Genomic DNA, 123747 nt, shown 5'->3' on the forward strand with positions numbered 1-123747 from the left:
GTGATAGAATAAAGGAAGAGCACTGTGAATGTTTGATCTGGGACTGAACTTTTTTGTTTCTTTTTGAGTGATGATTTATTTCATGTTTACATGCTGGAGGAAGTCTCCCTTCTGTGAAGAACTTGCTGTTCAACTACAGTTCTCTCAGTTCTGAAAACATCAGCACTTCAACGTGTTATAAAGAATTCATTTGCAAGCCATTCCAGCCAATTGTTTTGACTATGGGAAGGGTGGCAGAGAACACTGTAATCACCTTTCTTAGGGCTGCTAAATCAATACACAGAAAAAGCCCTCTGGTGATCCACAACAACAGGCTGGTTCAGATAAGGCAGCAGTGCCCACATGCATCCCTCCCATTGCCTGAAGAAGGGTGTTCGTGCCTGAAAAGCTTGCAAAGAACCATTTTTCCAACGGTTTAGGTGGTCTCTTAAAAGAGATAACATCTACCCAAAGAACCTTCCCTGCCTGTGTCCTTAGATCTACACAGCTACAACCAGCAACCTTCTCATTTACTCCTAACAGATCAGGAAACTGTTCCCAGGCTCGGGGGATGCTCTCCGCCAGCCCTTTCCCTTTGGCTTTGCAAGCAAAGTACCATACCTTCACATCTGTTCAGAGGGGTTGTGTTTTTACTCCTGCACAGTCGAATGTGAGGTATGAACCAAATTCAAGTTTGCTTGGGGACATTTTGTTGACATGATTAGCAGTCTCAAAGAAGACAATTCATACATCCCCTTCCCTTTGCTCTTGTAGGGTATTCAAGTAATTTGGGTCCTTTCCGTAACCCAAGTATTTGGTCCAAGGCTCGGTCACTAGGAGCCTGATGTCATCTAAATATTGAAATATCACATTGCATCAACTACTAATTAAAGACGAGTGCCACGCATTTTAGAAATACTCCCTATAACTTGTCTCCCAGGTCAGGGAAGAACCGTGCCCTCCTATGGCCCCAGCTGTAAGCAGCCCCGAGGCCGCGCAGGTTACGGCTCCCCGCTTGCTTCCCGGACACGGGGGAGCGCTGATCGCCAGAGCCGCACCGGGGTGGCCCGCCGCACGTGTGCCCACGCGCTGCCGACGCGCTCCATCCCTGCCCGCTCTCACGGGCGGCCGGGGGCGGAGGCCAGCAGCGCCGGGACCCGAGCCGGCGCGCGGCGGGCAGCCGCTACCTACCGAAGAGGCTGTGGTCCTGCCGGGTGCCCTGCACGCTGCCGTCGGGCAGGATCTGCAGGTGGAAGCCGGTCCGGCAGTAGAGCTGCCTCCGGCGCAGCACGCCTTGCAAGTGGGCTAGATCCGCGCCGGCCGCCGCCCCGCCGACCCCGCGGGCTCCCCGCTCCGCCGGCGCCAGGCGGTCGCTGAGCAGAGCCGGCCGCTCCCCGGCGGGAGGCAGCAGGAAGTGGGAGCCCACCTGCTGCCCTAAGCCCTCCAAGCCGCCCAGAAAGCCGCCCACTGGGGCGACGGGAGCCATGAAGCGGCGGGCGCGGCGAGGCTCGGCGCGGGAGAGGCCGCGGGCTAAAGGCTCCCGGGCGCGCCCAGGCGGGGAGCGCTCTGCCCCGCGGCCGCAGCTCGCCTCGCTGCCCAGCCCCCGCGCCGCCCCGGCATGTGGGAGTCCGCGGCGGGCTGCGCACCCGCCCGGGCCGAGTCTCGGGAGACGGAGCCCCTCGGAGCGGCGCTTATATCCGCGGCGCGCGCCCGGGCGGTCCCCCCTGACATATGCTAATCGGGGCGGAGTGGGGGGGGGGGCGGTCGTTTGAAATCTTAAACCGATCTCCCTCCTCTCCTCACACCTTGCTCCCGGCTGCAGTGACCATGGGGAGCTCCCGGCGGTGCCCCGCGCGCGGGCCGTGGAAGTGATCCGCCCCCGCGTGCACACACACGCACAGCCACACACACACACACACACACACATACACACACACACACATACCTATACACACACACAGCCACACACTCCCACACACCCACACAGCCATACCTACATACCTATACAGAGACACACATCCCAGGCACACACACACACATACACAGACACCACCCACACACACCTATACCTGCATACTTATACACAGAGACACACATCCCCAACACACACACACCCACACACTCATACATACACACACACACAAATGCATACACACACACACTCATACATACACACACACACTCAGACACACCCCTCACACCCATACACATACTCCTTGCACATACCCCCAACACAGACACTTATACATATACCACCCCACACACACCCACACACAGACACCCCCATGTACACACACCCATACACCCCCCACATAGATCCCCCCCACACCCATACACAGACACCCCCCACATGCATACACACACCCATACACACCCCACACACACACACACACACACACCCACACACACACTTGGCATCCAAGGTTGAACAGCCCCCGCCCCCTTCTTGTTGTTGTTGATGCTGCTGCTTGGCCTCCTTTGATGTGAAGCTTTCCAAAAATGATAGATTGCAGCAAAAAGGAGCCCGGCTTGGCAGGGACTGCAGGAGGAGGAGGAGGAGGGTTGGACTCCACAGTTGCTCAGAGTTTGCTGTGCATTACATGGACAGGTGCAAGGGAAGGGAAGAGAGAAGAAGGAGAAAGGGCGTTACCTGAGGGTTAGACCTGCCCAGACACACTTGAAAGCAACAACAAAGATCTGACAGTTTCACTCCCTGATTTTAAAACGCTAATAAAATGTACATGCATTACCCCTTCCTTTTATCACTTAAGTTACAAGGAGGGGATTTTTTTTGAAGAAGAAATTGGCATAATCAGGGAGGGTTTTCCACCTCCCCGCCTCTGCAGAATTTTCCCCAGTATTTAATTTATCATAGACTTAAAATTAATTGATTAATCCAGCCTGGTATTGACTGGAAGAATTGGGTTTTCCATCTCCCCTCCTCTGCACAGTTTTCCCGAGTATTTAATTTATCACAGATGTAAAATGAATGGATTCCAGCCTGGTATGGACCGCAAGTATCAGTGGAAGGCCTCTAACTTGTGATGGATGCTTTTCAATCTCTCAGAGATGAAGGAAGACAACTTGTGCCAAATGCTTGTCTTGAAAGGGAGAGATGTTTACCTGTCTCCTTCACCATAGTGTGTGATTAAGAATAGGTTAATAGAGATTATAAAGTATACAGATAATAACAGATTTATAATGGAGAATCATATAAAATATGACTTAATGCTTGTAAGAATAACAAGATTTTTAACCTGTTGTAGGTCTCTGGTGACCTGTTCTATCTGGGAAGATACATCTTTTTCTTTCAAAAGAATAACAAGACAGCCATACAGTTGAAAAACACATTAAAACAATCAAGAATCAATTACAACATACTTCATTGATTTTTGTTTGTTTAATTTTCATCTAAAAGCACATAGCACATCTTATGGCATTTTCGTTAACGTGCAAGTACTGCAAACGTGTTGCCTCACCAGTACCAAAACAATGGATTGTGGTGTAAAGCTCAAAGATCTTTCATAGTTAAATCTTTCAAAAGTTTAAGAAAGTCACTGGGCGGGTTTAAGCTTTCATTTGAACAAAAAGTTGTAGAGAATCATAAAAGATTAGTTTTTCAGTCTTACTCCATGGTCTTTTCAATCACAGTCTAAATCTAGGAGATCAAATGGATTTGACTGCTTTGCTTTATTTGCTATGGAGAGTATGGGCTAATTAATTGGCAGGTGCTTTAAAGCAGGTAATGCTACACCTTTTCATCATTGCAGTCCTAAGTACTGCTCCTGTGTGCACCTGAATTATAAAAAGGGTTCTTTAAAGCAAGTGATTTACTGTGGAGGGATTTAAAACTGAAAAAAACTAACGCTAAATACAATGATCAGATAAATCACCTCATAAGAGAGCCCTGGCAGACCTGCTCTTAAGACTGTTACAGATAGATGTTATATTATTTTACCTTTCAGATAACAGGAGTCTGTCATGTGGTGGGACCCAAAAATCCACCATAATCGAGATTTCAAAGCACATCTGTGTAAACATTATCACATCAGTGTAAAACATCTACCAATGAGCTTTCTCTTTGAACCAAATCTTCTTAATTGCAGTGTTAAATCAAAGAAATAGATCAAAGTTGAATAATCTATATAGCACCGATTTCTCAAGTAGCCTGTACACTGATTACTTAGAGATACCTAAAACGTTTGAAATGCACATCAAGTATTTTTATTGACATGACTTTTAGTTCAAGATCAAACTTTAATTAATTCAGTTCAGTACTAAATTGCAGGACATACACTAGAGCAAACAGCTACAATTTAGGTGGTGTAGTCTACTGAGCCCCCAAAGATGTTAACTCAAGGGGAAAAGTTCCTGGCAGTAAGGAGCTCTTCTGGATTACTTAACATATGTGACTCTATACCAGATAATGTTTTTAAAACATCCTATACCCTCTGATATTAATTTGCTATTATGAGCAATAAATTTGTTCTTGTGTCATACTGTAGCTGCCGTATGGAGAGTGAAATACAAAACATCAACCTTTCCAAGTGGAGGCTTTAAAGTCTGGGTGCTGAACCGGTTATGCTATTTAATAAAGTACCAGAAAAGAAATGAAAAGATAAGATTTTTTTTGTTGTTTGCACTAGTCATGTGACAGGAAAAGATAACACTAAAGATTTTCTGCACATTCTGTGACAATATCATGGGAAGTTAAATAATTTTGAAGAGTGTTTTTACAAGAGTACATTATTCAATGTTAAGTATACAGTACAATCTAATCAACTTTACCTATACTTCCTAGAGACGGCACTTTTCAGTGTTGTTGAACAAATACATATGTGTTCCAATTTTTATCTCTACAGGAGGCTTCTGCAGACAATATGATTACTGTACATTGAATAAGGAAAAAATATTGCCAGGGCAGCACCTGGCTACCTATGAGTGGAGAAAGCAACTGCCTAATGACTTTGATGCATATGCATAAGGATTATATGTAACGTAGCTAGAAAAACATGAAGGTTTAAAATGTTTTTATCTTGAAAGTTTAATATGCCTTAATTGTTAAAAAAGGGCCTTGCAACAATGATGAAATGAAGTTATCATGTCTGTCTCATGCTTGTACTGGGTTTTGGCAGATGTAGTTCAGATGAGGAGGGATATCCATACAAGAAAATAGAATCATGAAAAGCTTGAGCTACAAGGCTTACAAGGCACCAGGTCAGCATTTCAGCAAAATATTTTGATGTTTGACCTACATATTTTTATGTTGATTTGGGGGGGTTATCCATTTTAAGGATGTACATTTTTTAAAACAAATTCAGATTTTCCAGGGAAAATAAACAGTTGTTGTGAAAATGTTCATTTTGTCAGAAAAGCAATATTCTGTAGAAAAAAAGACTTAATAGGAATTTTTCAGCCAGCTAGCCTGCTGACAGGAAGGTATCAAAATAAAAATGAGCCTTCTTCTGATTCTTTAAATCATAGTAACACATTTTGGACAATGGGTATAAAGCAAATGAGATTTGAATAGGTTCTAGAGCAGGGGTGGGCAAAATGCGGGCTGCAGGCCGGATGTGGTCCACCAGGCCATTCTATCCAGCCTGCAGAGCTCCTCCAAAAAACAATTATTATTCTTACCATGACTTCCCCTCTGAACGCCGGTGGGAGGTAGGCTTTCAGAGGTCATGCACCATTGGCCCAGGTGGGTTCTGTTCTTCCACCTCCGCGGGGCTCTTGGCACTCTATCTGGGAGAGCCATGTGGAGGCACCGAGTGCAATGGCACGTGACTAGATAGCTGGTGACTGGGGAGGGGATCTCCTGCCTGCAGGAGGTAGGTGGGTTTTGTGGGTGGGGTGGGACCCCTCCCACTGTGCACAGCCCCTGCCACTGGTGGCAGCAGCATCTGCAGGTGATGGGCCCTTGGAGCACTTCTGGCTCACAGCAGACAGAGTCCCCTAGAAGCACGGAGCTCCAGGATCCCAGGAGCTACACGTAACCTACCTGGCCCGACCTGCTGGCAGGCACCTTTGAGCCGGACTAGGCTGGCTCCATGCCAGCATGTGGTGTTCCCAGCACTGCAGTCAGGAGCTGTACACCATTGGGCTGGGCCACACTGGCTCTGTGCCTCCATGTGTGCCTCCAGGTGGGGCTGCCAGCACTCCAGCAGGGAGCTGCATGTAGCAGCACAAAGACTGCCTGGCCCGATGGTGCACAGCTCCCTGCAGCTCCCAATCCATGCACCATCAGGCCAGGAGGTCTCCATGCCTCCATTTCTGTGTCCCCACTAGAGTGCTAGAAGCCCCACATGGAGGCACAGAGCCAGCCCAGCCTGATGGCGTGCATGTCCCACTTGCAGTGCCCTGAGGCTCACATGTTGGCACAGAGCCAGCTCAGTCTGGTTTGAAGGTGTGCACCAGTGGGCCAAGTTGGGCAGGCTCCATGCTGCCATGTGCAGCTCCCAGGATCAGCCCGAGCTGTACACCACTGAGAGGCTCTGCCTGCTCGCAGCCAGGAGTGCCCTGAGGGACCACCACCTGCTGCTGCTCCTGTGTGGCAGGGGTTGTGTGGCAGGGGGGCCCACACCTACCCTCGAGCCAGGTTTTGAAAACATCCAAGGATGGAGAGTCCACAGCCCCTCTAGGTAACCTGTTCCAGTGTTATACTATCCTCCTAGTCAAAAAATGCTTCCTAATATTTAACTTAAACTTCCCCTGTTACAACTTTAGACTTTTGCTCCTTGTCCCATAATCTGCCACCACTGAGAACAGTGCAGCTCCATCCTCTTTGGAACCCCCTTCAGGTAGTTGAAGGCTGTTTTTAAATCCCCTCGCAGTCTTCTCTTCTCTAGACTAAATAACCCCAGTTCCCTCAGTCGTTCCTCATAAGTCATGTTCCCCAGCCCCCTCACCATTTTTGTTGCCCTCTGCTAGACTCTCTCCAATTTGTCCACATCCTTTCTGCAATGCGGAGCTGAAAACTGAACACTGTACTCTAGACGTGGCCTCACCTGTGCTTAATAGAGGGGAATAATCACTTCCCTTGACCTGCTGGCAACACTACTACCAATACAGCCCAGTATGCCATTAGCCTTCTTGGCAACAAGGGCACACTGCTGGCTCATATTCAGCTTATTGTCCACTGTAACACCCAGGTCCTTTTCTGCAGAGCTGGTGCCTAGCCAGCCAGCCCCCAGCCTGTATTGGTACATGGAATTGTTCCATCTTAAGTTCAGGACTTTGCACGTTTCCTTGCTGAAACTCATAAGATTTCTTTTGGTTCAATCTTCCAATTTGTCTAGGTCACCCTCCAGTGACCAGAATCTTAGCCCTACCCTTCAGTGTATCTACTACTCCCTCCAGCTTGGTGTCATCTGCAGACTTGCTGACAGTGCACTCTATGCCATCTTCCAGGTCATCAATGAAGACATTGAACAAAACCAGCCACAGAACTTACCCCTGGGGCACTCAACTTGATACCGGCTGCCAACTAGACATCAAGCCATTGCTTAGTACTCTCTGAGCCCAATGCTCCTGCTAGTTTTCTATCTACCTTACAATCCATTCATCTAGCCCATACTTCCTTAGCTTAGCTTTCTTGAGAGAATGCTGTGGAAGACTGCATCAAAAGCCTTGCTAAAATCAAGGTATACCACATCCACTGGTCTCCCCATATCCACAGACCCAGTTACCTTGTCATAGAAGGCAATCAGGTTGGTCAGGCATGACTTGCCCTTGGTAATCCATGCCAAACTGTTCCTAATCACCTTTTCTCCTCCAAGTGCTTAGAATGGACTCCTTGAGGATTTGTTCCATGATTATTCTACCCATACCTCCATAAACCCCACACTCTCTCCCACACCCCCCCACAAGCCCCTCAAAAAACCTACCACAACCCCCCCACCACACATGCCCACCACACCCCCTATACACAATATACAAAATTAAGACTTTATTTTGAGCTATTATGCAATCATCTCTATCCCATCAACATCAGCTAGACCTTGATACAAGGATGATGTCTGCTCGGGGAGTAGGGGTGGGGGTTAATGGTGAGTTTTAAGGTGGCTAAGGACGGCGATCTGTGCTCTGCAAGGTTTTCCACAGATATGACATGTGGTACTTTGGGGGAGGGGAGGGCACAACTGTTGGCCAAGATGTTGTCCACTTTCCTTCCTCCTCTGCCATTTCTCGGCTTTCTGAGCAAGACAGGTCTCTTTGAAGTGGGCTGTAGCTTGATGTATGGTGAGAGAAGAGGACTTTCTTTGGGACACAAGTGTCAGCTATCTGCATACAGTGGTCGGCCCAGCGGAGTTGATGTTTCATGATCTTTGCCTCAATGCTGGTTATGTTAGCTGCAGAGAGGATGCTGGCATTGGTGCAGTGGTCCTCCCATCTAATGCAAAGGCTCTTCCTGGGACAAGGCTGATGGAACAATTCCAGGTGACTAAAATGGCTTCAATATGTCAAGCGGCCCCCCTGGTGAAATAATTGCCCACCCCTGGTCTACAGTCCACAAGTGGAAATGGGGTGGGTAAAGAGGGACTCTTTAGGAAAACAGAGCTCTCCAGAAGCTCTGCCCAGGACACAAAACTTGCTAGTTACATCCCACATATAGTCCTTAAAGGTATAAACTTTATAGGATTTTTTTTCATCAAAATAGAGCATGCCTTGAGAAGCACAGTACTGGTATGTGTCAGTTAATGATATACATTATTTATGTATGTCTTAAATGAGGATTTTCTAAACTGTGTATCCTACTGCCTCATTTTTAGGTATTACTTCTTGTATAATCTGACAGATGTTGCAATGAGACAATGTAATGCCATGGTGATTCAAACTCTTGTGAACAGAGTTTTGTGTATTTAATTATCTTCCAAGGGTATTATAGGAGATATAATCCAGCCCAAGGAGGTAGACTCAGTAAGGACATTTGGGAAGCATATGGAGTGTCTACATGAGATACCACTGTGTAGTGGTTACTGCACATTTATTTAGTTTCTGCACAGTAGCACGGGTGAATGCCTTTTAAGTGACACTACTGTGTTGTAGCCTAATAATACTGTGCAGTAGCATATTATTGTTTTGTTTTCTTTTGTTTTTGTAAAAATATTTTAATATATATATTATACATACTGCTACATGCTGATGGGAACCTACCCTTTTTTAAATTATTTTTTAAATTGTGTATCTCAGGCCAAATTAGTCTAATCAGTTCCAAATTCCATCCACTGAGCAGAGCTCATCAATAATAAATGGTGATCCTCTTTGATTTTTATACATATATAATATATATATATATTTATACATATATTTTTTTTTTGTGCAAGAACAAAACAAAACAACCCCCTGCCAACCTGTTTTGTGACTGCTGTGGTTCATTTGACAGTCCAAAACATACCTTTACAGTTAGACCATTCTTATTTCCATTACAAGACCATACCATGCACCTGCATTCCCATGTGTCCATGTACCTGCTTGCCGGTCACTGTCACCTTTAATCATCACACAAAGGGCCACTTCAGTGCCCTACCCCATACCCCTTTCCCCTCTTCCTTCCCACTCTTTATACATTTATATAAATATATATATTTATATATATAAAATAATATTTTTGCAAAAAAGTCAGCATGTTTGCCCCATATGGTTCATGTGTTTTATAGTCATGCTCAATGTTGGCTCCATTTAATTAACTTCATAGTTGGTTTCCATTACTGAGCAAATGCTGCTTTTAGCAGCAGTTCAAAGATAGGCAATGTGTTTAATGCAGTTTCCTTATATGTGAATGTAGGACAAGGGACTTTTTTCCCCATGTAGACTGATAGGGATGCACTGTCTTATATGTCAATAAATATGGTAGTCAATAAAATCAAAACCAAGTGTTTTCTTTCAATTTGACTTTCAAAATGTTTTTTAATATCCAAAATTTGGAAAATAAACATTTTTACATCTCCAAACTAAAGTTTTTCAGAATTTTTGTTACTAATATCTTTGTGGTTCATTTGAGAGTCCAAACTTTTACTTTCGTTCATGATTGGGGAAGGGGGCGGGGGAGTGCAATACTGGAATTTATCACCAAATCAAAATCTAATTCTCAATGTGCTTTATTGTTCTATTTCTTTTTCACAAGTAACTAAGAAAATAACTTTTCCTTAGAGATGTGTGTGGCTTTAAGGTTCTATCTTCTCTGGATATATATGAGTAATGACTTATCAGTGGAGGGACAGTGTGGCAAAGGTGCACAGTTGACAACCCAGAGGTTGCAAGTTCAAGCCTATAACAAAAGTCCTCATAGTGCAACCTGTCAGATTCCAATTAATTTGTGAATTCTGCTAAATATCTTGTCACAAGGACACGAAAAACAAAAGTGGAGTGGGGCAGAGGAGAAAACATAGATAGGTGAAAGGCATGTGTTTACAACTAAATGAGAGTTCAGCTGTTCCATGTATTGATTCCTCCATCAAACTGTGTTAAAATGACTAACTCAATAGCCCTTAAACAAGTTCTTTAGCTATGACACTGGAAAAATCCACTTCATTTTATTCAAGTCAGATGGGCCATGACTCTGTGTGCATAATATCTGCATCCAGGTTGCAGTCTTAGTTTTACTACATGAACATACTGCCATTGTGTTTCTCATTAGCAGGGATCTGGGTTTTCCGTTTCCCATGGAAAAATTGAGAAAACCAGGGATTTCCCAGTTTATTTGCAGAAAACATGGATTTTCCCTTTTAGCAGGGAAACTCATGGATTTCCCCCTTTTGCAAAGAGCTCTTCAGGCTGACTGAGTTCCAGCCTGCAAGAGCTCTTTGCAAAAGGGGTGGGAAAGCCCCAACCCTGCCCAGAGGGGAAGGGAGAGGGGGAAAGGGCAGGACCCAATGCAATCATTTACCAGAGGCTGCCACAGGAGGAGGGTCAGTCTTCTTTGCTCCTGGAGGTAAGTGGGGAGTGAGGATGTGTTGGTGAAATACATGGAGTGCCCACCAGCTGGCAGGCACTACTAATGGGGCTTTCCCCAACACTTTCCCCTCCCTCAGCCTGGGCAGGCAGGTGGTCAGGCAAGGATGGCGGGGAAAAGCACACTCCGGGGTGTGGTGGCGGAGGGGCAAGGTGCACTGCCAGCCCCCCACCTCAGCTCACTCTGTGCCCACTCCCAGGAGCAGGGCCAGGGGTAAAAGGGCAGCACATGTGCTGCCCAGCCAGGGGGAAAGGGGGAGCTTGCATGTGGCAGCCATTGTCACCACTGCACCACCGCCACTGCACCTCACGCAGCTTGCCTGTGGCCAGCAGTGGGAAAGCCACACGGGACATGGGGTGTGGTGGTGGCCACTGCTTGCAAGCTCCCCCTGGCCGAGAAGGCATGTGAGGCCTGTAGAGGGGCACTGCTGCCCTCACCCCTACTCTGGGCAAGCAGCATGGGGCATGGCAGCAGTGGTGCTGTGCTGTTGGTGGCCATCGCTGTGTGAGTGGAGGTATGGTGTGGGGGCAGTTGCCAGCAGAGGTTCAGTGGTGGCCACCAGTAGCAGTGGCAGCATGGTGGTGGTAGCGGCCACTGCATGTTAGCACCACTTCACCGCTACTGCCGTGCCCCACGATGCTTGCCCAAAGCAGGACCGGGAGACAAGGGCAGCAGTGCCCATCTGCAAGCTGCGCATGCCTGCTCTGCTGAGGCGGGAGGGGGTGGGGGCTTGCACGCAGAAGTCGCCACTGCACCACCATGTCCCATGCAAGCCGACACAAGGTGTGGTGGCGGCAGTGCAGTGGTACCCTCGCCTCCCGCCCTGGGAACAGGCACAGAGATGCACTCCTCCCCCATTCTCAATCTGCTCCCCCAATCCCTTCCTTTCCCCCCGTCCCCCCACACACCTACCTGCTGAGGTGTGTGTGTATGTTTGTGTGTCTGTGTTTGTCTGTGTTTCCATGTCTATGCTTGCATGAGTGGGGCTGAGGGGCTGTTATGGAAGGAGTAAGGGGCAGAAGCAGGACTGGGGAGGCTGTGGGGGGGAGTGAGGGGTACTAGCAGAGATGAGTGGGACCCATGGGGGGCCTTTAATTTTTATCAAGGATTTGGGATTTTTTATCAGAGAATTTGTGATTATTTATCAGGAAAAACCAGGATACCTGCTCATCAGGGAAGTTTTGAAGAACATACACAAACGTAAGTAGTAACGGGTGTGTTTTGAGATTTTTGAACTGAACAAAAGATTAGCCTGAAGATGCTATTGAAAGATTATTACATTCTTTGCTAAAGATGCCAATTTCAAGGAAAATATGTGCAAAAGGGGAAACAGTTCTTGGTACATATATGTTTGGAAACTAGGTGATTAATGTGAGTCAGGCAGAAAATGGCTTTACTTGATGAGACTACATAGCCCAAAGGTTCATTTGAAATTCAACTTAAAAACTGAACAATAAAAAAATTATGACACTTAATATATGAAAGTCCATGTCACATGGCCTGGGGAAGGCATCTGAAAATGGACAAATATTTTCAAGGTTGGATATTTAAAATTAGACTCTTAAAATCCATTTTATGCAATTAAGTAAAAGTGGCTTGATTTTTGGAGATCATGAACACCTAAAATTACCAGGGCCTTCAGAATCTATAGACAAATATGCTTAAACCAGATACCCCACTTTAAACATTTTGGCTATTACTGACTAAATGTTTATGGGTTTTGAGAAATAATAGTTACTAGTATCTTAAAAAATTACAGTATCCTTTAAAAACATCCCAAAGATGTTTAATTTAAAAAATCAGTCTTGTCACTTAGTTTCCAGACTCATCCAAATATAGTCTGTTCATTTATCAACCTGGATGATCATTCTATTTCTGTTATGTTAACTAAACCTAATTTATTTAACTTAAATTGATTCATAGACTCTATCCTCAAGTCTCAACAATTTGATATCACAATTCATCTTACCAGGAAGCAGGGAATGAACGCAGATAATATTTACAATGATAACTTTCATGTCATAAACACATATGCAAAATATTAAAAAATAATGTTACTTCTTTCCATCCAAAATTGTATCAAAAGTGTTTTATTTTGTCACAGGTTCAAACACATGAACTGGTTCATGGTATGAAAGAAGAGTGAAGGAAATACAATTACTACATTATTCATCCTAAATATCTGACTTTACAAGCAGGCTGCTAAATGCCTTTTCATATAGACTTCCAAGCTTAATGAGTAATTTAACTGAGTAATTTTTTGTATGAACCATTACATTGTTTGTATGACAAATATGGGTACAGCAGTCCCATATTAATATTAATAGAAAGTGGGAGTAGACTGCTTTTGAAATGTGTTGGAGAATGGGAAATTCATGTGTCTAAAGTTGTTATAATAATGGAGTGCATTTACATGTTATATTATATATAATATATTCTATGTATATATGTGTACATACATAAATATATATTACACATTCTATTAAAGTGATTATAAACATGTACACTTTTACATATTTATCTGTGTATGTTTTATACTTATTGTACATTTTTAATATTGAAATGGGTTCCATAATGATACACATCCCCTGCTTTAAAAAAAAAATCCCTTGATGATTTAAGACAGGAAATGAAAAATACTGTAACTTACTGAAATTATAGAGAAGACTGAATTTACAACAGCTATAATTTGGGATTGGTGCTGTGGCTTGTACCCTAACCATTGTAAAAACTGCCTCAGGAGATGGATGATTGGATGATAAGTTGTACCCTACCATGTACAGCTTCTACAATTCTGCTCAGCAATATAACATTTTTACTATTAAAACAGCTGCATCATGAAGTGGCTGTGTGTGTCAACTTTTGTTGACAAGATCTCCAGAACACATCCATCAGACTAATGATCAAGGAGCATACTTAACCTTAACAACTTTATTTTTCAAAAAGCCAAGAATATTGATTGAAGGGTAGAGGAACTGTTTGTTTTTTGGGGGAAAGGTTTTCACCTGTTCAGTGGTTATCTATGGGGCTGATGAAGAGATCTCTTGACAAGAGGGCTGGGAAAATTATAAGGCCAGGAGCTGCCTTCTCTAGGGTCCAATTTACCAACTCAAAATGCAGGGAGCTATTGTATGCACCTGATAAGGAATACAGGAACCCTGACTTCCTAAACACAGAAAATAGCTACCCAAGGAAAAGATGACCTATAGGGAAAGGCACTGCATCAGGGTATTTTCTATCACTAGATTACATTATTTTCTTGCGCTTTATCTTTCATGTAATGGGTAACGATGTTTCAGAAAGCCTATGTCAAGCCTGTGTATGTGTTTGTGTGCATGCATGTAAGCACATAAATACTATACCTATCACATGTTCCTAAAATTTTTAATGGTAGTAGTGGTAGTGGTAGTGTAACCTCCTTGTACCGTAGGAGGAAACTTTTCGAAATGCACCCATCTTGGGCAAGTCAGTGAAACCCTGTTGACCATGCTTGGTGGTGGCTGGCAGCCATGGTAGGTGTGCCACTGAGGTTGAAGGGCATAAACACATTCCTAGCAGCCAGGTTGGCATTTATGTAGAAGATGGGGCACAGAGGGACATGTTCCATGAGAACTTTTTGTGAAGAGGAGCAGGGTCTGGCCAACTGAAGTAGACCATCCTTATTAAAAGCGGGGGAAAAAACCCACTAACTGCTCAAGACTAAGTGAACTCTGGTTTTTGGTGGCAGAGTGGTAACAAATATGTCCAATGTGCCAGGAACTGAAAGGGACCGAGGGGAAATTTTAATAGCCTTTCTCTCAACCAGAGAAATGTGTATCCTACTCTGAGTGCCTGCTGGGAAAAAGAGATATAATACATGCATGTTGGATGCATCCAGAGGAGGTGGATTCAATCTGTGCTAACTGAGAGCAGCTCTCAGTTGGTTAAATAACTCCAGTAAGAGGGTGGTTGGTCCTGCCTAAGCTGGAGTTTTGAGCACAAATGTCAAAAACTGAGCATTAAGAGGGAAGTGTCCAAAAGCAGTGGAGTTTTATGTTTGCTATCTTTCTTTCTCTCTCTCTCTCTTTCTTGCTCTCTCTCTCTCTCTTCCTTTTCTATTTCCCTTTTAAGGACTCAAAATATTAGAAGTTATCAGGGACAGTGAAGGTGGTCTGCAGTTTATTCACCAGAGAGGATCAATATAATATGTGTGTGTGTGTGTGTGTGTGTGTACATATATATATATATATATATAGTGAGGATCAATATAATGTGTGTGTGTGTGTATACATATATATATATATAGTGATTTTCAATGTTTATTTGTGAGGTTTCAATTTATTGTTTGTTACCCATTTGTTGTTGTAGTATAAAGATACATTTGGACATTAAATGCCAAGTATGACATCTGTTTATATCTGTGGGCCCAGACGAATTGCACCCAAGACTCTTAAAAGAGCTTGCGGAGATCATAGCATGCCCTAGGGCCAAGATATTTGAAAGCTCATGACACTTGGGTGATATACCGGAAGCCTGGAACAGAGTCAACATGGTCCCAATCTCAAGAAAGGGAGGAAGGAAGATCCAGGAAATTACAGACCTATCAGTCTGATATCCATCCCTGAAAACGTCTTGGAGAAAATTATCAAGGGATCCATCTGCAACAGGTCAATGAAAGGCAAACTACTAAATGCCAGCTAACGCAGTTTTATTACTGGAAGGTCTTGCCTGAGCAACCTCATCTCCTTCTATGACCAGGTGATGCATTGCCTGGACAAGGGAGATGAGGTTGATGTCATTTATCTAGATTTCAAGAAGGCCTTTAACTTGGCCTTCCATGATGTCCTTATGACCAAGCTGGGAAACTGTGGCCTTGACCATCTCACAGTTCAATAGCTGGGAAACTGGCCCCAGGGTTGGACCCAAAAAGTACTAATTGATGGGAACAAATCAATGTGGTGCAAGGTTACCAGTAGAGTCCCACAGGGCTCAGTGCTCAGGCCGGTACTTTTCAATACCTTCATTAATGATCTGGATTTGGGCATCACATGCGGACTGGCAAGGTTCATGGATGACACTAAATTATGAGAGAAGGTGGTCACACTGGAGGACAGGCTGGGGATACAGGCTGACCTGTATATGCTTGCAAAGTGGGCAGACCAGAACCTGATGGCGTTTAACGTAGAGAAATGTAGGGTACTCCACCTTGGGAGAAAGAATCACCATCATACTTATAGGCTCCGTGAAGCTACACTTTCAAACACCATGACTGAAAGAGATTTGGGGGTCTTGACTGACCACAAGATGAACATGAGCCACTAATACAATACCAGCAAAGCAAATCAAACTTTGGCATGCATCCACCGATGCATCACAAGCAAAACCAGGAATGTCATCCTTCCTGTTTACCCTGCCTGAGTGAGGCCACAGCTAGATTATTGCATCCAGTTTTGCACCCCCCTCACCCTCACTTCAGAAGGGATGTGGATAAGGTGAAGGGAGTCCATAGGAGAGCCACTCATATGATCAAAGGCCAAGAGAGTAAGCCTTACGAGGAGAGGCAAAGTGACATGGAATTCTTCAGCCTGGAGAAGAGAAGGCTCAGGAGGGACTTGGTGGCAGTCTATAAGTATATAAAGGGGGGTGCATTAGGATCTGGGAGGACAGTGGTTCACCAGGTCTCCCCAAGGGATAACCAGGTCTAACAGCCACAAACTTCTAGAAGGCCAATTCAGACTTGATATAAGGAAAAACTTCTTTATAGTCCGAGTGTTCAAGGTCTGAAACAGACTCCCCACAGAGGTGGTACAAGCACCTACTCTGCACTCATTCAAAAAGTGCTTGGATGCTTATCTTGCTGGGATCCTTTGATCCCTGCAGACTTCCTACCTCTGGCAGGGAAGGCTGGACTCAGTGATCTCATGAGGTCCCTTCCAACCCCTGATGTCTATGAAAACTATGAAATCCTTACAGATTACTACTGTGAATGAACTTTTGGAAAAGAGCATGTTTGACATACTGGATTATCTTGGGAATCAGCATTGGTTTCTGAAGGCATAAAGTAGGTGAACTGTGGGGCTCCGTTTTTGTGAAAAGGTAAGTGACAGCACCTGAGCCCGGGAATTATGTCAGATGGGCCAAGGTAGAAAAAAAGCCCTGAGATCTAGGGAAACTTAGAGCATGAGTCTATAGGTATTTAACACTTCAGTCTGGTGAGTGTTCTGATAGGAGGAATATGACCAGATCTGAGACAGGATCTTAAATAATGACAATAATCTTTACTGTAGTTTTAACGACTGCTATTTTACATTTAATCAGGAATAACTTTTTCCTCCTGTAGCAAATTGCCCTCTCTCACAATGTCAGGGCATTGGCAAGGCTCTTTCTATACTTCACTTATATCTTAGACTCCCATTCTACAGTACAGACCCCAAATTCTGAACCTGGTAGAACTTCTGTGAGTTTTCAAATACATTTGAAAAGTTAAGGATTTTGTTAAACTGTGGAATTTGACTAAATCAAGGGTGTCAAACTCATCTGACCCAGCTGGCCAGGTGAGTGGTATGGAGCCGGTCCATGGGTCAGATCAGGCACACAGACTTTTCCCTTCTCTTCCGCAAGCTTGATGCAGTCCAAGTGGTACCCACTAGGGTCAGCTCCAGTAGGAGGCACAGTCCAGGACTGGCCCCAGTGAGTGCTGCAGCTAGCACACGTTGCAGGTACTGCCTACAGGACCAATCTAGCATGTGGGTCAAAGACGCAACACAGGAGACCAGATTATGTCTGACATCTCTGAATGAAGTAGTAATAATCTGTATTGTAGGCCCTGTATAATTTATTCTGATATTAAGTTCAGTTTATTTAATATCATCCCCACATTTTCAGGCTATTTTTGTACCTAAAACATATGAATTATAGAAATTGTTGAGGAGGTAGTGGGAGGTTTTTGCACCAGTTAATATATAATTGTGGTTTTTTGGACCTAGGGAGACATAGGAGGTAGTCTGGAATAACAGATGTTATTCTTGCTGTTCCACCCCAGTTCAGGAGACAGACAAGACTTGATTGCCAACCTTAATGTTCTTTTAATGTAGTATCTTCATGTATAAGAAATATTATTACAGTTTGAGTTATACCTCATTAAATTTGGTGGGTACAACAACTGCTTATTAGTCAACATAAATATGAGAAATCAAATCAATTCCTTTATAAAATACATAGCTGAATAAACAGTGGGCATTTGTCCAAAATAATCAGGCCACTTGCACCACTGATTTTTATTAGTTGGATGTTTTTGCTTAATCTTAGAATCACAGGTTTGGCAGGGACCCTGAGAGCCCCCTACACGAAAACAGGAACAATATTCCTACATCTTCAGCAGTGAAGCACCGTGGGACCCAAACAATCCCCTTCACAACCTAGTGGGTCAGAACTCAACCTGGGGAAACCAAAAGGTTGTATTTAACAGCACAGTTTCCATGACCTGCACTCAAGGGCTAGTTGGACGACAGGGAGAGGGGTATTTAGCAGGGCCTCCATTTCAAAGAAGCTTTGCAAGAGAGTTAGGAAGGCAATGAACCTGGAGCCTACGGACTGGGCAATGACTGCTGATAATGGAAGTGCCTGGAGAGTCTATTAAGCAAGGAATTAAGACTTCCAAGGACAGAACAGCCCATCATGAAGAGGCAAGAAGAAACCTCCGGAAGAACCCTGTACCTGTGTTGATCGAATCAGAATCGTAGAGGAGTTGGGCTAGAACTGACCTCCACAGGATCATCCCAACCCAAACCATCCCAGGTGGGTCCATCATATAAAGTTAACTCTACACAAGACTGCTATGTCAAAGTGGGACAAAGCACATGTCCATCTGTAAGATCCCAGGATAAAATTCTTTGTCCCGGAGTGAATCCTTGCTTGCATTTAGCTTTTAAGTACCCGCGATGTAGCTGAGCGTTTTGGGACAACTGGGGCCAATCCAAGAGAATTAGCATTCCAGCCCCAACAACTCTCCTGGCCTGGTTTGACGCAGGTCAAAACTGGGGACAATCGACCCCGGATTAAACTAGTCGGCCATGAACGACGTGTACCCCCAGCAGCTGTGGGGGGGGAGCATGGCTGCTCTGGTGGTGGGAGCACGGTGGCGGGAGCCCAGTGGTGGTAAACTGGGAGCTCCTGGAGATGCCGCGGGCACTGTCAGCAGTGGGGAGGGGCGGGGGGGGGGAGAAGTGCCAACCAGGGGCCAAAGACCACCTACAGGCACTGCCAGCAGTGGTGGCAGTGGCCAGTGGTAATTGTGGCTCACCCGCAGACACTGCAGGTGGTGTTGGCAGCAGGGTGGTGAGTGGTGACTCTTTGCATGGGGTGCACCGCCAAGCTCAGCCCTGTGGTCAGCCACTGACAGGCTCAGGAGGAGGCTGTGAGGAGCCCAGTCTACTGCTTGATATAGGGTGGCCAGCGTAAAGGCCAGTCTGGTTGTCCTCTATCGATATGAAACCCCACGCCTTTATGTCCTCTATTTCTGTCCTCAAGATTAAACTAGAGGACGTAAAGCCGTCCGCTTTCGTATCAGTTGAGGAGAGAGGACAACCGGACTGTCCTCTCTGATGGCTTGATGCCAACGTCAGACGGTAAAGGGGAAGGGAGGGTCACTGCGGACGGGGCTGGCACAGGCAGTTGGCCCCTCCTCGCCACCCTCCCCAGGGTGCCCACCCCGGGGGCCCGAGGCAGCTTGGCTTCTCGCCCCCCGCCCTTCCCGCCCGCGTCTCGCGAGGTTTGGGGACGACAGCGCCTGTCAGAGCGGCCGCGCCGGGGCCATGGCAGTCCTGCGGAGCCTCCTGCGCTGGCGCCGCTGGGGCGCCGCGGAGCGCGCCTGGCCCTTGTATGCGGGCTCGGGGCCGGGGCCGGGCTCGGGGCGCTGGCGCGGGGAGCTGGGCGCGGCGGCGGCGGGAGGCGCTCTCGCCTGCTATCTGGGCTACTGGCTGTACGAGCGGCGGCAGGAGCCCGCGCCGCCCCGCCGCGCCCCGCAGCGCCCCGCAGGCGCGGCCCGGCCCGGGGGGCTGCTGCCCGGGCCCGTGGCGGCCGCGGCCGGGCACACGGTAGGTGCGTGCGCCGCCCCGGGCTGGGGGAGCCGCGCTCCCAGGCGCCTGCCGCTGCCCTGTCCTGCACTGGTGTATCGGCAGCCGGCCTCCGCCTGGCCCCCGGGGCAAGGCCTGTGGGGCTAAAGCCACAGCTGGTTTCACTGGCATGGTGCGGTGTGTAGTGCCCTAGGCAATGGGGAGGACGCTGCCCTGCCTGGTAATGACCGGGGGTAATACGTGCCTGGTGGGCAAACACCCAGTGGATCCCAGCCCAGTTGTGGCCATGTGAAGCCGGCTGCATGTTTTTAGCCTTGTTTTCCCCATTGCGAGAGCCTAACTCGGCCCACTGGCTGACGGGTCAATTTTGATCCAAGTGGATCCCCCAAGGCCTGAGGCAAGCGCCCACACTTTCCTTCCTAGTGGATCTAAGGCACCGTTTTGACTGAAGGACTTCTTGTGTTGGAGGAGGGCCAGATTATAATATGGTGCATAGGAAGGCATTGGGTGTATTACACTCGTGTTGAGCAGGGCCCTTGGTGATGTTCTACCCATACGTTTAATGGTTAAGTGTACGGTAATGTCAAATGCAACATACTAGACTTGTGCGCATAATACCGCGGCAGTACCATTTTGGCAGGTATGCCACAAATCAGCTGTGTGCGCTCCCCAAAGACCACTCTTTCCCCCACCTGATCTGCTGCTGTGCTGTCTGCTTCCTGCCCTGATAAATCTCTTAACTGCATCACACCGTGCATCACAGTGTTTGTTATTGCTTCATTTGCTATGGATTTCATGCTGTTAAATTTATAAACTGCATCAGCGTGTAGCATCTTTCAGGCTCACCCTCTCATTTCTAACTGCATGCTAACTGTCAACTCTTTAACTCTCAGGTCCTCCCTTTAACCACTTCAGAAACAGTTAAGGGAAAGCTGCTGTCAAAGGACTGTCAGTCTCACAGCTGCTGTCTGCCCTCATTTTTAATGTTTTTCTAATTTCAGCCCGGACAACGACTGCTAGAAACCCTGAAAATGCCAGGAGTTAGGAGCTTGACAGTTTTATGGCTGATAATACCACAGCACTGGCACTCCTATAACCCAGTGGGGGCCAACTTTCTTAACAAGTGTCAGAAATTAGCCCTCCACCTTTCCTGAGTGCCACTCCTATTTCTTTCCCAAAATCCAGTCTGTTGTTCAGCTTTCTGCTCCCTGCCTTGTTCTGTCTGCCCAGCTACTGCTCTGTTTTCTCCTGCCTGCCTCATGCTCCCTGCCTGATCTTATGCTCTACTTTCTGTTTCCTGTCCCTATCTGACACCACACTGCCTGTCCCTTCCCGTCTGCCACATGCCACACACAGAGGCTTCTCATGCCATTTGTGGCACCTGTGCCAGAGGTCAGCATCCCTTGCTGTACAGGGTGTTCCTTAAGTAGACGATAGTCAGAGCTGCAGTATTAGCAGCCCTGACACGTACCAGTACCCCCATTTTCAAGGCTTCCAGTACCTGTCCTTGACCATTAGAAGCCTTGAAAGTGAAGAGAACGCTAGTCATTTTCAGGGCTGATAATGTGCTGACATCCCTGCATACTTAATGGATTTTGATTGTTTATGTTAAATTTAGATAAAGTCATTCTCCAGGTAAGCGCACAGGTTATTTGCAGTCCTCAGGCTAAGCACTTAAATGGAGTATGCTATAGTTGAATCCTGAAGCATAATGTCCTATGATATGGAAAAAATGCTACACAGCAATATGTTTGCTGTATCTAATATAATAAAGGGCTGGCTGGCTGTAATGATCTTGGAGCACTCTGATTGGTTACTGAAACAACCAATCAGAGTGCTCCAAGAGCATTCCAGACGAGGCAGTGCGGTGGAGTGCTGCCATGATGGCAGGGATGGAGGGGACAGAGTGGGGGGGCTGGCCTCACCCCTGGTCCTGTTCTCTGGAGGTGGCAGCAGTGCAGGGTACTGGCTGAGGGATGGCAAGGCAAGCTTCCCCCCGCAGCTTCTAGGAGGTGGCAGCGACACTGGGTAGTAGGTGGCAGTGCTCCCCTCCTGCTCCTCAGCAATTGGCTAGTAATGACATAAAGACATAATGCTGTATAAAGACAAACCATTATACAGTCGTTTTAAAATATAAAACCTAATCAGTAAGCATGATTAAGCAACAAACTATATTGTTATACAGCAAGACCTCATGAAAATCAGTGTTGCAAGTGGCCTGATTAATTTGCACAAAGGCCCACTATTTATTCAGTTATGTATTTTATAAAGGAATTGATTTGCTTTTTCATATTTATTTTGACTAATAGGCAGTTGTTGTACCCACCAGATTTAATGAGGTGTAACTCAAACTGTAATAATGTTTCTTATACACAAAGATACTATATTAAAAGAACATTAAGGGCAGCAATTAAGTCTTGTTCGGCTCCTCAGCTGGGGTGGAAGAGAGATAATTTATATAGAATTTAGCTGCCAAACTCCTAAGGAATTCTTGGGTCAGCTCACAGAGGTAGTGAAGGCTAAGGATGTGGTTGTCATGGGGGACTTGAATTTCCCGGACATCTGCTGGGAAGAGCAGTCAGCCAGGTCTGACCGCTCACGTAGGTTCTTAGACAGAGTGCAGGACCTCCATCTAGCCCAGGAGGTGCACAGCCCCACCAGGGGGGACGCCTTGTTGGACCTGGTGCTGGCCACGGGTGATGACCTGGTGAGGGGGCTGCGAGTGCTCAACCACCTGGGCGACAGCGATCATTGCCTGCTGGAATTCACCATCCAGCGCAAGGTGGCAAAGGCATGCAGTAAGGCAGCGGCCCTAGATTTTAGGAGGGCAGACCTCAACGAGCTAAGGAGGATAGTTGGAGAAGCGCTGAGGTCCCGGGGGGGAGGGGAGCCAGGTGTCCAAGGAGAGTGGTTGCTCCTTAAGGAGACGATCCTCCAAGCCCAAAGAAAGGTAATCCCAATGAGGATCAAAGGGAGCAGGAGAGCACACAAGCCTCTGTGGCTCACCAAAAGAATCCGGGAATGTTTCCTTGCTAAAAAGGAGGCTTATACCCAGCGGAAAGAAGGGGTCATCACCAGGGAGGGCTATTCTGTAGTTGCTCGGGGATGTAGGGGGGCAGTTAGGAAGGCCAAGGCAGAGATGGAACTGGGACCAGCTTCCCAGATTAAGGACAATAAGAAGTCTTTTTTTAAATAGGTAGGGGGTAAAAAGAAGGTCCTGGGTAATGTTGGGCCCTTGCAGGACAACATGGGTAACTTGGTCGTCACACCAGACGGCAAAGCTAACATGTTTAACGATTTCTTTGCCTCCGTCTTCCTAAGTAGGGACCAGAACAGCCACCTCCCTGCTGGGCCCCCCTCGGGCCCCGGGGGAGGCACACCTGGGCCACGGGTTAGCGAGGATTTAGTTAGGGAGCTTCTGGAGGGGTTGGACGTATTCAAGTCAGCCAGCCTGGATGATCTCCACCCTAGAGTTCTAAAGGAACTGGCCGGGGTCATTGCAAGTCTCCTGGCACAACTTTATGAGCACTCGTGGTGCTCTGGTGAGGTACCGGAGGACTGGAAGAGGGCCAACGTGGTCCCCATCTTCAAAAAAGGCAGGAAGGAGGACCCGGGAAACTATAGGCTGGTTAGTCTCACCTCGATCCTAGGCAAGCTGTCTGAGAAAATTATGCTGGCACACATCCAGGAGGGGCCAGCAGGAGACTGCATGCTTAGGGGCAACCAACACAGGTTCATCAGTGGCAGGTCCTGTCAGACCAACCTGGTGGCCTTTTACGATCAGATCACCAGATCATTAGACTCAGGGGTAGCAGTGGATATAGTCTTCCTGGACTTCCGGAAGGCTTTTGACACTGTCTCTCACCCTGTTCTCATCAAGAAACTGGGGGTCTGTGGTATAGACACCCACACAGTCAAATGGGTCGCCAACTGGCTGGAGGGCCGCACCCAGAGGATGGTAGTGGATGCGTCCTTCTCAACCTGGAAGGACGTGGGCAGTGGGTTCCGCAGGGCTTGGTCCTCGGGCCCGCCCTGTTCAACATCTTCATCAGCGATTTGGATGAGGGGGTAAAAAGCACCCTGTTCAAATTTGCTGATGACACTAAGATGTGGGGGGATGTGGGTACATTGGAAGGATGCAACAGGCTACAATCAGACCTCGACAGGTTACAAGAGTGGGCGGACGAGAATAGGATGGGTTTCAACACAGACAAGTGCAAGGTGATGCTCCTCGGGAGGAACAACCGGCACCATACCTACAGGTTGGGGAACTCCCCTTTTATCAGCATGGAGGCGGAAAGGGATCTGGGGGTCATCATTGACTCCAAGATGAACATGGGTCGGCAGTGTGGAGAGGCAGTCAGGAAGGCCAACCGCGCCTTGGCATGCATCCACAGATGCATCTCACGCAGGTCCAAGGAGGTGATCCTCCCCCTCTATGTGGCACTGGTCAGGCTGCAGCTGGAGTATTGCGTCCAATTCTGGGCGCTGCACTTCAAGAGGGATGTCGACAGCATGGAGAGGGTCCAGAGGAGGGCCACTCGTATGATCAGGGGACAACAGGGCAGGCCCTATGAGGACAGGCTGTGGGACCTGAACCTGTTCAGCCTCCAAAAGAGAAGGCTGAGGGGGGATCTTGTGGCCTGTTATAAACTAGTCAGGGGGGATCAGCAGGCATTGGGGAAGTCACCGTTTCCCCGAGCACCGCCAGGAGTGACCAGGAATAACGGTCAGAAGCTGGCAGAGGGTAGATTTAGGTTAGATATCAGGAGGCGCTACTTCACAGTCAGGGCGGCTAGGGTCTGGAACCAGCTACCAAGAGAAGTGGTGCAGGCTCCTACCCTGGGGGTGTTTAAGAGGAGGTTAGATGAACATCTTGCTGGGGTCATTTGACCCCAGTATTCTTTCCTGCCATGGCAGGGGGTCGGACTAGATGATCTGCTCAGGTCCCTTCCGACCCTACAAACTATGAAACTATGAAACTATGAAAGGACACCTGGTTCTGATGGAGGATTTTAATCATCAGGACATGTGCTGGGAGAGAAACACAGCAGTGCACAAGCAGTCCAGTAAATTCTTTGTCTGCTCTGGGGATAATTTTTTTGTACAAATGGTCAACTTGGAAGAAAGGTCTAAAGGTCTACTCAACTTGCTGCTCACAAACAGGGAAGGATTGGTTGAGAATGCGAAGGTGGAAGGTAACTTGGGTGACAGTGATCATGATGTGATAGAGTTTAAGATCCTAACAGAAGAAAGGAAAGAGCAGCAGAATAAGGACACTAGATTTCAGAAAGGCAGACTATAACAAACTCAGGAATCGGTGGGCAGAATCCCCTGGGAAGCAAACCTGAGGAAAGATGGAAAGAGTCCAAGAGAGCTGGCTGTACTTTAAGGAGGCCCTTTTAAGAGTGTAGGAACAAGCTATCCAGACGCAACAGAAGAACGGGAAGTGTAACAGGAGGCCAGCCTGGCTAGACAGAAATCTCTTCAATGAGTTGAAACTCACAAAGGAATCCTAGGAAAAGTAGAAAGTTGGTCATAGTACTAGGAAAGAGCATAGGAGTATCTTATGGGCGTGCAGGTAAAAAATTAGGAAAGCCAAGGCACAATTTGAGATGCAACTGGCAAGGGACATAAAAGGTAATTAAAGGGATTCTACAAATATGTCAAAAGTAAGGGGAAGACCAAAGAAACAATAGATTCCCTACAGAATGCAGAAGGAAACCTAGTTCCAAATAATGCAGAGAAGGCTTAGGTACTAAATGCCTCTTACCTCAGTCTTCACAAATAGGGGCTGCTATCAGATGACAAGTGCAGTTGACAGCAAAGATACAGAAGGAGACAAACAGCCAAGAGTAGTAAAACAACATATTAGGGATTAGAGAAGATAGATGCTTTTAAATCAGCAGGACCAGATATGGAATGCACCCTAGGATACGGAAGAAATTGCCTGAGGTAATTTTAGAGCCATAAGCTATCCTCTTTGAGAACTCATGGAGGTTAAGTGAGGTCCTGGATGATTGAAAAAGGGCAAATATGATGCCCATCTTTAAGAAAGGGAACAAGGGAGACCTGGTGAGTTAGAGACCAGGTAGCTTAACCTTGATACCTGGAAAGAACATGGAGCAGGTCCTGAAGAAACCTATTGTGGTGTTGTGGATGTTGGGGGGGATTCATCAAGAGCAAGTCATGTCTGACCAACCTGATTTCCTTCTGTGATAAGGTAACAGACTCTGTGGATGGAAGGAGAGCAGTGGATATGATATATCTTGTCTTTCGCAAGGCTTCCAACACTGTGTGCTATGACATTCCCATTAGCAAACTAAGGAAATACAGACGAGGCAGAAGTACTAAGGTTAGATAGATACGTAACTGCTTGGATCATCATACTCAATGAGCAGACTTCAATGGCTCAATATTTAGTGGGAGGAGGTATCAAGTTGCCTTCCCTAGGTGTCTGACCTGGGTCCAGTATTGTTTAGTATCTTCATTAATGATTTGGACGATGGAATCAGTGCATGCTTAGCAAATTTTTTGATGACACCAAGGTGGGAAAAGATTTTGAGAAATGGAAACAAGCTTAGTGGTGCGTTCATTTGTTAGTCCATTCCTCTTTTTTTGTCTTGATTGAGCTGAAAGCCTTCCAGTTCCGTTCACAAGAAGCTGCTGTTGGTGGAATGCTTTAGATCCTTAAAGCAATCATGGACAACAGTCGGATGTTACAGTAGCCTTTCCACCATGTGAGAGGAGACATATTCTCTGCTGCCTGCCAAATGATGTCTTTGCTCCAGCGTTTTCTTTTGCATGGTACTTGGCAATGTCTGTCATCACGGCCATTTTGTTGATGTTGGGGACACTCTTAGCTACTTCCATAATTGTATTGAGAGCATTAGATAATTCATCTTCTCATAAATGCTGTCTTCTGTGTTGAGGATCCAAAAGGTTTGCTGCCTGATGAACTGGATGAGAGCAAAACTCAGATCTCTTAGTAAACATTTATTTTACAACTACTTCTTTTGGATAGAGGTGAAGGAAGGTAAAAGATAATTAGATTTTCATTCTGTTGTCTGAATATCTTTGGAATATTTGAAAGGCTTGGTGTATCTCCTTCAAGTTTCTTGATAGCCACTGAAACTGGTAGTAGCAAATTGAATGCTCCTTGAACTCGAATCCAGAACTCATCATTGTCGAGAATCTGCTTCTGAATGTTCATGGGAATAATCTGGGATACTGTGTTTGTATTGAAGCACACTGCAAACAGTTCTTCGTGTACAACAAACTTTGTAGCAGAGCCCCATCTAGTTTCTCCTGGCAATAAAGGTGCCCTTTCCTTCCCCTGCTTCTCTTTCTGTAAATTCTTCAAAGTCTGATTAGCAACATGATGATTGTTGAATACTTTCACAGTGGCTTTGCAGTTTGCCAATATTGTCTTTACTGTATTCGCCAATTAGATGAATTCATAATTTGATTTTTGGTTTGGATTATTATGTGAGTGTATTTACCCTCCTGTTTACAAATCAATAAAACATATATGTACTCTCTCACATGCTTCCTAGGCATAATCACCTGAAAAACATTAATTACAACTCTGAAACTGCCAAGCTTGCCTAATATTGTACTGGTATCCAGGCATTGTTACTAATGAATTTTATGAAACAATGAATTTTTTGAAATGGAAAATTTCCCATGGAAAAATTAAGCGCTGGAAAATTTTCCAGAAAATGTACTACCACACATCTCTGTGGTTTAGACAGGGATCATTCTGCCTTGACCGGGTGACCTCCTGATGTCCCTCCCCACCTCATTTTTCTGTTACTCTATAATTATGGTAGCATTAGAGTGGAGTTTCTCAAACTTTCTTACTGCATACCTCCTTCCAGATTTGCCAGCTGCCCATGTACCCCTAAAAACATATATTTTAACCCCTTGCATGCCAACTATTATACTGAAAATTAAGTCTGCCATACACTATTTCTCCCACATACCCTCAGAGATGTCTTGTGTACCATACGCCAGGGATGCATGTACCACAGTTTGGGAACCCCTGTGTTGGGAACCCCAATATTATGGCTCCAAAGGTTCAGGAACTTTGCAAGAGGCAAAGATTTCTTAGTGTGATATCTTTTATTGGACCAACCATATAGTTGGAATAGAATTCAATGAGCTTCATCAGGTCTGAACAGCAAAACCTTATGCTTATGCTGTTGACTATGTTGTGCTGGCTTTTACAGACAACAGTCAGTTAGGGTTTGACTTCTGACCTTGCTTATCTGTTTTTCTGGACTGTGGCTGTTTGGAATTTCCTCTTGGCTTTGGTAACTTGACTCTAGAACTCTGACTTGGCCCGTACCCTTGACTGTTCCTGGAATTACCCCTTTCTTTGAGTACCTGGGACTCCACTTCTGGATTCTGCCTTTCCCCAGTGGCCTAACCACTGGATCTTGCAGCCTATGACTTTACTGATAGTAAAGGTTCTTACAACTACTTTTTTAATATCAATACAAACTTAAATATTCTTAGAGTATGTGTCACTGTGTTGAAAGAGTATGTGTCAATCCTTTGAAAATTGGTGCCTCTTTCTGTCATCATAGATTCATAGATTCATAGATTCATAGATGCTAGGGTCGGAAGGGACCTCAATAGATCATCGAGTCCGACCCCCTGCATAAGCAGGAAAGAGTGCTGGGCCTACATTACCCCAGCTAGATACACATCCAACCTTCTCTTGAATACCCCCAGGGTAGGGGAGAGCACCACCTCCCTTGGGAGCCTGTTCCAGACCTTGGCCACTCGAACTGTGAAGAAGTTCCTCCTAATATCCAATCTAAATCTGCTCTCCTCTAGCTTGTGGCCATTATTTCTTGTAACCCCCGGGGGCGCCTTGGTGAATAAATACTCACCAATTCCCTTCTGTGCCCCCCTGACGAACTTATAGGCAGCCACCAGGTCGCCTCTCAACCTTCTCTTGCGGAGGCTGAAAAGGTCCAGTTTCTCTAATCTCTCCTCGTAGGGCTTGGCCTGCAGGCCCTTAACCATACGAGTGGCCCTTCTCTGGACCCTCTCCAGGTTATCCGCATCCTTCTTGAAGTGCGGCGCCCAGAATTGCACGCAGTACTCCAGCTGCGGTCTGACCAGCGCCCGATAGAGGGGAAGTATCACCTCCTTGGACCTATTTGTCATGCATCTGCTGATGCACGATAAAGTGCCATTGGCTTTTCTGATGGTTTCGTCACACTGCCGACTCATGTTCATCTTGGAGTCCACTAGGACTCCAAGATCCCTTTCCACTTCCGTGCCACCCAGCAGGTCATTTCCTAGGCTGTAGGTGTGCTGGACATTTTTCCTCCCTAGATGCAGCACTTTGCATTTCTCCTTGTTGAACTGCATTCTGTTGTTTTCTGCCCACTTGTCTAACCTGTCCAGGTCTGCTTGCAGCTGTTCCCTGCCCTCCGGCGTGTCCACTTCGCCCCATAGCTTAGTGTCATCTGCAAACTTGGACAGAGTACATTTCACCCCCTCGTCCAAGTCGCTGATGAAGACATTAAAGAGTATCGGACCAAGCACCGAGCCCTGCGGGACCCCACTGCCCACACTCTTCCAGGTTGAAACCGACCCATCCACCACAACTCTCTGGGTTCGACCCTCCAGCCAATTCTCCACCCACCGGACTGTGCAGTAATCCAAGTCACAGCCCCTTAACTTGTTCACCAGTATGGGGTGGGATACCGTATCAAAGGCCTTCCTGAAGTCCAAGTATACGACATCCACCCCTCCTCCTGCGTCGAGGCGTTTTGTGACCTGGTCATAAAAAGAGACTAGATTGGTCAGGCACGATCTACCTGCCACGAACCCGTGCTGGTTTCCCCTCAGCATAATTTGTCCTGCCGGGCTCTCACAAATGTGAGCCTTGATGATTTTCTCAAAGATTTTGCCAAGGATGGAGGTGAGACTGACTGGCCTATAGTTACCCGGGTCCTCCTTCCTCCCCTTCTTGAAAATGGGAACCACATTGGCCCTTTTCCAGTCCTCCGGGACTTGACCCGTGCGCCACGAGCATTCAAATATTCCCGCCAGTGGCTCTGCAATGATGTCGGCCAGTGCCTTCAGTACCCTCGGATGGAGCTCATCCGGGCCTGCCGACTTAAAGGCATCCAGTTCCTCCAAGTGACCCTGCACCACCTCAGGGTCCACGCATGGAAGTCTGGTGCCTTGCTGCTGCCTCCCTACACTCCCAGTGAGAGACTTGTCATGCCTCTCACTTAGGAACACTGAGGCGAAGAACTCGTTGAGGAGTTCAGCCTTGTCCCCTCTGTCCGTCACCAATTGTTTCTGCCCATTTAGCAGGGGTCCTATTCCTCCCTGTGCCTTCCTTTTACTCCCTATATATCTAAAAAACAATTTCTTATTGTCTTTTACTTGGGTTGCCATCCTCAGCTCCATGGTAGCTTTGGCCTGTCTAACTGCCTCCCTACAAGCACGAGCAGAAGAGGTATATATATATGATGGCATAAAGTTTTTCTGTTGAATTTGTTACAGGTATCTGTTGAGCCCTCCTTCTCCTCATCTTCTCCAGCCCATTTTCCCCACAATATTTCAGAATCAAGGTGAAATAATGCGTTCAGACCTGCAGTTTTTTGCACCCATCAGTTTGGCTGTTGGGTGATTGTTTACTATTGACAGAGCTCTCTACAAGTTCATGAGTTTTTTGCATTGTATGAGAAACTTTGCCCTAGAAAGACTGACTTCTTTGATATGGGACAGCTTGCTTATTTAAGCAATGTAGAGCAATATTGACCCTTTAGGTTTATACCTTAGAAGATTCTGGATGCCATGCTACTCCTGAAACACTCTGGTGAAAGTTTGACTTGCATAATTTTCACCTCATTTGTGCATGTATCTGTGATACCTTATGTCACATTCAGGTACTGTCTGACTTCATCTTCTAATGCCATATAGGATAACTCTTCAAGATGCCTCTTTTCCTGTTTGTCCTCCATCAGAGACATGACTCTGACATAATCCTAAAATTTTTGGAGCCTTTGTTGGAATCAGTATCAGAGTGCTTACTTTACATACCACATTCCTATCAAAATGGTCTTTCTTGTGACTGTTACCTTATTACAAAATGTCAATGAACTGCAAGCTTCATACCACTTTCAGTCCTTCGAAGGACAAGGGACAGATTCTAGGAATTCAGCCTGATGGTTGAATCCAGGGTCTAGGAATTCAGCCTGAGCTACTTTAATTACTAGTATTGTTTGTGAAGCATCATTCAGTGCCAGAATAAGAAGTTGCATACTTTGAATGTTGTGGAGCTTTTTCATAGAACGACCATCGTTTCCTTAATAGAACAAAGTATTTCAGACTGCATCTTGATGACTAAGTCCAGCGTCTGAGGCAATATTATTTCATTGTAGTGAATTTCCAAGTAGATTACATGGCATATTTCCACTGTGCAAAATGTCTGTGTTTCCTTCAAATGCCAAGGGAAACTCTTTCAGGGCAAGTGCAATATCTGTCTTCTTCAGTAAGCTGCTGGTTCAGCTGCCTTCTTCAGGAATCAGCTATATAGAGCAACCCACTAACTCTCTTTTTTAAACATTATACAGTTGACATGACAGTTGGGTCAGATGTCAAATTTGGAAAAGCAGTACAGCAGTCACTGAAACTCTCCCCTCCTTGTCCAATAGGATACTGCTTGACAGTCAGCAGAAAGGGATCTGTGCTGACGTATTCGAAGAAAAAAGAACCATTATTTATTCTTCAGTAAGTGAACTTCTTCAAGATGTTGTCAGTGTAGCTCTCATGGTTCGATTTCTGTTTCCTTTTTAAGAATCCTCCACAGTACAGACCTTGAAGTACAAAAGGCCTCCAGGAAGATTGAGACTACTCTGCCCTCAGAGTCTTCAAAGAGAAAGACAAAGATAGGTAAGCATTCAAGGCTCCTATGGACATTGCTATTAAAACAAATAGTGGTCTCATGCACAAGGTGCATATACACACGTAATAGGATGGATATAGACTACCTCTTGTACTACTGTAGGGTAAATAGTTCTTCTATATGAGCTCTAAATAAATTATTTAATGCTAATATTTTTATTTTTATTTTTTTTTAGAATAGATATCATTTGAGCTAAACACTCATTTCATGAGGATGTCCCACATAAAAGTCTGCTGTGAACAAGACCTTCTTCACAATATTTTAAGTACATTACAGCTTGTTATGCTTATAAATATTTTTTATAGAACAATGTCCTTCACTCACAGTTAAGAGGGAACAACTAATGGCTTTTGGCTGCACATCTTAGTAGTCTTTGCTAGAAATATAACTTTTCCAAGCATCAAAATAGTTTTGTCTACTTTGGGATTTTCCCACAACTAAGAATTTGATGTTTAACCTTTTGGCCACCCAGCATGAAGACAAAATTATACTACTTTTATCTACGTGGAAGCGTATTAAATAAGCCTGAAGCCAAATATAAACCAAGGAAGCTAAGTACAGCACTGCTTTGAAACCCTTTTTATTTTAATAATTTTCACAAAATCTCATTGATTGTAGACAGATTACTTTTCAAGAAGAATTTCAAAGAAACCTGCTTTTTAAAACTATATTGTTAAAAGACTAATTTATTATAACATAATGAATATTTGACTGCAAGCAAAAGATACTTCCTAGTAGCAAATAGTAGCCTCTTTAACTGAAAGCACATACTAGTCTCCTTTTTCTTTATGTCAGTTGAAAAAAGTAAAAGGTATACTGATGTGATATAGAACAGCATAGCAGTTCCATACCCCATGTGGAAATGGCATATGATAGTGTATTTTTTTCTTGCCTTATATAAATAGAGTGTAATCCATTTCATGTTATCCTTTGTAGATGTTTTTAGGGTGCTGAAAGTTAAAGTATTGTTCTGGGTTTAGATAATTGATTGTTTCAGGTTACCTCTCTAGAGCTTTATCACCTTGTAGGCATCAGTTTTCCTAATTTTCTAACAGCAAATCCTTTATCTGGCATTTAACCTTGTCTCCATGGGAAAACTAGATCTTTTGCCACAGAGTGAAACTTTTGAATTAGTGACCGAGTGTAACATGAAACTAACACTTGGCATTGAACCTTTCCTTTGTGTTGCATATAGGAAGGATAATGATGTCATTTATTACCTGAACAATCTATTTCCATTCAATCTGAGCTGTAGTATTTAAGTGCTACTTTCAAATGTATTGAAGTTTTACAAATACAGGAGGAGTTATTTTTTTTACTGTCAGAGTATAAAATGGTATCCTGGTTTACAATATATTAAAGATGGTACAGAGTTGTTTTACTGACCCACCTGTTTACTGAGATCAAATAGTTCTCATTATAACAAGCTCAGTGATATAAAGGGCTGAGCATCCCTCTTTACTCAGAGGGACAGATAAGAGGCCTAAAGGGAGAAGCCTCAAGTTAAACCAGCTTGGGTAAAATTATACGGAAATTTTTTCATGGGAACAGTTTTGTTCAAGGTTCTGAGACATGTCTATTCTGTTTATCACCAAAGAAGACAGATAAACTGCAGGAAAGGAATGAGTTTGAAAGAGATGTGAACAGTCTACATAAAATAACTTCCATCACGCTCCCAAACCATTTACAAATTTGCTCAGCTTGGGATATGAGTACATGATACTATTCAAGTGAGAGATACAGGCAACCCCTGCTTAACAGTGTTTTGCTTAATGCTATTTCACTATAATGCTCATTTTAAATTAATAACTGATTTCACTTAGCACACAGCGAGTTTCGTTATAACACTTTGTCCAATGGCGGGCTTTCACCCCAAAACTCTGCCCCTATTTGGGGTAGAGGCTTGTCTCTGTTGTTCTATGTTTTTTGTCAATCTCTGGTGGTCATCGCCTTGTCTGAGCGGTTTTCTCTTTTTTTTTCTTTCTTACTCTATCTTCTGCACCAAGACAGTTGTAGCACCTTAGCTAGCAGGCTGAAGTCCACCGCAACGTCTTGCTGGTCTCTCCCACATGTCCATGATCTCACCTGCCACGACTTGTTGTTATGGGAGAAAATAGAATGCTGGGGTGTGTGGGTTTTGACGCTTTCACTCTTGAAATTTGTCTTAGTGTAATGAGAGCTCCATCAACCCCTACACCCTTGGCCATTCCACCAGGTGTTAATTCAGTAGTCTCGACAATCTGCCTCCGAGCAGTACAAATGCTCTGTGGGTCTCTAGATCTGGCCAATCAATAGCCCCCAATAGGTCCAGTTGTACTTCACTCGGCTTGGAGCCTTGCACAGACCTGCCATTAATCCTAGCCAGTTCTTTTACTGACCTATTGTCTTGATAGTTGCAAATGCAGTATCTATCTGGGATGACTTCCCTCTCACTCTAACAAAAAGGAGAATGAAAACAAACTGGCACTTCTCCTGCCCTTATATTCCCAACCTTATGGTACCCTTTTTCTTCAGCCCTGCCATTAGGGTCTTTACAGTACCTTCAAACTGCCCCGGGGCAGTTTCAGTTTCTTTCCAGGTGTTTCCTTCAGGGTTTGTTCCCCTAGCAGCTCCCTCCACTTCTGCTTCTCTTAAACCTTATTGCCATTGCATTCTCAGTGCCTTTGGCTATCCCTGCCGTCTCTCTGCTTGAGTCAGCTGCTTTCAGTTTCTGGTGTTCCCTTTTTGCCTGCCCTGACTCTCCTTTTATCCTGGAGTTCTGGCTGACTCCCCTCCCCTCCTGAAACACCGGGTGAGGAAGGAGCCCTGCGGACGTCTTTGCAATTCAGGTGGGACCAATTTACTTCTCTGGGGCTCTTCTCTTTCCTCACATACTCACAGTTGCCATCTTGGGTCATTTAAAAGCAATTGCGGTCACCATCTTGGGTCATCAGATGCTTGCAGTTTCGCTTAACTTGCATTTTGCTTAACGCTTGGTTTTTCAGGAACCAATTAAAAGCGCTAAGAGGGGGTTGCCTTTAGTGAGTTTCATTTACTATGGGATAATTGCAGCTACACAACAGTTACTGTAAAAACTAAACTGTTTCATTTGTTTCCGTTTCATTACCATGGGATAATGGCAGGCACAGGAACCGTTATTGCATTTCAGCTGTTCTGTGGTAAGTTCTAAACCCTTGTCCATATCCCAACATGCAAATTGTTTATATACAAGAATTAATACTCTTACTCCTGAAACGCAGATATTTGTAGGTTAAAAAGGCACTAGCTGCTTAACAGCAAATGCAGCAATATTACACAGTAAAATTATCTATCTAAAAATAATATTTAAAGGGATGCTTTCAGGATTGGTTGATGTTAAATAAGATAACAATGACAGGTGTCCTGAACAAAGATATCTGTTGATCTAAGATGCAAGTAGGTGATGAGACCAGCAATAATGTTAAAACCACTATTTTTAGAGCAGAGACACCAAATGCTATATTTCTGGAAACAGTTTTCAGAAACCTGGAGTGTTCTTTAGCTCCTAACATACCTGTTTAGTAAGGAACATCTTAATCATTATGGACGTATTTTAGGTTGCATAAAAATAACTTGATCTTGAGACTTTTGTAAGACTTATTCCAGAAAGCTGCTAATGTTTCAGTCTTTTTTGGTGTTCAGGATATGTTTGTAAGTGATGCTTAATTAGGAGGCAAATATATCTAAGGCAAGATAGTGCCTCTTTAAAAAGATGTTGCCACTATACTATTCAGGTTTTTTTTTAAATCCCTGTTATTGTTAACTAGACACTAGATTAATTCTCTGTGGGGGATTGTTTGATACTCTTGGTTTTCTTACAGGTGTTGAAAATAAATAATCCACTTTAAAAGTCATTTTAATATATCTTTTTATGCAAAAGACAGAAGGGATCATATTTAACATTTCAAGGTTGTCATGGGAATACGAGGGATATCTGTTCTTGTTAAATTTGCTGCATACCATACACATTTTAAAAAAATTCTTTCTTTTGCATCCTTTGAAACATGCACATTTTCATTAATATTTATGAATAAAAAATATTCATTCTATACGGCTAAATGTTTTTAAATGTTATGTATTCTTGCTTCTTGAAAATATCTTAGATTACTATGAAGTAGCAATATCCTTTGTAGTCATGGCTGGAACTTTATAAAACTCATTTTTGGGTCCCAACACAAACTGTCACTTCAAAAGGAACTGCTTGGAAAATGTATATATCACATTTCGTGCCAGGATAAGATATTTCTTTAAACTTTGGAAGAATATGAGAAAACACTGTAAAGTTCAGAAAATTTTTGTTACTGATTTTTTGGAAATGTTTTCTGTTTTCCCTTTGCTTCATTTTGTCTGAAAAAAATATTTGTGCCTTCAATCTTGATCTTTCTTTCTGTTGGTTGCTCAAGAGCTATCGCCTTCATTGTGGATAAATATAGTTTAGAATTTGTGGAGACACTTGGGAGAATTGCCAGTCTCTATAATAGCAAGATCATCTTGTAGAATCTGTATGACTTTTTTAAGGTGGAAACAGATGACACCTTTATGCTGCTATAAAAATGTGGCACTCGTGGCACAAAGGCAAAGAAACACCTATAACTTATAGCTGTATGTTTTGTTGCACCATAAATACCTAAAGTTTGTGGCATAGGTAGTATTCATTTGTGATGTAAGTAGTATCAATCTGTGCTGCTTTATTGCAATAGACATCGTTTAGATTTATGATGGGAGAGTGTGGTCAGCTTGGAGCTGTCTGTGTGTTTTAGCCACCCCAGGCAGGCACTCCCCGTGCTTCAGGGGCTCAGTCCTGCTTGCCCTGGGAATTCCCATTCCTGGGGTAGGCAGTACTGGACCATCAAGCCCTAGGAGCACCTGTCTGAGTTCCCCTACTAGGGTTCTCCAGGTGCCCCTCAAGACTGTGTTGCAATCCCTTTTGCTCCAGGTGCAGTTTCTAGGGCATGTCTTAGTAAGCAAGAAAAGCTAGGGTTTCTCCACCTAAAGTGACATGGCCTTGCAATCTCCAGGTCATCTCAGCTGGGGTTTCCCTGCTTACAGAGGTGAGCACCAAAGATTTCCATGTTGTGTCTCTGTAAGTGGGGAACACATCACTCATCCAAATCAACAAGCAGGGCAGTGGGCAACATGTGTTTCAACAGTGAAGTGGATCAGCTGTGCCAGGACACATCCTAGCACACAGCTGATTTGCTTCATTTGGCAACATCTATTTCTAGCCTTAGGTAGTCAGACAATGACTTGCCTAAAGCAGGGATACAAAGAGGGGTTACAGTTAAGATTACTTTCTGTTCCTCTTTAATCTTTCCCAGTCTGAAAAAGGTTCAGAAGTTCAGAATCAATGTAGGCTGTATAGAATAGTTAGAGAACTTCCCATTTGCATTCTTGCTTATAAGATATTTTGTAATTGGAGGACTCCAAGTGTTCTCAGCTGAGAAAACCAAGCTTTGGTTTTATTTATCATCTTTTCTTATTTGTTTTTGAATCAGGCTGAAGAAATTCAAGATAAAACATTATGTTAAATTGTATATTGCATCAGGATGGGGAAATGTTCAGGAGAGTGTATCGTGAAGTGATGCTTTTTCACCTACCTTATTTTTTTTCTGCTACCTTTGGCTGTGGTCAAAATGTTACCTTTATAAATCTGTTTCCATATATATAAAAAGTTAATATGTATTTTAAAATGTTAAGCTGCTGCATTCTTTGTCTGCTGATCCAGGGAAGGACTGATACAGAAGGTTTGGGGCATGCGGATTGGGTAACTGGAGTGACAATACCAGAAAGGTTATGAACTGGACCTTGATGATTTGGCAGGTGGTACATGGAGCACTTGGGTCTTAAAATTGGGGGGTGAAGTTTAGAATAAGCATGTTTTTAAAGAGATAAGAGACTATTGGCAGGATATAGAGGGTGTATGAAGAGAATAGTTTACACTCTCCTGGTATATATGGCTTGTGGCACAGGGGACTACAGGAAAATTGAAAATGCTTAATTTTCTGGATAGAAAGCTGTAGATACTTTAAAGTTTTTTGAATCTGCTTAAACCTATAGATACTTTGAAGTTTTGAATGTAATTAAAATTCTTCCCCTCCCACATCTACTATTTTATTTTCCATCTTAGTATAACCAGACCCCCAAACTAGCATAAGTCTCTTATGGACTTGCTGCAGATTTAAGGAGAGAGTCCTGTTTTGATGTGGTCTGTCAGAGAAGGGCTCCCTTGCTGTCCTTATACACCAAACCTATTTAATTCTTTAGAAGTCTTAAAAAATGGAAATTTAGAAATACAAAACTTCTTTAGAAATAGTTCAGTTGATGGATGACACTGAAATACATTTTCAAACAGAACTATTTCTATTTGAAAATGTATTTCAGTGTCATCCATCAACTGTTCTGAAAGTACTAAAGATGCATACCTCTCAAAAGTTTCATACTTTTTAAAATAGAAAAGATGGGAGAAACCCTAACTGGCTAGATCCTTTAACCATTCATTACCAGATTTTTAGGATTTGAATTTTTATAAGTATGGGAAAAGAATTGGGGATATTATTGAGACTCCACTGGTGTGTCTATATGAGATGTTTATTGCGCAGTTGACTAATTTACTGCACAGTATATGTCTCAGCATCTACATTTGTGTGCCAGTTAGGGCACACAAAACTAATAAACCCCACAGCAGGATAATACTTGTAAAATACATGTACTGCCCTGTTGCAGAGGTTTTTCATGCGCAGCACTTCATATGTAGATACTGCTCCAGCTGACCAGGGAACCCAGGGCTTTTAGCCTGCTATCCCAGGGCTGCTCCAGCTGGGCAACACATGGTGTGGAGGGGCTGGATGAAGCATGAGGGTGCTTTTGTGTAGGACTAACAAGCAGGCATCCCCTGAAGTGAAGCATCCTGATGCCTCAGCCAGCAACTTTGCAGCATATGGAGCCTGGTCAGAGCAGCCCTGGGTGGTAGGTTGAATCCCTGGGTTCCCTGCCAGTCTGGGCTACTAGGCTCCACATACTGCACAGAAATAAACTCCAGAGCAATATGTTCCAGAGCTTTTTGTTCCTGGGCTCATGTTCAAATGGTGCTCCTGGGAGCAAAAAGACTCTGGAGCAATATGCTACAGAGTTTATTTGTGTGCATTAATTGCACGTGTAGATGCACCCACTGAAACATACTTTAACTTTAGCCCCCATTTAAACAGTTTCTTATTTGTAAATAGAGGTGTTTAGTTGGGGGGGGTTTAAGCTGAAAGAGAATTCTTGTGGGTAGCAGCTAGGTTTTGTTTGGCTCTGTTTTGGAAAATCCTATTAAGCAACGTAGGTCAGTAGATGTGCTTATACAGGTAAACCAGACTTAACCTGCTGTTCATAAAATTAAGATAATACTGCTAATCAGAGATTCGTGACAGTGTGCTTGAAGGAAATGGCTGTGTCCAGATTTTAAAAGGCACAGAGCCATAGTGTGATACAAGATCACTGTAATTATTAGACAGGATTGCCAGGAGGATTAGTAAACAGAAGTCTAAAAAACTCTTTTCTTTTGTTTGTCAGAGAGATGTACTTTCATGAAAGTTTTTGAAGATTGGTGATAATTACTGAGAGATTTGGTTTGGATAAGCTCTAAGAACTTCAAATAGAAATTGCAATCTTTCTGAATCTTATTCCCTGCATCTCCAGCACTAGTGTCCCCAACAGTTCAGACTTCAGAAATTGCTTAGGTTCTGGATCTTGTTAGATGGGTCCATCTGATTTGTTACTAATGATGATTCGGTAAAACTTAATTCATTCCTGAACTTAAAATATCAAAAGTCAAAATGTGTAAGAGTGAAATCAGGAGTAAATTATAATGTAATTTTTTTTCCTGGTCAATTGTTTTGTGAACTTCTAAAGAGGCTGAGGAATATTTGAGTTATAGGGAATATTGAGAAAAGGTTCTCTTAATGAATGTTTGAAGAGGTTTGTGTTTGAAGGCTGTATTTGAGGACCAGTAGCATACCTGGGGGCAGAACCAGGGGCTCAGTTGGGAAGAGAAGGTTGCAAAAATAGCAGCTATTGTACTGTCAACCTGGCTGATGATGACAGTGCAACAACTGTCACTGGCCCAGGACACTGAAGTTCTGATGTATGCCTCTGTTGAGGACTGCATGTATTTTTTTGTAAAAAGAAAATGCTTCACTCATTTTTAGTATTTAAAAGTTTCATAGAAAAAGGCTCATAGGTGTAATGAATGTTTTCTTGTATTGGAAAGCAGCCCTAATATTGAAGAGAGAACTCTGTAAAGTAAAACAGTATTCTTCCCAGGGATACTTTGTTGCCCCATTCACTGAAAATATGTGGAATCTTCCCAAGTCATATCCTGCTTATTCACTAATAACCAGGGATCCAGGTTTTCTATTTCCCATGGAAAAACAGAGTAAAGTGCGGATTTTACCTTCTAGCAGAGGCAAATGCAGTTTTCTCATTTTACCAGAGAAACCTGTTTACACCTCTTCGTTTGTAGTTCACAGCCCTCCTCCATCTCTCTAAGCAGACTGTTTGAATTTGCATGGAGTCTTTGATATTTAGCTCAGCTTGTATCTGCTTCTCTTTCAGACCTAAGAGAGGGCACCTGATGCCCAAAAGTTGTCCAACAGCTCTTCCAACTATACCAATTTGGTCTGCTCTTCCAACTTGGTCCATTAAAAGATGTCACTAGAAAAGCCTTGTCTCTCTTCCTTAGTTCACAGTCTGTGACTTGGTTAAGAGGCAAGGAAAGAACTGAATTGTAACACATTCATTTTCTTGGAAAGTGTCTCATTAAAAGTATGCTAACAGAAGTTAATATTTGATGTACGTTTTGTATTTAATAAATGGGAGGCAGCCCCTCCTCCTTCCTCCTTGACTATTTCCTTAATATATATCTGAAGCTTCCCATTAGACTTCTTTACATAGAAAACAGCAAGTGTTTGCAGTGTACTTTAAAAAGATGTTTAACTGATTACTAGAAACAAGTCTGGCCATCCTGAGATTGTAAGATTTTCCTGGTACACACGAAGAGCCAAATCAAGGAAGAAAAATACTCCATTAAAGGCTTAGCGATGCCTTTATTTATGTGCTTGCAAAGTATGTTTATCAGTGTAAATAACTAAAATGTATAGAAAAAAATCATAAACGTTATAAAATCTAAATTTAAACAGTTAATTATGGACTATTTTTTCAGTTTTTGAAAAATTTCCCACCTAATAATTTTATATGATCAACTGGTTTAACTTCCACTAAGAACTGAGGAGACAGCACAGCATTTGCTAGCAACTGAAAAACTTGACAGCAAATGTAGCTAGATTGGCCTAGTGAAATTCATTTTGTTGGCTTTTACTGTATTTCTGACCTATGGTCCAAGACAACTGTTGTCAGAGTTTTCCTAAAGGAAATATTCAACCAGTTATAGACATTTTAAACTATTTATGAGCTCAACATCTGTTCAACAAGCTTGGTTTAAATTTTCAGTCATGGTAAGGGCTACAAGATGGAAGAAGCTTGCTTTCTTTTCACCTCTGTAGTCTTACAATATTTTACTTTTTTCAGATAACTAAACAGTTACTGTTTGGAAAACAGAAAGCAGAAAAGCCTACATTTTTGACCACCCAGTATAAATGTATCTTTTCCTTTTAATCACTGAAATCTAAACCTTACTCTTCCAAAGCTTATTGAAAAACTGACTTCCATTTGTAGTTTAAGACTATTATCTCTTGGTGGACACTAACTGCAAACATCTCTTAAGTTTGTTCTCTTTGTTAGAGCTGTTTGGACTCCTCTTTAAAAACAAACTTTATTTGACCAGTTTCTGGGTTGGTTAAAAAAATATAGACTGTAGTTAAAAGATCTGTTAATTGTTGCCTTTGCCTTAATAGCTTTAAAATTCTTTAGGTGGCAAAGCAAACCTTGTTACTTAGTTTTTGCTTAGTAATTTTATATTTTGGTAGGTTAACTAACTTCATGTTTGATGTAGTGTATTTTATCTACAATTCTGATGGAAAAATTATCAGTTCACGCTTTTCTCATGATATTGCTTCTGTAGAGGCACTTTCCTAACTACATAGCCAAAGAACATTTAAGAAGCCAGTTGTATATATGTTACATACCTCTCAAAACTGATATGGTACAATATGGTATGGTGTGGTAGAGTATTATGATATGATATATGACAAGTGCAAAAAAGGAAGAGAGAAGCATTAGAATGGATATCCTTTGTGATTTGATTCTAGTTAGTTTTAAATGTAGATGGTATTTTAACGTAATTGGTGCTAACACTGTGTGTTATATAAAATAATATCATTTGTGTGTGTGTGGGTTAGAGGACTGTCTACCTGCAGCCACAAGATGAGATGAAATAGTGCTTTGGCAGTAACTCAGAAGTTCAAGAACTGCAGACGTTTACAACCTTCACAGAACGCCACATGAAGGTGTTCCATATAGGCATTTAATAACTTTGAAAGGGAACTTTTCTGTTTCCTGAGAGCATGGCAGCATTGATGGTATTAGCTACTAAGTCAATGCTGTCCATAGCAACTTTTCATTACTAAAGTGAAAGTGTAAGGGTGGATATAGCATTAAGGATAAAGGTCTAAGGCCAATCCATCTAATTTTAGCAGTAAACCTTTAGGTGTGAAAACTGATCAGCTTATACTTAGACTGAAGGGGAACTATTACTGTGAGAAAAAGTGTCACAAAAGCTTTGTTTTATTCCTATAAATCAGGGGTGGACAATCATTTTGGGTGGAGGGCCGCTTACTGTGTTTTGGCAAGCCATTGAGGGCCGCATGACAGGCAGCCCAGGGCAGATAAATATTATTTTTCTGAATTTTTTAGCGGCCCCATGGGCTGGATAGAATGGCCTGGCAAGCGGCAACCAGTCTGTGGGCCGCGTTTTGCCCACCCCGATATATATTGTGTGTGTGTGTGCATGCGTGTGCACATATACGTATCTAAGTACATATATAAGTATATACAGATATCTCTATATATAGAACACAAAGGACCATGACAGCAAATGTGCAGCAATGAGAGAAAGAAAATATTTACTTTATTATTTACTTTAATAATATTTAATATTTACTTTATTATTACTTCTAGATAGAGCAACTGTCCACACACATCCATGCATGTTCAGGAGTGGGAGAGGAGGGGAAAGCTTGCCCCACCACCAGCACTGGCCTCCCTCCCCCACCCCATCCCTTCCATCATGGTGGTGCTCCGCTATGCCAGTCCTCCTCGGGTGGGGAAGGAATGCCACCATGATGGTGGGAACGAAGCTGGCCACTGCTGCCACTGCCTCCAAGGAGCAAGGGGGGGTGGGGAACGAGGCCACCCCTTGGATGTGGTGATGAGGCCAGAGTGGAGTGGGCAAAGCCAGCACTGTGCCACCAGCACTGCACACCACTGCTACCTCCAATGAGCAGGGCTGTGGGTGTGGGAGGGAGGCAAGATCAGCAGTGCTGGCCTTGCTCCTCCGCAATATCCCCTGCATCCCTGCTGTCGTGGCAGCACTCCACCGTGCCTATCTATTCCTTCCATCCCTTTCTGCCTCAAAGAAGCAGGGCTGAGGGTGTGGGGCAGGGGGAGCTGAGCCCCAGCCCCTCAGTCCCTGCTGTAATGGCAGCACTCCACTGTGTGGAGTTGGGGCTGGGGTAGGTGCTGACCAGTCGGGGCGGGGCATGGGGTGGAGCCATGGCTTGTCCAGTTGAGTGGCTCTCAACACTGCACGCACCATGGCTGGGGCATGTGTCCTGGATCAGGGTGTGGTAGGGCAGGCTGCAGCTGTGGGCTGGGGGCTGCGCCAGGCTCTTCCTGGAGGGGAACAGGGGGCTGGGCTGCACTGCTCTCAGGGTGGGTGGTGGTAGCACTGGGAGGGAGGGTTGGGGGCTATGGACAAATAAGGGTGGCTCAAGCCCCCCCCCCATAACCCCCCTTTCAGTGCCGCTGCTGCCCACCCCGAGTGCAGCATGGCCCAGGCCCCCAGCTGCAGCCTGCGTCCTGCAGATCTGGGGGTACATACCTTGCATGTGCTGCAATTTTCGGCCACATCGGGCTTTCCAATATAGTCAATTTTCTTTATATCGATGCTGATCCAATATTGGACAGATATATTGGTGCACCTCTTAAAAAATTCTTCTTGCAAGCTTTTGGGTACAAACACCCTTCATCAGACTGAGGGAGTGTCTGAAGTTGGTCAGTCATATATACATATACACATATGTGTGTGTGTGTGTGTGTATGTATGTATGTGTAGAGTTATACACACACACACACACACACACACGTACATACATACATATATATGTATGTGTGTGTGTATATGTATGTATTGTGTGTATGTGTGTGTATATATATATGTGTGTGTGTGTATGCATATATATATATGGGTGTGGGTGGGTGCTATGACAGTTCCTCTCTACATATAGAAATAATAAAATTATTAAAGTAAATAATAAGAAAAGATTTTGTTTCTGCATATTTGCTTTCATGCTCCCTTGTGTTCTAGATTTAAGTGAGTTTTGGTAAAGTTATCAAGTTAATCATAGCCATAAACAAAACTCGCTTACCATATTTACTTGAATCCAAGATGTCTCTGACTGTAAGACGACTGCCCAATAATTTGATTCTAAACTTGGAAAATTTATAAATTTGTTATAATTTTCCATGTCTAGAATCTGATTTTTGCAAATGTGCAACAACAAGAGGAAATATTTACTTTTTTGTGTTATTTCTATATGTAGAGAGAAACTGTCAAAGGTCTAATTTCTATAAACAAAGCTTTTGTGAGACTTCCTCATAGTGGTAGTTTTTCTTGTGTCTAAGAATAAACTGATCAGTTTTCACATCAGAAGTGTATTGGTAAAATTAGAGGGTAAGAATAAAGGGACTGGCTTTAGACCCTTATCCTAAATGCTATACATTTATCACTCACATTTATAAGTTGCCTTATAATGATTCTTGAATGTAGCACTTCTTGTAAGGCACTAATTTTTCATGCTATTGTTCCCTTGTCTTTTAAGGTTACAGAAAACAGATCGGAGTTTGAAGATTTGGACCTTTACGCAACTTCTCGAGAGCAACGCTTTCGTATATTTGCCAGCTTAGAATTTGAGGGCCAATTATACATGACCCCATATGACTTTATTAAGTCTGTTACAAGTGATGAACCCAAATGTAAGTAGGATATTTGTATTGATAAAGCTGCTAGACCAAATGTTGATAACAACTATTATTTTTCAACTTCTTGTTGTTTGTTTTTCTTGATGTGAAAAGAAATAGCTGAAAATCCAAAACTTTGAAACTGAATTTGAAACTTTCATGAATTCACATTTAATGATAACTCTAAAGTTTTCCATTTCCTATGGAAAAACACAGCTTTGCCCTTTTGAAGCGGGAAACTGCAGGTTTCCCCTTACAAGCTGGAAGTGTTCCAGCCTACAGGGAGCTACTTGGGGCTCAGGGGAAAAGGATGAGGGTTGCAGGAAGGGAGCACCATGTGTGTTTGTGCATGCACACATATGGCAATGCAGCCAGGCAGGGTAGGGGGAACAGGCCCAGGAGCTGGATACAGGTAAGTCTACACCTCCTTCTCCTCCCTTCCCCCCCCCATAATACAGGCATACCTCGTTTTATTGCGCTTCACAGATATTGCGTTTTTTACAAATTGAAGGTTTGTGGCAGCCCTGCGTTGAGCAAGTCTATCGCCGCCATTTTTCCAACAGCATTTGCTCACTTGTCATTTTTTAGCAATAAAGTATTTTTTAATTAAGGTATGTACATTGTTTTTTTAGACATAATGCTATTGCACACTTAATAGACTACAGTGTAGTGTAAACATAACTTTTATATGCACTGGGAAACCAAAAAATTTGTGTGACTCACTTTATTGCGATATTCGCTTTATTGCGGTGGTCTGGAACTGAACCTGCAATATCTCCAAGGTATGCCTGTATACAAGATTAAGACTGTATTTGGAGCTAGTATGCAATTGCCTCTAGTTGGACTACACAAACACACCTAAATCGAACAAAAATATTTATTTTTAATAAAATTAAAATAAGTTAGATGTTTGATTTTTTTAGTATATGATTTGTTCTTTTTTTCCAGTTTCAAGATCTCACCTCCCTCCCCTCTTCCCCCCCCCGCGAACAAGTGCTCTCAGGGCAAAGGGAGGGACTTCCAGTGGAAAATGTCAGGGGGATAGGGGCAGAACTTTCGCTCCCAAGATGGCAACCAGGGGGCAGAGCACCTGTCAAGGGGGGTAGAGGTATCCTTGTGGCATTTAACAGCTTACCAAAACTCATTAAGCGGCTCTTGAGCCAAAATAATTGCCTGCCCTGGAATATGGCAAAGAGGTTGTGAAAAGAAGCCCAAGCAAAGATAGGCTGCAGACCTAAGCAGGAAACAGACTAAGCACCCTGTACACTTTTCTGTTTTGTTTTCTTTCTACTTGGAGCTTGCTCACAGGGGTGAGCTGAACCCCTTCAGGACGCTGCTGTGCTTGGGGACAGCATTGGTATTGTGGGGCCTTTCATCTTGTTCCTCAAAGATTTAGGTTGTGGCTGATGGGGAGGCAGAGGCCACTGAAAGGGGTGGCTGGGGACACCCTAAACTTAAAGCTTAGATGAGCAGGTAGAGTATAAATCTGGGTATAGTCTGGGACCACTAACATACAATGTGGTGGATATCACGAGTTTTGGGAACTCTGTAGCAACACCCATGAGGTGCCTACAGCATCCTTCAAAAATGGAAGGTATGCCCAGATGAGGAAAACAGAAACCCTGGCAGGTCAAATGTAATAGCAAAATAAGGCAGAAAAAAGAATTTTAGGAGCATCTAGCAAAAGATGAAAATTTAATCATAAAAAATAATTCAGAAGCAGAAAGCCAGCAAGAGAATAAATGGACCACTATATAACCAAAATACACTCAGGGATGATAAAGCCATAGCAAAAAATCTGAATGAATTCTTTGCATTGGTTTTTATCACAGAAGATACTGGGGAAAGTCCCATGCTGGAGCAGTTCTTCCTAGTAGATAGGTCTGAAGAGTTGGACTGTACTGAAGTGACAATAGAAGATGTTTCAGAACAAATTGATAAACTGAGTATTAGTAAGACACCAGGACCAGATGGCATTCACCAAAAGTTCTAACGGAGCTCAAAGGTAAAATCGCAGAATTGTTGGCAATAGTATGTCGTCTGTTATTACAAAATGGCCTCTGTGCCAAGAGGATTGGTCAATTGCCAACATAGCTCTCATCTTCAAAAAGGTCCTGAGGTGATGCTGGGAACTACAGACCAGTCAGTTTCACTTCCATCCCTGGCAAGTTGGTAGAGTCTATAATAAAGAATAAAATCAGCAATCACATAGACAAATGTCTTCTCCTGGAGAATAGTCAGCATGCATTTTATAAAAGGAAATCCTGTTTTACCAATCTGCAGGATTTCTTTGAGGGTGTTAACAAGTGCATGGCCAAGGGGATCTATTGGACTCACTTGCATTTTCAAAAGCTTTTGACAGGGTCCTCACCAAAGATTTAAAAAAAAAACTGAGTTGCTTTGGGATTGGAGGGAAGGTTCTTTTGTGAACTGAGAAATGGTTAGAAGATAAGAAGCAAAGGGTAGGCCACTTCTCATGATGGACGGAGGTCACAAATGGGCTCAGATATTGTGTTAGGCCCCATTGTGTTAGCATTTTCATCAGTGATCTGGAAATGGGAGGCACAGTGAAATCTCTAAGGTTGTGCATGATGCCTATTTATTCCAGGTAGTCAAATTATTCCAGGTAGTCCTCCCCTAATGGAGAGGAGCTGCAAATAAGTTCCTTATCTTACAAAGCTAAGTGAGTGGGCAAAAAAGATGGCAGATGAACCTTCATGTCAACAAATGCAAGGGATGCATATGGGGGGAAGATAACCCCAACTATACATACTTGTGCTGGGTTCTGAACTAACTGTTATGACTCAGGAAAGAGACCTTGGAGTCATTGTAGATAGTGCTTTAAAAATGTCAAGTCAATGTGCAGCAGTGACCAAAAAAGCCAATAAAATGTTGGACATCATTAAGGAGGAAATAAAGCAAAATGGAAAAACATCATTGTGCCATTATACAAATTGATAGTGCAGTCGCATCTTTAATACTGTGTACTGTTCTGGTCTCTGCATCTAAACAAAGTTGTAGTAGAATTGGTAAAAGTACAGAGAAGGGCAACCAAAATGGTATGGAGCAGTTGCCATACCATATTTCTTCTTTATTATCCTTCTGGCCTTGAGACTCTTGTGTCAGGGCCTATAATCAACAAAAAGGTTGGGGAATGCCTTCACCACATCAGGTATGTGGTTAAGGTACTCTCCTGGAAAGTGGCGATTGAGATTTGAATGCCTTCAGAATAGACCTATAAGCCAAGTCTACCACACCCTTGGCAAGTATTGCAGCCAGTAGGCTATTGAACAAAATGTCTGCACTGTAACCACCATTTCTGAACTAACTTGTTGTTGAGGTGAATTAGACGTGCTCAGACCATACCAACAGGCAGAATCCATGCATGTGGTTGGGTTCCTTGCATGCAGTAGCAATTGAACTTCTGTGGAAGTAAGAACATAGGGGTACTTGTACACGTGATGGTGGTTTAATCCCCTAAATTGAAATGGTATGTTTTCAGTTGTGATGATTAAAAACCCACTGTTTCAATTTGAGGGCTTCTGTCACTGTTACAAGGAGCCTGATCCTTTTCTCCCCTCACCGCACCCTGCAGAGCTTGCCCATGTCTCTCACAGCAGGGGAGGGGGTGAGCTGCCAGCAGGCGCTGAGCTGCAGGAGGCCCCAGTCCTTCTTTCTGCAGCAGTGGTGCCCCCCAGGGCTGACAGGGTGGGCTGCTAGCAGGTGGCTGCTGCCCCAGCTTGGGCAGCACCCACCCACTAGCTGCCCACCCAGGCAGCCCTGGGGGCACTGCCACAGTGGAGGAAAGGACTGGGGCCTCCTGCAGCTCAGGGCCTGGCAGCAGCATGCTCCCCAGCCACGGGAGAGACAGGCAGGCTCCGGGGCGGGTGGGGAAGATTGGGCCCCTTGCCACTTTTTTTTTTCTCCCAGCGGAGTCTGCTCACATGAGCTGCTGCTGGATTGAGCAACTGTAGTAGTGAGGGGGGCCTGGTCCTTCCCTCCACGGTGGGGCTGCCTCGGCAGGGCGCTAACAGGCAGCAACCACCAGATCCAGTTCTTCCCCAAGCCTATGCACTGGAAGCCTGCCAGGCACTGCTTCCCATGCAGGCTCAGAGAAGAGTTGGATCCAGTGGGTTCTGCCTGTGAGCTGGGGTAGCATCCGTGCAGCTAGCACCCCACCCAGGCACCCCCCGGGGTGCTGTCACTGCAAAAGGAAGGACAGCTCTCAGGCCTCTCAGCCCAGCAGCAGCTCACACAGGTACGCTCCGCCGGAAGAAAAAAATGGTGAGGGGCCCGTTTTTTGTTTGTTTGTTTTTAATTCCCATGGAGCCTGCCTTCTTCTCCCATGGCTGGGGGGCAAGCTGCTGGTGGGCCCTGAGCTGTGAGGGGCCCCAGTCCTTCCCTTTGCCAGTCGCATTCCCTGGGGCTGCCCAGGCAAGCAACTACTAGGTGAGCCCAGGTGGGGTGCCACCACTGCAGAAGGAAGTACCAGGGCCCCCTGCAGTGCAAGGGCCACACAGCTGCTGGCAGCTCACACCCTCCCCCTTCCCCCCACCCCCCAGTGCTGTGGGAGATGTGGGCAGGCTCTGCAAGGAGGTCTGGGGAGTGGAGAAAAGGATTGGCCCCTCACTGCTTCTGCCTTCAGCTCATCTCTCATGCAGGCAGGGGCAAGCAAGCTGTCAAAAGGCTGCAACGTTTCAAATAGTTGTGTTGCAAACTAAATTACATGCAGATGTGGTTTAGTTTGCAACTTAACAAAGTCATTTAAATCATAAGAAAACCCTGCTCAAGTACAGTGTGATGCACAAAAATGGTCCATTTTCATCATGTGTTCAAGCTCCTTAGGTGATTCAACAGGATAGTTTCTAGGTATGTCTGTAGGCCCCAGTTTAGGAGCCAGGGGAACTTTGCAGTCTAACACACATGGAGGTACTTCCTGAACTTAAGAATTGACTGAGTTTTGTTGCTTTTAGAGCAGGGCTTATCTGGATCTCTTTTGGGAACTTAAACTCTGCCTAAATTCTGGCTTAATTCTGTCCAAGTTCTGTTTAGGTATTTATTCCTTAATGTCTCTGGATCTGTTTCCCCTTCTAGGAAACTGGAATAAAGCCTCACAGGACTAATTAAAAGATTTCTAGTATCTGAGCGTAATGTAATAAAATATTTCATTGCAACTCTTATTATTTCCATTAGCCCTTTTGTAAGGAAATTGCTCAACTTCGACCCTGTTCTGTTGATCATAGCAGTACTTGGAGAGACAATCTCCTGAATCAAATACTAAATGTTAGATGGTATCGTGTTCTTATTTTTTGTTTTGATTTAAAATTGTAATTAATTTGGGTCTATAAAGGCAGTTCAAACATACAGTCAAAGATACAGCATCTTACAGAGAAAATAAGAGAGTAGAATTCACTCATACTTAGACTTTTTATGGATGAACTAAAGTCTTGAGTTTTGCCAGAAAGCAGAAATGTCCTTTGAAGAGTAATAGTAGTAGCTCTTAGCTTCTCTGTATAGCAGAAGTAAATAATACTAGACCTGGATGAGATTTCTGGTGGAATGAATACATCTATTGTGATTGATTTACCCTGGAAATCTTGTAAACTCTTGAAAAGTTAAGTATGCGTTCTCTTCCTTTTTGATTAAACACTGACTGAACATTGCATAATAGTAGTATGGTTAAAATGTGAAGTATTTTTTAACTTAACTTTTAACTTTAGACAGTTAGAATAATAGCAGCTATAACTAAAAATAAGATACTTTTTCTGTATAGCTACTGCAGGATATGGCTTATGAAATGACTCTTATTGTATTCGTTGTAGCTGGTTCTGGGAAGGTGAACTTAGAATTCTGCTGTTTTTCTTGCCTGGATACCTGATTGCTCCTTGACAAAATAATTTGGGGGAAAAAAAGAAAAATATTTGTTGTTCTCTTTAACTTATTATTTGGCTAAACATAAAAGTTACAGATAACCCAATGGTGAGATTTACGAGGCATCTGTACGCACGCATCTTTTCTGTGTCTACAATCTCAAGCATACATGTAATCTAAGATCTAATAATTGGCAAATATTTTTCTATCCAGAGTAGCTGATTTAGTATATTCATTGCTTTGACATCTTTTTATCAGAAGTAAAAACAAATCAAACTAAAATCAAAATGAGTTTTGGCTTTTGTTTTATTTAGTCTGTGATTGACACATGGCTTAAATTCAGATTTAAGATTTTAACTACAAGGTTATATAAAAAAAACTTTAGCTATATGTTGTGACATGATTTTATCCTGTCTGAGCAGATAAGGTTCATAGACTTTCTGAATTACAAATACAATCAGGTTCTTAAATTGAAATCTCAGTGTGGGGAATGGTACTGTCCTATTCCTCATCAATACAGGAAATGGGCTACACCATGGGTGGGCAAAATATGGCCCATGGTCCAGATCCAGCCCTCCAAATGATTCTATCCAGCCTGCAGCCACTCCTCTGAAGGTGAATTGTATCCAGCCTGTGGCTGCCCTGGCTTTCAGCACCTCTTGCCCTTCTCCCTTCTGTGAGCCATAGCTGGCTGCAGCAGCAGCAGCCACCCCCCTTCCCAGTCTAGCCTCCCCTGTCCCACCCCACAACCCTCAGTGTATGCTTCAAGTCAGGGAACACTGTGCTTCTAGCCAGGCTTCTGCCCAGCAAGGCTGTCTGCATGCAGCTCCAACCCTGCAGCCATTTGCAGACCAGACAGCCCAGGCCCCAGTAAGTTGAAACTCAAGTAAGGTTCTCTCCACTGGCAGGGGATGGGTTGCAGGGTGAAGAAGGCCAGGAGCCAGGGGTTATCCATGCTCTGCTGAGCCGGGCCCTGTTAGGGGCGTGGGCTCCACTAACCTTATGCCATGCTGTGTTCCTGCATGCTGCTTCAGGCTGTGCCACATGGGTGCAGCTGGCATGACTCCTGCCCATTCCTGAGTCCCTGGCAAAAATCCCGAGGTTGAGTAGGAGCTGCACCAGCTGCACCCACATGATGGAAGGCAACGCATGAGAACACAATGTGGCACTGGCTCAGCTGCATGATGGGGCTCAGGGTGGTAGAGGGGATGCAGGGAGAAGGGGGGAACACAGTGGCACTGGCCCAGCCATGCCCAGACAACCTGTGGTGCCCAACCACCTTCTCCCCTCACCCCCTCCCCAACTCTGAGTCCCCAGCACACGGCCGGGCCAGACCAGTGTCACACTGTGTTCCTGCATACCACCTTGGATCCACATGGGCACAGCTGGCAAGGCACCTGCCCAACCTGGCTTCATGTCAGGGTAGGGAAAGGGGTGCAGGGAAAAGGTGGCCAAAAGCCACAGGTCTTCTGGGCCTGGCTGGTCCAGTGTCATGCTGTGCTTCCCTCCTTCTGCTTCCCTCCTTCTCCCTGCATTCTGCCCCCTGCCTCCCAAGTCCCCAGCACATAGCTGGGTCAAGCACACCTACGTGGCCAGAGGCGGGGCACAGGAATACATTGCGGCACTGGCCTGTCCAAGCCATGTGCCAGAGATTTGGGGTGGGGAAGGGGGTACAAGGAGAAAGGGTGAGCAAACGTTCGGTTCCTCTAAATCAGGGATGGGCAATAATTTGACCTGAAGAGCCACTTATGGAGTTTTGGTGACCTGTTACAGGGTGGGGGAGAGGGGCGTTGCTGACCTGGCCCACAAATAGCTCACTAGAACTTCCTAAGTGGCCCTCCAGGCCAAATAATTGCCAAATCCATAGGCCTCTAACCTGTAATTTATGTGTTTTAATTGCTGTAAACTGAAATATAAAGGTGCCTATACACAAGCAAAGAAGCTGCTCCAATGCATTGGAATTACAGCGCTTCAGAGCGGACTCGATTGATGGTATCCCACGTCTTATGTATTAGTATCTCCGCACTTGCGCTTTTATCTAAAACTCCTTGAGCGAGCTTTGAATAAGTGCCCCTTGGCCATTTTGAAGCATGGGAATGCTGATACAGGAGATGCTCAAGCTGCTTTAATTAGAGTAGCTCTCAGAGCCAAGTGCTACTCTTCCATCCCTCCCAGAGCATGTGTATAAACACCCAAGGTTTGAGTAACTTGGCAAGCTTTCTAAATTCTAAATAGAAAAAGTCTACCCTGGGGTGCATAGTACAGAGTACCTCTGTTTTCTGTTGTCTCACAGGTCGCAGAGTTTGGCAGTACCAACCAAAATGTTTAGTAAGACCACATGCTGTGCAGTTGTTTCTATGAATTGTAATACTACTACTGGAATTTAGTTTCACAAAGCATTGTTATCTCAGTGAAGAGCTCCTTCAAAAAGCCTGTTTTGGGAGGCATTGCTCCAAGTTTTATAAATCAGTACTACTCCTCGTAATCCTCCCCTTGAAGAGTATTGTTGTTTGCTAGTTGCATACTTTGGGGACGTGCAGGAAAAAAAATCTTCAGAGAGAAAGGGAAAGTTACCAATAACTCTCCCGAGAGAGGCAGTGCAATCCAGGGAACACTGGACTGAGAACCAGGAGATGTGGCTTCTATTCCTGGCTCTGTCACTGTCCTATTGTATGACTTTAGGTGAATCATTTTATCTTCTGGGCCTGTTTCTGCCTTCTACCATTAGTGTGCTCATTTAAATTACAAGGCCAAGATCAGTAAACAGACCTAGGCTTCTGTAGCAGGAATTATGTTGAATGCAAGCACTACATCCTAGAGTGTGATTTTTAAAACCTGTGCCTTACCTCATAATTATGAAGGGACTGGGACATGGACAATCAGGCTTCCTTGTCAGAGCTGAGATCTTAGTCCAAGAGGCAAGGCAAAGGCCAGGACCAGAACATTAGTGGTCAAAAGCCAGGGGCAGGAAGCAAGTGGAGGGCTGGAACCATCTTTGGAGACTGGGATCTTGTTTATCTAAAGACTAGAGCCTGGAGGTAACTCAGAGGCTGAAGACAGAGCCAGAGCAACTGGCAAGCATCAGGAACAATAGTAATACAGAGACCAGCAGAGCACCCAGAGGAAGGATGAATATATATTGACCAGTCTCAGTCTCTTTGCTAAGCACTGCCCTTGATCTCTGGAAGCAGTTCTCAGCAGCCAGTCACCCAAGGCAACCAATCCAGTCACAACTACAGAGGCCAGCCAGTCCAAAGATTGCAGAGTCCAGCCCACGTGAGGAAGACTCTAACCCAATTTAGGTGTAAGTGAGCACAAAGTTCCTTATAGTAAGTGTCTGAAATCCTGAAGGGCTTCATACTTGCATGTCACCTTCCACAAGGGTGCCAGGCACATTGGCTGGCTATTCTGGGGTTGGAACGTTCTCCAGTGTCCTGCTGAAGTTGAGCTATTGACAAAAAAAGAAAAAAATCAGGAGTTTTGGTCCTGGCAGGTAGTACAAAAAGGAACATGATTCTCTAGTCCAGTGGTTATGCCATTCACCTTGGAGAGGGGAGTCCTGGTTTCTGGTCCCTGCTTCACTGGAAAGTTGAAATGGTCCTTGGAGCAAGGACTGAAACTCACGTCTCCCTTCTAGCCATGAATCTAGTACTGCTCCTATAAATAATAATCTAAATGTTCTGACACTAAAATCCAAATTCAGTGTTCCTATTTAGTATTTTATTAGAATATTTGTAGAGCAGGGATTGCTAACACACAGCCCTCAGAGCCATTGGATCCAGCCCGTGGAGATGGGGCTCTGGTGGTAGTCACTCTCCCTGCACTGCCATGGCAAGAAGCAGCAACTAAGGGAGCTCTCCTCAGGCCATTGTGGAGAGATGTGTCAGTTGGGTCCTAGCATCTGCCTGCCCACCTACCTCTGACCTGAGATGAGTCCTTGTGACTGGCAGCATGAAAAGGCTGTTGACCCCTGTTGTAGAATTTATTGTGTATAAATATCATCTTTCAAGGATGTGAAATTTAGTAAGGAAAAATCTTTACATAGCTTTTCTGAAGTTTCTGAATATATTAATGCAAATATTTTTGAAAAATGTAACAAATTGCAAAATTAAATACTTCTGGATCGGAAAGAGTCAATCAAAAATAAAAATCTGTCTCCCAAGTTAACTACAATTCTTTGATTGCAAAACATAATAAATCCTGGACTCAGTCTGTGACACTACCCTATAGAAAGATATGTCATTAAATGCTATATATTAATAATATTCTCCTCTCTCATTTCAGGCGGTAAAAAATGGAGGTCCCTTTCAAAACAGGTAACTAAAAAGGCCTGCTGAATCTTGTAATTTATTGGAATCCTGTTCTTTATTCTGATAAAATTTTAATATTAAGGAGGAAAGATTAGATCCTTTTTATTTCCTTTTTTAAAAGAACTATGTAAGTCCCATTTTTTCCAAAAAGCTGGTACTTTTAATTCTTGGAATATCATAATTGATTGGGCCGAGAACCTCAAAGATACTTAGGTGCCTATCTGTCTCTTCAACCACCTTTACCATATTTTAGGAACCACTGATGTCCTTAAAATGGTGTTAAGCTTCTGCCTGACCCATAAACATCCACTTTTCTGACCATAATCTTGCAAAACTCTCCGTAACTACTGGTGCTGCCCCACATCCACTGAGTTGGTGAGAGCCTTATGTCAGCTTGCAGCACTAGAGGCCCTGAATTGTTCTTATTTAGGTATTCCCCAACTTGTCTCACTAGTATGAGTCCAGCGCTTTAGGTATGAGAAGAATAAACCTGAGACAAAAATTGCAAACCACACAGATGTGTGTACTTGTGTGTGTCCCAGTGATTTGGGCACTTGCCTGAGATATGGCAGACCTGAGCTTTCATGTCCTTTATCCCAGAGGACTGGCTGTTGGGTGTTGTGTGGTGTGTCCTTCTCTCTCTCGTTGGACTTGTTCTGCTTTTCATAAATCTATTTGAATTGGAGCTGGTCCTCAAACCTATATTTCTCTTGAGTGCTTTAACCAGAAGACTGTAGAATCAGTTGGCATCTGTCACTGATCTACAGCATATCAAAATATTTATACAATGTGTGATAGCTTTGGTAGGAGGGACTGAGAGAGATTATTCAAGAATAACCAATAGGCTTTTTTTTTTTATTCAGACAGTCCCCTAGAATGTAGAATTGGGGATTTACAACTGTGCCCCAGATCAGACACCATAAGAATTTGAACTTAGGCCTTTCACGTCTAAAAAGGTAGCTCTGACCACTCTGGGGTGAGAGTTTTCTATCCTTCATTTTTACAGGTATGGGGATAAACTGGGTTTATGCTTAATTGCAAGAGGGGGTTCCCAGCTCAGGATTATGAGTGGGAGGAGGAGCCTTTCTTATAGGTCTCAACTTTGTCCACATGTGTCAGGTTAGGTCCCCAAGCTGGCAGCCTTCCTTCCACATTTCACTCTTGGCAAGCTTATGTTCATCAGGTTTCTGTGGATTCATTCCTTGAGTAACTAGGTCTTTCTGTGCATGATAGGGAGAGCTTGGGTGCCCATCAGAGCTGAAGGTTCCATTAGATATCAAGGCATCTACGAATTAGGTGTTGCAGTGCTTAAGTACTTTGAAGGTTCACATAAGCCATATCCATATTCCTGTGTATGCATCTGGCCAAACATAGATCTAGCAGAAATATTGCTTCTTCCAGTACTTAGTTGTAGAAATTCTTCTTTAAGAGTTGACATGATTTGGTTTTTCTTTTGACAAAGTTGAATGTGTAAAAATAGTACAGATCATAGTGTGAGCTGATTGAGTAAATTGTGGTCTTTTCTTTTGTTTCACTAGGCTATGGGCTTTGGTAAATGAATTCTGTAACAAACTGAAAAGTTCAGCTATTTCTAGGGTAATGCCCCAAAGTCTTATTGACACTTAATTGCATAGGCAGATTTGTTCATGTGGGAATTCCAGGACTACTTGTGTGCAAGTTTATAAGTGTTCTTAAGTATTTGCAGGATTTGCTTATCCAAATTTTCCGTTTACAACTACTGCTTATTTGAGTTACATTGACTAGGTTGTTTGTGTCTGATTATTTGATTTCTTAGTTTTCCTATTAATCTGATAATGACTTCACCAACTACATATATATTTTTAAAAAATTTATTTTACAGGAATTGAATCAGATACTTATGGAGACACCACCAGTTTGGAAAGGATCATCAAAACTTTTCCGTAATCTCAGGGACAAAGGTGAGGATGAGGATTTACCTGCATATTGGGTCCTGATTTAATAACAGTTTCACTAAAATACACCTTGTTACTTTTAGACTGAAGCATTATTTGATCCAAAAAATAGGGAAGGGGTGGACATGGTTGTTTCTGTATTTTACAGAATAAAATAATTTCCTTCACTCTTAGCAATGTTTGATCACGATTACAGATGCTATAGTATAGCAATATACAATAAGATCTTAAAAAGCAGCATTTTTGAAGTGCATTGTATTAGTGTTTCATGTTTAATTTGGTCCGTTTAACAGAAAATGGTCAACAGAAAACAAATATAGATTTGAATACCTTTAATTAAAAGAGAATAAGCATCATTTTTACAGCTTTAACGAGATTAATTTCTTTATGATGGCAGTTTACTTCTGATGGAGTCATTGATATCTTTGAAGAAATGTTGCTGTTTTTCATGTTACTTACAATACTAAATATGAGGTCTTATCACAGTGCCGACTGTGACACTGATCATGCCTTAGTCTACTCCATACAGAATCAATGTCAGAAAGCCCCACTATAGCAAAACTACCAGTCATCCTGGGAAAGCTTAAAAACAAACATGTACAATGCTGCTATAACAGTGTTTGGCAAAAAAAATGCAAGAAAAATGAAAACTGGATTGAAAAGCACACTTACACCCTTCTACCACTGGTTGAGAACAAAACAACAGAGCTAAAACTGTAAGAAATTTCCCAACACGATTGCCCTGGAAAATCTGAGAAAGGCTCAAAGAGAAATGCAAAAGCAGGCTAAGAGGTGTGCCTAAGACTTTTGGCTGAAAATCTATGATGATATGCAGAAAGTGGCTGATGCAGGTGATAGCTGTGGAATGTACGAAGGCATCAGATGAGCTGTTGGTCCAATCAAAAAAACCCCCCAGATCTGTTGAAAGACTTAAGTAAAAGTGTCATTACTGATCAACAAAAACAACATGAGCATCAGATTGGCTACTGTGGAATTCTATACTTCAGTAAGACTGAAGTCAAACACAATGAACTCGAAGGATTATGACAGTTCAAAGTTATGATGAATTTGGATAACAAGCTTACATAAGATGTGCAGAAAGCTATTACATCGATTCCTGGGACCAAGGCATCCAGCAACAGCTGCATGCCTGCTAAAATCTATAAAAGTGCCAACAACAATAAATTACTTTGGAATCTGTATGAAGTTATACTACACTGTTGAAAAGAGAAAGAAGTACTGCAAGATGTGAAAGATGCTCAGTTTATACAATTATACAAAAACAAAGGGGATAAAAGCAACTGCGACAACTAGAGGCGTTTCCCTGTTGAACATCGCTGGAAAAATTGTCACTTGGTATCATGCTCCCTAAGCTGCAGTCTGTAGGTGAAAGAATCTATACTAAGGTCAATGCAGTTTTTGCTCAGGACACCAAGCATTGATATGACATTTTCAGTCAAGCAACTGCAAAAGTGTAAAGAAAAATAAATACCACCATACACAGCTTTCATCAATTTGACAAAGGCCTTTAATACAGTCAACAGGCAAGACCTTTTTACTGTTCTGAAGAAACTGGGTTGTGCCCCCAAACTGTTGAGCATCATTCACTCTTTACAGCATGGCGACTGTAGTGTATGGAAACACAGAATGAAATATATTTGACATCAACAGTGAGGTAAAATGGGTGTGTTTTAGCCCGCATACTTTTTAACGTCTTAACATTCTTCATGTATTCAAGGACAGGAATGATGGCATTTATATTAAAACTAGACTAGGTGGAGGCTTGTTCAGCATTGCAAGGTTTAGAGAGAAAAGCAAGATGAAAGAACTGTTTCTGAGAGATTTCCTGTTTGCAAATGATGTGGCCTTGGTTGCCCACAGTGAATCTTCCCTGTAAAAATCTCTTGGGCAAAGTTTCTGAGTCATTGGGATGGCAATTAGTCTCAAAAAGACTGTGATCATGTACCAAGGGGTAAAAGAACCAATACCTCACATCACTCTGGAAGATTAATCTCTTGGTGTTGTTGACAGTTTTTGCTGCTTGGGTTCTGTGATCAGCAGGAATCTTGACCTTCAGACTGAACTGACTAACAGAATTGGAAAAGTAGCTAAGAATTTCAAGCTATTACAGAGACGTGCATAGAATAATAGTAAACTGTCAAGTCAGGTGAAGATGGAAATCTACAATCTACTTGTGTACTGTTTCTTGCAACTAATTGAATCCTAAATTCTACCCAGATAAAACATCTTTCTCGACATATTTAAATTCTTTATGTAATTATTTCAAAATCTGTTTTATTCTTTGAATAGAAGATGTCCTTGATTTAAAATGTAACCAAATTTGTAACACTTGTATTTAAGAACAGAATAAGACATCAACTAAAGACACTTCTGTAGTGCATCTAAAATCTTACTTTCCTTTTTTTTCTAAGTGAAGTTTAAGATACAAGCAATTTTTAGAATTTTATTTTTAAATGTGTATTTGAAGAAATATGGTGCCCAAAAAGGTAAATCCAATAGTTACATTTGTGACTTGTGAGAATTATGTAGTCAAATTCATCTAAAATTAGTGGACATTAGCTGTCATCTAAATCTCGTTTTCTGCCAGTAATAGTCAACTAAAGTTAATGGAACTAGGATGATAGAAAATCAGAGCAACATGTTGGCAAATTAATATATCTTAAAATATTTTAAAAGAGAAGGTAAGTTTCATTATTCGTATTTTACAGGTGAGTAAGCTATAGGCCAGTGGCAAAGTTGGGAGTAAAATACAGGGCTCCTGAGTCCCAATGCAGTATTTTATCTCACATAACTGCATTATTTACGTCATAATGGTTTTTGTCACTCCAGCATAAGTATTTTGATATGAAATATGTAGCTGGACAGAGTCTCAGCTGGTTTAATTTGTTATGTCATCATCAAAATCAGTTAAACCATGTAAACCTACACCAGCTGAGGATCTGGCCCCCAGGTCTCTTTTTTTCTTTTTTGAACTCTTTTACCCTCAAATGACCTCTGTAACTTCTATATCATTTTAGTGTTAGCCCTTCTTTCTGTCCAATTACCATTTAAGACTCTTTCTCCCATAACACTCAGGGCAGTCAACCAGAACTATCTGTGCATGGGTTACAGTATACAAGTATAAACAAAAGGAGGGAATGCTTTCAAGGCCTCCGAGATAGCTCTTTTCATTTCTCCAGACGTACTACTTGACAGTTATTCTTCCTTCCTTAATTTTATAATAAAGGTGGTGGTATCAGACAAACTTAAAATATTTTTTTTACATTTATTGACTCATCACTCAAGGTTATATCTCTTCAGCAACACTCCAGCCATAGCTGATCTTCCAAGTAGACACAAACCAGATTAATAATTGGAATATTTAGACTCCTTTGGCACATATTTCAGTGAATTTGATATTTGAAATAGAAATGGCATAAGGCAAGAGGCATGATTGTAATAACAACTAAATTGGGGCAGGACCAGATGATCTGTAAGGTCCCTTTCAGCCCCTAACATCTATGAAACTATAAACTAGCTGCAAGTTAAATTGCAAGTACTAGGAAAATAATTAAATTTTGTTTGCAGAAAGAGAATTTTTCACATTTTACCCCAAAGTGGCACTGTCAATGACAGTGGAGGGTTAGGCCCAAAGTCTTACATCTGGTCTGGAGGATGTTAGGAAATAAAAAAAATACATTTTTTTTCTTCTGGAAATTGAGGATGGGGTTAAGCTGGAAGAGGAGAGGTGTTTATAATTAAGGATTTTGAGGGGTTTGGTTGTGTGGTTTGCTCTAAAGAAATTACTGTTCAATCTGTTGGGGAATAAAGACCCCAAGGTCACGGTGGGCCGAGGGTTCGTATATGGAACAGGCGGGATTAGCGGCGAGGAGTCTGAGCAGTACGCGGAATCGCGCGGTTTCAAAAATAGTTGAATTTTATTTACTTACACTTCTGTAGCGTAGGTAGGAAGTTTGCTTCAGTTACAGCGCTACCAAAATGAACAACAGAGGGGTCTGTTGGCCCACGAGGTTCCCGAGTGAGCCCTTGCTTTCTACCCCGAAGGATAGGTGCGGCTGCCCACTCGCTAGTCCCAGGGCTGGTCAACAGCTCATTAAAGGGATACAAACAACAAAACTGTAACTCGTTGTGACGCCAGTCCAAAGTGGAATCAATGCCGGAGTTGATGGAGAACGATGCCGAGGTCAGTGCCGGGTACGATGAGGTAAAGCCATGATCTCAGTAAGTCGGGTTGATCGAAATCGTGGTCAGGGTCGGTGCCAGAATCAGTCTGGTAGTCAAAAGATCAAGACAGGAAACGAAGAGGAATCGAATAGCCAAAATCGCAGCGAGGAAGAGACCAGTGGGCTAGAAGCCCTCCTTAGGAGTAGCCCCTGCAGCCTCAGCCCCTGCTGTAAGGATTGTTCTCTCCCTGTGAAACAGTCCCTAGCCTCTGCTCACAGGTCGAGCACAGTCTCTCCTCCAAAACACACACACACCACCTCACCTTCCCCTGGGAGGGGGGGGCGGTTCACAAGCGTTTTATATGAATTTAGTAGCCAATCAAGCTGCTCGCTTCATAGAAATTTCTAGTCCAATTACATCATGCAGTCAGTGAACTGAGCATGTGCGTTAGATCAGATTACCTCATGCTCTGAGTAAACTGAGCATGTGCGTTATGGCAGTCTTGATTGACAAGCCTTGGGGTTGAGCAGGGGGCACATGCTGGGCATGCAGTGGAATTTTCTGCTTGATAGGTGTGTCTGTGCATGTTCAGATCTAACTCTCTGTGTTATCAGCATACATACAAAATTTTGCTCTGACAGAATCAAGCCTTTTATTTAACTCAGCTCTGGGCTCCAAACTCTGTGGTGGGGGAAGAATAAGTTGGACATCTTTTTCTTCTTTTGTTTGCAAGTGGGACATATGCCCATCATAGATGCACTGCTTTTTTGGTAGAAATGACCCTTGGGGAGAACTATCGGATGACATTGTATTTGGAAAGATTTAGGGGGTGGTGCCTAAGGACAGCCAAGCTGAGGTTTTGGGCTGTTCTTAGATAAGTGGTTTAGGATAATGAAGAAATAGACAAGATTAAGTTTGGAACCTGCCTTGAAAGCCCTTAATGAATATGAATAGTTTTATATGGATTACAACTATGCAGTGGACACTTTTGGATGTCCAGCAGGATTTTAAAAACTGATGTGTAAGGATTATGGAAGCCATGCTTTAGGTGTGCGTGGAAAATCAGTGATAATGGCTTGGTTCTTGTAATTCCTGTACTAGTATGTAGGAGAGGACAAAGCAAGAAAATAACTTGGGATGCTTAATGCATGGGTTTTTCCTATAGTTAATATTTAAGAGGCTGGGATGCTGATGGAAAAAAACACCAATCTTACATGCTGTTCTGGTGAAGAACAGTGGCTGAATATTTCAATTATCCATGATTTAATTTAGTGTCAGTCTCTATGATGCTTCCCTGCCCTATCTGTTTCCATTACTTTAATTGCTATCGAGTCCTCCAGGCTTGTAAACATCACTAAAGCCTGGATGGTTGTTATTGTTGCACCTGTTTTAGTGCAGTTGATTCAAACAGCTTTTTGGTATTGCATTTAGCCTAAAGAGAACAGCTGAGAGATACCAAAATCATCCAAAGGACTATACTGTGTAAAGCAGAAAATGTTCAGCAAAACTGAATTAACTGCAATAAGTTTATTTCTGTGAGATTTCCAGGAAGCAGTTACTTTGGGAAAAGACCTGGAGTACCATCTGTTGGGCTATTAAATGTTTGCATGAGCTTCTGAAGTGCCTCGGTTTGGTAGTATCAGAGGTGCCAAAACTAAAAGTGTTCAGTGATTTTAATACTCACATGAATGACATTGTTGCTATCAGCTTTGGATTTTATAGGCACTATGATCATCATGGAATAAAATTATAGAGAGTTATGAGTTTAATTTGCACAGCTAATCAAATTCTGAGATCAGATGTGAAGTATCTGTGTGGAAAGTTTTTAAGATACTTAAGCACCAAAAAATGCAGTTGAATTTTTAAAAGTACCTGTGAACTTAACTCTTACTTAAATCAACAAAGGTTGAAAATTCTCTTGGGTATCTGTGTGCATCTTCAGGCATTTAAATATCTATAAATATCTTTTTCTTTAGAAATTAGGCCAATATCATAGGCTGAGATCTCTTATACTGAGGCAGTATCCTAGCTATCCTTTTGGAGACTAGGAGCCAGTTTTGATGGTCAGTCTTTGAAAATAATACAGTGAGGACTTCCCAGTAGACCTAAAAAGGAAGTCATTGCTCCCCTGACAAACCACTCTAAACTAGAGTACAGAATGCCCTGCATCACTGAACTATATGGCATGTTGCTATCTATTTACCCTGGTTTTGGGGGTAAGAAGTTTGTTGCACTGTTTGGCTATTGAGTCTGGATATTGAATGCTACCCCTCCTTAATAGTTTTCTGGGGTGAGGAGGAGGTACTAATTCAGTATTTTTGGCATTATGCTGTAATTTATGGTAGAAGTACTAAGAGCCTAGAATAAATACTTAATGTATACTGTAAATCTATATAGCTAAATTTTCTGAATGTTACCCACCATTTTTAACAAGGCTTTAAAAATCTGCATTTAACAAAAAATTATGAGCTTGCCTAATATGAGATTAATACAGACTTCACATCAAAATTGTTATATATATGTACACAAAGTCCATTAGAAACCAAGATCTGCGCTCTGTTAAACTATGAGAACCAAAATTCCTAACAAGACATGATGTATACTAACGTCTGCTAAAAGTAAGATAAAAGCTTGAAACATAATTAAGCAGAACACATCAGGAAACACTGCTTTAGTTGTAATACTAAATATTTTCATACTACTGCAAGATTCTTTTATAGTTGAGCTTTTTGGGGGGGAAAACTTAGTCTAGTGCATCATATGCATTACTCTTAATGATGTGACTAAGTTGTGTTTAAAGAAGCCACTCTCCTTTGTGTATATTCATCCCAGTAAGCCTATTGTTTCTTTAAAGCATGCAGAACCCTACATAAGTATAAAAAGTTTGATAAAAATAGGCTGACTGAGGTAAATGCATACATACATATACTAAACATAAATTTCAAGTTCAGCAAATGGGATCTGATATGACATGACTGTATATTTTTTTGTCTTTAGGTGTCATTTCTTATACGGAGTATCTTTTTCTCTTATGTATCTTAACAAGTAAGTACTTTGAAAACAATCCTTACAAATTTTTAAGATTTTGAATTTATTTCTATATATTAAGGTATTCTACATTCACAAGGATATTTAGGAGATAAATGTACATTAGTCATCTCTTTTAATCTAAACTGGCTTATCCTGTAGTCTTAATGGAATCCTGTTGTAATGTTTCAACTGAAAAAGAGTTTAAAATTTTCATATAGTCAAATGACCTGTGGATTGAATATTAGTTAGTGCACTACATGCGTGTCTTCTAAAATTACTGCATAATCATTAGGCAAATTTATTAATGTTTTTAAGGATATTGAAGATGGAGAGCAGTACATACCTTATAAATACAGTACTGTTCCATCTGTTATTGAACAACTGGACACCCCAGTACATATTCGATGCCTGCCATACTACTATTTTAGGAAATCTGTCAGGCTAACATAAATTTTTATCTTAAAAGAAAAAAACTTGCTTTGTCTTTCAACAAGCAAAATTTTTAACTGTACAAAAGTAAATTATGTATAATAGTTTCTGGATTTCTAGAACAATGCAGAATATTTTGGTTTTGGTATTATAGGACATTTGACAACATGTGCAATAATTTGAAAATCAAAGCCAACACTAATTTTTTATTGGAATATTTAAAAGAAAAATTCCTAACTGCAAGTTTGGAAACCTGTATATAGAATTAGCTGGTAGGAGTTTCAAGTAGAAACAAAGCAAAGTATTCTGACAAAAGAGCATGTTGGCTACTAAATTGTATGACTTTATCTTCCTTGTACTATTCTTCATAACTTAATTGAATATCGTTTTCTTCATGGTATCCCCCATTTGCCTCTGTAGATCTTTTCAGAATCTTGAATATGTTGCATGGCCACTGAAATGGTGGATGTGCATTTTTCATGAAAATATTAATGTCTTTGACTAAACAGAAGATTTTTTACTGTAGGTTAAAAAAATAGAATGGAAAATGTTTTATCCATATTTTGTCTGAATTCAGAATGGTTTAGTTGTATGAATGACTTGCTAGAAGTAAAAGCTAAACAGCAAAGGCTATGCGCCAAAATCATTATCTGTAACTATGACAGAGTTAGAAGAGGGCTCTTAGTCTCATAAAGAAAATAAGTTGTTACTAAACTGAATAATGTAATGATCTTTGGAGTTCTAGCCAACTCAATTTTTTCTTCCAGTTTTTTAATCTTCCAGTGCTTAGAGACAATGCAGGAATGTTATACATGGTCCTATTGTTTGCTTTTACTTCATAACTCTTATGCATGTGGAAATACGGTTGTAAAATCTACAAAGGGTGCAGTGATGCATTTGCACTTCCCACCCCTTTTGGGTGTGGTGCACTTGAGCTCTCATTGCCTGGAGTCCTTGCTTTTCCATAGCTCTGGAACCTGCCATCACTACACTCTTCCGTACTGCTGAATTCACAAGGGAGGAAAAGGGCAGATGGTGGCAGTATTCTCTGGGCTCTGGAGCCATATGAAAGCAGGGGCTCCAGTCAGACTGCACCATGATCAACTGGCGAGGGCACTGTTCATGTGGAGCTCCAGCAGGAGCTCTCCCTGACTGGGTATTGAGCTTGGCACCCACTGGACATATACAGCACTGGTCTTGTACCCCATTCCTGGATCCAGTACTGGGACAAAGGTTTAAATCATCAAATCACACTGTTAATTGTTGCTAATTTCAAGTAGCATAAGTTGGATTGTTTTAGTTGTCACCCCTGAGACCTTCCTAAATCGTACAATAATAAAAAGTCTAGAATCTCTTTAATCAAAAGATCTTTTTTTTCTACATAACTTTTGCTAGTCCAGTTAAAAAAATGTATTACCTGATTTATTTATTTATTTTTTTACAAAGAAAGCCCTCCTGGGAAATTCAACATCTGTCTCATGTATGTGTGCATATGTGTACACACGCACACGCATACACACACACACACACACACACACACTGCTAATGTCATATTTGAATTCAGAAGCTGGAGGTAACAATATTCATAATCTCAAAGCCTTCATTTGACTAATGGTTGTATTGGCACTTGGGTATGAACATCTTATTCATTACAAGTTATGTGATACTTTCTATCCTCATATGATATATTAATTTTTAATAAAAGTCAGTTACACACAAAACGAATGTGTGCCCAGGTATTTCAGTAACCTGGCTTTTGAAGTTCCAAGAACCAGGGGAGGTGGGGAGAGGGAAAGGTGGGGCAGGAAATGCTTTATTTGCCTCTTGACATGGTAATTCACTGCTAAATAGAACAGGGTTTTACTACTTTTTGTTCTTCCCTGGTCTTGAGATCCTGTTACTTGCCCTGTCCTTATTTCCCTTTTCATCATATCTTGTAAATATTTCTTTATTAGGTCTGACCTGTGAGTGACAACTCAAATTTCATTTGTTATCACCTTTTGTTGTAGTTCGCAAAACACAAAATTGTTTGCTTATTTTAATACTGTTAGACTTTAAGGAGTTTATTACAAATGCTTCTTCTAATAAAGCCTGGCTTTTTAGCCTTTACTGATCCTTATCTGTTATCGCTTAAGGTATCATTTCTTTTGGCTGCTGCCAAAGCTTTTAAGGACAGGAGTGAGTGAATTTTAGGCTATTTTAAATGTCACCCTATTTACTCTGTTCTAGAAAGATAAAGTTGTCTTTAGGATTGTCACTTCTCACCTAAAGTTGTTCAGGGATTTCACCTTGGTCAGTCTATTGTTTCTCTTATAGTGCTTAGGAAGTTCTTATTCCTTAGAATAGGAGAAGCCATTTTCTGTTATTAATTGGGAGGAAACATTGTTAATTAATATTTGGATGATACTTTTCACATCAGAAATCTTCGTGTTGGTTTATTAGCTAATTTTAAAAACTCACTGTTTGTCCAGCAAAAGATACACCAATCAAATTATTTGTGTATCGGTATATGCATTTTCTGATCATTTAAATAGCTCTAAATCAAAGTGCATTTTGATAGCAGTGTAATTGTCTTTGTTCATATATTATGCCAAGAACAAAATGTGCAGGTCAGAAATGAAGAATCAGATGCATGTCTTTCTGGGCTTTAGTAGATGTTATTTTTGCTTCACTTTATTCATTGCTTTAGCAGGACAAAGTGCCTGCAGCCACATGTTTGGGTTTTTTGTCCTGCTAAGAAAACAGTCAATCTGACTCAAAAATTGTGAATCCAGGCAGAAAAAATAACAATAAAACAGCAATAACTTTGTCCTGGGAAGGTTTTCCAGGACAAATTCAGTATGTGGATGGGTATTTCTGTCCACCAGAAAATGACAGCCCTCTCCTGAATACCACACCTGCCAGTGTTCCAGGATATTTTCCATTTTTGTTTTTGCTCCCTGGCACATGAACTTTGGGTCATGATCTCTTTCCAAAATGTTCATAGTAAAACAAATGATACATTCTGGTTATATACACAAATAAACTGATTTACACTAAGAGAGGGTCTGATTTATGCTATGCAGTGCATGTTCATAAAGTTTAAAATGTTATCTTTTTTCCTCAGAAGATTGACAACTATATGTTTTTTCTGACAGAGCCTCACGCAGGTTTTAGAATAGCTTTCAACATGTTTGATACTGATGGCAATGAGATGGTGGACAAAAAGGAGTTCTTAGTGGTATGTACATTATATAATGCCCTTTCGTCACTTTCAGAGTATTTTGATATAATCGTGTTGTCCACTTTAATGTCAGAATATTGAGTGTGTATAAATTCATAAATATCTATTTGTTATGAAGCATAGGGGTACTGTGTGCTATACTTTTGAAGTTGCATTTCTATTATTTCTTTAATTTGCTAATACACTTCTCAAAATGCCTTTTGAGGTAATATTATCACAACTTCAGTCAGTAAATTTACTTGTGCTAGTCACACTAAGAGGCTTAATAGAAGGATATTGGGTAGGTTGCTGACATTACCATGGATTGTAGGCTTGTTGTTGGAGCGCATAAGTTTTGGGAGAGTTTTGCTTTCTTCATCATCTTTAAGGCGTGAAGGTGATTGTGATAGGCTTCGTGTCTGAATCTTAGTAAATGTCTGTTGTATTTGGGTGGTTTGGGATTCTGTTTTTTAGTTCTACAAATCTGGTGTTGATCTGTTCCTATTTGTTGTATAGAACACTGATCAGAATGGGAGAGTTAAGCACAGCCCTTCAAAATAAGCTGTGTGATATGTAGAACAGTGAATTAGTCACCTGAAATCCCTTGGGTATGACATACATTTGCTTGCATATAATTAGAAAGAAGATATCTGAGTGTACCTGAGTACATTTCTTGTGTAGCTTGATTGCAGTCCATTTCATTCAGCTGGGTGCCCATATTGGCTTAATTGGCTTTACACTGATATCAAATATAGACATGGCTAAACACAACTTGAAGTTGTGGCAAGCTTGATTGGAGTCTAATTTATTTGTGCTTTTAGTTAATTGAGATTATGTTGGTAATATTGTTCTGTTGTTCTTTGAACCAAAAATAAAACTTATGTTTTTCATAACAGAATCAATATAGTTTCTTGAGTAGCTGTTGTACATATCAGAAAAACAGGCTGCTGATGGTTATAGAAGACATTCAATATAACAACTGCCACTTACGAGCATTGCAATACTCATACCCCAATGTGTTGCAGCTGACGGGCACCAGTATACTTTCAAGCTTATAGTCATCTTGAACTCTTTTAAAAAGAGAAACAAAATGCTTAGAAACTAGGAAATAGAGTTGAGAATTTCTACTCATCTTTAGGTCTGTCCCTTTGTATATTGCTTTATGTAATTTGATATCATGAGGCAAGCAATGATATGGATTAAAATAATACAAATTAGAGTTTTAAATGAATAATGACTGTGAAGGGCAATTCATTGTGTGCATTGCTTTATAAGTGCTTTATACTGGAATCTCAGCTGTACTGAATACATATGATTTGGATATTTTTGCAAACAAAAAGTAAAAAAAAAAAAAAGGTTTGTGTGAACTTTAGAAATTAGGGATCCATACAGATTTGAGCAGGACTTTATCAAGCCTCCAGTACTGTATTAAACATTGGTTCTTAATTAAAGGTTTTTCAACTTAAGGCACCCCTCATTATATTCAGGGCACCCCTCATTAGATTCAAGTTACCCTTCAGTGTGTCAGGACCCACCTTAGAGGATGGTACTCTCTGGCAGCATCCACCATGACCTTACAGGAGTACCAGTCCCTGCAAATTGCATCTGTCCCCAGTACCCTTTGGCCTCCTGCCTCCCTTTAGTCACTCCCAAGCCTAGCAGATGTAAAACTATAAGTATAAACACTTAAACAACATCTGATAACAAAAAGGACCCTTCCTATTCCTACCAGTTGATTCCCACAATCTCCCTGGACTACCTGGTCTCTCTGTGTATTCTCAGTTCCTCCTTTTCTCCAAAGACCCTTTTTCCATCACTGTAAGGAGCTCTTTGGCCCTGGAGCTAAGCCTATATACCTACTAACTCCACTCCCTTCCTGTCACCTGATCCCTGTTTCCCTGGGCCAGGTACAGGGACTTCCCATTAACCAATCTGCAGGTTTGCCCCTCTTCAGCCTGCCTCCCTGTGAGCAGCCTTAAAGCTCCGTGTCCAGCTTCCCACAACCAAGCACCCTTTATACTGCCTTGCAGACACCTTAGCTTCTTTGTATGCTGCCATCTACATTGTCTGGCAGCTACTTAGTTCTGCTGCTTGGCTGTATAGTCAGTGGCAGAGGTTACTCAGTTGCCTAATTATCAGTTGTCTGTTCAGCTCTGCTGCCACTGCTCTTTAATCCACGGCCTGGATCCCAGCCCTCTTAGCCTGTCCTCTTTTCCATCTTACTCCAGGTAAGTGGCCTGCAGCTTTGGGGCTATTCCTTTTCTGTTTCAACTGCCTTTTACTCACTGTCAGCTCTCTTTTTCTTTCTCAAAGGGGATTAGGGGCTCCATGTTATACTTCAAAAAGGCCAGCTCTTAGTTTTCACTCAGATGCTGCAAGAGGCACACTGGGAACAAAAAAAATTTTCCCCATGCTCTATATTTGCATCGTGGGATCAGAATTTGATACCTGGAGATCCAGGTATCAAAAAATACCCTGGGAGAAAAAAGTGGGGCAACCAGAGGCTCGGATCCTCCACAGAGACACTTTGGTAGCCAGCCAGAGCGTCTCTGTGGCTGGCCTTTGCCCCATTGCTGAAGCATGCTGCCTGCCCATGCAGGCCAAGCAGTGGTACAGGGTGCAGGGAGCTGGACCCAGGCTGTGTATGGATGGAGTATGTGCATGCACATGTGTGTGTGGGTGGCGGTCCCTCAGAGTAGAGGATGTCAGTCAGGCTTGATGGCTCCTCAGGTGACTGAGAAGCCTGATTCTGAATACACACATTCTTTGGCAATAGGGGCATATTGTTGTGTGGGGGAGTAGGATTTGCAGCCCTGCACTGCTCTCCTTCTCCTTCCTTTGCCACTGTTTCATCTCGGTATTGAGTTGTTGGGCCTTGAAGTGGTGCATGCCTTGGTGGACCAGGCGCACCCGCCGAATTGTTAGCATTTTGCTCCTCCTAGCCACTGGTGTTGGTGCCTCTGTGCTTGAGGGTGACCTTAAGTGTGTCTTTGTACCGTTTCCTTTGGCTGCCCTTTGAGTGTTGGCCTACAGAGAGCTGGGAGAAGAGAAGCTGGTAAGGGAGGCAGTTCTTGGACATCCGGATGCAGTGGCCTGTCCATTGGAGTTGATTTCTCAAGAGCAAGGCTTGGATGCTGGTGGATGCAGCTTTGTGGAGGAAGCTCACACTAGTCTGACGGTCCTCCCATTTGATCCCCAGGATTCGATGCAAGCACTGCTGGCGAAAGCTCTCGAGGGTCTTGATGTGGCATCAGTAGATGGTCCAGGCTTTGCTGCAGTAGAGAGGGTTATCAGCATGACAGCCTTATAAACCAGGACCTTCGTCGACTTCCGAAGATCTCTGTTTTCAAAAACACATTAGGATAAGGTGGATGTTGACAGTCAGATAGATGTGAACAGGGTGAGGGCGATAACGCAACCTTGCTTGACCCTGGTCCGGAGGCAGAAGGTGTTGGTTTCAGATCTTCCACTTAGGACGGTGGCAGTCATGTTGTCATTCAGAAGTCTCAGTATAGTGACAAACTTCAGCGGGCAGGCAAGGCATTGGAGGATGGTCCACAGAGCTTCATGATTTAAAGAATTGAATGCCTTGGTCAAGTCAATGAAGGCGAGGAACAGTTCTTGATTTTGCTTCCGACATTTTTCTTGGATCTGCCTGGCAATGAAAACCATGTCTGCAGTGCCCCAGGATGGTCGGAAGCTGCACTGGATTTCCAGAAGGATCTCAGCAACAGGAGGAAGGTGGTTCAGGAGGATGTGGGCAAGGATCTTACCCGCAATGGATCCGTACCCCCTGATGATGGCACCCTGAGAAGTCGCCCACGTCCCCCACCTCTAAGGCTGGCTCTGATGGCGTTACACAACAGATGATCCTGCACCTCTTTCCCCAAGCCAGTGGAAATAAGAATGGGGAGGTCATATCCCTTATTCGTCACATATGTGCTTTCACAGTCCTGTCCTTCTCTCCCTGACACCTGTGGGCTCTGTTTATGGTCTTTGTCATGCACTGAAAATCCCTCTCCAATCTCCCCATCCTGTTGAATCTGTTGGAAGGGGCTTTTTCAGACAGTGGATGTATTTGTCATCTGCTGTTAAAGAATACTAATTGAATTTCTTTAGGACAAAGCTGACTGTAACTGCTGGTTTCTGACCCTTTCAGAATTCCAAACTAAAACTTGTCTTTTAAAGTATGGTGCAAAAAAAAAATCAAAGTCAAAAATGTGCTTGAGTATAAGCAAATGAAACTTGATTGTTGCTATACCTACATCAGATAGACAGCTTCTCAGTCCATTTTAAACCTTTGCAAAGTAGTTTTCAATAAACAATATCAATTATCTTAAAGGTACAAAAAGATAATAGCAAATGGTTACAATATAAGTGTAAAAAATTGTGACTTTCTAAACTGTAATGCAAGACAAATTAACACTTCATTAGATTATGTTGCAGAAAGAGCATATGTCAAGAAAGGAATTACAGTTTACTTAATTTTTCTGGATACAGCACCAAAGCTTCAATATTTTTGTAAACTAATTCTTCAGGTGTGTTAGCTTTTTCTCTTTGCTTATGTAGGGGTGAGGTCCGGGAACAGAAGGATTTTGTTCCCTTGATACAGGAGAGCTTGTTTTGCTCCTTTCAACAGTCAATCCCATTATTCCATTTCAGACAATGCTCCTATGAAAGTACTCCCAGATTTATTCACATTCACTGTTCTACTGATTGGTATCCTGTAGCACATTTGGTGCACAAAAGGTCTGTTTCCAGAAGTTCAGCAAGAGCTTTAGTGATGAATGCAACAGGATCCTGCTTCCTCTGTATCTGAGGTAGGGGAAATCCATCCCAGGATGCATTAGTTGTTTTTCAGGTCTCGTATGGTTTTTCAGTTATCACCACTCTTCTCTCCTACTTGATAGCTTGTCACTACACATTTCACAAAATATTTCCTTTCCACCCCTGCCTCTATATTTCCCTTAATCTTTCTTTCCACAGTTTTAAGGTGCAATTTGACACACTCCTTGTACAAAATCTAGGCCACTAAACGTTGGTGAGGGTTCTTCTATCTTGTCTCAAAAGAGGTTATGCAGAGAACATTGTAATTTGTCCCATTTAGGTTGCAGAAAGCCAGGATAGGGAAATAATTTCTACCTTCAAAAATAAAGAGAGGACATGGAAAATATTACTGTCTGCATCTGTCTCACTTAACTATCTCTGAAACCTACCATGTGAGAGGTACTTCAGGAATCTTCTGGTAATATTACTCAAGTCATTAGTTCTTTATTTAAATTATATTATAATTATTTATCTAATTCTATCTACATCTTAGCAGTACAACTTACAGATTTTTAAAAATAATTTTCCACTATTTATCTGTTTTCTATAGATGTAACAAGGATTTTTTGGTGATACCTTTAACTGTATAGTTGAAGAGATGTTACACAAACTTTTGGACACAAAGTGCCCTTCCTCAGGCCTCTGCATATGCTTAGGAAGTAGATGTCACTGAATAGTCTGGCTTCTCTTCAAAATTAAGAAAATTCATATTTTCCATTGTAAAGAGTGAATTTCAATATCCTTCATGTTTTAGCAAATTTGGAGTATTATTTGAGCTGTCCCTATCCAGGAAATATATGAGGCAAGGATCCTTTTTTTGTTCCAGCTGTATGGTTGGGAAAGATATTAGACAAGCTTTCAGGAAGAAAGTGCTTTTCCTCAGGTCACCATTAAATATTGAAATATGGAATATAAAATTAAAAATAATAAATAATACCTACACTTCCTCTAGTAATTGAATTTAAATCATGCTTGGACTATACTATATTGCATTAATGTTGTTCATTTTTAGGTTGCTGTTTTGAATGCAGTTCAGAAGTTTGAGTAAAATTGCAATGCCTTTGATTCTGTAATACATAGTACTTACTGTTGTGCCTGTGCAGCGCATTTGTATGAGCTGGGCATATCTACATGTGCAATTAATATGGAGCTATAAACTCTGGAGTTTATTGCTTCATTGCAACTCTGGAGCTTATTGCACCATTTGAACATGTGCCTGGGAGCAATAAACTCTGGGGTTTATTGCTGTTTGAATGTGCACCCAGGAGCGCAGCATATGGAGCCATGGTGGAGCAGCCCCAGCTGGCAGGGAGCCCGTTCAGTCTGCCATCCTGGAGCTTTCCCCCAGCTCAACATACTGCAGAGGGGCTGGCTGGTGCACAAGGATACTTCAGTTTAGGGCTAGCCAGCAGGCAGCCACAACACTGAAACATGCTCATGTCCCAGCCAGCCAGGGCAGCGTCTACACAGGCACTGCTGCGGAGATTTTTACTCTGCAACAAGATAGTACTTATTTATAACAGTCATATAATAATAATAATTTATAGTACTTATCCTGCTGCAGAGTAAATTAGTTTACCGCAGGCTAATAGGGGTGCACCTATACATGCCAAGATGCTGACTGTGCAGCTAGTTAGTATACTAGAAGGTGCCCACAGGGCAGAGTGTGGTGAACATCTCATGTAGAAACAGCCACTGAATTACAATATCAGGCTTAAATTGGGCCTGTCTAATTTCTAATAGTCAAAAATCCAAATCTCTGAAATAACCACCAAATAACTGGCATCATTTGTGTCAGTCTCAGTTAAGTAGCTAAAAAGTGAATGTATGTGATTGCTAAAGTAATATCTCATATGTAGAAAATGTTTTTTTATGAGACCGAATTACATTTTATGGAGATGTTAGGCATCATTGGCTGCATCCAGACATGTCAGCAGCACCACATACTACACATTCAGGTGTTTTCTGTACTGCAGGATAGCAGTTGTGGGGGGTCGAGCCCAGGAGATCCTGGTGTCAAAAAAGCCCATACACAAAAAAAAAAACCGGGGGCAGTGCATACGGGGACAGTGTGTGCCACCCAAAACCGGAGCCTGGCCAGCCAAAGAGTCACACTCCAGTTGCCAGCCAGGCTCTGAGAAGCAGTAACACCACAGCTGCAGCCCCAGGAGTCCTCTAGAACCCTAGGTGAGACTGCTGGGGCCAACCCAGTGCTGGCCCCAGCCTGGAGTAACCTGCCATGTGGCAAAGGGTACGTGTCAGAGTTCTCAAACAAATATTTTTAAAAAAGCTATGACATATTTATTGGTTTTGCACTTTAGGTTTCCAACTGAAATGAAAGGTATAAATAACCAGGAAGACCTCCTGTTGAAGAGTCATGTTACTTTGTGTGTTCATTTGTGTTAGTTTGGCATGTGTTTTCTAGAAAGGTTTTTGACTAAATTATAATTCATATATTGATTTGTCCATTAAAATGTTAGCAACTTGTTTACTGTGTTAAGTTCTCACAGTCTTGACGTTTGACTGCTTTTTCTGTTATGGAGATTTTATGAACTATTTCTTTTCCATGCTAAACATACACCATCAGGGAGTCAGCTTAGACTCTGATTTTCATGTTCTAGTAGCTTTAACCCCGGGTATGTGAACTTTAAGAACCCATAGAGCAGCCAAAAGTTGGCAGTGCAAGATCTCTAACATGTTCCTTATCCTGGCATTGAAGGTGGAGAGAATTTGGCATGTAGTTGTCATCCCCTCAGTTTTGTGTCAGTTGAGAGCTGATTATCACCAGAATGTCATTACTTTGTACTGTATAGACAGTGTCTACAATTAATATTATTATGGTGTTTTCCTTAATTTGAAAATAAAATTATCCTGATTGAGAGTATGTGCTTTATGGATGAGAACGTAACAGTTCACACAGTTTAGCAAAGAGGTTGCTGTCATTCCCTCCAGGCACAAAACTCTGAAGAGATGGAACACAAATCTTAGGATATAATTGGACTATGGGTAGGATACAACTTTCAAACTATTTAAAAAACGCTCAAATTAAGATATATCTTGAATAGCATTGGTTATTACAGTTTATAGAAGTCAGTTTTGTTAACTTAATTAGATAGTACTTGTGGATGATTGCTAAATATATGATTTTTCAGCCATGATAAAAACAGCAGGGATCCTGGTTTTCTCTGATTTAAGAAAATCCCCAATTATCAGTTAAAAGAAAAGTAACCCCAAATCCATGAATGATGCATGCTCCCAGAGGCTGGAGGGGCACGGTGACTGCCCGCAGGCAGTGGCAGGGGCATGGCAGTGGGGAATGGGGAGCCCCCACAGGCAGCCACAGCGGTGTTGACAGCAGGGGCAAGTGGGTGGGTGGTAAGCACCGACTGGTGGTCAGCAATGGTGTTGGCAGCGGGGGTGGGGGGTGACCACCCACAGGTGCTGCCAGCAGCATCGGCAGTTCTTTAAGGGGGTGCACTGCTAGTCTCAGAGGATGTATGTGTACCCACTATGCATTGCCAATGCCCAAATCCACATTTTTCCATGATTTAAATGAAACACCACTAGATAGATAGATGTGAAATATATATATAGTGGTGTTTCATTTTAATCACCAAAAAATACGGATTTGGGCTTACTTTTTTTAACTGAAAATTGGGGATTTTTTTAAATTGTAGAAAACCAGGACCCCTGATATTCAGAGATATTTTGCAGACGGTATATAATCTTTTTCTTTTTTCTGATTACAGAATTCATTATGTGTTGACCCTATCAGTCTTTGATACAATTTATTTAATAACATTTATAACAATTTTAAAGGTATAGGAGTTGGGTTTTTGTTTGTTTTTTTTAAGTTAAACTTAAAGACGTAAGAGGCTTGTTGCAAAGAAGCCTGTGGTCTGACAAACATTCCTAGGTGTCATCGTGAAAGTGAATGCACCCCTGCAACTACCATGAACTTTAATGGGAAGTTGCAGGTGCTTGTTCCATCACAGCAAAAGGGGGCGTGTATACATGTGAAAGTGTCACAGCATGTGGTCCTCAGGGATGGGGGTAATGATCCTAGGGCTCTGACAGTGCCTGCTTCACCCTCTGGGCACCTTCTAGTCTTACCTACCACGTCTTGTCGGTTAAAATAATAAGCTAGGAGGTTGTCCTTGAGTTCGTATAGTCATGGTCCTGCTGAACCCCACTAGAGTTGGCTGATCTTGGATCCCTTGCTGGGTCTCACTCAAAGTGAGTGCCTCCTGAGACACTCTAAGCCTTATGGGCTCTATGCGTGGCTCCAAAGCCATCCCTTTACCAAGCCCCATGCCTCACAGATTGTATTTAAACATTGTCTCTTGATGAGGCTGCAGTCTAACTCAGCCTCCTGTCATCACTGGGCCCTTGGCCCCACTAGCTGCACCCTGTGACGCTGGGGTCTCTTCACCCCCTGGTGCTGGGGTCTCTTCACCCCCTGTAGCAGCACCCTCTGATGCTGGGGCTTTACATGGTAGTGTGCCCCAATGAGGCCTCCTTCTCCCCAGTTAGCCTTACCCCAGTCCACCAGTTCAAATGACAACATAAATACTTGCCCCTGGGCTATAACATAACAATAACATTGGAAGACACACTCTTCCCCTTTAAGGAGGAAAGCTTCTCTCTCAGCAATGTGAGCTTCCTAGTCCCAGATACTTCAGGAGCTCCTACAATCCATTAGTTTTACCAGCAGCAGAATAGGTAACCAAGCATCTCTGAATAGCATTTCTGCAAGAGCTCTTTCCCCCGACTGTTGACAGAGAACTAACCCCCTGCCCCAGCTCTGGGGCTTATATGTGCACAGGAGCCTGGTTCCTTCTGGTTACCTGACCAGGTGCAGGTGCCATCACAGGAAAAGGGGGCCTCATTAGCCTCCTGCCAAGGCAACCTGCAGCTGTGCAACCCTGCCTAGCTCCCTAGCTAAGCTGCCTCTACTCTTGAAGGAGCAGGCACACCTTTGTGCCCTGCAACAGCAAGTAATGTGGGATCAGTTTACTCTAGAATAAATTATTATAGAGTAAACTGACCCAGGCACACGTCTACGCATGCAGAGATTTGGGAGCAGATTTGCTGCTCATGGGGGCCCTGCACCAGTCCCCTGCAGCAGCCAAGGGCAGCTCTAGGTTGCCCCTGGATGCCAGCCCAGGAGCTGGCAGGGAGCATGGGGCCAGGAGACAGCTGTCTCCTGGTTGGGGCTGAGACCTTGCACTCTGCCCCCAGGAGCTGCCTGCTGCCTGGGCGGGCTTCACCACCAGAGGCCAGGCAAAGACAGTGTCCCCCTGTCTTGGAATCAGGGAGCTCCAGGCCCCGTGACTGCAGAGCTCAGGATGGGAAATAAGAATCTCCCAGCCCAGGCCTTGTGATCGTGGAGCGGGGGCTGGGAGCTCCCTGCTGCCAGGGCAGAGGGATATTGTCTCCACCTGGGCTCCAGTGGCAGAACCTGCTCTGACAGCTGACAGCAGGCAGCTCCTAGGGGCAAGAAGCAATCCCTCACTCTCTGCTGCCCAGTTGACCAGGATCAAATGTGCTTCCAGTCAGGCGTACATGTACGCTACTGCACAGTAAGTAACAGATAGTATATTTGCTATTTGTATTTACAAGTAGCAGATTTACTTGCAATGAGAGAAAATTACTGCACGGTAAGTGTTTGAATGTGTAGATGGTGATGCTTACTGTGCAGTTATTAGCTCTAATCTTGAGTAAAGCATCTTGTGTCAACGCACCCGTGGTGTTTCCTTCTGCAAAGTTATAGGTCTCATTTTTTGCACACTTGACCTATTATTTCACTTTATTGCTTGCCAAAAAAAAATTATATTTGAAACTGGGCTGGGTAAAACATATATGAAATGATAAATAGGATGTAAAACTCTGGGTCCCCTGCTGCCTGTGTTCAAATCTACATTCTCAAATATGGCTGCTATTTTATTTAAAAACATTCTTCTAGTTGCCGTTTCTGTATGGGAGAGAAGGAAATGAGGAAAGCAAGAGCTTAGAAGGTGGAAATCTGAGTATAAAATAATGTTTATGGAACATCTGTCTGCCCCTGAGTATATAGAAATTGTATTTTTATTTAGAACTGTTTCTAGTTCTAAGTAAAAATTTCTAATTCTTAGAATGTTTAGACTGTTTCATAAACTACTTATGGTGTATGGTACATGACTCAGTTATGGATTGTTGTGTACATACTATCTCTATTCTGACCTGAAAATAAAATATATCTATTTTACAGTTACAGGAGATATTCAGAAAGAAAAACGAAAAACGAGAAAGAAAAGGAGATGAAGAAAAACGTGCAATGCTGGTAAGCAGGTGTAGAAGAGTTGCTGTGGTTGCTGGATTTTTTAAGCATCGGCTCAATATTTAGTTATATGTAATTATAATAATGTTTTATTTACTGTTACTGATAATTTTTTAGGCTTTTACTTTTGTAGTACCAAATACTATGTTGGATCATGTACCTTGTAACACACTATTTATACAGAAGGAATTTTGGTGTAATTTTGATCCTGGAGTTAAAGGTGTTCCTGAGGTTGTTGTAGGGAAAATATGTGGAATATATGTAACTGTTATTTTAATACATAATTAAGATAGAATTGGATTTTAAAAAAAAACTGTAGTTAACAAAATGTGAATACACATATCATTGTAATATTCTGTGAGAGTGAGAGCATATGATTTTACTGCCAACATAAAAGTAAGTTTTGAAAGACCAGCTTCACGCTAACATTTATATTTTTCAGTCCCTCATAAGTTTCTTTAAAACGTTTGTATGCATCTCCTCTTTTTCATGCTTAGTCTCAACACCAATGCTTTCAATGCGTTCAAAAAACAATTTTTAATTTAAGAAATCAACTAAGAAGTTATAGTCAAATTGAAACCTATATTTCCAAATATGTTATTTTTGTTGTTATGAACAGGGGTTGTTTCAAAAATGGTATGTGGCTCTCCAGAAAGATCAGCTGTTAAGCATCGATATGTAGCTCTGAAAATGTGTAGCCTATATGAGGTAAAAAGCTACACAAATTAAGTACTGTGTTTGACCAGTACAGGTTTTTTTCAAGTCCTTAGCACATGTAAATTAGTCTTCTTCAAACATAACATCTTATTGCAGACTACTGTTGACTACAACCCTAAGCCTGGGTTTTGTTCTGTGTATGTGGAAGGCCAACAAGAAATGTAAAATTTGTGGTTTGGTTTTATGAAGTATGAGGATTGCAGCATCAGGTGTTTTGCATCTCCATATACCTTAGATAAAATTCAAGTGGCAGTCCTCTACCAATTCCAATATGGAAAATGGGTGCAAAACTGTCACTTACAAACCCATGGTAAAAATCTAACAATGTGGGGGGCACCTTTTTATGGCTGCTCTTAATCTGACCATTTAGGATTACAGATTCTAGTTTTTAAACCTTTTTTATTGTTTTTAATGTTAAAAACATGTCTGTCTGTCCATGCTGGGACCTTGCTTCCTGGGATTTGGCCTTAAAACAATGGAAATCTGAAATCTTAGAAACTGTTGCGTATTTTTAAGTATCTAAACCAGAGGTGCTCAAGCCATGGTGTATTGGCCAAATATGGCTCCTGGTGCTATGGGAAATAGCCAACAGCACTCCCCACAGGTGGGGAAATTTGGTGGCAGGAGAGCAGTGGCACTTAACATTACCACTTCTCCCTGGCTACCAGATTCCTAAACCCCACACGCTGAGGTCAATGCTGGACTACCCATCCTTTCCTCTACATGGACAGACAAGATCCAGGCCACACTTCCTTCTCCCTGCACAGGTGGATCACAGCAGGCCATGCCTTCTCCCCCACCCACACAAGGCCGAGCCTTGTCCCCTCTCTCCCCCATGGGACCAGGTCACAGCTGAACCAAAACCCCTTCCCTTGTGTAGCTGAATGAGGGCCAGGCTGCCCCCTGTCCTGCTTCACATGGCTGAATCAAGCCCCACCATGTCCACACTGCATGCTGGATCTGGCTCACCAGATGCATCTGGCCCACAAATGTACTGGGCTCTGCACATCCAGCCTGTAAGGCAACAAGGTTTCACACCATTCATTTCAGCATAAAAAATGCATTCTGCCTTCCTGCCAGATGCCCATCATTTTCAAATTTTAAAATTTAAGAAGTGGTCTGTTAATCTTATTGAAAGTAAAACAAATTTGACACAATTTGTTTAAGTCATTTGTGAGAAAAAGAAACTTTATCCCAAAAGAAAAACTTTGAGAAAGATGCAAATTAGCGACTGGAATGCAGACGACCCTCGCCATTCATATTCTCGTATTCCCACAAATGGCAAAATCCACAAATAAGGCACTGCGTTCATGAACATGAATGCTGAACCCGCAAATAACAAGGGTTTCCTGTAAACTGCTCCTTGTAATTTAAGTTTATTATGCTTGGCTCCATGCATTTTCTATTTAGAGAATCTTAAATGTGAATTAAAAGACAACAGTTTCCTCTTCACACTTTAAAATAAAAATGTGAAAATTTCTCAGCGCAGATTAAGATTTACCTGTCCTAACCTATTCTGTTGTCTTTCTTTTTCTCTCTTTCTCTTTTTGGCTTCATTCTGAAATATGGTGCCCTTTTTGCTGTATGTCAGCGTCTTCAACTATATGGATATCACACTTCTACTAGCAGCGTATGTACTCTAAATATTTTCTATGTATATAGTCTTCATAAGTGAAATGGAATCATTTTCTGTAACAGTTGTATCTTTAGCAAGTAAATGACGTTTACAGTTGTAGAAAACTACACACTTAAAACAGAAGTGATATTCAAAGCTATAGAAAGTTTCCTGAGTTTGGTACAATCATCAAGCAACAGGCTAGCCTGTTCAGAGGTAAGGTAGCTCCCTCTACATAGGTAAGAAAGAAAAGGAACAGTTTTGCATCAGTAAGCTTTGGGTAGGGAGACAAATGCATATAAATTAACTTTCCACATCAGTTCTTAAACTAGGTTCTTTCCTTGCCCTAAAACATGATAGTCTTTAATCATATCTGTATTACCAGCATTCAGTTAATTTCCCATCTGATAGAGAAGAAAAAATCACAGTTATTACTTCTTTATTCTTTGTTTATAAAGTAACAAACAAGTAACCCTTACTGTAGGATGACAACTGGGGCTTTTAGGAGGAAGTCTCTGATCCAGATACAGTTCAAGCTGTTTTATTCTTGATCACCCTTTGTCATGCAAGAAATATTCAGCTTACTTTGGACATTTTTTTCGCTTTGGATGAATGGCTTCTCAGAGCACAAAAGAGTCTGACTTGTTTAAAAGATCTTCCTTCACTGGCTGACATTAAAAAAAGCCAGGGAAGACCTAAATGCTAATTCTTAATGGTAAATATGGGGGCTCTGTTCTTGATGAGCCTGGTTACTATGTTAATTAGACTGGATAAAAAGAGAGGTTGAATTTCTAGACATGAAGCAAAGATTTAAAGCTAGCCACCAATTTAGTTTACCATTGCTTGTTAGCTGTGCAATATTAACAAAAATAAAAGTGTCAAGAACTTTTTTCAGGGAACTGAAAACATACTGTGTTTACTCAATTCCAAGATGAGGGGGTTTTCCCCCTTTAAATGGGGGTGAAGCACCTTGTCTTGGAATTGAGTATGAAATGGGTCGGGGCAGAGCCACAGCTGCCTATCCCACCTGCTCCCCTGCCTGCCTGCCTTTCCCACTACCTGCCCCACATCCACCCTTTTAGAAAGAGTCAGTTCAGTAGAGATTTTAGAAATATTTAAAAAAAAATCTGTGGGACAAATAATGAAATAAATTGAACTATTGGTGAACATGGACCTGAAATGTAAGCAGTGAGTGATTTTAAATTTCTACCACTGAAACCCAAATTCAAAGATGATATTAAGCATTTTCACTGTCACTGACATCTGGGAAATTTGATGGTATTCAAGACCCTTAACACAGTTATAAATGAGTTTAAGTAATTTGAATATTTCTTTCCTTTTATTGCATGGTTGTTATTTGGAGCCATGGTCCATACTGTGATGGTGTAACAAAACTAATACAGCATGCACTGCATGTCTTTTGACTAGTTGAATGCAAACTTATAATTGGTATGTTTGATGAAAGTAAGATGTCAGAAAATGAAAAAGTAGTGTAAGTGTGATGTTGTAGCCATTGTGGTCCCGATTGTGCAAGAGGCAAGGATTTCTTAGGGTGATAGCTTTTATTGGACCAACTATGTAGTTGGGATAAAGTTAGACAAGCTTTTGAATGCAAGACAAAGAAGAATGTCTTACTTTCAGAAGCTTGTCTGATTTTTTGCAACTATGTAGTTGGTCCAGTAAAAGTTATCACCCTAAGAAATCCTTGCCTCGCCAAAAATAAAAGGCACACTTTTAAGGTATACTAACTTTTTCAGTGACTGATCAATATTGTCAGCTAAAATAAATGCACCTCTGATAGGAAGAGAGGTATTTAGTCATATTAGTAAGGCAGGAGGTAGTAAGGGTGGCACCTAACTGGTTCAGAGAGGGAGGTACTTTTGTAGATAACATCATTATAACATCTGACAAATTAGGCTGTTGCCTGAACCAGTTAGTGTCTAACGGCTCCTATATGCAGCAATGCTGTACCAACACACTGTAATTACAGTACGTGAGAGCAGGCTCGATTAATCTGCTGGAAAATGGTAATTACTGTGCTCCAGCAGATATCAGCATCACATATATCAGTATTTCCGTGCTGAAAAATGGCAGCGGGGTGCTTTAAGCTAAAGCTCATTCGATGAGTTTTAGTTCAAAGTGCCCTACTGCCATTTGTCAACACGGGGAGTTGATACATGTGATGCTCTAAACGCCTGTAATTAGCGCGGCTTTCAGAGATGCACTAATTAAAGTGCCCCCCCGCCTCCCCCCACCTCCCAGAGCACATCTGTAAACACCCTCAGGTGCCATTTCTAGTAAGATGCATTTCAACTAATAATTTTGATATACATTAAAATTGTACGTGTGTTTGACTCATATAGTAATAGCAAGAAAATGTACAAACTGTTCATATATACAAAATTGTAGAATATGGTTTTTAAGGATAGATGCATGTAAAAGTTAAACAAAAGGTTTGAATATGCCAGTGTAATCAGCTTTTACACATGTATAAGAAAGAAGCAAGTACACACCAGAATTCTTCACCAGTTCAACTTGTTGAAATGCAGTGTTGAATCACCTGAGGAAAATTGAGGAGTCAAACAATACCAGGGTAGGTATTATGTATGAAGCAGTTTATACTGGGGTAACTGTTCAAGGCAAAAAGGCAAATGCCTCCTCCCTGTAACCTAATGGTGAGCTGCAAGAATTGGTGCCTACTAGGTAGAGCTACCCTGGAATAATTGCTCATTTGGCTGCACCAGATCTTGAGGTATGTAATCCACATCAGTGTATAAAAAATATATATAAATTACACTGGTGTAAATGTATCCTGTGTCCAGGCCCAAAGGCCTTAAATACCTTAACCCAATGAAGTAATCTACCCATTGAACTAATCTGCTGCATCCTGTTAGTAGTGAGTGAATCTATTGTGGATATTTTCTGGATATAATATAACCTCATAAATCTGCAATCATCAAAAATCCTGCACTTTTTAAAAATACACTAGCTCTAGAAGTAGCTGTGGCCAGTGCCGGAGCAGCAGAGTGGGGAGCTTGCATGCAGCGGCTGCTGCCACCATCCACCACCCTGCGCTGCCTCTCTGGTTTAAAAAATCCAGAATTTTCACATTTCTGGCAGGTGCTCAGTCCCAGGCATGCCAGATTTATGAGGTTATACTGTACTTTCCATGCTTTGAATGAGAGGCTTTTCTCAGTGTTATGTGCTGGATGACCCGTGTAAAAATGACTTTGCTTATTACAGAGATTGTACGGTGTGTGTATAATAGATTTAGATTTTGATAGCCAGCATAGGTTAGGGTGGCCAACCTGTTGCCCACATGCCACATGGAAGAGCAGAGAAGGAATAAGCAGCACAGTGGCAGAAAGGGCAGAAAGCAGAATAGCAGATAGGGCAGGGGAAGGGAATCAGAGTGGTACCTGGGGAGGGTGTGGGGATTATTTGTGGTATGTGTGCCAAAAAGGTTGGCCCCCAGATCAACAGGATGGGTAAAGCTGTATATTTGGGGTCTTTTGTTAGCTAAAAACCTTATGCCATGTAGCATGAATCCAGAAATACGTTTTCTTGTACAAAATGTGTGGAATATTTTAAAAACTTGCATAAAAATAGGAGGTTAGACATAATTTGCTAAATATATAAGTTTAGACTCACAGTTTTCTTTTTTATAGAAAACACGATTTATTCTTGTTCTTTTTGTCATATGTATATTTCTAAAATTGTATTTCTCAGAGATAATACACACTATACAAGTTCAGCATCTAAACTAACTTAGTAACTGTCCTGCATGTCATTACATGAAAAAATACTATATTTTGAAGCATATAATTGAAGATTATTTTCTTGAGGCAAAAATTTTGTCAACTATAATGCCCAGAAATGCTTCAACCAGAAGATCTTTCTATATTCGTTTCTGTGTTTTTTTAAGAGAGCAACACATTGGGTTGGTATTCAAACATTGTTATTGGTTCTTTATAATTAAGAGAAAACATGTTCTCAGAGACACAGTATTTGTAATTTATGGCAATATAAATTCTTTAATGTTTAACAATATATGATGACCAAAAATAACAAAAATTAGGATTTTTCCTATTTGTACTTGGAAAACTGAATTTATTCCCAATCTTTGTCTCTCATATCTATTCTGACAAGACCAGAGAGCCCTGAAATATTAGCAGCAACTATAACCAACTTAGAACCATTGAGGTTCTTTAAGGTTACGTGTACTTGGTTAAAAAGGATAAAATGTATTTGTATGGGGCCTTTATAGGTGGTGGCAAAGTGGGGAACAAAATGTTATAGTTTCTCAGGCCTCCAGAAATCATGTTGAGCACTTAAATGACAAAAAGATATGGCTGTATTCTTTGGGAAAAAGTAACAGCTCTGTCTTTCAAGTAGATCATATAATAAATTACATCCCTAGATAGCCCTAATCAAGTGTATAACCTAGAATTAAACATCAGATTTAATGGGCTTGACTGATATTTTTTAATGCCACAAGGTGTGACTGATCTGTTAAGTTGTATGTAACTATTATATAGTGCCTTTGATGTGTATATTTGAAAAATAAGAAAACAAGCCTAATGTCACAAGAAACAGTTTAGGTACTAATACAGTTCCAAAATAGCTTTAAAAATTCTAACTGTATTTTCATCAATATATCTTCACTTTCCTCAGCGTTACTCTATCAAAACAATGTCTGGTGATCCTTCTTGCAAAGCCACATTGTGTCATAAGGAAAAAGCTATCAGTACCATTACTCATTTGAGATGCCTTTGGTTTATAAGCAATGTGATATAATACTCTTCTTTGTACAGGAGAAAAACACAAGGATAAACTGCTTTGAAATTTAGTTAGAAAAGATTTTAAAGTGTGTAAGCTGTTGTTTTTTTATGATTGCTTCTTGGTTTTCAAACAGTTGTACTTCTTGAAACTTCTACAGGTACTTAAAACAGAAGGAGAGGAACATGCCCCCAGAAGCTATTGGGATACACTGAGACGTAGCACAAGCCAAGCACTCTTTTCAGACCTTGCAGAGGTATAATAAAGCCTCTATCTGGTCCATGAATAATTGCCATTTTATTTCCCTTTGTTATGTTTCCTCCAGTTTTATGGGTCTTATTTCTTTCCTTCTTTTAGTAGTTTTTTTTTTAACCAGTGTGTATTAAAAGTTGTCATCTAAATTAGTGTTGCTCCATTCATTGTGCTTATTCAAAGTTGTCATATTTCTAATTAGGTAGCTTTTCCTTTAGTCAGCATTAGAAGATCAAGTCCTGTATGCTGCACTCTTCCTCTAAGATTTATTCAATTCCAGCCCTTAAACTTGTCTACTTACCATTTTAAAGCAAATCATCTTCTGATAAGGTAATGTTAGGTAGTTCTGTAGACTACGAGAGAAAAACATAAGACTGGAAGGGACTTATTGAGGCATCAAGTCTATTTCCCTGATATCTTATGCAACTGTGTCATAGGATCATAAGAAAGTAGGGCTAGAAGGGACCTCACAAGATCATCTAGCCTAGCTGCTCAAGGTAAGATCATCCCAAACTAAACCACCTCTTTGTTACAGCTTGAAGCCATTGCTTCTAGTCCTGTCCCCTATGACCATGGAGAAAAACACAATTCCATCCTCTCTACACACTCCAAATCAGGAACTAGGGTGGTAAGGACACTCTAGCAATGCCCACCACCACTGCTCTCCGTCTCTCTCGTGCGCTCAAAAGTTGGGCAGGTGTGTCTCAAGAGTAGCCTTACAGTCAGACCACCAGATGCAGAGTGTCCAGAGTCAGAGCAGGTGTGGGTCTTATTTTCAAGTGCAACCTCAGGAGTAATGCAGAGCCTGTATAGGCATACTCTTAGTTTCCTCTCATCACATTGAGGATGAGAGTACTTCATTCTCTCAAGTCATCCTAGTTGCCTTTCTCAGCATCTGTTTGTTTGAGTTTATATTTCATGAGTACGGGTGACCACAATTTCATACAGTGCTCCAGATGGGCATAATATTTCTCTGTCTCTGTTAAAAAATATAATCCATCTGAAACACCCTAGTCCTAATGAGTGGTTTGTAATGTTTGTGTGTTCAGCTAGTACACCCAGATTCTTCTCTCAGTTATTTCCAATTGACAAATTCCTGGCTTCGTTGTTACTGTGCCATCATTAAATACTTCCTTTTGGAAGTACTAAATGGTGGCACAGTAACCGCCTGTACTGCACCATGCCAGTGGCGCATGGTTATTTTTAGCCAGTATGTTGCCATATCAACACACTATAGAGAGGGAGTGCATTGCTACAGTGATGTAGCTGTGTCATCACAGGTTCTGCCCAGTGATGCTATGGCAATGTAGCATCTCATGTAGATGTGCCCACAAGGATTTAAGATTAGTTTTCTGTAGATGTATTTAATATAGACTCTTCCAAAGAAGCAGCAACTGGATACATTATTAGATGTGCATTGTATGGAGAGATATATATAATAGCCTGCAGAAATTAGTTTATCGGTAGCAAAGTTCAACTTTCATGGTTTCATAGAAGTTAGGGGCTGGAAGGGACCTTAGATCATTAGGTCCAGCCTTCCTGCTCAAGGCAGGAAAAACTGATGAGGTTATATGACCCCAGCGAGGTGTGTGTCCAGTTGTCTTTTGAAGATCCCCAGGGAAGGTGGTTGTACCACCTCTGGGAGGAGTCTATTCCAGACTCTGGACACATGAACCGTAAAGAATTTTTCCCTAATATCTAATCTGAAGCGGTCCTTTGTCATTTAATTCTTCCATAAAAATGTGTATAAAATCTCTCTGCTAACATGTAAATCATTTTTTCCACTGGCTTTAGGAGGACAAATCAGATTTCTTTATCGCTGCTCAGTATTTCTCATTTGTGGGTTTAATAACATTTTTCTAATTTTGAGCTTATCCTTATCTCTCTCAGACACTTGAACATCTGAATAATGCCAAGGGCATTTGGACATAAAGCTAGGTGACATTATAGTTTGTGTAATGTTGCAGCCTTTTCAGAAGGTCTTATTTAGGTTGAAAAGAGGAGTAAATGAGATTCAGCCTTCAGAGACCCCACATAGTAGGTCTTTTCAGGAGGAAAAGAAGTTGGCATCTTTCACAGAAGAATGAGTAAGTTTTGAAATATTTTGCAGTACTTTGCTTCCATACCCAGTTGGTCACAGCACCCTCTGGTCAGTGGATCTGAATGCTTCTGAGTCTGGGTAGAGGATAAATTCTGAAAATACTGATAAATGTTGGGAGTTACTGAAGTTACTAAAACACTGGCGAGAACTTTTATCATTCAGAATATAATGTTTTATATTTTATGATAATTGATTAGCCTGATCTAAGCTCTCTGGAATCAATAGAAACACTCCCATTAACTTCAGTGGCTTTGCATCAAGCCAGTACTGTTTGTGCAAGGACTTGACACCAATTTACAAAGATGAATAGGTATAATTATCCTCCTTTAGGTTGGGGAAACTGAGGCAGAGTGGTGAAAAGACTATCCATGGGCACACAAAGGCAGAGCTGGTAATACAGCTTCTGTTTCCTCTGTAGGACTAGGGCTTCAATTACATGTTGTCTGCTTTTATATTTGTATTTATATAAGAGATCTTAGCGGTAGTATAAAATATCTTTTAATACAGAGATGAATGAGCCAATCTTTCATTCTTATGAAAAGATTTTTAAATAAATTAGATCAAAATAGTGTTTGATATCCTATTACATGAACATAAATTGTGTTCTTTTGTTGCTTTCTTTTATAAAAAAAAATTTACTTTGAACAATGAACAATAGAATCAAAGGAATAAAGTCTTTATTTTAGTCTTGCCTTTTGTAAGATTTAAGTTATATAATGCTGTTAAGTCATTGGGCACATTGGTATAGTTTTCAGTTGCTCAGAATTCTGTACAGAAGCAGATTTTAGATTTTTTTTAATGGATAGCCAGGCTGACCAAATGTAAATGATGGGAAAAAAACCATCAGTTTTTGTTTTTTTTAAACTCATCGTCTTGTTCTCATGGTTCTTTAGATATATATAAATGCAGCCTAAATCTAACAAGGTTCCAAAATATTTTTACTGGATGAAAAGCTGTACCTTAACATCTGATATCTATACAGTGTATTTGAGGAGAAATTACTTGAATATGCTTTATAGAGTTCATTGTTTGAAACGTACAGAAAATCAAGTTATGTGTATTTCTGTGTATTATGCCCTACTGTGGAAAACAACACAGAATTCAAAGACAGACTGTCGGATATTATTCTGTCTGAAGTAATTTCAGGTTCATTTCAGGTATAGAGTTATTTTAATTGAAGAAAATAAGCTATCCTTCTGTGTATACATCATGTCACCTCTTTTTTTTCCTGGAGAAGAATACAAGAATAAAGAGGAGGACAGAATACATGAGATGTAATCTTAAAATACTGGAACAATTTTATTAAACTACAGAAAAGTCTCTCTTCTATTTCATTTGCTCTTAGATAATAACAAGAAAGACTTATGTTGTTGGTTCCTCTACCTTGTTGGTTTATTCTTCAGTATCTTCTGTTCAGTTGTTGATGTGTAACGTTTGATACATACTGAAAACGTTGATTCTCACAATCAAACTTGTAAATGGAAAGGCATGGCTGTAGTTTATCAGGAAGATTTTTGGACAGTGTGGACCTTAAATATAAGCTAGGTAGATTAAAATAACATACTGCACTGGCTTCTGTAGGATTTGTCTTCAGCAGTACAGCGGTTCATCTGCATAGTTTTCACTGAAGGCTTGAGGCTTAACATTTACAGCTTTTATTTCTTCACTAGAAGTACAGAATGCTAATAGCATAATATATGCTGAAGAAACATTATTTTTCTGTTGCACCTTGTTTCTTAATAAGCCAAGATTTAGATACCTTGATAGCCTCACTGACAGTTTCATAGGTTAAGTCCTCCAAGGCCAGGTCCTCAGCTTTAGTAGAGCTCTATATATTTAGATGAGCTGAGGAAGACATCTAAATCCCTGCTGCAGATTTATTTTGTAAACCTACTCTTGAATTTCACAACCTTGTCTTCCTTTTTTTTTCCTCTAACAAATCTGATTGACTATGAGTATAGTAGATAGTCAAAAGTATTTGGATTCATAGATCTTTAGTTTGACATTTTCAAGTCACAGTGAATTACTTGTCTAGCATCACTTGAACAAGGGTTTTCCTTTCTTACCTCTGAAAACTTATGCTTTTGTTTTTTCATAGCTAGAACTGTAGCTGTATCAGTGATCAGTGTAGCCAATTCCTATCTCAATCCCTGAGAGAGAACAGGGAATAGCCAATATGGGCACATCCAGATGAGTGCAGTATGTGGCACTGCAAACTGCACAGTCCAATTTTCTCTGCGCTGCAAGGGCATGCTGCCCAAGCATGCACTGCTCCCTCCATTTTTTCCCTGTGTTTTTTGGGGGGTGGGTTTGCATATCCAGGGGTAAAACAAAAAACACAGGAAAAAAAAGCAAAGCAGTGCACACTCAGGCAGCATACACTGCTAAAAAGTGGAGCCAGGCCACTTGGAGCCGTGCTGCGGCTGATGGCCAGGCTCCACCCAGAAGGATTGCCATGGCTGTAGCCCTGGGAGGCCCCCAGAACCCAAGGTAAGGCTGCTAAGGCCTTCCTTACTGCCCCCAGGGCAGCTTGCTGCATGGCAAAGCATGCGTAGTATGGGCGTTCCCCAGGTACAAGTAGGTGTAGCACAAGGTGCACCACTGCTACCTGTCCCCAGGGAACCAAATGTCCATGCATGTCTGGACACGCCCTATGTTTACATTTAATATTTATTGCAGATGTCTTTTAAAAAATAAGCCTACAGCAAAAATAGACTTGCAAGGTACTTCTGAAGGTCATCTAATCCAACCCTGCACTGCTCAAAGCAAAACCATTCCTGTCTAAACCATCTAAGAAAGATGTTTATATCATTTGTACTTAAAACTTCCAGTGACAAACCTCTCTAGGGATAGGGACAGACGTTACACATAAACTGGTTTAAGTGATCGCAAACTTTTCTAAACTTGTAACAGAACAGATGTTCAGTGCACATAAAATCAGTTTGAAAATGGCTGAAACCAGTTTGAGATAAACCTGGTTGAATGTAGTATCAGACTTAACTGATTTGTCTCAAACCGGTTTATGCAATGTCTGCCTGTGACAGGGCGGGAGCCTAGGAGTGGCCGTGACCGCCCCTAATGCCACCTACCGTGCCACGTTGGTGTCAATGCACCCTCACCACCTCGCCCACCACGTCTTTGATGTTATTAATTTTTTTAAGGGACACTGCCTTTTTTTTGTCCTCGCCAACACGGTGCCCTGATGTAGCCCAGTCTGTGTCCTGTCTTGGGTGACTCGGTGCACTGCAGCCTTAGGGGCTACGCGTGGCTCCAACCACCCCTGTACCATGCCCCAAGCCTCGCAGATGTACTGGACGTTGTCTGGTCAAGTCCCCTCTCGGCGCCCTCACTGGCACCCTCTGGCTCATCTCACAGCCCGCACCCTCACTGGCACCCTCTGGCTCGTCTCGGAATCGCCCATGCCCTCACGGGTGCTCCCTGGGGCTTCTCTCACAATGCTGCCCTGAAATGACATCCCCTCTCTGGCACCGGGGTCCCCACGCTACCGTGGAGCCCCTGTGAGGCCTCCTCCAACCCCTAATAGCCTCACCCGGTCCTCCGGTATAACAACAAACAACCAAAGCAATAACGCAACCCAATCGGCTGTAACTCAAATCTAAGCATCCTGGCTAAAGCGTTCTCTAAACCATGCAACATCTCGCACCCATAACTAGTTTTTTGTACCTCCAGGCCTTTCCCTTTTCCCCTTTCAGAGCCAAGCTCTTTTCTTGGTCTAACAGTACTCCTTTTGGGCCAGCTGCCAGTTGGGAGAGGGAGGGAGAGAGAGCACTCACAGTCTCACTCTGGGTCTTATAGTGGTCAGCCCGGCCCCTTCCGTTTAGCTGACTCACAAGGTGTCGGCCCTTAGCTCCTCCTGGTTGCCCCTAGCAGCCAGCACCTGAGCCCATACTGCTGCTTTTCAGTAGCAGGCACCTTAGTGCCCTGCTACACTGCCCCAGACCCCTTGCTGGTTTAAACTAAACCAGACACCTGCAGCATCCCAGCATACTCTTTGAGCTGGGCGGGGCTCACCCCTCTGCTCCCTGGCTGGAGTTTGGCACAGACTTGCAGGCAAAGAACATCTGTCTGGCTTCTCCATGCTAAGCAAGGATTATTCCCCCCTCCCCACTGCTTTATGCAGACACCTCCACATTAACTAGAAGACCACATGCTGGCTACAGTCCGTGCTGTGGGAGAGGACAGGGGCAGACAGGCCTTTTGGAGCTAATCAACAGGTTGCTTAATGTCCTTCCTTGGAAGAGCTGTTTACGAAGAGCTCCATTAATTAATGGAGAGAGGCTTTGGTTTCTTCATGGGTTGATAAACACTGAGTTAGGAGTGATAATTATTCTCTGCTGGGCTGCTTAGAAGGCGGGGGGGTGGGTAATAATCAGAGTGTCCTGTCAGGGTCTGGCCATGCCCAGCTCAGCTCTTCCCTGTGGAAGCAGAGAGGGCTGTTCTAGCGCCCCCAGCTTCTAGCCTGAGCCACTGCAGGCATGTGCCTGCATTTCTGGGATGTCTGTCTGGGTTACAAACTGATTTAGCCTAGCCAGGTTAGACTAACTTACAAAGATTTAATCAATTCAGGCTCAGGCTTTTTGAGTGTCTGTGTCTAGCCTATGTAAACTGTTTCAATACTTAACTACTCTCATAGATAGAATATTCTTCTTAGTAGCTAACCTAAATCTTCTTTGTAGCAATTTAAGGCAATTGCTTCTCTTGTCCTGTCCCTTGTGGAAGCAGAGAGCAATTGTTTTGATTATCATCCTTTTTGATAACAGCCTTATAGTATTAGAAGACTGTTGTTGAATTATCACTCAGTCTTCTCCAGAATAAATAAACTCACTCCTTTAAGCCTATCTTTATATGCCGTAGTTTTTCAAGGCCTTTAATCATTTTTGTTGCTCTCCTCCAGATTATTTCCATTTCCCACATCTTTCTTGAAGTAATTTCACCATAATGCAAGGTGAGGGCTCTCAAAGACTAAAGGGAGTAGAAAAAACACTTGGCATGATTTGCATGCAACCCTTTCTGTTAGTACATCTCAGTATGCTATTTGGACCTAACCCCCAGGTCCTTTGCATAAGGTTATTTTGAACCCTAAACTTGTCATCTAAAATATGTGTTACCCCATCATCTAGAAAGAGGCTAAGATTCAATCCCATAGTCTACATAATTTAATGAAGATTTTGAACAGTACTTGGCCCAGAACAAACCCATGGGAAATCCCATATATTATTGCTTCCGATATTGAGCAACTTGCAATAATTCTTTGGTGCAATTATTCAGCCAGTTATGTACCCACAATAAACTTCTGTGTGAAGTCCCACTAATGTTAAAAGGACTGCAACCATGTGGAACACCGTGAAGTTATGTAGCCTTATTTTATTGACCCATTTGTATAGCTTCTAAAACCCTGTTTGTTAGAACTAAAGTGTCTTCATAAACAAGATAAAATGAGTATACTCATGTTCATAGGTAAACTGCAACAAATACTAATTCAGTAAAAAAGTGGAATGATACATAACCCTCATTAGAATATAGTGATTGTCTGTGGTTAATTCATGTCCTTTCATTTCATGGCTTGAGTTACCAGAACTAGTTATGTATACTGCTTTCTCATTCATAGGATTCACAAGGTGACACATGTTTCATGAGGTACCTTTTACCAAATATGTCATTTGTATATTATAAGGTCTCTGTCTGCTACTGAGACCACAGACTACAGGACAACTTGTAAGAATGTACTTCATTTATGATCATTAGGAGCAGAAGTTTGAGACTAAATAACATAGTTATATAGTTAACATAGGACAATTCTTTATAATCATATGACTTTCTAAATATATTCAGAAAGAGTAAGATTAAATATTCAGTCACCTATTGCAAAAAGTCTATTTTCCTAAAAGCAAAAACAGCAAAACAAAATATACTTGGATGTTCCAAATACTTATAGAAGTAAGCCAAGTCTGACATTAGAAATGGTTTGAAAATATGTTTTATTTACATGTCATTCCAAAACTGCATGTAATTCTTGAATGTGCATGCATGTATATGCAGTTTTCTCATGATCCAACCTTAATTTCTAAAATGTTTTTCTTCTCACGCTTTCTTTTTTTTTCCACACTTTTCCATATTATTCCATTAACATGTCATGGGTTTTTTTGTGGGGGAAGGGTTAAATGTTTTATACTTAATGCAGTTAAGTGAATGTTGTTTTATGGAACATGTATGAAACTAAAATGTACTGTTTCAATACTAAACTTACCTTTATAACTTGATAAACATTGAATAAATTCATTTCAAAGTATCTATTGAGTGATATCTTTCTTTTTTTCTAAATGCTATCTGTAAAATGCTTTCTTGGATTATGTGCTTGTAATTGATACTGTTAGTCTGAATTAATTATTTTTCCTTTTCTAATGTTTAAGCATGGAGATGACATCACAAGTTTACTGTCTGATACTACGTTGCTTGTACACTTTTTTGGCAAGAAAGGAAAGGCTGAACTAAACTTTGAAGATTTTTATAGGTGAGCTTCAATTTTATAATTTCCGTATAAAATGTTCATTACAATTATCTCCGATCATAGAATCATAGAGTTAAAAAGGATCTCAAGGATCATCTTATTCTACCTCCTACATAAATGCAGAAATTCTATTCATAAATCATCCCCATCCAACCTCTTCTTGAAAGTTTCCATAGAGGAGATTATACAACTTCCCTGGGCAGTTACTTCATCATCTTATTCTTCCAAAAGTAAGAAGTTTTTTTTCTCATATCCAATCTAAATCTGCTTTGTTACAATTTAAAGCCATTGCTTCAGGTCCTACCAGGGGCAGATTCAGGGGGCGTGCAGTGGCTTGATCGCACCCTCTTTTGGATTGGACCACACCTTGGGAGCCTCCAGGAACTTTTCAAAGTTCCTAAATCAGATGAAAGTACTCTTTCCCTTTCCCTTTCCCTTCCTGCTCAAAAAATCGCTACCCCTGCCTCGTGTGCCCACCCCTCCTTCTCCTCCTCCACCACCTGCCTTTCCCTGCTGTCCTGAGGGCAGAGAAGTACCAGAGCCTTTCCTGCCTGTTGCTCAGGGGCTGGACTCAGCTGGGGATGGCGGCAAGGGTAGCAGGGGTGGACGAGAGTTCCCCTTCCCTATGCTCTGACTAGGTAGGGTGGGGGGAACTCCCCAGTCACCCTGTTGCCACTGTCCCCTTCTCAGCTGAGCCCAGCCCCAAATTAGCCCTGCTGGCTCTGCAACTTCCCTGCCCCCAGCTCCAGAGAATGAAGGGGGTGGGTGAAGAAGAAAGGAACAGGCTGCCTCCGAGCAGGAAGGGGAAGGAAAGGGGTATTTTCGTCTGCTTTAGGACTTCTTAAACTCCCCAGAGGCTCCTACAGCGTGGTTTTCCTGCACAGGTGGGACAGAAGAGGCTGGGAGCGGGGGGTGCATCCACCCCTGCAGTGTGGATTGCTGCTCCCACAACCCGCTTTGGGAGATTCTGAACCTGGCCCTGTGTCCTACCCTCTACTGTAAGGAAAAAAGTTATTTTTTCTTCTTTATGCAGCCTTTCAGATATTTCAAGACTGCTATCATGTCCCTCCCTTAATTGCCTTTTCTGCAAACTAAATGCACCTAGTTTCTCTCAACACTTCTTCCAATAGCTTGCCTTCCCAACCTCTTTATCTGGTCCAGTTAGATCCTTTAACTACATATAACATACGCATTTTTTTTACTTTCTCTTTAAATGCATCTGCTTTTCAGTTCATCATAGACTCTTTTGTGAAGAAAGGGGCTTTCTCTTTTTTGCTGAAAAACTTGAAAACAAGGTGAAAGACACTCATTAAAATACACACCATTCAAAATTTGCATTGTGTTTTTGTGTTCTTCATAACAGAGGCAAAAAGGCATTTCACTATAATTTTATCAGATGTGCAAGGTAATTTGGTGCTCATTACAGTAGGATCAGATCATTTGTATTTGGGTGGTTTGCAACCCAGTTAATTTGCTGAATAGGGACAAGCTACTAGGCTGTTTGCTGGGGTTCTTACTTCAAAAGATGCTGCTTGCCCACTAAGCTGGGGTTTGTTAGTGGTCCCAGGCAGCTCATCAGAGAAGCAACACCCTTTGAAATAGAAACCACAGCAAACACCCAAAGCACTGCAGCAGACTCATAGGACTGTTTCCTGCTGCTCTGTATGCCCCTGATTAAATATTCACCATGGGGTGAACCCTGTGAAGAATGTGTAAACACAAACTCGATAGATCGTATTCTTGCCTTACATTGGAACTAAGCTAATATCCTACCATGAAGTCATGGCATGCGCCTTTTGGTTGTCCCGTTTTCTGGATGTGATGGTACATTCTTGCTACTACCACCTCATTTCTGATTGTGAGCACTTTGGGGAGAGGCAGTGTCTTCATATATGCTTATGTTGCTAAGAATTTATAGTTCTTTCTATTTAAAGTAAAACTTTGCCAAAAAATGTTACATACAGTATTGGCTATTATGAATAGAGATAAAAACTCAGTGGCAGCCATTAGCAAATGCTAACTTTATAACTATGGCAGTTGAAAGAATATAGTTGTGACATTAGAAAGTGAACCATTCATAAAACCAAAAACAGTCATGTTTCTTCTTGAATAAAAAAATAAAAAATTGTCTTCTGCTTCTTTACTTGTACCACCAGAATTTACTTTTTCTCTAGTTATCCCTTACCTACTTATGAATTTTGATGCAACCAAAAGTATGCAGTCTCCTCTGCATCTCTCTTCTTGAAGCTGAGCCACTGCAACTTGCAGTTAGTATTCATTGGATGAAATAGATAATGAGGAAGTTTCTGTTCCTTTGGGAGCAAGAGTCTAGGCTAGACCCAGAACCCACTTTCTATTAGATAGCAGCCACCTTACTGAATCACATAACCTTTAGCTAGTTCTCTTGTGGTTGCACATATTTCCCTTTCTTGGCTGCCCAGGAGCCCAGCCTAACCTGTGCTGGGATGAAGCAGATGATAAATTCAAACCTCTTCTGGTAAGAGAGGCCTAGAACCTGGGCCTTCCTGTATGAGTGCCCTATCACTAGCTAGCTGGCTAAAAGACAGGAGGGTTGTGCTCCTCTGGCATTTATCACAGGTTTTTGCCTTGCTATAACTTATGCTTGCCCAAATACATGCATACCTGCCTGGCCTGAATGCAGCTTACTAGGAATCCTCAGTAGTTATGTGGATACTTGTACATTTTAATTGTACATGGAACAAGATGCAAAATATACATCAATTTTAAAAACGGTAGTTATGCACCTGGTTGAGTGCCATGTGTACATAACTAGGATTGTGCCTTAAGAGTGTAGGTCATGCTCCCAGTATGTAGACTATATCATGGGAAACAGTAACTCTGAAAAGGACTTTTGGATCATGGGGAAATTAAGTGTAACACTCTGGTGGTTCAAGTTAGGTCAGTGTCCACTGGCATCCCAGGCTCCTTGCAGTCTCCCACTAGTCCCCCCTTGCAGGGAGGCATGCGAGCACTCACCGCACACTCAGCTGTTTCAGTCGAGCACCCAAAGACCTGACACAGAGCCCAGGAGACCCCCTGTGCTCAGGTGCAGCCCCATGGAACCCAACCAGGCTGCTAGGTGTGGATGAGTATGCCTTCTCCCACACAGGATGAAGGCACAGCCCAGGGACATAGGTGCCCAAGTGCCAGGGCTCATGCATGGGAAAACAGATGCCTCCCTTCCCCACTCCTGCTGGTTGCCTGTGGCTGACAGATGAGATGACACAGCAGGGGATTGGGGACATGATCACCCGTGCTCGGCAGCGCGGGCCTGGGTGCTTGGCTACTCTCAACTGTCTCCAGCAGCTGGGGGAGCCCATGGGGCATGCTGGGAGGTATGTAGGAGTACCCCCAACCTGCTGGCCTCAGCCAAAGCAGGCAGCCTGTGTGCCCCTCTATCTCCCTCCCTCTCCTCCCCTCCCTGCTCCCACCAAAAGGCAAATGTGTTCTGTTCACCACCAATCTAACTTATGACGCTTACAGAAAACTGTGTCACTTGGACTGATTCTACCTCAGGCTCTTTTACTGTCTGTACCTAACCACTGGTCACAGGCTATTGCAATTTTTGGATACATGATCAGGGACCCATCAAATAGGACTAGAGAGGTTCTGTTACTTCTGTATTTGGCTTTGATGCAATTGCTTCTAGCCCCAGTCTGTCCAGTGTATCCAGTTCTGTTGTCCGCAATTCATGAAGAATGTTGACAATTTGATGAGAGTTAGAGAAGAGCCATAAGAATGACTGAAGGATTGGGAACCATGCCTCGTACAGACTACAGTTCAACCTATTTAGATTTATCAAAGAGTTGATCTGATCACAGTTTGTAAGTACTTACATTAGGAATAAAACTGCTCTTTGTACTAGCAGATACATATAAAACAGTATCCGGCTGGACAAGTTCTAGGCTGGATGTTGAAACTAAACAGCATTCAAACTGGATAACATTCAAAATAAAGGACAGTTTTTTGACAGTAAAAGGATTAAACATTGAAATCTCTTGTCAAGAGTTGTGTTTGTCATCACTTTTAATCTTTCAATCAAAACTTGATGCTTTTTTAAAAGATATGATATCATTCAGAAGAAGAACATTCAGGGAACTCATTTGTCTGTTTTTCTAAAGGAAATTGAACTGTGGTCCTTCCTGGCTTTGTGTAAATCTTTGGGTGAAAGGAATGGTAGAAGTGTGAAGTATTATTTCCTGTTCAATATTTGTTTGTACTTTAGGTTTATGGATAACCTACAAACTGAAGTTCTAGAAATAGAATTCCTTACCTACTCAAATGGGATGAACACTATCAGTGAGGAAGACTTTGCTCGTATTCTTCTGAGATATACAAATGTGGAAAATACATCAAGCTACCTGGAAAATGTGCGCTGCAGGATCCCTGAAGAAAAGGTATTTACTTCATCACTACAGCTGCATTAAAGCCAAAAGTCCCAGAGGTGAAACACTGGGGCGCATCTAGATGAGCACGGCCATGTGGTATGTGGCAGTGCAAACACATCTGCAGCACCACGTACCACACAGTCAGGTGTTCTCCATGCTGCAAGTAAACAGTGCCCATGAATGCGCTGCACCACCTTTTTTTTTTTTTCCGCGGGTCATGCATGGGCAGCATATGACACTAAAAAGCGGAGCTGGGACATCCAGCGGCCCCCCAGGACCCCAGATAAGGCTGCTGGGCCCCAGCCTCTCCTACTGGCCCGGGATAACTTGCCACACACCAAAGTGCACATGGTATGGGCATTCCCTGGGGACAAGTAGCTGCACTGCAAGGTGCGCCACTCCTCCTTGTCTGCAAGGAACTAAACATCCGCGCTCATCTGGACATGGCCCTGGTGTCCTGTAAGTCAGTTTCCCATTGATATCAGTGGTATCTGGATTTCAGCCAAAGTATCTTAGATCATTTACTTTGCCTTTTCTGTTTTACAAAATCCATACTGAATGACATGTATATTGGGTTAAATAACAAGGAACATGTTGAATTATGGAATAATTTTTCAGATTGCAATGGCTATGGCTTTATGCTAGGTTATACTAAACAACAAAAAATGTAAATGCTCTAAAGAAATTAAGTCATTCTAGGCTTTTCAACTCTAGTGAAGACACCTTCTATCTTTACCTCTTCACTGCCACCTAAATAGTATCTCTTTAAGAACTAGCTTGACACCTTAACAGTGGATCTTTTATAGCTAGTCTTTGATGAGTGAATGGTTCTTATCAATGGTTAAAGAGATATTTTCAGAATCTGGGTAGTAAAGAATGGCAAAGAACTTTAAGTAGCTAATCCTCCATTTGTTTAGCAACAAATGTGTTGTCAGTAGTGTATCTAAGCAACAGAAGACTCTAGTGGTAGCTGAATGCAACGATGCAAATCAATAGGGATGTTGTTACAAGTGGGTCTTCAACCATTGGATGTTTTGGATATATTTCTTCTATTTGTGTTTATAGAAGGATCAGGTTAATCTGCTCTAGAAATACTTGCAAACAGTTTGACCTTGTTTAAAATGGCCATGTATTTTGACGGTGTTGACAGTTTAACTTGTGGAAGTGAAAACAGTTCCACAGATAAGTATACTGCCTAGCAATTACCTTAAACTGTTAGACTGAAAAATTACACATAAATAAGAACCACTGAAATACTATAAAATAGCAGACTTTGGTTTAAAACAAAATACCTGAATGGAAAGCTGGAGTTACAAAGACAACAAATGACCTAAGAAAGCATTTATTTAAAAAATGACTGTTACTGAATTTAATTTAAAATTGCAATTGCTCTGGAGTTGCAGGGTCACAATTCTTACCCAGCTGCATAGGTAATAAGGTTACTCACCTGATGCTCCTACTTCTTCTCTTTCCCTTAGTCTACATAAGCAGGAGATTCGTGAACTTAATCCATTTACGCTCTTGCCGGTCAGAGAAGCTGATGGGTTCCCTGTACAGACTGAAGTAAACCATTTGCTTCTCAGAGCCAGGGAAAACAGAGAAGGAATTGTGACTGGGACAGGTTGTTCTTTGTTCTATTTCTGGGAGAGTGGTGTTACTCGCTAACCCCTTTTCAGGATACGAACTAGCTGTCAGTAGGCACAGTTTTGAATAGAAGCCAAAAAGATTCATATGGGATCTATATTGAATTCCGTAGAAATGGCTTTACTTCAGTATTGTCTAGTTTTCTTACTGTATGGATCCAGATATATTTTGTTGTTTCTGAAATCATTTGCTTAGAAAAACAAAAGTTTATTTAATTACTATAATACTATGTACATGGCACACAGGTTAAAAAAGGCATATAGTGAGAAGTGTAAAGATGCATGTATTTGACTGGCTAAGGTGATGTTAGTTTAGTTTAATTCAATATCTTAAATACATGAAGTGCTTCTTCAAGTTCTGTATCTTAATCCTTCAACACAACTGTCATGATGGGAAAAATCTTTAACATGTAAGCTTCACTCCTTTCTTTGCCTGGGTTTTTACGCTCAGCTGCAGTGAAGTTTACCATTTTTACACCCCTCTGTTTTAGCCACCATGTTCAGTGTAGCATTTACGCAGTTTAGACATGATGCTTTGCTCCTAGGGACTTTTATATTTAGTCATTCTAAAAACCCTGCCAAAAGTGTTTGCTTCAAAGTTTGGGGAACTTTTGCTGGTGTAACAAAATCATCAACCAAGGACATTCTCAGACTACATGCGGCCCCTAAACATTTTCTTTGGTTGGTGACCTTTCATCTAAATAACAACTTGCCCACATATCCCTTGGTATGTGGTCCTTTATTATAGGCATTAAATTAAATTAAAGCTCTCCATTTCTACAGCCATACACTACTGATATGGTCAATAAGCCCCCTAGAGAAAGTAACTCCTCAGAAACAGAACTCTCAGACCTTCATCAGCTTTTGAAAATGGGACTAATGCTCCTAAAACAGTGGCTTATCTAGTTCATTTAAGCACACTTGATTTGACCCCTTCTGACTAATAATATAATTAGCATGATATTACATCCTTATTGTTGCAAAATATTTAATTCTTATATTCTCCAATACAAAGACATGACTGATAACTTCCAAAGATGTTGCTCTAGAATGCACAGTAGTAAGCCGCTATTCTCACAGTTGGCACTGTTACTCTTTTTGTGGCTTTCTTTATGCAGAGGCCCATAAAAAATGTGCTGATCATTTGGCTGACTATATTCATGTTGAAGTGTTGAGCTGGCATGCTGCCTGCTTACAAGATGTTCTCCTTTTGCTAGGTGCCAAGTAGTGATTCATTTAGACTGGCAGCTTGAATTACTACAAATATCAGCTCCTACAGTAAGATCATCTTTTTCAACAGCACTGCTGTATTCATATCACAGTTCACTTTGTTTTGCTAAAAATGTAATCTGCCCAATGAACTAGAAGTTTTCCTTCACTTTTACCTGGAAAATATATGGTTTTCACTAGGAACCTGGGAAATGCATTTACATTCTTTAACATATCAAACATATGCAATATAAGTTTGAGTATTCTGTTAGAATTGTTTGGTTTTACAAAAGTAATTCTAGAGATGGTAAACTTGTCATCCAACTCTGAATGCCTATCTCCTTCTGTTAACAGCCCTGGGTACCACTTGTGGGGAGGGGAAGGGGTTGCAAAAATAGCAGCTGCCACCATCGGCAGGCACTGTGGCTGCTGGCACTGCCCTGTGTGGCATGGCTACCAAGGGCTGCTGAGCTGCCCCGCTGTGCCTCTGCCTTTTAGTTTTTTTAATTTTGCATCTCTCTTCTCTCTCTCTGTCTAAAGTTACAGGTCTGAACTTGGGAGGTACTAAACATCTAGGAATACAGTTGATTTCAGTTAGATTTGCCCAGCAAAGGAATCAGGCCATTTATTTGTGTTATTTGTCACTAAGTCAAAGGTTGTAAAGTACACGTAGTTTATACTTGGATTCTACTTACAGTTGCTTTTATCTACTTGACAAAAACACTTAACCTTTAATATCAACTCAAAGAAGCCATCAATTTTCATAGCATTTCAGAAAGCTGAAGCTCAAAATATATTATGTACAGGCCACTGTGTCTGAACCTTTGCTATACCTGGCAAGCCCCCATCTAGATGAAACTCCCTCCCATCTAACAATAAATAAAAGGCAAAAGTAATTGGGAGACCTTGACATTCATTCACTCTCCACATTGAGACCATGTTAGACAGGTCATTCAGGCTGTATAACTGTAGCTAGAACTTCATTAGAAACGCTGAGATTTAAAAATCAACAAAACCTTCAGAGTATTTGTTTACTATATCTATAAGCATTTTTAGTTATAATGATGATGAGGTTAAGGATAATGGTACACATTTGTAATGAAATCTTATTACTAGTAATTGAGCTGCATATTGTATCATAAGATAAATTATTTTAATTTGATTTTAAAATGATAGGAAAATATATTGTATTTGAATCATTCAGTAGAACATTTTCATAAAGTTTTAGAACAAAATAAAAAAGCAAAATGCATTTCTCTTGTCACAAAAGCTGAAATTTATAGGGGGCATAATTTTTTGCAGCTTGAGCAATTCTGTGGTTGCTCAAATAACTGAAGTGATAATAATTTAGTTTATATAATGACTGCATGCTGATGTGACTGGAGAAAAGCTTTCAACTTGGCAGCTCAGCCTCCATTGTTTTGGGATTTGCTTTTGTATTTTGTTAGCTTTGGCTCCTCTTAGTGGAGGAGTAAATTAGGAAGTAAGTAAACACTCTGTTTTAATCTCTGGGTGAACCTTATGCTTTTTATTGTGTTTTTTTTCCTTAGGTGTTTTTTTGTTCACTAGTTTACTTTTAATGGAAGCCAGGAGAAACGCTTGATATCTATCTTATTATCAACATAGTCTGCTAAGGATCTAAATGAAAGCAACAATTAGAATATGAAATGTATCACATGTTTAAAGAATTGGGCCAGACCACATCCTTGCTGGAAAGAAATACACTAAGAATTTAAGTGATTTGCCCAAGGTGTACATAGGAAAACTTAGCCAAAATTAGAACTTAGGTTTCTGACTACGTGACAAGTTTTACAGAGACTGCCTACATTTGCAAGTCTCTACCATGTGAATGTCCTACCTATACCTACTGTAATAATTTAGCATCAATTCTCATGGTCAGGCAAAGCCAGGGACTTTTCTTAGGAAGGGGCATTATGGAATGCAAATGAGATGTGCTTCAATTATAGATGGCCTCACTTTCTGTAGAGAAAATAAGAGGAAAACTAGGAAAAAGATGCAAGAATGAATCAAAAGTTTTTCTCTCACATCACTAAATAAGCAAGCATCTTTTGTATTTTATAGATCTGCTGAGGTCCGCAGAATGAACTTCTGCTGTTTCCAAATTTGAGTCCCAACAGATTCTGTAGTAGATAGGTATGTTGACATGAAATAAGTTAAAGCAAAGAAGTTCCTTGGCTTACATAATCTTTTCTAATCTCACCTACAAGCAAATTAAAATTATTATTATGTCTATTAACATAATACATAGAATACCTAGTGATGGAGTAGTGCCCCACTGAGTTAAGTGCTGTACAAACACAGAATAAAAAGATAATTCCTTTTCCAAAGCTTACAATCTATAGAAAACAAGTGATAACAAACAACAGATGGATGGGAAGAGATGAGCTAATACTGTTACCATATAAATGATCTAAGTGATGTTCACTTGTCATTTCTACTGAGTATTCTAACAGTACTAATTCACATTGGCTTCTTTTATTTACTAGGGTATCACGTTTGATGAGTTCAGATCATTTTTCCAGTTTTTGAACAATCTAGAAGATTTTGCTATTGCAATGCAAATGTATAATTTTGCAAATCGTTCCATAGGACAAGGTGAGTAGTTATAATTTCGTAGAACTATTTATTTTTTTAGTTGGAAGCAACTTTGTTTTTTATTTGCAGATCTTCACTTTTCCAGTCAAAATTTCATCCTAACTAGCTATTACAGTTATACTACTATTCTAGCATCAGTTAGATTTTTTCTTAATTCTTGGAAATAAAGATACTTCTACAGTTTATCAGAAGAATGTTTCCTTTTATACCACTATCTGTTAAGAAATTTTCTTGAAGTGGACATTGTCTCTTAAGTAGATGTAGTCGGTACAAATTCATGTAAATATTCCTGCTCTTTTAAAACTAGAAAAATAGCTATGTATCAGAATTTATTAATTTCATTTTTTTACTGTTAAAATTAATTGGTTTTACCTATTGCTTTATTCAGAAAAGGCCTCATACACAGCTCACTCCTCCTGCCAGGAACAGTGTTGTCAAATCATCTTCATGATAAACTTGTTGTTTGTTTGTTTAAATAAAAGGAAAAATACACGTGGATTCATAATTAAACATTATATTTGTAATATTTTAAATTTTCAAGGTGTTACCATAGATTTTTCAGTTCCATTGTAAAATCACTATGGAATACAGTTTTCCCTTGTGTTCCAAAGTGTGCATTATTATATGTAAGACTTTGAGGAGGAGAGTCTGCTTCCTAAAATTGAAAAATTGAATAATGACTGAAAAATAATTTCAGACACCCAGTAGTGTCTCCTTTAGCTCAGACATAGCCAACCAATATGTAGAAATGGGGCTCTTTGGTCCCACTGTGTCTCTTAAGTAATGGATCAAGGAAAGAATTTGGTGGGGGAATGCTGCTTAAGTATAAGGTTGTGTGACAAGGTAAGTGTGGAGGACACATGAGAATGTCAGACTTTGATTATGACCCAGCTTTCTAATTCTGTCACTACATACAATCAAGTTTTTATATTATAACCTGTGAACCATTTTTTTTGTGATAAGTTCATTGATTTCAGTGAGGCTGCATCTGTCTCTCCAGCAGAGAATTTGGCCACCTTTTTTCTATACAACCTTTGACTTATATGTGTAACTAAAATTATATGTGATCATATAATTAAAGCCATGTTTACATCTGTGAAATTTAACCCTTTCACATTTTCTTATTTATTGAATACTAAAATGGGCAAATTTAAGTTAAAATGGTATTATATCTTGCATTTTATTACATGTTGTCCAGTAGAAATGTTTATACTGAAATGCTGTATATCACAACGTGTGCATTTTTTATCCAGTATACTCAGAAGTTAAAGGACATTGTGATGTCTGTGTTTCACTTTTTATTGCTGTTTTGGTTATATAGATGAATTCAAGCGTGCTGTGTATGTAGCTACAGGTCTGAAGCTTTCACCACATTTGGTGAACACAGTCTTCAAGATTTTTGATGTGGACAGAGATGACCAGTTGAGTTATAAAGAATTTATTGGTGTCATGAAAGACAGATTGCATCGAGGATCCAGGGTAAGAATTTTAATTCTATATTTATTTTAATTAACTTAATTTTAGAATAATCAAAGAACTACAGGTAGCCTATCAACAGCTCTTTAATCATGTATGTTTTTAAAGACTTCTAAAGCAAACTAAAACGGTTTTCTATACAACTATAAAGCTATAATGCTGCGGAGTGTTTCTTTATAATACAGAACTATTTTACAAATGCGAAGTTCACTGCTATTTCTGCTGGCTGGGCACATCTACATGTGATGCTATGGTGCAATAGCAGAAGCATCTTACTTAATTCAGTAAGTAGGGTGACATAGCAGCGAAAAATAACCATGTGTGGTGGTAATGGCATCACACGGGCTGTTTCTGTACCACCAAAGGGAAGTATTAAATGATGGCTCAGTAACAAAGGTGCCATAGGGACACATGTAGATGCACCCACTGGTGTGCAGTCAGTTGGAACTAGGAATTTTAATAAGCATTACAATTATGCTTGGGCCCTTTTCAGGGAGAAAGGGAGGCAAGGTAAAGGAAAAAACCCTATGTATATGTATGAAGCCCAAACTCTTATGCTTTTAAAATATTTCAGAAAATTAGTTATTGACAGTAAATGCCAGAAGAGATGTAGCAGAAGAAGGTTTAATTCATCAAATTAGGAATTAGTGAAATGTTGGTCTTTTGCTCTGTTAGCATTTAAGTTACATTCAGCTGCAGTTCAGTCATGCTCATTTGTTCATTTTCAGCAGCAAATTTTTGTTTTGTTTTTCATAGTTTAGACAAGATTATTTTCTGATCAAAGGTGATTCTGATAATTTAGCTGTATATCTAGGACAGTGGTTTTCAACCTTTTTTCATTTGTGGGCCCCTAAAATATTTTGAGTGGAGGTGCAGACCCTTTTAAGTTGTAAGTGTGGGTATTCACATACTTTTGATCATAGTCATCTTTTGCAGACCTCTTAGGCATGGTCTTCAGACCCCCAGGGGTCCATGGACCGCAGGTTGAAAACCACTGATCTAGGAGGTTAGTGTCAGTATTATGGATGGCGGGGGGGTAGAAAAATCAGTTGCCTAAAGTTTAGGCAACCGAGCCTGCAAATTAGCTTTAGCGCTCTGCCATTTGAGTGCATGTGTAAACTTCCCTGTTCTCTATGGATTTTCTCCAGTTCACTGGCACCAGCAAAAAAGCCTTTGTTGTGGTAGAAACTTCAAACAATTTTGAAATAACAGTTGGGGCTGAGAAATAAGCAAGTGTGAACCTTGTTAGATGGTGGTATTATGCAATTCTACAGCTACTTTCCTACACCTGCGTGATTTGTTTTCAAGTTTAGAAATAATCTTAGTTTTTAATAAAAGCACTGAGAAAAATTCACATATCTTTTTAGAAAATAATGACCATGTGAAGTTAAACACTTTTTCTATTATTTTTTCTTTACATATGTATACCATTGTCAACATTGTTTGCTTTGCAATTGAATTTTAAAGTGTAAGTTTAATAAGTTTAAAATGCTTTCACTGTGGAGTTTATAATCATTCAATTGACATTTAATTCTGTTTTATCGTAATATGATTTTACTCCCTGTATTAGTTAAATACAGAAAACTTAATTAGGTTTCTAGATCTGTAATTGATGAATATTAATAACGTTAGGGTTTATATATAAGGTGATGTTGAATCTACTGCATGATTTGGATTTTAATTCAGCGGGAGTTAAAAAAAACAACTAATGGATATGTGACAAGAACTTATTCCTTGCTGGGGCTCAAACCATAAAACCCATTTATGATATGGTGCTAATAGTTTTACAACCATTAGAAGATGTTTGACTGTCTATGTTTACTAATAGCAAATGGGTAGTATGTGGCAAGGTGACTGGAACATGGTCTGCTTAATAAATCATTTTTGCAAATACATAGTATTTTATGTTTGTCTTAAATGTTACAAAAATCAAGACAAAATCAAATATAATCCTTAGGTGTCTTTTTCATCTGGCACTATTTTGCTTTCTGCATGTAGCACACTTCTCTATAGCTCATTTCAAAATCTTTTAATTCAGTAAGTAGGGATCCTAAGCCAGAATTTGATACTTCTACAAGAGATCCCACTAATTTACTGGGTATACTGTAGAAATTAAGTGTAACTCAGTACGTACAGAGTTCATAATTCAATCTACTATCAAAGTGACCAAATCACTCATTTTTTATTTTCTTCTCACTGCCCAATTGTTTTATTGATTAAATATATATATGCCTGTTCCATGGAAAGCAGAACTCAAGGAACTTAATATTAATTTCCAGCAAGTTTCTTGAATTGATGCAAACATTATTTGTGCATCTACCATGAGCAGTAGTCAAAGATTTCTAAATTTTTTCCTTTGCATTTTGATAGCACCCAAAAACATTCCCAAGATTTAGAATGAAAAGAGAAAATCATGTTGTGTCTTTCCTGCCTTTTGTTAAGTGCTCAATTTGGCAGCAAATACCACTGAACTTTCAAGATGAAGACAGTTGCAAAAATGGCTTCAGTAGCCAAAATAATTTTCTTTCCATCTAATTTGTCCTTAAAAAATGAGTCAGTATAGCCATAACAAGAGCAACCTTACCCTTTAGCCACTAGTATCGTCATGCTTACAATGTGCTCAAGCAATTATTTCTTACTTAATTGAAACAAATTACTGATAAGGCTCTTTCTTTCTTCATAAATATGTATTGAATGCATGTTCAGGTTCCATCATATAAACAAAAAGAGACTAATTGCTTCTTCTAGTATAATATTTCTAATAATATATAATTGCTTCTTCCAGCATAGTATCTGCATGGACATATTTGCCTGGCCCAACTATAACCAGTTTACAAACTACAGGTGCAAAGTGTTAATATTAAATAGATACACACTCACCTAACTCAAGTCAGTTGTTGATTAGCTAAAATATTTAGTAAGAAAATAAATAATAGCAGTGTTTTTTTACTTTTGTAGCTAACATTTCTTTTTCATAAAACACAAACTAAGCAATGACAATAGTGTATTATTAGCTTCTTATTTTAATATAGTTTCTCATTTTGGCTAAGACAGCTTCAGTTTTCTACAGTTGGGATTTACTCTTGAATTTAAATGTTAGGTAGTAGTTGTAACATAGTAATTACAGTTAATAAAAATATTTTTAACTTTGAGTGCAGCTTTGAAGGCGAAAATATTAAACTGGCTTTGAATGACTATTAAAACAGTATTTCCTACTAATTAATATTACTAAGTGTGCTTATAAAAAAAGTGTGCTTATAAAGCTTGCAGTTGTTATACATATAACAATAATAACAGTGTTATGAAATCCTCTTGAGCCCAAATAAAAAATTTCTCTTAGCCACAGGTGTCAAACATATGGCCCACAAGGTGAATCTAGTCCGTAGACTTTTGCCAAGGTACATTAAGGTACTTTCGGGGCTGGAGCTCTTCTATTTAAAAAAGTCAATAAAAGGATGAAAAAGAAGACCGGACCCTATCCTTCATATGAAGTAATATCATTGTTTTCTTGTCCATTGTCTTAAACTGTCTATTTGTCTATTTCCATAATGTAATATGATAAATTATACTATTATAACCATTAAAACTTTAGGAAACTAAAATTCCAGCTCCTGCTTTTGTAAGTAGAGTATCCAGGAAACTAACATGTAGAGATACATAAAGAATGTAATGTCTAACAATAGAGTTTACCACATAAAATTATTCTTTCTTTTCTCTTTCACCAATATAGTATTTGAAATTAAAGGATCATTGCTAACTTGAAAAATAAGAGAGAGTTTTAGATGAACTGGGGTATTTAGCTGCCACCTAGTGGCCCATTAGAACATTGCAATTGGTTTATTAAAGCATATGCAAATATTCTAACAGGAAATATATTTTCTTAGCTCTTTGTTTGATTTAAAATGGCTGTTCCTTTATTTTATTTTTAAAAAGGTGATGGAAACCCTTTCCCTCTTATGTAAAAATTCTAGTTTCAAATAATAATTTGGAATATAAACACCAAATAATATATATATATATATATATTTTTACCTCTGGCTACCTATACTATAACTTCTATCTATTTTGTCATTTAATCCCATTCTTTTGTATTTTCATGAAACTGTTGTCTCACGCTTACCTATGGCTGCCTTCACATGTTGTCTGCATCTGCGCACTTCTCCATCTTCTGCTCCGCAGGGCTACAAAACTGTACAGAGGTATACCACTTTCAAATCCTGCGTGAAGAAGGAACTCTATAGCAGATAAGTTACGGTATGTGTTAGCTGCGCAGTCTAAATGTGCTAGCATGCTGATGGGAATGGCTGAATGTTAAAGTGTCACTGTTTTGTTTTCCATTACAGAATTCTGGGATAGATTATGAGAATGTAACCCTCACAATATCTAACATATCATATTGTATTTTTTACCAAAATGGTCATAAGATTTCCATTTTTAGACTTACAAAAGACTATCTGAGACTGTCAGTATTTTGTTGGCCTGTTGGCTTATTATGCCACATTCAAGGAAATCTATCTCCCTACTTGACAACATAAATTTGTGAGTTTCTGTTTCTATTTTCTCTGTCCTGTAATTATGTATGATATAGTAATGAAGATTTGTGAAGATCAATTTTCCACAAAAAACTGATTAAGTAATTTAAACCCACTTCAGTTTATAATTGTATGCATTTTTAAAAGCACAGTGTATTCCTAGCCCTACTGCCAAAGCTGTCTTTCTGAGTAATGTAATTGTAAACATTTTGTAATTGATTTCAGTACTAATGTTTCCTTTTCTGTCCATAATTTTGTATCGTATGGTAGCTACTCATAATATTCTTTAAATCTGGATTAGGTTCCAAATTTTAGTTTCTGAGTTGGAGGGAGGAAGAGATGTGTGATGTTATGGTCCAATCCCATACCTGTGGAAATATCAGTCTGGTGCATGTTGGTTCAAATACTGGGTCCCATGTATTTTGAAGCTAATTGGTCTGACCAGAATCTAGTCACTGTTTCTAGCTCTAACTCTCTAGGACACATTCCCAGGCATAGATTTCTTGTCTCATGCCCTCCTTGGAGACACAGGATACTGGCATCCAACCATCCTAGACCTTAGACTCAGTGCATGAGACAGTCAACTCACTGCCAGCTCCTTAAATATGCCTTACCAGAGCTCCACTATCTCTGTCAGCACTCTGGGCTTCACAGGTAAACTATCTCACTCTACTTAGGAGCAACATGGCAGAAAATCATATTAATCGTTGGATTTTCTTAACCACAGTTACTTGACTGTTAAGGTACATAAGGGTTACTGGTATTTGAAAAGTCACCAAAACTTTGAGACGGACCTCTTGGTCTGAGTTTCATCCCCTTTCATTTCCCCATATGTAAAAATGCACAGAATGGAACCTGATTCTTAATTTGGCCCTTGTATCTGAGCTGTGTGTTCAGACTGATAAGCTACAGGTCTTACCAGTCATGCACGTCCATCCCCTCTCCTTTCTCTTGCAGAGACCTTTGTGAGTTTAAAAATGCAGGCACCATTATCTGTTAACTTTTGGCCCAGCTGCCATGAGCAACCAGTCATTGGTATTAGATTGTCATTTAGAAGTCTCTTATTTTTGTGTCAGTCCTTCAGCAAGGTGTCAAACCTTTCTTGAGCAGGCAACTGCCTGATAGAATGCAGCACAAAGAATCACTTCAGGCAAATCCAGACTTTTGCAATCCTAGTGTCCAGTATTTTTTTCACTAAACAAGGTAGAGTTCACAGTCTGGCTTGAATACATCCCATTTTTATCGTGTGAAATTTAGTGTCTTTCATCCTAAAAAGATTTGAACCTACAACTTCCATTTTGCTAATTATCAGGCTATAGAATAGGCTGAGTGAGGGCACTTTTCACCCTCATCTATTGAAGCTAGGTAACTGGGCAGTCGAGAACAGCCAAAAAGAAAATAAGCAAGAGCAAATCTTACGTTGCCTAATGGTTAGGACACTTTCCTGGGACAGGGAGTGTCCTAGATTTGAGTCTATAATGTTTCCCACTTCTTGGGCAAGTGGCAAAGTAGCAGGAGGAGGTTGGCACCACCAGAAAAGTGAGATTAGACGTTCTGAATTGCTTCTCTTCCAAACCTACTACATGGCTATACTCAGAAATGGGTGTAGACACTGTGTATCACAAATAAACAGAGATGCCTACTGGATAGCTCCTAAGAGAAGCTGACGTTAAAATACTGATATCTCTGGGCTTTCTAAATCTCCACATAGAGGAGCTTAATATTCTGCATTTCTTGCCTACTGTATCTAGGGTGTCTGCCCTAAATTGTTATTCTGTATCTCCCAAGTATTTCAAATGATGGTGTAGGGACCATCTACTAGGTATATACTGACATAGTTTGACTCCTGGGCCAGTGTCTCTCCAAAGTCAAGTTAAATGCATGTGACAAGTCAAACAACAACAAAGTAACTCTTAAAATTCTTTCAGTTTTAGTAAACTAACTTGTTATTTGTATGAACAGAATTATTTTGTAATTTAAAAATTTGTAATCACTCAAAAAGAATCAAAGCATATTAATATGAAATGTATTACCATGAGCTTGGTTAGATGGAGTCTTTGTGTTGTGGACATTGACTTTAAGTAACCATATTCCATGAAAATACAGGTTTAAATTCAGGCAACATCAGTACAATTATTTTTCTTCCTGAGATAAATAGAGTACACAGCAGTTTCAATGTAAGTAGACTGTTTCACTTTAGGCTTTTAACTAAGATTTAAAACTGTCTGCTTAATATTGCTGTTTCCAAGCAACTACTTTTGAAAGTAATAATTTAGCCATCTTCAATTTCTGCTTGCTAACCTCACTAACAATACATACGACTACTTTATGTTTATGTAACAGCTTTTACCTAAAATGAACACAAAGTGCCTAACAGCTACCTCTGAGAGAGATCCTTTACTAGCACCAGCATCCTGCTGACCTGGGAGTGAAGAGTAATAACTGACTGGTGCATAATTAAAAAATGGGGAATACTGACTAAAGCTATGTATATATGTCACATGCTGGAGAAGTGTAGTAATGCCAAAGCTAGCTAAGGCTGTGGATATATATTCCTTTTGTAGAGCTATAAACACCCTTGTAATATTACAAAAAGTGAGTATCTACCTCTATGTGCTCTTTTTAGCCCCACAAAAATGACAGATCTGGTTTTCAAGGAGTAAACTTCATGTAGCACTACATTTTCTTGCACCATATGTAACATAGACAGTTACAAGTAGTGCTGCAAAGGGACTCTGAGACCCCCAGCATCCCACAGTCCTCCACTCTCCATCCCCCACCTGCAAAAGCAAGCTGGGAGAGCAGTTAGCTCCCTGACAGTCAGTTCAGCCACAGCAAGCCCCACAGGAGCACTGGCAACAGCTGGTGTCCTTACCATGGGAACAGCTGCTACTGCCAGTACCACTGCCACTACCAGGGCAGTGATAAAAGCAGTTATAGTCACTGCAGCAGTGGCAGCAGAGAGGCTTACCTCTGGCTGATGCCACAGTTATGTATCAACTAGAGGCAACCTCTCTCCTGTGGTTGCCGTACTTACAGGCTCCCATGGGTGGGGTGAGAGGCAAAAGAGCAGGGCCCCCCAGTTGGAAGGCAGGTCTTTGAGGTGTCTTTGTAGCATGCCAGCTGGGGGTTGTGCACATGCACGTGCCCCCACAGTGCTTTATTTTTGGGACACTATAAAATGCTGAGGCTACAGTACTGTAGCACTTGGTTTTTGTAATTCTACAAATGAACACATATCCATAGCCTGTTACCAGCAACAGTAGAGCTGTGTTAGCAAAGAGCTGCACTAAGATTAATTTACTCTGCTTAGCCTATACAGAATTCCAAGAAGCCATAGCCAAGCTGCTTCCAGTGCCAGGGCTACACTACAGTGTACAGTGTAAAATACATAAATCAAAATTCCCTCTTCCCCAGTTGCATACCAGTTAGCTTCTACCCTCCACACAAGTGGCAGCTAGATAGCAGTTGTGATAAATGTATCGTCTTGTATATAGCTGTTAGGCATTCAAAATTATTTTTACAGAAAAGGTAGTATATAAATGTAAAATGACTAAGTATGTATTGCTATGAAGAGTAGTGAACTGTGAAATGGCATCTTTTTATTATTAATGAAAAATGTAATTCTGAGCTTGATACTTTCGGGGAGAACAGAATCTGCACTGTTGTCTCTGCCCATATTACAGAGTGAAAGTGATTTCACCTACAAAACTGAACTAAGTAATTGAAAACAGAATAAAGTGAACTGTGAAACTGAACTTATTTCAGTCAGTTAAACTTCAGCCTTATGTACAAAGAAATGCATAATGTATGTGTAACATAAATATCTGCCACAAATATATCCTACTGTTAGCTGCAATATGATAACTCTTAATTTTACTGTGTTCCAAATATAAACTTAAAGATCATGATCTGTGCTTTGATATGATTTGTGTAGTAAACTTGGATCTAAGATGAAAGAGATTAAAATATTTGGCATGCTTATCACTGATTATACCATACTTTGTACCCAAAAAGAGAGGCAGGTTCTGCTGCACATTACATATCTCTAAATTGCACTAATGACACTTTCTTCAGAGCCTGAAGAGTTCTACCCTTAAAATAAATAATACAAATCTGTCCTTGGGGAACAGCATTCAAAATCTGTGTGGTCCAAAGAGTTGACAGCATTCCTTTGGAGCTTGTTTCTCTACCTTGCCTTCCTGCAAGGCATAGAACTTGAATTGGCATCAGCATCAGCAGTTCGTTTCTGTGGGGAGCACAGAAAGAATGCTTTAGTAGATATCTGACACACGGGCTTAAGAATTTTGCTTTGAATATTTTATGAAAGGGTTAGTGTGCAAATCCCTAACCAGGTCCCATGAGTTTATAATTTCAGAAAAAGTATAATAGAAGTCAATTCTGATACCGATTTAGTCCTCTTGATAGTTCATCGTGTAGTACTTGTAGTGTGTAATGTGCTTCCAGTGCATAATAAGGCTATCATTTCAGCAAGACAAGGTTCTTTGGGTAAATGAGATATCTTTATTAGACCAACTAAATAGAAAAATAGACCAACACAGTTGTAACCAATACTCCCGATAATTTCAGCAAGGAGTTCTGTTGATTTCATCAATAGAGCAGAACTTGTGTATTAAAATTGTAAATCAGGAAATTAAGATGAACAATCCATGAATTTCCTGAAATATTTTCTTCAGAGTGAACTTCAAATCAGGGTAGGCAAGAAATAATGATGAGACTTAAAAGGCTGGGTCATAGAAATTTGGCTGGGGAAGCAGGAGACCAGGACAATTCATTTTGAGAAAGCTCAGCTTATAAACATGAACTCTATAAACCAATTTCTGGTTATATTTTCTTACTTTATTTGTTATTTACTATACATATTTCATAGTCAAGATTGCAGAGATTTACATATTGTAATTAATATTCTCAATACTTAACCATTTCTATTTTCCCAATACTCCGTGTTCCTTACAATAAAACAGTTAACATTTTACAAGTATGCTTGACTCATAATAGTTAATGTTAGATATCTGGCTGATGCCACAGTTGCTCAGTTTTCACTAAGACAGGCAAAGTAAAGGTGAATTCGATTTACCAGTCCTTAGAAAATGGCATTTCAGGTCCTGTTTTAATGTTGTCATAACTCAGGTACTGGGGGAAAAGGTAGACGGCACATATTGGGGGGCTGGAATTAAATAAAGTAGTCACGATACAGTTGTGTGTTTTAGTTTATTGTTTAGTTCTTTTAATTGCTTTTCTGTCAGAATTTTGGGTGAAAAAAATTATATTTGCAGATTGCATAGCTGAAGAACATCTAATTTTAAATGAAATTGATACTTATTTCATTTCATTTCAAAGGAGTTTATAGATATATTTATCTTTTGATTACTGGCTATGGACTGAGCCAGGCGAGAGGGGACCAGCATATCTCGTTCCTATTAAAAAGCCTTAGGTTTCACAATAGAAGTTTTAACAAAGGGTCTGTTTATGCTGCTGTGCCAGCAGGTCCAGGCACTGTGGGGCCTGAGCATACCCTAGCCATCTGTGCCTTCAGGCATGTTCCAAACCAGGAAGTTCATTAGTGAGGCTGCTCCAGGCTCTGTTCTTTAGCCCTCTGTCTCCAGCATGCCTAGGAGAGGGCAGCTTAGAGCAGTCCTACAGGCATACTTCCAGTTGTTGAGTGCATTAGAGGCGTGTGTGAGTAGGACATGCTTTTAGGCCCTTTCATTCCAGAACCTGCCACAGTAGGGATGTTAACAAGCTTACTATATGCCAAGTCCTCACGTAAAAATGAACATAATTCTACTGAAGGAAGTGGAGCTATGCTGACTTACAAAAGCTAAAGTTTGGATCCAGAATTTTTGGAACAGAATAAGTGGTACTAACATTTGGAGTAGTTTAATACTGAAAAAAATAGAAAAGAGAGATTCAGAATGATATCTAATTGTAGTTCTCTTAGCTCTACTTCCTGCTTCATATTATACTTTTGTCCCTGAAACCAGTAACAGAAGAAATGGGGTCATTATCTAATACTTTCTGCAGATTTAGTTTGTTTCAGAGAATGAAGACTGAGAAACCAGCCTCTACTTCTCCATCTGTCTGTCAGTTAATTTATCTATACCAATGAAGCTGTTTCAAGAGTTTATGGCTAGCTTAACAGTGCTGTCATAGCTCTGTTATTGGGGTGAAATGGTATAGAAGTTTTTTGACAGTTATAACCTATTGATAAAAATAAGGAATCCCTAGCAGATTATATGTTCTCTACAATCCCTAATGCAGCATTTCTCAACCCGTGGGTCACAACCCAAAAGTGGGTCTCAAGACTGTATGAAAGGGTCACAGACAAACTTTAAAAATGGATTCTCCATTAGAGGCCATGGCTTTTTACTTGCAAGCTGGCAGAGTTCCGGGCAGTCGGTTAGGAATAAGGGGCAGTGAGTCGGGACTGGCCATTAATGTTTATAAATGGGTCCTGGTACAAAAAAGGTTAAGAACCACTGCCCTAATGAACTCCTGAGATTGCAGAGAATGTGTGTATATCAGTACTAAATGTGTTCCATGTTGTAATTTGTATGTTAGTGAATGGTTAGGAATAATACTTTAAAAGGTGTGCCACCTGTCAAACTCCTCTCCTAGGATGTCTCTAGATCAAGAAGACTTGTAAGTGTGAGATACTTAGGCATAGCACAAGTCACTTTAATCGATCTAGCAGGAGTTAAAATAATAGTGAATGGTGAAGTAGTTGTAGAATGAGCTAGCAGCCCAAACAAGTAGTCTGGGTATGTACTGAGATTGCTGGCCCCAACTGCTGCATGTATAACTACATCTTCACTTGTATAGTTATGTATGGTAGTTAATATAAAGGTAATACATGCCTCCACATTAGCTACAGTTATGCTGACTTTTTTCTTATGAAAACATCCCCTAAGTTGCAGGGGGCTTCACTGAAGCAGTCTGGGGAAGTCCATATCAGGGACCTTCAGACACCATCAAGAAATTGTCTTCATCTACATGTGCTAGATTTGCAGGCTACCTGATAAGACAAGGTAGTTTTTCATCCTGGCACTTCTTTTTGGATTGCCACTCAAGGACACATTGTAAGACCCATTTTTTAATCAGGCATTTGACCTAGGAGCATGTCATTATATAATATGAATCTATTTAAAGTAAATGGTCTGAAAAAGCAAGAACTAAAATGAAACACTGATTTAGAAAAGGGTAAAAATATTGGAAAGTGTTTGTGAAGGGAAAATGTGCTTTCTCTTAATTTAATATACTGACTAGATAGATATAGCATCAATGGATACTTTAGAAGTTTGTGGATAGTGTAGCTTAGTGCATTTTTAAAAATATGTATTTTTATCCAACAATAAATGATGGACCTATTTGTTAAATTAAAAAAAAATTAAAACAATAAGGAAATCAGTTAATGTGTTTTTCATTGCATGTTTGCAATCTATTTGTCTACTTTCTTAAATAGTACAACAAACTGCCTTGGAAATACATGTATTCTTTTCGCTTTTAAACAGTAAGCATAAATCTCTCACAAGGTGATAATGCTTTCACCCAAATGTTGTTTCTGCTATTTCATTTACAGGCTATGTTATGTTACTGTGGTTGTCCTTTTCATTTTAATTGTCCTTTAAAAAAAAACAGAGGGAGAAAACATTTTAATATTTGTGTAATATTCCAAGCTTTTATATGTATACAATAGAAAATAAATAAAACCAAGTGGAATTCAGGCTTTACTATCTAATGCTTCAGTTTTATAAATGGCATAGTGAAACCTGCATAAACTCCAAGATTGTTATATTTGAGATGCCATGATATTTTTTTTAATTTCCATAGTTGTTTTAACCAAAGTAAGGTAGTCTGTCCCCTTGATATTCCAGTCATTTGTCTCAAGGCACTGGATATCTGTTCTAATTAAAACAATTTTAGCCCTGTTTATTTATGCTAGTGAAATAAGGAACAAAGGAATAGATTCCATGCTTTGTCAGTATTACACAACAAGTCTACAGTGCCAGGTCCCAGGGGCACCTGTGACACGCCCTGATAGCCTTGTGACTTCTGCTCTGATCCAGTTCCCTGGGTCCCCTTCCTTTTCCCTTTCCTGCCAGTCCTTGATTATAATGAGTTGAAGGAATAGGAAAGCTGCCCTCAGTTTCCAGATTTAGCCCTTGTCTGTCTCTGACCAGCAGGTCCCTTTCAGACCCCACTGGTCCCAATCCTGCCCCTTAACCGTTAAGTGGGCCCTCTTGGCCCATTTGTGTCCCCACAGCACTAATCACCTTAAGGGCTAATTTTGTGGCCTCTGACCTCCCTTGTAGCCACACCCATGCCTTACAGATGGTGCCATTCAGTCACTCTCTCTTGCTGGGCATCACTCTCCCTGACCTTCACTCCTTAACTTTCTCTAGGCTTTCTAGCCCAGGCCTACTGCACTGGACCTGGCTTCAAGTCTCCTGCCTTTATCTCATCTACTTTGACTCTTGGCCCTGATATCCATGCTTTCTCGGGCACTCTCTGGCCCTGTCCCACCCTTTTCTGGGCACTGCTGGACTTCCTATACCCCTGATACTCCCCACCCAAACCACCAGTTTAAACTATAACAAGGGAAAAAGTTCTCTGGTCAAAACACAATTGCATGCTGAGTCTACACCAAAACATTAGCTCCTTAGCTGTACCACAAACTCCACTCTACCCTAAGTCATATCCCCTTGCAAGCCAGCATAATCCTCCTTGCTTTTTCCCCAGGGTAGCCCAAGTATCAGCCAGGAATTCTTCTGTAGTCTTCCTTTCCTGGGGCTCTTTCCCCTTCAGTTTGCAAAGCTAGAATGGCTGCCCTGTCTCAGGTCCTGGGCTTATATGCTCCCCAATCCCTGCCCTTCCCCAGCCACCCACAAGAGTTTTCATTATGGGCATGATGAAAGGCTTGTCTTTCCTCTTGCAGGTGACCCCTGCTCCTTCTGCTGCAGTTTCACTCTCTTAAAGTAACAGGAGCCCTAAGCTCACTGTTGCACAGAGTAAGAAATTGAACCCTACCCTCTTTAGCTCCAGGATGGGCTGCTGACTGAGCACTGAGTTATCCTTCCTTCCCATTCATGGGTACTAGCCAGCATTACAGACCTGTAGTACTCACTGTTTAGGATTGAGGTAACACAGTATAAAGAAGACTGTATGTCAGTTGTCTACATTCATGGTATTGGTTGACACCAAATATGATCCCATAAATACCAATAATTATTGGTGTTTTTATTGTACTGTGTTAAAATATGTATTTATGGTATAATTGTAAAAATGAAGAAATAATAGTGATATAGATCTTTAAAAGAGGAGATTCCTGAACACAGAGGATATTCTTTTTTCTGTAATTATTAATGTAAACTAAGCTATGGCTGAACAAATATAGTTGGGTGTGGGGTGGAGATCGAGGAGAGAGAAGTGACATAGTTCTGGAAACTCCCTATTTCCGTCCATCTAAATTCATAGCTCTTCTCTATGGTGTGGGAAGAGTCGATTCTTCAGTGTTATATAGTAATGAGAAGCGTACCACCTGGTTTGTATGGACACCTGTAAAATTGAATCTAGTGGTAAGGAATTTAGTGCGCAGTATCCATTTCTAATTGTGTGCTTGTTCACTCTTAACAGGGACCCCCAAAATATGGTTTGAAGGATTACTATGCTTGTGTGATGACTGTTACAAGCAAACATCTCAGAGAGCTACGGAAGCAATTTCGGAGTCGAGATATGCTGAGATAAAAAAGCAGAAAGAAAAACTCCAACATTTATATTCTTTCTCTATATACCTTGAATGAAAAGCACCTTCACATAGGTAGATCTTGTATCTTCTACCTGCATCAGCCAATATAGGCTTTTTCACTTGATTTGCTAACCTAGCTATAAGTGTATTTCCAGCCACTTTTCCACAGTGTATTTTACCTACACTGTCATCTGCCTATAAAAGTGCATTTTAATAATGTATTTTTAAATATATTTATGTTTATATTTATTTTAAGATATGTAGTTTATTTAAAATGAAGCAAAATATGGTGGGAGGGAAATTATTTGTGCTACAATATGAATTTGCTTTCAGATAATGAGTACTGAATGAAGTTTATGTTTAAATCAGAGATGAAAATATGTTTTGTGTAGCACAACAATTACATGCTGAGTGTAGAAGTAAGTCTTTATGAGCCAACAAAACTGTCATTTAAAAATAATAAAATTATCGATAGCAGCTGTGACATGGTATAATGTGAATTATAGTTTTACATGAGAGGTACTATGTGGGTCTATAATGGCCAAACACTCTCAGTCTTACTGATTTCATGTAATAGTCTACTGATTTTGTGATGTGTTATGTACACTATAATGAAAAGAATGTCAAAATAGTAACATTATCTTGTTAGGTAATACAGTGCTATATAATAAACAGAGTATATTTTATTTCTGTTGTCCCTACAGGTTGAAGGATATCTTTACTTCAGACTGTGAATTTATATATTTCTTATTAACAGTGCACTTTTATGTAAAGTAGGCATGGCATTGGATAGAAAATGTTGCTATTTGGCTTGCTATCATGCAGCACCTGAAAAAATATAAATTCCATCCGGAAATTATTTTTAAAACACAGAACAAGGAATGCATGCAGTAGCACAAAGCAACAGCCAATTGCAAAATGTTACAATAACAAATGTAAATACTTCAATACTTTAGCATAGTAATGAAATTCAGTTTTAGAAATAAATAAAAAATGATTTAGGATTATATAAGGCTTTGGAAGCTGCAAGCCTCTATAACCTTCTATCTATAGATGTCAATGTTGTATAAGATGATTTTTAGTTGAACAAGGCCATAAATGAGTAGTGACCAATGAAGCACAAATCTATTTGTTATTTTTATCCCCTCTAAATTATTTTTGCATCAGAATATAGCAATAATATTTTAAAATATCTTCACTGTTTTTACAGTTAACCTCAGAACTAACATTCTGACATGCACAATGTAACATCACTCTTGAGAATGTCTGAATGTAAAACTAATCAGTAGGAACAATCTCTGCATGAAAGCAGAACAGTAGCGAAGGGGGCTTTGCTAGATACAGGTTAAAATATATTCTCTGTAGGGATTTCCTAATATTAGTCCATTAACATTGTTATCAGTCACAGGGGATAATGTTTGACTAAGTGGTGCACTACAAACCCAGACAAATTAGTAGAAACAAAACAGTATTTTTTATGTTTCAGTGCGGTCACAGAAATAATTAAAAGCAGGGGTTATTTTTCTTTTGTCATGTAGAATGCACTGAAATACCACATTGCATCACTAAATAAGGGACTAGAAAGGGATATGTAGAGCTTCTATGTTGTTCAACTGTTAAATTCAGAACTGCTTAATTTACTGTACAGTTTTTCTCCATCTAAAATCAATTGAATAAAAAGCATGTTGTTTGAGAAATCCCATCTTGAGAATTTCAGTGAAAAAAACGAACAGTGCTAATTAGAATATTTTCTTCTCATTTACCAGTATTTTGGCAAACATAAGAAAATGCTGGTTAGAAAACTTCAGAAATATTTTATTCTAGTCAGTATTTCCATGGGAAGTGTTCATGACTTCTCTAGTGCATTCTATCTCACTACTGACAAAAAACAAAATTCAGAGATGTGGACTAATGCTGATAGTGTCAGATCCTGCAGTTGACAGTATGCAGTATGAATGAACTGGTGTCCCTATAGGCAGTCAACTACCGAATCAGTCAATGTGTGCGATGTCCTGACATCATTTTTCCAATTTCCCATTTTTTCAATTTCCAGTGTCTGTATTTCCTAAATACAAACACAGGAAAAAGTAGAATGCATATGTAACACCTGCTTTTGTTTAACAATAGCTATTTATATAATAATGCACTATATGAATAATGCTTATCCCATTCATACTTCTTTATCTCAGATAAATGCATATGAACTGTTTTCCTTTGTTGCAGTGCAAATTAATACAATTATTTTGTTAAAACAAGATACTGCTTTCTTAGCACTTAATACATACAAAAGTATCATAAATCACAATTTCCATCTCTTTACCAAAAAAAAAAGAATCTCATGCTGTCTTTAGCAATTTTTAAGAGCTGTGTGTGTTGTCTCCTGTCACAGACATGTGTCTCCTGCATAGAGAGATGATAAACCAGAACGCTGGAACCTGCCATCTGTCATAGGCACAACCAACCCCCTAGATATGGAGCAGTTGGTGTGTTGGCTAGAAGCTCATTGAAAATAGCTAATACATAGTTTGCTGGCAGCACAGAAAATGTCTATGCTGCAGTTGTGTTTATACAGAGGTGTCAGTGGAAGGCTCAGCTTGGGAATTTTAATGAAGTAAATTCTTGTGCTGCTCTTTGGTTACTTACATACAGGGCACGTCTACACATGCCTCTCCCTCCCCACCCCTGGTGCAGTTGTTACTGTGCCATCATTTAGTACTTACTTTAGGAAGTACTGAATGACAGCACAGCAATGGTTGACAGCACAGTACTGAATGACAGGGCAGTAACGGTTATTTTTACCAGCTACGTCACTGTAGCGACGCAGTATAGTGAGATAGCTTGCAACTGTGGTGATGTAGCATTGACATCACGGTTT

At 41.1% G+C, this 123747-nt stretch overlaps 2 protein-coding genes across 3 annotated transcripts in view; one reads left to right on the forward strand and one right to left on the reverse strand.

The window, feature by feature from the left end:
• FGF20 (fibroblast growth factor 20) overlaps positions 1 to 1626 on the reverse strand; it is a 6040-nt gene extending 4414 nt beyond the window's left edge. The window contains exon 1 of the mRNA XM_090034709.1: positions 1171 to 1626. Coding sequence (XP_089890835.1) covers positions 1171 to 1465 — 295 coding nt within the window. The 5' untranslated portion in view covers positions 1466 to 1626. The remainder of the gene's footprint in view (positions 1 to 1170) is intronic.
• An 18031-nt stretch (positions 1627 to 19657) lies between these two features.
• Positions 19658 to 121558, forward strand: MICU3 (mitochondrial calcium uptake 3). Of its 2 annotated transcripts, XM_090036000.1 has the most exons (15): positions 19658 to 20007; positions 44983 to 45136; positions 55277 to 55308; positions 57164 to 57242; positions 64419 to 64466; positions 68018 to 68100; positions 79160 to 79231; positions 81537 to 81575; positions 86500 to 86595; positions 95124 to 95224; positions 99468 to 99639; positions 104990 to 105098; positions 106420 to 106577; positions 110754 to 110828; positions 120761 to 121558. In XM_090036000.1, exons 1-14 carry the CDS (start codon positions 19726 to 19728, stop codon positions 110820 to 110822), a joined length of 1494 nt encoding a protein of 497 aa, XP_089892126.1. In that variant the 5' UTR covers positions 19658 to 19725; the 3' UTR covers positions 110823 to 110828; positions 120761 to 121558. The 2 variants fall into 2 exon arrangements, with proteins under 2 accessions (XP_089892126.1, XP_089892127.1); XM_090036001.1 differs by lacking the exon at positions 86500 to 86595.
• Positions 121559 to 123747: the final 2189 nt, after the last annotated feature.

This window comes from Crocodylus siamensis, chromosome 2, assembly GCF_052110815.1.
Source record: "Crocodylus siamensis isolate JL-2025a chromosome 2, ASM5211081v1, whole genome shotgun sequence".
NCBI classification, from domain to species: domain Eukaryota; kingdom Metazoa; phylum Chordata; order Crocodylia; family Crocodylidae; genus Crocodylus; species Crocodylus siamensis.

Excerpts from the sequence above, each read along its gene's own strand:
- MICU3 (XM_090036000.1), top strand. The coding sequence starts at position 19,726 with ATGGCAGTCCTGCGGAGCCTCCTGCGCTGGCGCCGCTGGGGCGCCGCG. Across the intron at positions 79,232-81,536 it reads AAGAAAAACGTGCAATGCTG|CGTCTTCAACTATATGGATA; the intron begins GTAAGCAGGTGT and ends GCTGTATGTCAG. Across the intron at positions 95,225-99,467 it reads AACTTTGAAGATTTTTATAG|GTTTATGGATAACCTACAAA; the intron begins GTGAGCTTCAAT and ends TTTGTACTTTAG.